Source organism: Dama dama, chromosome 23, assembly GCF_033118175.1.
Source record: "Dama dama isolate Ldn47 chromosome 23, ASM3311817v1, whole genome shotgun sequence".
NCBI lineage: Eukaryota > Metazoa > Chordata > Mammalia > Artiodactyla > Cervidae > Dama > Dama dama.
The window spans coordinates 59201948-59346126 of record NC_083703.1 but is presented as its reverse complement, the minus strand read 5'-3'; the positions used below and the strand labels follow the sequence as shown (position 1 = coordinate 59346126).

The 144179-nt window shown below is 45.7% G+C and overlaps 1 protein-coding gene across 1 annotated transcript in view; it reads left to right on the top strand.

The window, feature by feature from the left end:
• LOC133044423 (RNA transcription, translation and transport factor protein-like) overlaps positions 1-777 on the top strand; it is an 858-nt gene extending 81 nt beyond the window's left edge. Inside the window, exon 1 of the mRNA XM_061125809.1 lies at positions 1-777. This exon is cut by the window's left edge and continues 81 nt beyond it. Within this exon, the coding sequence (XP_060981792.1) occupies positions 1-695 (695 nt within the window). The 3' untranslated portion in view covers positions 696-777.
• The last annotated feature ends 143402 nt before the right edge of the window (positions 778-144179 follow it).

Genomic DNA, 144179 nt, shown 5'->3' with positions numbered 1-144179 from the left:
CCGGCTTCAACTGCAAAGATGAAACAGAATTTAGAAACTTCATTGTTTGGCTTGAAGACCAGAAAATCAGACACTATAAAATTGAAGACAGAGGTAATTTAAGAAACATCCACAGCAGTGACTGGCCCAAGTTCTTTGAAAAGTATCTCAGAGATGTTAACTGTCCTTTCAAGATTCAAGATCGACAGGAAGCAATCGACTGGCTTCTTGGCTTAGCTGTTAGACTTGAGTATGGAGATAATGCTGAAAAATACAACAAGGACTTGGTACCTGATAATACAAAAAACGCTGACAATGCAGCTAAAAATGCAGAGCCATTGATCAATTTGGATGTAAATAATCCTGATTTTAAGGCTGGTGTAATGGCTTTGGCTAACCTTCTTCAGATTCAGCATCATGATGATTACCTGGTAATGCTTAAGACAATTCGCATTTTGGTCCAGGAGCGCCTGACACAAGATGCAGTTGCTAAAGCAAATCAAACAAAAGAGGGCTTGCCGGTTGCCTTAGACAAGCATATTCTTGGTTTTGACATGGGGGATGCAGTTCTTAATGAAGCTGCTCAAATTCTGCGATTGCTGCATATAGAAGAGCTCAGAGAGCTACAGACGAAAATTAATGAAGCCATAGTAGCTGTTCAGGTGATTATTGCTGACCCAAAGACAGACCACAGACTGGGGAAGGTTGGAAGATGAACACTTTAGGATTTCAGCTTCTCACCTACTTAGTACAGTTGGAAACCATGTAAGCTTTGGCATGTGTGTGGAAATGTCATGTTTTCGAGGGAAGAATCCCAGAAAATTGATTATGTTCTAGGGATTTACCATCATTGCTTTTTCTTTAATAAAGTTGGGAAGGCGGAAAAAAAAAAAAGACTCAGTGGTAATTCCAGAGGTCAGGCAGTAGGCCGAGAGCTCTGCATACATTCCACCCAGGTATCTATGAAATAATAAGAAGTAGGTTGCATAAAATCAACTTTTGCCACGTGGAGACCAACACTCAAAGAAAGCAGAGAACTTGACCAAAGTCCCACAGATGAGGGGTGAATCAGGAACAGAGTCAGGGTTTAAATTTTGGCCTCTTGGGCCACTCCTACCTCCCAGTCCTGCACTCACAGGAGACATCGTGCATGGGTCCACAGATGTTTCCCTCTCAGCCCAGATGCAGCCTCAAATCTCAGTGGAAGGTTCTAGGCAGCCACCACCAACCAAAAAGACCACAAGATCTCCAGGGCAGCGACCCGGTCTGGTTTCAGGCCACGCTGAGTCCTGGCAGCTCCAGTGTGTGATACTTGATTGTTGTTTCTGTTGTTCGGTCACTAAATCATGTCCGACTCTTTGCGACCTATGAACTGCAGCTTCCCTGTCCCTCACCATCTCCCGGAGTTTGATCAAACTCATGTCCATTGAGTCAGTGATGCCATCCAACCATCTCGTTCTCTGTGGCACCCTTCTCCTCCTGCCCTCACTCTTTCCCAGCATCAGGGTCTTTCCCAATGAGTCAGCTCTTCGAATCAGGTGGCTAAAGTATTGGAGCTTTACCATCAGTCCTTCCAATGATTATTTGGGTTGATTTCCTTTAGAATTGACTAGTTTGATGTCTTTGCAGTCCAAGGGACTCTCAAGAGCTTGTCCAGCACCACAATTCATATTATACAATTGGTACTTTGTAGAAGCTCAGTAAATAATTATTTAAGGGATGGAGAGAGGGAAAGAGCAGAGGAAGGAAGGTGTCATGAAGAGTTAGCTGCCTACCAGTTAACCTTCCTGCTCTATGATGTAGGTTATTACTGTCACGCACCACCCAACCTGCTTCACAACCAACCGGGTGATGAACTCAGCAATTAGGTGATGAACTCTCCCCAGGGAAATGGGAGCAGAAGCAAGAAGGGCCACTTTGGGGCGAGGCTTCTGAGAAGGATAGCTCCTCCTGGCCTCTCTCCGCTGGTGCAGCAGCGTCCTAGTGGATTTCACGGCCACAAGGCGGAGCTGGGGCCCAGAGTCATAGAGTGACGCGCCATCCGGAATATCTACCGTGGCTGTTACCTGGGCAAGAAATAAACTGTTCTTGCATCTAAGCCATCATGCCCCAGGGCGGGGAGGGGGTCTGTGCATGGCAATAGGTTTTTCTGCCCTAACCAATCCATCACAGAAGGGAACAATCTGCTTTCCTGTGACCTAGGTAGCAACCCTGGCATCCGTGCCAATGAGCCAATGTCTGTGGGTTCCCCGACCCCTCTTCCTGCCCGAGCAGAACTGGACGGGTTACACTGGGCAGGCCGGAGTACGGTGGTGTGTACAGGCTCCTGGAGGGGCTGTCGGGGGACACAGACCACTGTGGGACCCCCAGTTACTTCTGGAAACCTCAGGCCCCTTCAGCATGTATTGGGTTCCTGTTTATCCGTTTTCCATTTGGGAATTAACTGTTTGTTAAGGCGTGAAAGTCCCTGTTCATTTTTTTAAAACTTTTTATTTTGTACTGGCATATAACCAATTAACAATGTTGTGATAGTCTTAGGTGAATAGTGAAGGGACTCAGCCATACATATATATGTACCCATTCTCCCCTAAACATTCTCCCGCAAACTCCCCTCCCGTCCAGGCTGCCACGTAACGCTGAGCAGCGTTAACTGTGCTCTACAGTAGGGCCTTGTTACCATTTTAAATATAGCAATGTGGCTATCGTGTGAAAACTATATCATTATTAATTAAGTTGATTTGGTTCATAGTGCTTTTCAGGTCTGCTATACCCTACTTTTCTCTCTATTCATTCTGTTGATTTTTGAGAGTTTGATATTGAGACTCCAACTATACATCTTGATTTATCTAGTTAAAAAATAATCGTAATATATAGTGGAACTATATGTAACTTTGTTCTGTCTTTTCCAAGTCTTTTGTAAATGTGTTATTATACTTCTGTAACTTAAAAAATAAAAAAGAAAAGGAAAATATAGCGGTGTGTACATGTCCATCCCAAACTTGCTAACTATCCTTTACCCCTGTCCTTCCCCCGCCCCCAGCAACCACAACTTTGTTCTCTAAGTCTGTGAGCGAAAAAATCCGTTTTTAAAGACAGAGAAGTATGAGGAACTATTTCAGGTCGGGTTCCCCAGAAACAGAACAAGAGGTTTATGGAGGAGCAAGTGCTTCCAGAAGAAAAGCCTGTACAAGAGAGAGACAGAAAAAAAAAAAAAAAGAGAGAGACAGGCAGGATGGAGCAGGGACAGACCAGGCAAAGCTGGGGTTCAGCCTCAGCTGGACCACGGGGAGCTCTGGAGTATAAGGAGCCTCAGTCTTCCGGACTTGAGGCAAGGGAGCCCGGCTTTTGTTGCCCCATCAGTCACTCACGGGTCCTCGGTGGGGGTCAGGGTGGAGTGAGAGGGTGGGGGATGTCTATTCCTGGGCCTCTCCAGGCAAGGCAGCATCCATCAGCCAGGATCATTCTCCAAGAGCATTGCTTATGGAGCCAGCAGCCACAGGACTTACAGCTGGGCTTCTGGACAGGGAACTAAGACCCCAGGAGCAGCTGGGGGGACAGGGACAAAGAGAATTCAGGATGAGGTGGTGGACAGTAGCCAGGTACCAGCACGCTGTCTCATGTGACCCCCACAACAGCTCCAAGAGGTAGGCTCTCTCATTGCTACTGTTCCGTTTTACAGATGAGTGGAAAAAGAAATGGCAACCCACTCCAGGATTCTTGCCTGGGAAATCTCATGGACAGAGGAGCCTGGTGGGCCACAGTCCATGGGATCACAAAGAGTCGAACACAACTGACACGACTAAGCATGCACGGACACATTGAAGCTTATAGAAAGATTAGGAAAGCAGATAGAAAGATTGGCAGAGCAGGAGTTTGAACATAAGCATAACTGACTCGGGAGGCCCACGTGTCACTGCTGTCTAATCCTGCTCCCCTCGATGCAGGAGGGGTTCAATGGTGGGCAAGGCGACATCTCGCAGCACCTTGACATTTCCATAGGAGTCTGCCTGGCCTTTGTCTCCAGGGTTGGCACCGGCCAGGAAGGCAGCTGGCAGGGCAGCTGGTCTGGCCAGGGACCCCACCCAGGGGTTGCAGACAGGGCGGGGCCAGCAGTTCTCGGGCTGGGATCCTCTGCGTGCCGCCCTGCAGGTGGTGCAGTCACCGCTCTGACTCAGAGGTTGCCGGCCTCCTGGTTTGCTGATTTTGCAAAATAAGCAGTCCTGGGCTGCTGCCTGCATGCCTTTGTGATGCCTGGCTTTCCTGGGAGTGGTGGAGAAAGAGAGGGTGTTTAAATCAGTGCGAGAAATGCACTGACCAAACAGGTCCCCCCTCCCCCCATCCCCCACCACAAACTGCAAGGTACAGGGAGAAGACACCTGGGGACCAGCAGCCTGCAGACTCAAGCTCGGCTGCCTGGGCTCGGATCCCAGTCCATCACTACCGGCGAGATGGCCTGGGGCAAACCACTCACCCTCCCTTTGCCTATGGATAAAACAGGCTCATCCCTAGAGCTTTTGTAAGAATTAATTGTGCTAATACATGGAAAGTGCCTAGTCCGTATCAAGACCTCAGTTAATTTCTACAATCGTGAGACTATGGGTGCTCAACCCCAGCTTTCCATTCCTCATAAGTCAAACGCCAGGGTCTACCTTGAACTATAAAGATGGAAAACGTACCCCATTTCCTTCTGGCATTGCCTGCTTTTGTTCCCTGTACAGTGCTTCCAGGTAACTAACTGTTGCTTATATTTGTCCAGCATCTACCGTCATCGTCAGAAGCCAGAAGTCCACACCGTCTGGTTTCCCACTCTACCAATCCTCCATGAAGCTCAGAGAAGTGAAGCAGTTTGCCCACCGCTCCCTAGTGACAATTCGCTGGAGCTGGAGCTTGCAAGTGGGTTTAGAATCTGACTCCAGTTCCCTGCTTCCTCTCCATCCCCTCACACTTACTTGTTCACTGTAGGAATATTTACTGGCTGCCAGTGTTGCACCAGGCTCTATGCTGGTTCTGGTGTCACAGCCATGAACGACTTCAACGAAGTCCCTGTGCTCAAAGGCTCACATTCTATGCATGTGTGTGCTGTCACTTCAGCCGTGTCCAAATCTTTGCGACCACTTGGACTGTAGCTCGCCAGGCTCCTCTGTCCATGGGATTCTCCAGGCAAGAATACTGGAGCGGGTTGCCATGCTCTTCTCCTGGGGATCTTCGAGACCCAGGAATTGAACCTGCGTCTCTCATGTCTCCTGCATTGGCAGGTGGGTTCTTCTCCATTAGAGGCAACTGGGAAGCCCTTACATTCTAAGCCTTAAATTCAATATCAGCAAAGTAGGATAATAAGCAAGCAAACAACTCCCCACATAGGATAGTTGTGGGTGATGACAGATGCAGCAAAGAAAATGAGAGACAGGATGCTGGGAAATACAGTGATGAGGAGGGGACTGCTCTGGTTTGGTGGTCTGGACAGGTGACGTTGGAGAAGAAGCAAGAGTGAGGTGAGGGCGGGAGCTGGTGGGTTTCTAGGGGAAAGGTCTCTGTGCAGAACAAGAGCCAAAGTAGAGGTGGAGGAGGGAGCAAGCCTGGCTCGTGCTCATGGAACACAGGAGGCTGGGTGAGCAGGGAGAAGGCAGGGCTGCATGACCCCGCCTCGGTCAGCTCCTCAGAGCCCACCATCGCCCTGGCCCCCACTCCCTCCACAGCTGCACCCAACTCCAAGGACCACTCTTGCAGCATCCAAATGCATATTTTGAAGCTCATGGAATCTGATGGCTGGAGTCTCTGAGTTCCTTCCCCTCTTCATCATCATCATCGTTGTTCAGTCGCTCAGTCTTTGCGACCCCATGGACTGTAGCCCACCAGGCTCCTCTGTCCATGGGATTTCTGGGGCAAGATACTGGAGTGGGTTGCCATTCCTTCTCCAGAGGATCTTCCCAACCCAGGGATCAAACCCATGCCTCCTGCATCTCTTGCACTGACAGGGCAGATTCTTTATCACTGAGCCACCAGGGAAGATTGTCATCACAATTATTATTATGATATTGTCACCAGCCCTATTTAACAAGTAAGGAAACTGACTCAGAGAGGTTAAGTGACTTGTCCAGCATCACACAGCTAGAAAATGGAATTTGACTTGAGACTGATTTTACCGCTGCCCTTCACTGGCTCAGAAGACAGGACCCTGTGTATCCTAAATACTCCTAAGTCCAAGCTTATACACTTATTACCTTAAAAATTCATGTGAGGTTTCTGTTCCACTCAACTTTATGTTTTTGCTATCCCTTCAAGGAGCCACAGCACAAACACTGGCCCTGGGCTCAGACCATGGCCGCAGGACTCAATCCTGCCTGCCCTTTGCCTGTCTGCGGAAATATACGTTACAGAACCAAACCACACCCCTTCGTTCACAGATTGCCGTTGGCTGCTTTCCTGCTCAAACATGGAACCCAGTAGCTGTTACTGGGACTGTATGGCCCTCAACGCCTGAAATATCGACTGTCTGACCCTTTATAGAAAAGGGCTGCAGACCCTGGTACATGGCCACCTGCTCAGCTTCTGCTTAGTCCACACAGTGCCCAGCCCAGGTGCAGCACAAAGTGGGCCCTTAAAGCAGGTGATTAATTCTTCCCTGGGGTTTCCCTGGTGGCTCAGCTGTAGGTTAAGAATCTGCCTGCCAATGCAGGAGAGGCAGGTTCGATCCCTGGTCTGGGAAGATCCCCTGGAGAAGGAAATGGCAACCAGCTCCAGTATTCTTGCCTGGGAAACTCCATGGGAAGAGGAGCCTGGAGGACTACAGTCCATGGGGTTGCAAAGAGTTGGACACTTAGCACTGAGCGACTGAACAACAACAAATTCTTCCAAGGCCTTGAACAAATGTTCCTTCCCATGAGGAGACGCCATAACCCTCGCCACGGGCACCCCCCTCTCTGAGAGGGAATGTGCAGGTAAAAACCTCTACTGCATATGCTCCTAGCAGTTGCCAGACTTACAAATAAAGGTACAAGACAGCCAGTTAAATTTGAATTTCAGATAAATAACAACAAAGTTTTTAGCATAAAAACTTACACTAAAAAGTTAGTCTAACATTATTATGCTAAAATTTTCACTTTGCTATACTAAATTCCAAATTTATTATGCTAAAATCTTTAGCATAAAATGTACCCAATATTACATGGAATATACATATGCTAAAAATATATTCTAAAATTATTACACTGAAAATTCTGAAGTTTTACATTAAATTCCAAATTTATTATGTCAAAATCTTAGAATGAGTATATCCCAAATATTGCATGGGATATACTTATGCTAAAAATTATTCTAAAATTACTATGCTAAATTTCTAAAATTATTGGACCAGATTCTAAATTATTACACTAAAATTTTTTAGTAAAAAGCATGTTCCCAAAATTACATATAGAACATAATTTACTAAACAAATTATTCTACTAAAATTATGAAGTTATTATACTAAGTTCCATATTTATTATGCCAAAATTTTAGTGTAAGTGTGTTCAAAATGGGCTTCCCTGGTGGCTCAGATGGTAAAGAATCTGCCAAATATTTCCTGGGACATACTTATGCTTAAAGGTTTTTATCCGTTGTTTATCTGAAAATTCCAGTTTAACCGGCTTCTTGTGTTTCGTCTGGGATTACTACAAAGGAGGGAATCTGGAGGCAGAAGAGGAAGCTCAGGCCTGTAGGGACTTTATCCCTGCCAGACTTCTCCATGGTGAATTGGTTTCAATAGTAGACGCAGGAATGTAGCCACAGCAAGCTTCCAAGACCCTTCCCCAAATGTTTTTAAAGTAGGACATCCTCTCAGTACCCAAACAAAGTGAGCTATTTTCCAAGAGAGCATCCCAAAATCTACTTCTGGATGCCAGGTCTGTAGCTTTAAGGCAGCAGAATTTTTATTTTTTTAAAACTGTCCTGGTCATTTTGTTTCGTTTGGTGTTTCACAAGCTGAGATCTGATTTTCCTATCTAAGTTGCTCTATCCTTTTGTTCCTCTCTTTGTCTCTCTGGCTCTCCCTGTCTCATTGTAACATTTCTTGCTCAGGGGAATGGAGCAGGAGATAAAATGCCTTTTGACAGGTGACAAGATGAAACCAGCATCATGAAGGGTTTGGGGCCGTAATCCGGGTGGCAGAAGGGAGGAGCGATGAGGCTTAGGAATGAAACAAAATTGAGCTGGAAGCACAGCTGCTGCCAAGGGGACCTGCAACCAGGGATTTCTGCTTCATGGGATCATTGTGAATGTTAGATGAGTTAATAGGTGTGTGGTATGTGAGGGTGAACTATTATTATTAGGGCAAACAAAGCAGTGAAACACAATTGAACAGAATGAGAGGGTGTCATGTGTGCTATTTCAGGGAGAGAGGATGGGAAAATCTTGTTGGAGGTGACAAGAGGGAAGGACAGCCTTCTTTGGATGTTTAGGAGGAGACAGCTCTGGTGGCAGAAGAAACAGCTTATCAGAAGCCCCGAGTGAGATCACGGTTGTCAGGGGCAAGTTCAAGGCCACTGAGGCTAGAGCTTAGATATCAAGGCAAGATCAAGGGATGAGGCTGAAGAAGGACATGCCAGTGATGCAGGTCACTGATGGTCTTGCTTATTGTTCCATGCTGCCTGGGAGCCACTGGAGTTTCTGAGCAGGAGGATGACAGGTTGTGTTGGCTGCTACATGAATGAGGCATGTGGGGGTCAGAACAGAAGCAAAGAACTAGCTGGGAGGCCATGGAGTCCAGATGGGAAGTGATGGTGACTTTGAAAGGAGTCTGGATGAAGGAAGTGATGAGAAGTGGTCAGATTGGGCATCCGTTCAGAAGATGTGGCCAATAGGAGTTACTGACAGATGGGATAGAGCCTATGAAAGTCAGGGGTCAATGGTGATGCTAAGATTTTGGTCTAACCCGTTGAAAGAGAGCCGGTTACTTAAGTGGGGGTAGAGCACAGAAGAGTAATACCATCAGTGGTCATTTTCATTGCATTATTTTATTATAAGAGTGGTAGGAGAGCAGTATATGTTTGACCCATGCTCCTTCAAGCCCTAAGCTCACTGTTTAGGTTAAGTCAGTCCCCACAAAGGCCAGGGGTTTTAGTCTGAAGAAGAAACTTCACACAAAGGTTAAGTATGGTTTGGTTCGCCCTCTGTAGGAGGGAATCACCTTGTGCCCATACCTATGGAAAACTTGACTTTCTTGACAAATATTGAATGAAAGTTGTCAGTGATCCAAGACTGTATCCGTGGGACTTCCCACTTTGTAAACACTCATTTTAGTATTTCCTCAAGTTGTGCATATTCTAGAACAATTTAGAAAGCAGCTTTTTCTCCAACCCTGTTCACACCTAATACATCCCAAGGACAAACCCAAGGGGTGGGTCCATTGATGTTTGGAATTTTCAGCATCAATGCCCCCTACTCTGGATGGTGCTAATCAAGAATTGCATGTATTTCAGATGCACAGAGGTGTATATACAGGTGCATAGAAATTCATCAGAGTGTTTTTACTCTGTCCTCTCCACACCTGGGTTGGTTGAGCTGAAGTTTCTTTGGTGAACATTTCCTAAACCACAGGAGAGCAACACATCACTGACCACATCTCACACACTCACACAGACACACACACAGACACACACACACACACACACACGAGAGGTGGTTAGATCGTGTATCCATTCAGAACATGCGGCCAATAGGAGTTACTGACAGATGGGATAGAGCCTATGAAAGCCAAAGGTCAATGGCAACTCTAAGATTTTGGTCTAACCAGGTGAAAGAGAGCTGGTTACCTAAGTGGGGGCAGAGCACAGAAGAGTAACACCATGAACAGTAACACCAGAAGTGGAACACACACAGACACACAGACACACACACACACACACACACACACCCCTTCTTTCCAAAGAGAGAGAAATCTTTGTAATGTAAGTTGAAGTTTGTAAGTGTAAGTTGAAGTCACAGGGGAGGTGGAAAAGTGGAAAGGAGGCCTTTCTCCCCAAGAGACTACTCTCATGGTGTTTTCAGTTAATACAATACAACAGATTGGGTTTCCATGAGCTTTCCCCAAATTGTAGGCATTTCTTCTGAAACTATGACTTGAGATAGTCTATGATAGTTGTTAAGTCGCTCAATTGTGTCCAACTCTTTGGGAGCCCATGAACTATAGCCCACCAGTCTCCTTTGTCCACGGAATTCTCCAGGCAAGAATACTGGAGTGGGCAGCCATGCCCTCCTCCAGGGGATCCTCCTGACCCAGGGATTGAACCCGTGTCTCCTACATTGGCAAGTTTACAGTAGACACAAGTGAACCATACTTGATGGATGCCAATATTCAGCATCATCAGCTTCAATGGTCATCTTCTGCCAGCCAGCCTTCCACACCCCTCACCTGTGTTGGATCCAAGACATACAACAACCTGCAAGGGAACTGTTTTTACTTTCCCCGCCCTCATGCATGTCAGGGCAAGAACTTTCCTTTCATGCTGCACACATTCCTCTCAAAATCTCTGACTTCCCAAGCCACTTGGCAGCACAGAAAACCATCTCCCTAGAATCTTTGCACATCTCATTCAAGTTCAAAACTCATCTCCTGTCATTTATAATCATTTGGCAAGTTTCATTTAAAAAGAAAATCCATTTAATGAAATATTTCTGTTTAAATACCAGTACATTAGATTTGCAAAAATGTACCCATCTTAAATATATTTAAGCAAAAATCAATAAAGGTTAATAGCATATTGCTAGAGCATCGCAATGACAGAAAGTCAAATAATTCCTTTTGTAATTGAATAGTATCACTGGAGTGTATGAAGAAATCAACAACGACATTTCTACCATATCTTTTCAAATGGTGTGTGAAATTCAACCATTGGGCTGTGATAGCCACATACAATTCAAATTTGACTAATTAGGTGAATTGTGCAATTTTCCATTTTTTAATAGGAAAGGGGGGATGGCAAGGCAATTTTGAGAGGGTTGGAGCCAGAAGGAGTGGGGGTAAAACCATGTGAAGACAGCAAAGTCTTTAACAACAATGTAATTTGAAAAAAGGATTTAATTGGAACCTATTAGGAGACAAGCCAGCTGGTTTGAAGGACAAGATTAAAAATATTTCATTAATGCACATGTGACTATGGGAATAGACGCTCAAAGAATTCATCATTTTCTCGAGTCATTGACTGCCCAGTACTTTCTCCAAAGAAGAGGGGCTCACAGACTGTTAGGCTCAAGAAACTTTGTATTTCTTTCTGGTCTCTGGTATGGATTTCCCCCCAGGACGAGGGGTCATCTGTTCTTGACCTTGAACACCAATTTCTACCCTTCCTTAGGAGCATCTTGCCTGTTTTCAGAGAAATCATACCTCCTCTGTTCTTAACCCTGAATTTTTGAGTCAAGAGTTTCATATCACCTGCCTTAGTGTGGGCCCTGATTGGATAAAATCAGTCGTCAAGTTCGACCTCCTGGGCATAGGGACTGGCTCAGTGGATGTACACATCACCAAGTCATCATTAAGAAGATGTAACGGGTACATATATTTTCTTGCTCTGTCAACTGAGAGGGCCTAATGATTCCCCAGTAACAATAAGCCAAACTAGAGTCTAGACCTTGGTTTCCAGTGCCATTCTCAACTAAAAGGAACCAGGCCTCCTTCGAAAAATTGCTGATCCCAGGACCCCAGTGGGAAATATACAAGATGAGCCTGTAGCATCATACAATGCCAGAATGTAAGGATTTGTTAAAAAAAATAACAATGGGGGCATATCAAAGGGACACGAGAGCTAACTGAAACCCCCCAATGGTCAAAGCTTGAACAATTTGAGCAGAAAAGTGAAGTAATGTTGGACGATAATCCAAAGTATAAGATGAGAGGATGTAAAATCCACAGTGATATACGTAAATGATTGAGCAATGAATAAATAAATACATAAAAATAGACAAATCTCCTATGCAGAAAAACTCTAAATAATTTATGTAGATACTTCACCCCCAGGGAGATGGAGCATAACCCTCCCATGCTTAAGTGTGGGTTGCTCCAAGTAATAGCCGTTCAAAGAGCACAGAATGGAAAGACTGAAGAAAGAGTAACTTTATGGTTAGAGAAACCTGCCAGATATGACCTCAGGCAGGTGATCTAGGTCAATGACAGAGATAGTATGGACGTTTCTTAGGATGTGATGAGAAGGGCACTTTACCTGGGGGCTCTTCCTCCCCCAAACTTACTATTCCAGGATACACATGAGAAAACACAAGAAAAATCTAAATCTGAATTGAGGGACAGTGTAAGGAATAGCAGAGCAGTCCTCCTTCAAACTGTCGTCAAAAACAAGGGAAATGAGAATCTCTCATATCCAAGCACAGTCTAAAGAGACACTATGACTAAACGTCATATGGTGTCCTGGGTGGGATCCTGGCCCAGAAAAAGAACATTAGGGAAAAGTTAAGGGGAGTGTTAGTCGCTCAGTCATGTCTGACTCTTTGCAACCCCATGGACTATAGCCTGCCAGGCTTCTCTGTCCATGGGATTCTCCAGGCAAGAATATTGGAGTGGGTTGCCATGCCCTTGTCCAGGAGACCTCCCCAACCCAGGGATCGAACTCACATCTCCTGTATTGCAGGCAGTCTTTATCATCTGAGCCACCAGGGAAGCCTGAATATACTTTAGACTTTAATTAATAATCATGTATCAATATTGGTTATTAATTGTGACACATACTCATCGAAGATGTTAAAAATAGAAGTAACAGGTTGGGGGGTATATGGGAACTCTGGTATTATGTTTGCAAATTTCTTCTGTAAATCTAAAACTGTTCTGAAAAAAATTTTAAATATCGTTTAAAAAATCTGATAGGAAGTGATATTTATAGGGGTTCTGGGAAAATAAAGCTGTTTTGGGCTGCGTCACGTGTGGAATGTGAGGATTTGGCATTTAAAAACTGAGTGCACTATTTTGCTACCAAAGAGGGAAAGACGAGCCGCTGGCAGTTGCTCAGTACAGCCTGGGGACAAACCCACTGCAGAAGGAAGAAAAGAGAGGTGGAGAGGAATCAAGCCCTTGGGGGTATGCATGAGTGTTGGGCTGAGCCTTGTCTGAAACTAACACTATTCTTGACTTCTCTGATACTGAGCCAATGTATAAATCCCTTTATTGTTTGAGTGGGAATTTTGGAAAATTGAAGCAGCATGATTAATTATGTACTATTTAGAAGGATTCCCCATCTTCTCTGATCTTCACCTGATCCCCCAATTCTGAACTCACACTCTTTGGGTTTGGGGTGCAATTTAATGGCCAATAAGGTCTGAGCAGTAAGGTCTTTGGGGCTACTTTTTCATTGTTTCCAAGGGCAGAGAGTAAGGTGTAAGGGTTGGGGACTGAAGGGACCCCTGGAATATTGGGGTTTTAGGAGCTGATCTTCAGTTCCCACCCAATAATCTCTCTCCGCAGTGGAGAAGCTACTGCCAGAGGATGATTTCTGGAGGGTTCTTTTGTTGGAGCTGAGACTTGAGCTCAATGCTTCTCAGTTTTGTGTGGTTTGTGGTTATTTGTTGTTTTACTTAAGGCTGGCTGGAGGCCTGGTGTGACTGTTGTTTGGGATTTCATTGGACTCTAGACTTCACTGGACAATCACCCCCCTCCTGGCTCCACCTCAGCGCTGCTCATCATGATGTTTCTGTTTGTTATTTTTAAAATCCTTTTTGTGTTGATTATTTAACCTGGCAAAACTTCAGAAATGAATGCCATGCATGTAAATAAACAGTCAAACATTTCTAAATTGTCCCTGAACCCCCAGGGAAGGGATTGTCTCTGAATCATCTTTAGTTTCCCAGTTCTCATGTTGCCTGGTGGCTCAGTGGTAAAGAATCTGCCTGCCAATGCAGGAGGCACAAGAGATGCAAGTTCAATCCCTGGGTCAGGAAGATCTTCTGGAGGAGGAAATGGCAACCCACTTCAGTATTCTTGCCTGGAGAATCCCATGGATAGAGGAACCTGGTGGGTTGCAGTCCATTGCGGTCGCACAGAGTCAGACATTATTTAGTGACTGAACAATAATAACAAGGTGTATTGAGTTGAGTGGCATAACACCAGGGTGAGATGCTAAAGTTGGTGAGGAGGGCAAACATCTTCTATGGCAAAACTTAGCATAGAAAATCCATGAGATCTCTGTAGAGTATAGGTTGGTGCACTCAATCCTGTAGGGTAATGTGTGTATATCAGTGTGTAAGGTGTGTAGACATATGATATGGGTTGCAAAGAATAAATATGCAGAATTCTTTCTCAAGATTTTCTCTTACAGCAGAAAGAGTCCATAGCGTGTGTACTAAGTCACTTCAGTCGTGTCCAACTCTTTGCGACCACATGGATTGTGACCTGCCAGGTTCCTCTCTCCATGGGGATTCTCCAGGCAAAAATATTGGAGTAGGTTGCCATACCCTCCTCCAGGGGGATCTTCCCAACCCAGGGATCGAATCTATGTCTCTTATGTTCCTGCATTGGTAGGAGAGTTCTTTACCACTAGTGCCATCTGGGAAGTCCAAGAGTCCATAGAGAGCACTACAATTTCAGAGTAGCCTCCACCAGGCTCGTCACTGGCTGTCCATTTGGCAGCCGGAGGAGCCCTGTTAACCCAGGTGTCATCTCATCATGGCTCCTGCAACTCCCCTTTCACACAGTCAAACCAAGGCTCTTGCAGCAGCCCCAGGACCCTAGATCTGGCCCCCTCACATCCCCCCTGCCCTCTCCTTATTCCATCCAGCTGCACCGGCCTCCTTGTGTTTCTGGAACCTCTCAGTCTTACTCTCAACAATGGCTAATGTCCGCTCTGCCTGCAGGTCCCAAAGAGCCACAGGCTGCCTTGCTCACCTCCGAAGTTTCCCACTAATGTCACCCTGACCACCCCTTATGCTCAGCTTTAGTCCCTCTCACCCCGCTTTATTTTTCTCCAGGCAATTTACCCCCTGTGTTTTATTTTAAATTTTTGTTTCATTGTAAGCCCCAGGAGGATGAGATTTTATGACTGGGCTTTGTTTTCTGATGTAAGCCTGGCTCCTAAACATGTGCTAGACACTGGCAGGTGGTTAGTCGATATTTTCTGTATGTATGTATGTATGTATGTATGTATGTATGTATGTATGAGTGAACGAATAGCCCTGTACCAATGGCTTATGAGTCAGTCCAGGTCTTTCATTCAAAACGTTGTGCAGACTTACTGGATGCTATGCTTCAATCAAGCATTAATTTAAAATGGGGTAGGAGTAGAGTGTCTTCATGTCCACTCCGTGAGATATGGTTATTGTTTAAATGAAGAGGAAAAGAAGGTCCAAGAGGGGTAAAGTGGCCTAGTTTATCTTCTCTTAATCAACCAGCAGCAGGTGACCTCATTCTAGGAGAGCTCAGAACTGTCTGTCACCTTTTCTCCTCCCTCCTATAAGTGGGCCTTGGGAAAGGAAGGTTTGTTGTGGATGCCATCAAGAGACAAAGAAGACGCTTGAATGTCTGGGTAATTTGTTGACCAAGCAAGTGTTTGTTCAATGTCTAGAGAGGAGACAAAGCCAACATCTTTCCTTTGGAGCCTCTGTTGTAACACATTGTAGGTGAAAGAATTGGGGAGGAGGGAAGGAAGAAGTGCAGAAAGAAAGAGAAGCAAGATCAGATGTTGATTTCTAATTTTATGGTCTCCCTTAGGCTGAGCCAGACCTGCCTTTGAGTGTTTGAGTATGAAGGTACAGGTCAGCTGTGGCCTGCCACAGGGGCAGGGGCTCTGGGTACAGCAGATCTGGGTGTGGCATAAACCCTCTTGGAGGAGGTCACCATTAACCCCACCATAGAACCGCCAGAACTTACATAGGACTGGGGAAACAGACTCTTGGAGGGCATAAACAAAACCTTGTGCACACCAGGACCCAGGAGAAACTGTGTGCTCACAGTGACCTCACAAGAGACTGACCCAGATTTGCCTGTGAGTGTCCAGGAGTCTCCGGGTCAGCGGTGGCCTGCTGCAGGGTCAGGGGCACTGAGTGCAGCAGTGCGTGCATGGGACCTTTTGAAGGAGGTCGTCATTTTCTTCATTACCTCCACCATAGTTTGGTTCCAGGTTAAACAACAGGGAGGGAACACAGCCCCGCCCATCAGCAGAAAATTGGATTAAAGATTTACTGAGCATGGCCCGCCCATCAGAACAGGACCCAGTTTCCCCCACAGTAAGTCTCTCCCATCAGGAAGCTTCCATAAGCCTTGTATCCTTTTCCATCAGAGGACAGACAGACTGAAAACCACAATCACAGAAAACTAATCAATCAATCTGATCACATGGACCACAGCCTTGTCTAAACCAATGAAACTATGAGCCATGCCATGTAGGGCCACCCAAGATGGACGGGTCATGGTGGAGAATTCTGACAAAACGTGGTCCATTGGAGAAGGGAATGGCAAAGCACTTCAGTATTCTTGCCTTGAGAACCCCATGAACAGTATGAAAAGGCAAAAAGATATGACACCGAAAGATGAACTCACCAGGTCGGTAGGTGCCCAATATGCCACTGGAGAAGAGTGGAGAAATGAGTCCAGAAAGAATGAAGAGACAGAGCCAAAGCAAAAACAACGCCAAGTTGTGGATGTGACTGGTGTTGGAAGTAAAGTCTGATGCTGTAAAGAACAATATTACATAGGAACCTGGGATGTTAGGTACATGAATCAAGGTAATTTACCTTGATTTACCAAACAGGAGATGGCAAGAGTGAACATCGATATTTTAGGAATCAGTGAACTCAAAGGGACTGGAATGGGTGAATTTAACTCAGATGACCATTATATCTACTACTGTGGGCAAGAATCCCTTAGAAGAAATGGAGTAGACCTCATAGTCAACAAAAAAGTCTGAAAAGATTGCAGTTCTTAGGTGCAATCTCAAAAACAACAGAATGATCTCTGTTTGTTTCCAAGGCAAACCATTCAATATCACAGTAATCCAAGTCTGTGCCCCAAGCAGTAATGCTGAAGAAGCTGAACGGTTCTATGAAGACCTACAAGACCTTCTAGAACTAACACCCAAAAAAGATGTCCTTTTCATTATAGGGGACTGGAATGCAAAAGTAGGAAGTCAACAGATACCTGGAGTAACAGGCAAATTTGGCATTGGAGTACGGAATGAAGCAGGGCATAGGCTAACAGAGTTTTGCCAAGAGAATGCACTGGTCATAGCAAACATCCTCTTCCAAAAACACAAGAGAAGACTGACTACACATGGACATCCCCAGATGATCAATACCAAAATCAGATTGATTATATTCTTTGCTGCCAAAGATGGAGAAGCTCTATATAGTCAGCAAAAACAAGACTGAGAGCTAACTGTGGCTCAGATCATTAACTCCTTATTGCCAAATTCAGACTTAAATTGAAGAAAGTAGGGAAAACCACTAGGTCATTCAGATATGACCTAAATGAAATCCCTTACGGCAATACAGTGGAAGTGACAAATAGATTCAAGGGATTAGATCTGATAGACAGAGTCCATGAAGAACTATGGACAGAAGTTCTTGACATTGTACAGAAGGCAGTGATCAAGACCAACCCCAAGAAGAAGAAATGCAAAATGGAAAAATGGTTATCTGAGGAGGTTACAAATAGCTGAGAAAAGAAGAGAAGCTAAAGGCAAAGGAGAAAAGGAAGGATACACCCATTTGAATGCAGAGTCCAAAGAATAGCAAGGAGAGATAAGAAAGCCTTCCTCAGTGATCAGTGCAAAGAAATAGAGGAAAACAATAGAATGGGAAAGGCTAGAGATCTCTTCAAGAAAATGAGAGATACCAAGGGAACATTTCATGCAAAGATGGGCACAATAAAGGACAGAAATGGTATGGACCTAACAGAAGCAGAAGATATTAAGAAGAGGTGGCAAGAATACACAGAAGACTATACAAAAATATCTTCATGACCCAGATAACCACAATGGTGTGATCACTCACCTAGAGCCAGACATCCTGGAATGCAAAGTCAAGTGAGCCTTAGGAAGCATCACTATGAACAAAGCTAGTGGAGGTGATAGAACTCCAGTTGAGCTATTTCAAATCCTAAAAGATGATGCTGTGAAAGTGCTATACTCAATATGCCAGCAGATTTGGGAAACTCAACAGTGGCCGTGGGACTGGAAAGGGTCAGTTTTCATTCCAGTCCCAAAGAAAGGCAATGCCAAAGAATGCTCAAACTACTGCACAATTGCACTCATCTCACATGCTAGCAAAGTAGTGCTCAAAATTCTCCAAGCAAGCCTTCAACAGTACATGAATCGTGAACTTCCAGATATTCAAACTGGATTTAGAAAAGGCAGAGGAACCTGTGATCAAATTGCCAACATATGTTGGATCATAGAAAAAGCAAGAGAGTTTCAGAAAAACATCTACTTCTGCTTCATTGACTATGCCAAAACCTTTGACTGTGTGGATCACAACAAACTGTGGAAAATCCTTAAAGAGATGGGAATACCACCAGACCACCTTACCTGCCTCCTGAGAAATCTGTATGCAGGTCAAGAAGCAGCAGTTAGAACTGGACATGGGACAACAGTTTGGAACAACATGGTTCCAAATTGGGAAAGGAGTATGTCAAGGCTGTATATTGTCACCCTGCTTATTTAACTTAAATGCAGAGTACATCATGAGAAATGCTGGGCTGGAGGAAGCACAAGCTGGAATCAAGATTGCCAGGAGAAATATCAATAACCTCAGATATGCAGATGACACCACCCTTATGGCAGGAAGTGAAGAAGAACTAAAGAGCCTCTTGATGAAAGTGAAAGAGGAGAGTGAAAATGTTGGCTTAAAACTCAACATTCAGAAAACTAAGATCATGGCATCTGGTCCCATCACCTCATGGGAGATAGATGGGGAGACAGTGGAAACAGTGTCAGACTTTATTTTGGGGGCTCCAAAATCATTGCAGGTGGTAACTGCATCCATGAAATGAAAAGAGCTTGCTCTTTGGAAGAAAAGCTATGACCAACCTAGACAGCATATTAAAAAACAGAGACATTACTTTGCCAATAAAAGTCCGTCTAGTCAAAGCTATGGTTTTTCCAGTAGTCATGTATGGATGTGAAAGTTAGACTATAAAGAAAGCTGAGCGCCAGAGAATTTATGCTTTTGAACGGTGGTTTTGGAAAAGACTCTTGAGAGTCCCTTGGACTGCAAGGAGATCCAACCAGTCCATCCTAAAGGAAATCAGTTCTGAATATTCATTGGAAGGACTGATGCTGAAGCTGAAACTCCAATACTTTGGCCACCTGAGGCAAAGAACTGACTCACTGGAAAAGACCCTGATGCTGGGAAAGATTGAAGGCAGGAGGAGAAGGGGATCGACAGAGGATGAGATGGTTGGATGGCATCACCAACTTGACGGACATGAGTTTGAGCAAGCTCCAGTAATTGGTGAAGGACAGGGAAGCCTGGCATGCTGCAGTCCATAGGGTCACAAAGAGTTGTACACGACCGAGCAACTGAACTGAACTGAACTTGGGCTAGGTGGCATCTCTGCCCTAACTAATGTAGAAGTTAGTTAAGAACAACAATAACTAGCATAGATAGAGGATTTTTTGCTTTTCTGATTGCCTATGAGTCATACAGCAAAACTTCAGTCCACTCCAGGTTTAAATTAAGAAAATAGTTCTGACGTAAATGGTAAGAAAATGTAAGTAGGTAAAGGGGAAGAGACACTGCCTTTCCTCTACCCTAAGAGGCCATCAGTTGTAAGGATGTTGGAATGAGTGAACTGTTGGAGTCAAACAGCCCTGAATTCAAATCCTGGTTCTTCTACTAACTATTAATAGCTACAGGACCTTAGACAAGTCATGCTGCCATTTATCCATCCACTTACCCATCCAACCATCCATCCATTCATCCATCTATCTATACATCCATCCATCCATCCACTCAACAAATATTTGAACACCTACCACACACTAGGCATTTGAGAACTGAAGCCAACAGAATTCCCTGTGTTTGTGTTAAACCGTACAGAAACCAAACTAAACAGAATTACTTGCTGCAGGACATATATGCTCCTGGAAGATAAGACTATCAACTAGCTAAACAGCTCCTTATCAAGAGTTGTTTTTTTTTTTTTTTTTCCCCTGCAAATGACTTGTGTTCAGTGGGACAGTGGCCTTCAGTGTCTGTAACCTAATCCTTGGAACCTGGGAATATGTTTTATTTTGTTGCAAAAAGGACTTTGCAGATGTGATTGGGTTAAGGACCTTGAGATAGGAAGATTAGCCTAGATTATCCAGCGGGATTAATGGAATCCCAAGGGTCCTTATAAGGGAACAAGGGAGGCAGGAGGTGTAGTGTCAGAATGCAGCAGAGAACAGCTCCACTGCATATTGTTGGCTGTGAAGACAAAGGATAGGTACATGAGCTAAAGGATGTGGGAGCTTCTAGAAGCTGGAAAAGGCCAGGAAATGATTCTCCCCAGAGCCTCCAGAAGGCTCTGTAAATACCTAGATTCTATTTTATTTTAAAACAATTTTATTTAAAAATTTTTAAAATTTATATTGGAACATAGTTGATTTACAATGTTGGGTCAACACCTTGATTTTTAGTCTAGTGGGACCCATTGCAACTTTTGATTGTAAGATAATACATTTGTGTTAAGGCACCAAGTTTGTGGCAACTTGTTTTAGCAGCAACAGGAAATTAATACAATATCAGATGGTACATATTTTCAGCTTTGTGAGTTGTATGTTCTTTTTCACAACCTCTGTCACTGATGGTAAACACAGGAGCCAGTTTGGACCCTGGGCCACAATATGGCGATGCTTGTCAGAGGAGCCTGGTGGGAATATCATGGGGGTCTCCTACAGTCCATGGGGTTGCAAGGAGTCACACACAATGGAGCACACACAGTCCTAGCATACTGAATGGGGAGTGACAATAGTAGAATGTTGTGTTGTGAGCATGGAATGAAATAATGCATGTAAAACTTTTAGTGGTGCCTGAGAAATAGCAAGCACCCAGTAAAGTTTATTATTATTTTCTTTTTTTTATGTGGATCATTTTTAAAATTTTTATTGAATTTGTTACAATATTGCTTCTATGTCATGTTTTGGTTGTTTGACCACAAGACATGTGTGATCTTATCTCCCCAACCAGGGATCAAAACCACACTTCCTGCACTGAAAGGCGGAGTCTTAACGACTGGACTTCCATGGGAGTCCCTATAATGAATATTATTTTCTCAATCAATATTGCGGCATTAGTTACATGAAGAGGAATACACTTGATTTTTCCAGTAGTCCACCCATCAGGATACTATAAGGAAAGGCCAAGCACCATCTATTTGTCAGATATTTCTGATTAAAGCTCTTCTCCAGCAGCTCATAGACAACCACAGAAGGAGAAAAACAGCTTGAGGAGGAAGAATAAATGAGAAGAATTGTCTTTACCTGAAAATGACAACCTGGAACTGATTTGGTGAAAAACAAACATCTCTAAGTCACAGGATCATCCCAGCTTTGAATGGCATGGGGCTCTTCTGTTACTATTTTCCCATTCCAGCATTGACATATTTTATTACTAATTGCTTCTTCAAACCTCATCAATGATCTTTTGCACTTTCCTCAAAGAAATGTTGAAAGCTTTTAATGAAGAAATTAATTATGTATAGTCTTGAATGCAAATTAGACTAATTAATTGTAGCATTGATACCCTCTCCTAGCACAAAATATGAGAAGTGGCATTATACATATTTATAAGGTACAGTACATTTTGACAGATGCCTGCAGATTGTGATGAAAAGGTGGTCAAGGTGTCTGAAAGGACGCCTTCTCTCTGACAGATGAGTGTGGCTGCATTTTGTGAGAAGTTTGGGTGAGTTGTCAACAATAGTGACTTTAGAATGTTGAGATAGGAAAACTTAGGGCATAAAATGAATTTCCCCCCAAAATGGAAAACTTGAGTGGAATGGAGATGATTGGAAGCAGGATCAAATGTTTCCTAAGAGAATGAACTTGAGCGTTCTTGGTTCTGACTGTGTGATTGTCCAAGAACCATTTCCATCAGGGCTGAGTGGTTGCAATTTACAAAAGGGATTTTGTGATGTAATTAAGGCTGCTCATCAGTCGACTTTGGGTTAATCAAAAGGGAGATTACCTGGACAGGCCCATTCTAATCACATGAGCCCCTGGAAATCAGAGTTTTCTCTGCCTAGTAGCAGAAGGAGAAGTGAGAGAGATCCAACATGTGAGAAGGACTCATTGAAAGATCATCTTTTGTTGCTGATGAAGGGGCCACCGTTAAAGACCTGGGACTGGCCTCCAGGAGCTGAGAGCAACCCAACCCCTGGCTGGCAGCTAGCATTTGATGACAAGCATCCAGTCCTCAGTGTTTTTTGTGGGGGAGGATGTTGCCTCTTCCCTTCAAAGGTACAACCTCAAAAGCCATAAGTAGCCACCAGAGGATCTGGCTGGTCACTTGCAAGAGCAGAAAGGAAACAAGGTCACGGGGCTGCACACAGTGATGGGGAGAAAAGCAGACCCAAGTGGAGAGAGAGAGGGTTGGGATCCTACACCCTGAGCTAGCCCCCTCCCCAGGCCTGGCAACAACCGGCCAAGGGGGGGCCTCCCAGATAAAACCACTTTATAAGGTCAGTTCTCTTGCTTATGTTTAGTTTGGTGTTGACCTCTTGTGGGGAAACATGTTTTATTTGATACAATACCTACACTAAGGTGAGTTACAGAAGGTTAGTTTAGTGGCAGCCTCCAACTTGGCTCGACTTAAGACTCCAATCAGTGCCTTCTTTACCATGAGATGCTATGGGAGAACCAAATGAACTTTTTGGCCAACCCAATAGCTCCAGTGAGTTTCTCCCAAGGGCAAGCAAATGCCCTAGATCGTGGCCACTTGAAGTGTGGTTTGAGGTTTCAGTGTCCATTGGAGAAAAGTGGGCTGTTACTCTTTGAGGAATTTAGGGGAGAATGCTGAGACACGTGTATAGCTGTTGGATGTTGAACCTCATTAAATTCTCCATCCAGCATCTGGCCTCATTGACCAGAGTATAGACAGGGCGGTGTGGGTGGTGGCTGGTAGCCATTCAGGACCACATATTGGTCTTCAATGAGTTGACAATAAAAAATATTGATCCCTCACCACTGGTAGCTTGTGAAGCCTGTCCCAGGCTCAGGCACAGCAAGGTTTCCTGAGCAGTTCTCATAGTCTGAGGCAATCTTTTGAGTCCAAACTGTAGCTTTCCTTCCTGGAATGAATGAAAGAGTGTCACTAATCCCTTCATTTCCTTTGGGGGAAGCTCTCGGACCCCAGTCTTCCTTAGGACTCCAGATAGAGATGTCTCCAGTTCAGTCATTTCTGCACAGAGCATTAGAGGGAAGGTATCGAGGGGCTTCCTGGGTGGCAGGAGAATCTGCCTGCAGTGCGGGAGACCAGAGTTCAATCTCTGGGTGGGGAAGATCCCCTGGAGAAGGGAATGGCAACCCACTCCAGTATTCTTGCCTGGAGAATTCCATGGACAGAGGAGCCTGGTGGGCTACAGTCCATGGGGTCGCAAAGAGTCGGACACAACTGAGTGACTAATGCTACTATCATTGAGGCAGACTTCCCAAATGGTGTTCTTTGCCCCTCCCCTACCATGGCCCTTGAGAAAGGCCCCATTAATACACGAGACACCTCCCAGTGTATCTGTCTTATGTAAGTTGGGGATGCGAATGGTTTAAGTGAGACCTCAGAAACGAGGACTGGAAAGGACCCAGAAATTATGCAAATGCTCCATTTCAGTTTCTGGGGAACTGAAGTCAAAGATGTCAATCAAAGGACCTGCCTAAGGCCACACATAAAGTGAGCCAGGGTCACACCCTTGAGCCTGACACTAACTTATCTTATTAGGTTACTACAGTGGCTGTTGTAACAGAGATCTGACTAACAGTGGCTGAGGCTGGTTTCTCTTTTATATCTCAGTGTGGTAGCTCAGGCTGTACTGTCAATTGTCCAGACTCCTTCTGCCTTTTTTCTCTTCTATCTTCAATAGGAAGCATCCATTTCATAGTCTGAGGCTTCCCAGGTGGCACAGTTGTAAAGAATCTGCCTGCCAATGCAGGAGACGCAGAAGGCTTGGGTTCGATCCCTGGGTTAGGAAGATTCCCTAGAGAAGGCAATGGTAACCCACTCCAGTATTCTTGCCTGGAGAATTCCATGGACAGAGAAGCCTGGCAAGCTAGTCCATGGGGTTGCAGAGTTGGATATGACTGAGCACACACCCATATTCCATAGTCTAGCCTGAGGGATGGTGGAGTAACAGGATCTGATTTAAGTTATAGAAAGATGACTGGCTTGCAGGGGGAGGCATGGGTGGGCATACATGGGAACTGGCCACAGAGTCAAAAGTAAAAACATTTGTTCAAATAGGAGGGCCAGACAATAATGAAAACTAATGAAGGGACCCCATATAAGATGATAAAGGACAACTCACCCTTGGGTTCGCACTCTGGGACGCAATAGAGAGTGGTGGGGACTGTGGCAAACTGGGCCCTGCATGCCGCCCACTGCATGGCTGCTCACCTTTGGCCCTGTGGACATTCAGAAAACTTCATATCCTTTATTCCAGGGTCTGGCCTGTGTGCAGTGGGATGTTTACCAGCATCCCTGGCCTCCACCCACAGGATGCCAGTAGCACCCTCCCCCCATCTGCAATAAGAAAAATGTCTCCAGATGTTACTAAATATCCCCTGACGGGTAAAATCTTGCCTAACTCACAAACACTGGCCTTTAGGGAGCAGTCATCATTCAACTCCCACTGCAGCTGCCTAGTGGGAATGCAGGCTCCATGTTCCTGAATCTTCCAACTCTTAAAACTCCTTCTCATATTTAATATTGGCAAATAACCCACTTTAAAGAAAAAAAAAAAGGTAGCTGTGATACAAACCCCAGGACACCCACCCACCCAAAGAGCCAAAAAATAGTTCCTGTGACATTCCACCTTCCTCCATTTAGTCCCTCTTGGAAATCCACCACCAAGCTTGGGGACTTCACCCCAACAAAATTGTAAGCGTTGTTAGGTTTTTGTGTAAGACTTGCTGTAGCGTGGATAGCTGTGATTGGTGAGTCAACTGTCCGTGGCTACCAGTTACACCAAGATTGTAACAGCATTTTTACTTTCTGTACAACAAAGAAGCTTTGTAAATAAAATCTTAACATTTTGAAAAAAAAAAAAAAGTGCCAGCCAATACCACGTGGGACAGATAAAAGCCCATCCCAGGCCCTGACTCCTTTGAGTCAGTAGTCTCCGACCACTGCCAAATGCTGGATGGGATTGGTGGACTTATTCTCATGTTCCCAAAGGACCTGGTTTATGGAACCTTCCATTGAACAGCAGCTTGTTCAACATTTGTTGAATGAGTAAATAAAAGAATCTGACAGTTTAGGATTTCCCTGGCGGTCTGGTAGTTAAGAGTCCTCCTGCCAGTGCAGGAGATGTAGGTTCAATCCCTGGTCTGGGAAGTTTCCTCGAGCCTCGGGGCAACTAAGCCCATGTACAACAACTACCGAGCCCAAGCCCTAAAGCCAGTAAACCACAATTACTGAAGCCCATGTGCCCTAGAGCCCATGCTCTGCAATGAGAGGCTACCGCAAAGAGAAGCCGGCGCACCGCACCTAGACAGTAGACCCCGCTTGCCATAACTAGAGAAAGCCTGCACACAGGAATGAAGATTCAGCACAGTCAAAAATAAAATTTAAAAAAAAAAGAATCTGACAGTTTATAATGTCAATGCTGGGTGTCCCTCCCTCCTAACCCCCTAATTTTTATTTGACATGCAAACCCCTCATCTTTCAGGTTACTCCAAAGTTCATTTCTTTCCCCTTCCTGATTCATCCAGGGGTTTCAGAATTCAAAAAAAAAAAAAAAAAAAAAGAGTCATCCGAAGTCACAAACCTGATTCTGCACAGCTGTCAGCGCCCCCATTTGAAGGCAGTTCTTCCAGAAACACACAGAAGAGCCACACATGCTCATCACCCCCACCCCCCAACCTCCTTTTTTAGAGGACAAAGCTCAGCCACGTGTGGGAAAATGCTGTCGGCTTTGTGGTGGTCAGGACGGCGAGCTCATGCTGAAAATGTTCTGCTCTGGATAAAAGTAAATAAAACAGAACTTTGTTCTTTAGAATTAACGTCAGTATTTCCTTCCACACTGCTGACATCTCGGGTACTCCTACCCCTTCGAGGATGTCGTAGGAAGGGCTCCTGGGGAAGGTCATCGCAGGATCGTGTCTCATTTGCACACTTGCTCCCCTCCCCTTGTCTTCTCATGGTTGGGTGTTTTTGATGGGCTCTGCTGCTTGTTTAGAGGTTGAGTGAAATGTGGCAGATTCAGGGGTTCTGGTTCCTGAAGTTGGTTTCTGGCAGGCACCCTGCATCTCCCAGATGGGGTACGAATTGGCAGCAAGCCCTGGATCTCCAGGCAGTGGTGGAGCCGAGGCACATGGGGGACAACACCCACCATGGAGGTGATAAATATCGTACCAACAAGGCCTGCTTTATTATCTGGGGCATCCTCTGAGCCCAGCCTGGCAGACACTTGGTGGACGCTGCTCACGTGACACTGCTGCCAACATCCGAAGGGGCAGGTAGCATAGTTACCGCACACACACCCCCAGGGCCTGTCACCACACCACCTACCTGTCTTTGCTGTCTCACCTCCCACCACTCGGCTCCAGCCACACTGAGCTGCCTTCAGTGGCTCTAAGGCGGGGGTGGGGGGTGGCAAGTACTTTCTGTAAAGGACCAGATGGTAAATATTTTAGGTGTTGTGGTTTGTGGTTGCTCTCCTAGCGGTGCCATTGAAAGCTGCATTCCCAGGAGCCTCTTGTGCTTAGTCACTCAGTCTTGTCTGACTCTTTGCAACCCCAAGGACTGTATAGCCCACCAGGCTCCTCTGTCCATGGGGATTCTCCAGGCATGATTACTGGAATGGGTTGCTGTGATCTCCTCTAGGAGATCTTCCCGACCCAGGAATTGAACCCAGGTCTCTTGCACTGTGGGTGGATTCTTTACTATCTGAGCCACCAGGGAAGCCCCAGGAACCCCTTAATCGTAGGCAAAAATGGATGGTTGATCAACCCACTTTGCAAGCTATCTGGTCTTTGTTGCAGCTGCTCAGCTCTGCCCTTGAAATGCTGCAAATGAGTGGGCATGGCTATTTGCAAATAAAACTTTGCTCATAAAATCAAGTGGCCAGCCAGAGGAGTTCCTGACCCCTGATTCTAAGGTGCCAGGCTCACTCTGTCCTCAGGGCCTCTGCACTTGCACGAGTCCCTCTTCCCTCAGATATCCCCCCAAGACTTTGCTTAGCTGTCACCTCCTCAGAGTCTAGGAACCCCCGGTTGCCTCCTTCTCCAGAGGGCTGTTCTTAACCAGAGGGCGACGTCCTGCCTGGGAGCTTATGCTCTGCCTCCCGTAGCGGCTCCAGGAGGGCCTGTCAATAACACCAGGGCCGCAGCATCCTCATCTTAGGCCCTGCTTCCCTGGAGCTATGTCTGAACTCCCCTCCTGCCCACATCCCCACTTACTCACCATCAATCCAGTGGTTTCTTTGTCTTTACTGCATCGCACACCATCCTAAATGATCTCTGCTGTACATTCACTTAGTGGTCTGTGGTCTGGTTGCCCCTAGAATGTAAGGACCACAAGGCCAGGCTGCCTTGCTCCTTGCTGGGCTGGAGTCGGGTCAAGCCAGCAGATGGCTCACCACTGAGATTTGTGGTATAAATGAATGTGGAACAACTGGGTGAGGCACACGGGCTCAGAAGGAGTACTGTGGTTTGCTCAAGGTCACTTCAGGCTGGAAGGAGAGAACTTGGGTCCTGGGCTTGTCTCTGTCATCAGAGTCATCACTTTGGGCAAGTTACTTGCCCTCTCTGGACACTGACCTCCAGCTACAGAAGCATGTGTCTATGTGCAGCACAAGAGGCCAGGATGGCCTTAGCTGAGGCCACTCAAAGAGATGCCCTGCGGAGTCTCCTGATTTGGCTCCAAGCCCCACCCGGCCCCAGGTGATCCCAGCTCCCCTGCCGAGGGACTCCTACTTGCACCTCCTTGTGGATGATTCTTTTTTCTGACTTCTTGGGTGCCTGACCTGGGCAGCGGCACAGATCCCTGAATGCAAAAGGGCCACATGTAATGCTCTGCTATTGCGGTTTTGAAATTCTCAATACTTAAAAAAAAAAAATCTTGATATGTTTTGCACAAGAGCCCAGATTTTCACTGGGCCCTGCAAATCCTGGAGCCAACTTTGGAGCTCTGTTTGCCAGTTTTAGTTCCAAGTGCTTTTCAGGCATCATCGTGATTATCTGCAGTCTATTACAAGAAGAAACGGAGGCCCAAGGAGACTGAGGGATTCGTCCCTGGATCACTCGGCAGGGAGGTAGGTGGCAGAGTGGGTCTGGAGACAGGCTGGTCCCTCTCAGAGCCTCCCTTCTCTGCCTTGAGCATCTCACATGTACCATTCAGCCTGCTTCTCCTGAAGACATTGGAGCTGCTCAGGAAATGGCCATTGATGATTGATTTATTGATTTTATTCCAGCCTGGGAAGGGAGGCTAGTTCTTCATGTGGCTGCCTGCATTTCCTTCTCTAATCTGCTGAGCCCTCCTCCTCCAGGAAGGCTTCCAGGTCCCCATCTGCTTCAACCCTGTGGAGTAATCTGGAGGTCACACCTGCTGATGGACAGGTGTATTCAGGCAGCACCTCACTTCCTGGATCCAAGAATGTAGTCTGATTCATCAAACTGATGTCTACAAACCTAGAATCAAGCTTGGATGTCAATTTAGTGAGAATCTGCTAGGTTTGAAAACATTTATCGACTTATTTTTACATCTCCTTGTGAACTTATGTGGCAAAAGACTTTGCAGATGCGATTAAGTTAATGGGAAGCTTATCCTGGATAACCTGGGTAGGCTCACAAGGGTCCTTATAAAAGGAAGCCAGAAGAGTTAGGGTCAGAGAGATGTAGGGGACAGGGTTGGAAGACACTGGGCATTGAAAGTGAAGGAAGGGGCCACACACCAAAAAAAGGAGGCGGCCTTAGACACTAGGAAAGAGACAGTTTGTCCTTAGAGCCTCTGGAGGGTGTGCAAGGCTGCCAACTCCTTGATTTTAGCCCGCTGATGTGGGTTTTGGACTCCTGACCTCCAGAACTATAAGATAATGCATTTTTTAAAAAAGCCATTCAGTTTGTGGTAATTTATTATAGAAAACTCATTAACATATGATAGAATCTCATTTGTGAGTGTATGTTAAGTCTCTTCAGTTGTGTCCAATTCTTCATGACCTTAAGACCATAGCGTGCCAGGCTCCTCCATCCATGGAATTCTCCAGGCATGAATACTGGAGTGGGTTGCCATGCCCTCCTCCAGGGAATCTTCCCAATCCAGGGGTCGAACCCATGTCTCTTACATTATTGGAGACCAAAACTGAGTAAGCTTACCTCTAAGTAACCATCCAGTCAGAGAGGGAAGCCCACAACCTTTTTGATCCACAAGGTATGTGGATGAAAGCAAAAAAAAAAAAAAAAGGCACTCTCAAACCCCATCAATTTAAGTTCTCCAAGAAATTCTTCCTGAAGGTCTTCATAACATCTGTGTCTTTCCTGGTGGAGACCTTATATCAGCAACCCTCCTGAAGCACTTAGGGGACCAGAGAGTCTTCCACAGCCACTGTGCCTGGACCACCAAGATGGGGACAGATGATTTATTAACAGCTGTGAACTCAAAACGCAAATTGAAACCGTTCTTTTGTCTCTCTCTCTCTTTTTTTTTCTAATGAAAAATCCAATGCATCCACAGAACTTATTCAAACAGTGCAGAAGGAATAAAGCAGAGGGCGTGAGACCTTTCTGTAAGGGGCCAGACACATGAAATGGGAAAGCCACTATGGTCAGGATGGTGCGTGGGCAGTCTCTCTCTTGCTAGACTACAGGATGCTGTACACTCTGACAGCCATCAGCGCCCCGTGGTGGCCCTTAAGGACATGAAGTGTGTTTGGTCTTAATTGAGATGTGTTGTGAGCGTAAAACACACACTGATTTCAAAGGTTTCATACCAAAAGAGGGATGTAAAATATCCCATTAATAAGTTTTTTTTATGGGTGTTGTAGAAATGATAATATTTTGTATATACTGGGTTAAGTAGATATAGTATTCAAATTAATTTCACCTGGCTCTTTTCCTTTTCTAAAAAATGTGTCTACTAGAAAATTCAGATGGCGCACGTGGCTCCCACTCGTGGCTTGTGGTATGTGTCTGCTGGACAGCACTGTTCCTATAGCATCTTCTGAGTCCCGATGTCCCGCACGTCTCTTGCAGAGCAAGCAGGTGAGCTGCTGGACAGACTCCACTGGGCTTGTGGGTACCACAGGGAAAACCTGTTCTCTGAAGACCCCGCTGAGGGATCTAGATGGCTAAATATTTACGGTTCTGAGGTTGCATTTCTAACAGCTCCAATATGCCTTTGGATTTTGTATAAACCTAATCCTAGCAAGGCACACGGTTTCCATTTCCACTGCCTTTAATCCTCCAGCCCTGGATAAAAAAGATGTGATGATGTCTCTTGAAGTGCTATTCCAAGTCTGCAAATGGGCTGACAGGGAGCATTCCCCGGTGGTTGTATACTTGGAAGTAATAGTGGTGTTTTTAGTGGTCAGATTCGATTACTATCCCAACCTGATCATGGAATGAAAAGTCAGGAATCCTATAGAGTCTAAGCCACGCCTGTGCTCTCCCCTCCGGGTGTGTGTCGGGGGTGGAACTCAGTTCAGGATTTAATATTGCTGCTAATGAAAATTTAGGTTGGATGTTGGAAGACAAGAAAACTTAGCATTTGTTGTCAGTTGAAATGGTGAAAGTAGATTTATGGTGCGTGTGTGTTAAAGCTATCTAGTTGCATTCAGTTGGGCTATAGCCGGTGAGTTCTGTTTTACCAAGCCCTGAGAATGGGGTGACTCTCTGCATCCTTGAAGTGAAGGTATATGGAGATATGGGTCACAGGAGAGAAACATTTGGGAAAATCAGGAGGGCTTCAAGATGACTTTGAGGCAGCTGGTGTTCAAAGTCCTCTCTAGTGGGACTGCTCGCAGCACCTCAGGTGGCATAAATAAGATGAAGACTCTGAAACATTTGCAGGACTTAAAGCAAATTGTAATTAGAAGGTAAAATAATTTGCATGGCTACCAATTTTTTTTCTTCATGTTAGATCCCAAGCATCTTGTTAATGGAAACGTCTTCTAAAGCTGGTTATTTGAAAATTGTTTTATTGGAGTGAAACATCTCCTATTTCTTTACTTTTCACTTCCTCAACTACTGGTAGCAATTTTTTATCAATTGGAAATTGTTATCCATGAGGTATAAAGCACACTTTATATTATTCTGATTGTGTCTTCTTCCTGAAAGTTGGCTAATTCTCATTCACGTCTAAGAGTGTATTTCACATGAACACTAAGATTTTAAAATCATAGACAACAAATTACCTTAAAAAAACAAAAAACAAATTCTTTCCTTTTTTCTTTCCAACTCTGGTGCTCAACTTGCAATGAAATGATGCTGTCTTCTCTGAGTTCTGGCCTCTCGGCAAATGGTTATTTTAACTGACACTCAAGTCAAAAGCTCGTTTGTAATGTCCTTTCATTTCAGTTTTATGGCAAATTAAATTATGGTTGTGGTTAAACAAAATTACATTAAAAACCATATGTGCTGAAGAAGTTTTGCGGGAGAGTATCGAGTTTGTACTTTAAAAAGCCCGAACTGCTGTGTTTAAAGTGGATCTTTCATAAACTTGGAGTCACCAAGCGACAATCACGTCCTTCACTGAATCAAAGAGTTTGGAGAGAAAACGGGCGAACTGAAAACGCTAAGTCGAGTTTTTCTGTCAAACCACGTTTGAAACGAAGGAGATCGTGTAAATTGCCATCTTTTGCATCAGAAGGAAGAAACGTACACAGTCCCCCTTGCTATATGGAGTTGTTGTGACATAAGAAAACAGGATCTTTTTAAACCTCCAGTTTAATTAATTCTTAAAAAAAAAAAAAAAACAAAAAAACTTTAGCAGCAGTACGCTAAAAGGAAAGAAGAAGAAAAAACCCGATTAGTTCCAAATAAGCGTCTCTTAATCACACTTAGGAAGGAGTAATTTGCAAAACACTACGAGGAAGTAACATCTTTTTAATTTTAGGGGGGAAAGTGCATTGATAAAAAAATAAGTAGAACATTTTAATTAAAACTCATAAAGTTGTGGACATCTGCTGGGGATTGTCGAGCGCGGGGCGATTAGCGCAGCCCCGCTCAGATAATGAGTGGAGGCTGGCACAATGGCCAGGGCGCGCTGTGAGAACGCTGCGGGCTCACTGGTGGGGCCGCGCAGACGCCTATTAGATTCCAATAAGTGCAGCCCAAGAGGGGGAGGAGGGTGCGGTGGGGAGGGGGGGAGCCGGAGTTAAACACAGGAAACAAGCGTTGAGTGTGTGCCAATAAAAATGATCACAAATCGGGGCTGCTGATGTCATAACCCTGGGGGTCGGGGGTCACGGGGAGTGAATGCGCCTGAAAGGGACCGCCTGTCTGCGGCCGGGGCGGCGGCGGGCGAGGGGGGCGCGGGCGCACAAAGGGCCCGGAGCGCCTCATTAGAGACGCGTTTGATGGGCTCCCGTCCCCCACGGGGGCCCTGGGCGATGTCAATGGGATAATTACGATGATCTAATGGCCGGCTCTTTTGCATGCAGGCCCCCTGAATGGGGCGCCTGGAGGCGGCATTGAGGCCGGGCTGTGTAAACTGTAGGGTGCCTCGCCGACTTGGAGCCGCGGAGCCTGGCGGCGGGTCAACTTGGACCACTTTGCATTCACGCTCTCAATAGGCGGACGGGAGGCGCCCCTCTCCGCGGCCGCTTTTCAGCGGGGAGAATGACAGATTGGAGGTCAGGGGCTGGCGGCGCAGATGGACCGCGCGCGGCCACTGAGCGGACCCCCGCCCGGCGTCCAGGCGCGTCTCCTCGGCCCACTCGGACCGCGCGCCCCTGCGGGCCCCCCAGCTTCGGCTCTCCCAGTGCGGCCCAGGGAAGATCGAGATTCCGTTTGCCCCCCAAAGCTGTTCTCTCTTAATTACAAGAGCAGTATGTCCAACAAGTCCTACAGGCCAGCACTTGGCTCATGTCCCGGCACTTGTGCGCTCCCCCAGGGGCATACTTGGCCCCTGCCAAGAGCAAAGCAGAACCCCCCTCCCAATGCTTTGGGGGGTGAGGGTAGGGAAAAGGGGGAGAGAGCCAGGGAGTTCCGTTATCTCCAGAGAATGCTCACTGGATGCTGTTGAACCACATGACTTTGCCAGTGTCCCACCGCTTTGGACCTAAGAAGCTGGCAATTTCATGCCATTCAACCTAACCAGTATCCTGCTTCCTTTAGGACTTGGAGTCCATGAGTTCATTGTGAATTATTTTGCAGCGCAGGGATTCTAATCTGTTCAACCCTTAGAATTTTTGCAGAGCTGGTCTTTCAAGCACATAATAGGCACTCAATATACATTGGTGGAATGGATGAATGAATAAACGAACACAGAAAAAGTAAGTCCTTCTCTGCTTTATCTTCCTCCTACCAGCTGCCCCAACTCCTCTAGGCAAGCATTCCAACAGCCTGAAACCGTGCTTTTTCCTCCTTTCTCTTGCAGTTAAAAATAACAAACAAACAAAAAACTCTGGTTCTAGAAAACTTAAATCATACTTCCTGGGTAGAAAGAAAGTAATATCCTCATGTCATCATTCCAGGGCTCTGTGTGTGTTCTCTCTGTAAGATTATGTGTGCAACATCATACATCCTATGCCATAAACAGAGCCCTGCTTTTGTATCAACAAGAGCATAGGCTACATGGTATTTCACAACCCGGTATAACCCACCCTCCCTGACATTTTTCCATATTAGTAAATACTGATGTACATGCTCTTATAAATGGCTATCTACTGCTGTGATATGGAAGCAGCCTTGTTTACTTAAAGCAATCCCCCCCACTGATGGACATTTACATTGTTTCCATTTTTCTTCTTTAAAGCAATATTGTTATGAATATATTTGCACAGTCTATTTTTGTACCTACTTCCAATTGTCTCCTTAAGATAAATAACTATTGTTTCACGGAGTGTAAAAGATGCCATTTCTCTTACACAGTTTATATTTAGAGCTGGGACCAATCCTGGGTGACACTCTAGCCTTCCTCACATATGAAAATGTATAAAAATGCACTTTAGCTGTTCAGTCCTCATCCTCACTGCAAACATTTAAATTTTCTCATTCTTTTCAACCCAGAAACTTTCTTTTTCTTAGCAGACAATGTGGGGTCATTCCAGGAAAAAAGATGTCTCAGATCTTATTATCCACACTTTTCTTCATTCACTGAAGTCCTTTTCTTAGAGCCAATAGTTAGAAATAATTTCATCTTTGATGCCTTCCCTGGAGTCATAACCCTTTCACAGTTGAGCTGAGCACCAGATTACCCTGAGGTCCCAAAGTCAGACTCAGAAACAATACTCAGGCCAGCAAATGACAGCGAGTAACCGATGGAATGGAATTGTCAAGAGTAATAAGCAGCGGCCCCTGCTTTGGGATCACTGCTACTCACATGATATCCAAGCTGCATCTGGGCTGCAGGATAAAGTCATCGTTAGACAGAAAACAAAGCTGGAACTAAGAAGTATTTAAGCATTTAAAGGGTTTCCCAGGGAAGGGGCTTCAGTGGTAAAGAATCCACTTGCCAATGCAGGAGACGTGGGTTTGATCCCTGGGTCAGGAGGATCCCGTGGAGGGGAAAATGACAACCCACTCTACAGAGATGACAACCCAAGTATTCTTGCCTGGGAAATCCCATGGACAGGGAAGCCTGGTGGGCTACAGACCATGGGGCTGCAGAGTCTGACATGACTGGTGACTGAGCATGCAAGCCTTTTAAAATTCAATCCAATTTTAATAAAACAATGCATGTATATAGGAAACACCTTTTCCAAAAATGACAGTGAAAAGTTTCTCCCCCATTTCATCTTCACCACCACCATCCCGTTTCTAGATTTCTCTTCTCAGAGTCAACCACTCCTCTATTTTCCTGTATCTTCTTCCATTGATATTTGCAAACATACACACAGCAGGATATATACATCTCCCCTTTTTACAGTGAAAGTTCATATACTCTACACTTTGTTCTGCATTTTGCTCTTTTGATTTATAGGCTCTGGATCAGTAATCCTCAGTGTGACAAACCACAGTTTAACCAATCTCCTGCTAATGGACACTTTTAGGTTGGGTTCAGTCTCGTGACTACAAGCAGTATTCTCCTCCCACAGGTAACTAAAGCTGTTGTTACACTCCCGACAATGGAAATGAGTTCAAAAATGAGTGCATTCAAAACTTAACAGCTGTTGCCAAAATGTCCTCCGAAGAAATCCTTCCAATTTGTACTCCCCAACATCAGGTCTGAGAGAACCAGCTTCCCTAAGCCTTCACCCTGTCAGTGCCTCATCAACTTTTTCTGTCAGTCAGAGCTGGGAAAGTGTCTGGATGGTATTTTTGATGGCTACGTGACTTTGAATTGGAACCTATTCTCAAAGGAAGGATGGAGTGATGAGCTCCAATCCTGCCCTGAGCCAGGAGTTCAAAATTCCTGAGAGTGTTGGCCCCACGGAATTTCCCCCTACCATGAGGGAAATGACAGCCCCGGCTGTGTTTACCCTGCATGAATGGGGGAGGGTCCATGCCCTTGTTTGGAGGTGTGACCCTCTCTCTGGCTGGCGTTACCCTGCCTCTCCAGTCACTCTACCCGCGGGAACCCCAGCAACAGAGATGCCCCCCGGCTGTGTTGGGAGGTCAAACCCAGGACAGGACCCAGGTACCAGGCATGATGCACTTGCTTAGGCAGATTTCACCATGGAAGGGGGCTAGATTTCCAAATTATCACTCAACCAGAGTCTTCATCAAAACCTAGAAATCCCCATCCCCGCCCCACCTCCACCCTGCCCAATTGGACTGGTTGCACTGGAAATGGACAAAAATTGCACATTCCTTTTGAATAAGCAAAGAGACCTGGGCAAGACTCTGGCATGGGACACCACTCTCCTTCAATACCTTGTCTTTGCACAGAGGTTTGTGAAAGAAACCCACTGTAAAGATCTGGTCTAAAATATTCTCTTTCAGCTGTGATTTCAGGTATGACTGAGGAACGCTGGGCATTTCAGCACTTTAACCTGTTAAAAAAAGACCACTCAATCTTTTTTAGTTCCTTAGAGCCCTCCCAGCCTTCCGCTTCCTTTTAAGTGCCCGCCCAGGGAGCAAGAGATGCTTTGCTCCTCTAAGCTGCTTTCTACCCAGTTTTCTGCCTGTCCAGCCAGCAGCATTTCCTGCAAAAACACGATTCTCTCTCAGTTTCTTTCTCAGGATCTGCAGCTCCTTTTGCCCCAGTGAAAACAACCCTCAGCCACAGTTTTGCAGAGTGACACAAATGTGGAACAGTATTCTGTGTATTTGGAAATTGGCAAAGGCTTTCATGCCATGAAAAAAGGATTTTAAAGCATAAAAATTTTGCTGCAACTAACTGTGCCTCGATCTAATTTTACTGGCTGTTGTTTCAGAAAAATACCTTCCGTTGTTGGTTTAAGAACATTTTTCATGTTGTCATTATCTTCTCTATTTGCTGCTTGTTGAGTCTTTATCGAGAGCTAGAAATAATCTGCAAACAGTCGACGGGGGAAATGGGGTTCTGTTGTTCAGGGCTGGGGCTTTGGTTTGGTTTTTTCCTCTCCCTCCTAAGAGGACACTGTCCACTAGTTCTTTGATGGAATTCTCCGATGTTTACATCCTCAGTCAGTTCTGATAGATTTGAGCACCTGAAGCCAGGACATCAAAGAGTTAAATGTAAATAGCTTGTCTTTGCAGGACTTCTGGCTCCTGCCTCATGTGGGTGGAGTTTGGAATCCGGGGTCCCACAAACCCCTTGCATTTTTGGTTGATTGTCTTTAATTACTTTTGAGAGCTGAGCAAGGTTGCTTGTGCCTCAGGGCGCTCATGACAGACAAGGAATGTTTTTAATGCCATTTATAAGGAGCACATCATGAGGCATCAAACAGAGCAAAAATGACAAGAATAGCAAGTGTATCATTATGTCCTTCATTTAAGTAGAGGATGCAGTAAACAGAAAGAAAAACTAACCACATGGAGGGCGGTGGGTTCATTTGCTTTGATTGCCTATTGTTCAGGAAGGCATTTATACCCTGATTTTTACAGTATTTGCGGAAGCAGTAATCTCTCTGGTTGAAGGATAAAGGGACAGGGTGGGGTGGGACAGCTGGGAGTGCTGACCTACTCTCTGGAAGCGTGGTTAAATCCAATTTAGTGTCTAAAAGGGAAAAAGTACTTTAACATTTTTTTTTTTTTTAGATTTTATTTTTGAAGAGAGGGCAAATATGGAGAAGCTGTTCCCATGTAGCCAGAAATTAGGATCCTTAGATTTATCAAATAAAAATACAGAATATACACACAATTACTGAGTCATTATGATGTATGGCCTGAGATTAATATCACACTGCGTGTCAATTATACCTGAAGAAGGAAGTGGAGGGAGAGGAACAGTACTCAACGGTAAAAAGAATGCAATCTCGCCATTTATTAATATAAAAACATGGATAGACCTTGAAAGTATTGTGCTGTGTAAAATGTCAGATGGAGAAAGACAAATATGGAATGATTCCACTCATAATGTGAAATGTAAACAAACCAAAACAAGCGAACAAACAAAAGAAAGTGAAAACAAACTCATAGCTACAGAGATCAGGTTAGTGGTTACCAAAGGGAAGGGGCTGAGGGGTGGGTGAAGGATGGAAACTAGACTGGTGGTGGTGATCACTTGGCAGTGTAGACAGATGTCTAATTACAGTGCTATACACCTGAAAGTTGCATAGTCAAAAATGGCACCCCAGGTCATAGTTTGTGTTTTAGGAGCAGTTTTGACCTGAAACAGAAACTCCATGCTCCTGAGATTGAGGCTAATGCAGAAATTTCAAACAGACCCACAGAATTTTCCCTTCATTTACTTAAAGGCATTCATCTAATAGCAATATTGTGCACCTAATATGTGCTTGCTACTCTTCTAAGATCCTAATAAACCACCAAATATTTTTAAAAAGTAGAATTTCTATTTTAAGTACTTTGCATAGACCAGGCACCAGATCAGGTGTTTTATAATGTTGATCTTAATAAACAATGCCCATTCCTTCATTTTTTGCTCGACAGATTCATTTGTGTTGTGTGCTGTGTTCAGTCGTGTCTGACTCTTTGCAACCCCGTGGACTGTAGCCCACCAGGCTCCTCTGTCCATGGGATTCTCCAGAAAAGAATACTGGAGTAGATTGCCATTTCCTCCTTCAGGGGATCTTCACCACCCAGGGATTGAACCCACGTCTCTTGTGTCTCCTGCGTTGGCAGGTGGGTTATTTACCACTAGCACCACATGGGAAGCCCAATAGAGTCATTTACTAATTAGCAAATAAGAAAAGTACAATGAATATCTCCATGGCATGGGTGAGGAAACTGAGGCTCAGAGAGGGGAAGTAACTTTTTCAAGGCAGCACAGCTAGGAAGTGGTGGAGCAGGGATATGAAACCACAGTGACCTGTTTTTAAAGATGGTGCTTTAACAGTTCTCCTCTTCTCCCTCATTGACAAGGGTACACAGTCTGAGCTTCATACCACATGCATGAAACCATCTAAAAAAAGAATTGATTTCGTTGGAAAAGTTGAGATCAGTTGATCAGTCAAATTAGTAAAAAATCGTTAGTTCTGCTCACAAGATAGGGTTTAAAGAAGTGACAAAGACCCAACAGCAACCTTTTGGCCTATGAATATTTTTTCTTCTCAATTGTCTGAAATAAGAGAACTAGCCTATGACAAAATAAAAATGGTATTTTAAGTTACCATTGGATTGGATTGGAATGTTTGTTCACCTTCCCTTCACTCTCAGCTTGATTGCCTTGTGTATTAGGGCAGGAGTTGGAAAACTTCTGTAAAGGGTCAGAGAGAACATATTTCTGGCTCTGTGGGCCATTTGACTACTCAACTCTGCTCTTGTAGCAGGAAAACAGCCATAGACAACACATGGCTGGGTGGCTGTGGCTTTGCTCCAATAAAACTTTATTCAATCAATTCCCATTATTCATAGTAATGTTCCATAAAGATGCTTTCAACATTGAATTAGGGAACACAAAATAAATGTTCCTAGGAGAAATGCAGGGTTAGGTACCCAGGAGCTTTTGGCTGTAGCATTTTGTCAGTCGACTGACACATAACCTAGTTGTGTACCGTAAGTCCCCTACATACAGACCTTCAAGTTTCGAACTCTCAAAAATACAAATGTGTGTCTCATCAACATCAGGTGTGAGTGAAACTGCAGCTTTCCCTCCATCTCCTATTGCGATGATCCTTCAGCTCCACCATCTGCCACCTCCTCCCCCCACTCCAGCCAGTAACTCTTCTTGCCTCTTCACTTGATGCCAACCCCTGTGTGCCAACTGTTGTGCTGTATTAGTGTAGTTTTCAAAGTGCTGTGCTATAAGATAAAAAATGTTTTATTTATTTTTTGTGTATGTTTGTTTTCAATGTATTATTTGTGTGAAAAATTTTATAAACCTATTACAGTATAGTACTGTATAGTCAATCATGTTAGTTGGGTACCTAGGCTAACTTTGTTGGGCTTACAAAACAAATTGGACTTTAAGAACTCACTCTTGAAACAGACATTGTTCATATGTAAGGGATATACTGTATTAACACCTGTTTAAAAACACTTTATGTAACATACATTGGTGTGTTTTTTTTTTTTTTTAGCATTGTTTAGCAATAAAGTATTTTTTAAACTTTTTATTTTATATTGGAACATAGTTAATTAACAATGTGTGTTAGTTTCAGGTGTATAGCAAAGTGACTCAGTTATACATATACATGGATCTATTCCTTTTCAAATTCTTTTCCCATTTAGGTTGTTACATAATCCTGAGCAGAGTTCCCTGTGCTATACACTAAGTCCTAGTTGGTTATCCATATTAAATATAGCAGTGTGTACATGTCAGTCTCAAACTCCCTAACTATCCCTCCTCTAACCTTCCCCCGTTAATCACAATAATGTACATTGTTGATTCATTAACATCGAACTTACAGCCCACAGTGCTACAACTCATGCTTGAACAAAGCTCATCTAACACCTGTAATTTTTCCATAAGGCATATGGAAGCCTTCTTATGCTTAGAAAATACCAGATAGCTCTTGAGCACTGTGTTTGGGGGCCATTTTATTTATTTACCCTTTTAAACAGTGAAATCTCCCACAAAATGCCCCCAAATGGGGAAAACATGGCACTAAATAGACCGTGAAAAGGACATTTGTTTACAGTTTGAAACTAGACAGCGTAGGGTTGTCTGTTCCATCTCAGCGGGATGATGAAAATTTTTTGCCTATTTGCATGGGTCAGAGAACAACTGAAAAATTATTATAAATATTGCTTTAAGTGAAAGTGAAAGTGTTAGTCTCTCAGTTGTGTCCGACTCTTTGCAACCCCATGGACTGTAGCCTGCTAGACTCCTCTGTCCATGAAATTTTCCAGACAAGAATACTGAAGTGGGTTTGCCATTTCCTTCTAAGGGGAATCTTCCCAACCCAGGGATTGAACCTAGGTCTCCTGTATTGCAGGCTTCCCTGGTGTTGTAAAAGACTGACTTTTCTCACTTGGGTAAGGAAATGAATTCATCCCATATCCACTGTCTGATGCTTAGATGGTGAAGTAATAACACTTCTTACATGCAGTGGCAGCTTGGTTTACTTTCTGAAGACAAACAGACAAGGAATGGACTGTTTTCTGAGAGCACCCAACATTTGGCGCTATCTCCTGTCACCGCCTCTCCATCATCATGATGTTAGAATGAGCTGAAAGAATCAATGCATTATTTGAGGCTCAATTTTCCCCTTTCCTAAAATTCCCATCCATCCTTAGCATATCTATAAATAGAAGTTAAAAATAAAAAGAAAAGAAAAAAAAAAAGAAATGCCAGCTTTGTTTCTCCCAGAGACATATCCTTCTTGCATTCAGGACTATCAAGGTCATTTATTCCAATGATGCAACTGGTTCTGAATGCCCAAAATGCAAACACAAGCCAGAGCAGAAGCGATAGAATTTGCGGAAATGTCTTTGCCTCCTAATTTTTAGATTATGCATTGAAGCCTTTTTTTTTTTTTTTTTACATTCTCAGAGAAAAGTCCAGACATGTTGGAGGAGATTGCTTCTCAAAACTCTTCCCAAAATAGACATAAGGTCAGAGTGAAAAATAAAACTGACATTTCCTGATAATCTGAGTCAGTCTTTCCATTTGAAGATTATTCATACCTTTGTCTTCCCATCCTGGAGTCAATGGCTAGCAAGTATCCCTGGAAGAAGGACTTCAATGTGGGGTATTCTTCATGTAATCATCCACACACGCTATCATTCATTCAACAATATTTCTCAAGCTTCTACCATTTAGCAGGAGTGGCTCAGTGGTAAAGAATCCAACTGCCAATGCAGGAGACTCAGGTTCAATCCCTGGGTTGGGAAGATCCCCTGGAGAAGGAAATGGCAACCCAGTCCGGTATTCTTGCCTGGGAAATCCCATGGCCAGAAGAGCCTGGTGGGCTATAGTCCATGGGGTCACAAAAGAGCTGAACATGACTTCGTGACTAAACAACAACAACTGCCCACTTTGGAGATGAAAGAATGAAATATCTTCTGGGTTTGCCATCTCCAGGATGTCAGGGATAAAGATCTGGAATAACCTGGGTATCTAGAATTTTTTCAAAAGCGTTTTCTGGAATTTCCACGTTTTCACTCAAGAGAATTCAGGGTTTGTCAAGTGACAGATGCTCTAATCTACGTATACAGGAAACACGGGAATGATTCCCTGGATCTTTTAAAAATAAAAACTTAAATTTCGATCAGTCAGTCAAATCAACATGAGATGACATTAGTCTGGCAACTTTTCTCATTAAAAATTTAAAAAAAAAAACACCTCTGAATCTTGTGTTTGTGACCCCAGAAATTCATTCTTATTCTGCTCCTCTGAAACCTTTTGCTTTTGTTGAAGATGATTTCATATTCATTCTTCACTCTGTGAAACTTGCCTTTGGCCAAAAATATTTATTAGTTAACCTTATCCAATCTAAAATCAGCTGATTTTAACTGCTTCTTAGCAACTCTTGAAAAGGTAAAAGAGTTTGGTTCAAGCACAATAGGATCTGTAATTGTTAAGAACCAGCTAACTTCTGGTTTCCACAAGGTGATAGGTGACCCCAGGCTGGGAACCTGGCCATTCCTACTCCAAGGTGGCCATTTGTCAGATTTCTTTTTCAGAAAGTTCATTTTTAAGGGAAGTATATGGACAGCCCTGGGTCACTTTCTGAAAGCCAAGATAGTCACAACTCCGCCTCCTCCATCTCATTTTTTTAGGCTCCTAATCATGAGTCCATTAGCAGATTCTAGAGAATTCTGAAACAATCACTTCTATTGACTATGACTGAAAATCTTAGTATCAGAACCTAATGTGTTCTGATATCAGAACCACCCCTGAACCTAATGTCTCACAGAAGAGGGTGGGAGTAAAAATTTTATTACTTGGTACATTTGTGGGCAATTATCCCAGTTTGGTGAGAATTTACAGGAAGGGGTCACTCCTTTAGACTGGGAGGAAAAGCTGGAATTGCCATCAAACATATAGCCTTTTTGGAGGGAGATTTGTGATATCCATTAGGATATAAAACACGCAGATCCAACCCAGCAATTCTCTTTAGAACAGGGAGTCAGAAAACTATATCCCACAGCCTGTTTTTGAATAGCCACAAACGTTTTTACATGATTGGGAGAACATGATAAGAAGACTATTTCATGACACATAAAGAGTATATGAAATTCACATTTTAGAGTTTGTTTATAAAGTTTTACTGGCACACAACCATGACTACTTGTTCATGCTTCATGGGCAGAGTTGAGTAGTTGCAAAAGAGACTATATGGCCCACAAAAATATTTATTCTCTGGCTCTTTACAGAAGTAATTTGCTGATCCTTAAATTCAAGGAATGTGTTCTAAGGAAACTGTGGGAAGGTAATGCTCATCAGAAGGGGACCAGTTCAATAGCTTATGAGACAGGGGCAGCGGAGTTATGAGGAAGGATGAGGTAGTCAGGACACAGGCATGCATCTTATTCCCATGGAGTTGTTCCAGGTCATGTTGCTGTATTTTTTTTTTTTTTTCTTTTACTTTGATGTATTTTGAAGGAAGAAATGGTATGTCTTAAAAGAGCCCAAAGGAAGAGAACTTACTGTTTTGTTTTTCTTTTGTTTTACAAAATGATGCATCTTTTGGATGCATCAGAGACACATGCAGTGTAACCCTGCATGGACATAATCAGAGAAAGTTTAAAGCAATTTGTTTTGAAATTTTAAAAAATAGCACTTTGAATGTTTTACTTTCTCTGAGTCCCTCCACTGACAAAGACTTTTCTCCTGTGTTCTCCTCTTACCTTCAAAAGGAATTGTCTTGAAAGATCTCAGGGGCATTTTAGCAATTTTTTTTTTTTTTTTGCTGTTTTCTGTGCTCAGTTGTGTCCAATTCTTTGTGATCCCATGGACTATAACCTGCCAGGTCCTCTGTCCATGGGATTTCCCAGGAAAGAATACTGGAGTGGATTGCCATTTCCTCCTCCGGGGGCTCTTCCAGAGATGGAACCCATGTCTCTTGCAACTCCTGCTTTGGGAGGCAGATTCTTTACCACTGCACCACTTGGGAAGCTGTTCCCCAGTGAGCAAAAATATTTATGACCTTTCTTGTCTACCTCTTTCTTTCTAGTCTTCATCCTGGTGAGGTGGTGAGATGCTTTGGCTTTGTGGGTTAGTTCAATTCAGTTCAGTTGCTCAGTCCTGTCCAATTCTTTGCAACCCCACGGGCTACAGCATACCAGGCCTCCCTGTCCATCACCAATTCTGAGTTTACTCAAACTCACCTCCATTGAATCAGTGATGCCATCCAACCATCTCATCCTCTGTCATCCTCTTCTCCTCCCACCTTCAATATTTCCCAGCATTAGGGTCTTTTCAAATGAGTCAGTTCTTCACATCAGGTGGCCAAAGTATTGGAGTTTCAGCTTCAGCATCAGTCCTTCCAATGAATATTCAGAACTGATTTCCTTTAGGATGGACTGGTTGGATCTCCTTGTAGTCCAAGGGACTCTCAAGAGTCTTCTCCAACACCACAGTTCAAAAGCATCAATTCTCTGGTGCTCAGCTTTCTTTATAGTGTAAGTCTCACATCCATACATGACTACTAGAAAAACCATAGTTTTGACTAGATGGACCTTTGTTGGCAAAGTAATGTCTCTGCTTTTTAATATGCTGTCTAGGTGGTCATAACTTTTCTTCCAAGGAGCAAGCATCTTTTAATTTCATGGCTGCAGTCACCATCTGCAGTGATTTTGGAGCCCCCCAAAATAAAGTCTCTCATTGTTTCCATTGTTTCCCCATCTATTTGCATGAAGTGATGGGACCAGATGCCATGATCTTAGTTTTCTGAATGTTGAGTTTTAAGCCAACTTTTTCACTCTACTGTTTCACTTTCATCAAGAGACTCTTTAGTTCTTCTTCGCTTTCTGTCATAAGGGTGGTGTCATCTGCATATCTGAGGTTATTGATGTTTCTTCCGGCAATCTTGATTCCAGTTTGTGCTTCCTCCAGCCCAGCATTTCTCATGATATACTCTGCATAGAAGTTAAATAATCAGGGTGACAATATGCAGCCTTGACGTACTCCTTTCCCTATTTGGAACCAGTCTGTTTTTCCACGTCCGGTTCTAACAGTTGCTTCCTGACCTGCATACAGATTTCTCAAGAGGCAAGTCAGGTGATCTGGCAGTCCCATCTCTTGAACAATTTTCCACAGTTTGCTGTGATCCACACAGTCAAACGGAGAAGGCAATGGCACCCCACTCCAGTACTCTTGCCTGGAAAATCCCATGGATGGAGGAGCCTGGTAGGCTGCAGTCCATGGGGTCGCTAAGAGTCGGACACGACTGAGCGACTTCACTTTCACTTTTCACTTTCATGCATTGGAGAAGACAATGGCACCCCACTCCAATGTTCTTGCCTGGAGAATCCCAGGGACGGGGGAGCCTGGTGGGCTGCTGTCTTTGGGGTCGCACAGAGTCGGACATGACTGAAGCGACTTAGCAGCAGCAGCAGCAACACAGTCAAAGTCTTTGGCATGGTCAATAAAACAGAAGTAGGCATTTTTCTGGAACTCTCTTGCTTTTTCTATGATCCAGTGGATGTTGGCAATTTGGTCTCTGGTTCCTCTGCCTCTTCTAAATCCAGCTTGAACATCTGGAAGTTCATGGTTCACGTACTGTTGAAGCCTGGTTTGGAGAATTTTGAGCATTACTCTGCTAGCGTGTGAGATGAGTGCAATTGTGCGGTAGTTTGAGCATTCTTTGGCATTGCCTCTCTTTGGGATTGAGATGAAAACTGACCTTTTCCATTCCTGTGGTTAGTTGCTGCTGCTCCTGCTAAGTCGCTTCAGTCATGTCCGACTCTGTGCGACCCCATAGACAGCAGCCCACCAGGCTCCCCCGTCCCTGGGATTCTCCAGGCAAGAATAGTGGAGTGGGTTGCCATTTCTTTCTCCAGTGCATGAAAGTGAAAAGTGAAAGTGAAGTCGCTCAGTCGTGTCCGACTCTTAGTGACCCCATGGACTGCAGCCTACCAGGCTCCTCTGTCCATGGGATTTTCCAGGCAAGAGTACTGGAGTGGGGTGCTATTGCCTTCTCCGTGTGGTTAGTTAGTTGAGGGCAATTTAAATGCTTTTTAGGAACTTCCCTGATGGTCCAGTGACTAAGACTCTGCACTCCCAATGCAGGGGGCCAGGGTCCAATCCCTGGTCAGGGAACTAGATCACATGTTGCAACTAAGATCTGGTGCTGCTAAGTAAATAAATATTTTTTTAGAGAGCCTTTTAAGTTGCATTCTAACTAACTCTTGCACACTGAAACTTGAATTCAGAACTCACAAACCGGATTATAGTCAAGAAACTCAAGAAACCCCTGGTTAATCCGTCAATCAGGTAACCTGGGAATCCCAGCCCCCAATCTCTGACCCTCAGCAAGGAAGCTGTGGTCAGTTCACCAGTAAATGACTTGGTTCTCCCACCAGAGGGACTGAATGCCTGTGATTTGGTTAAGTTGTTGCTATTTTGTATAGGAGGCTTTTCCAACAGGCACTCAGTCACCACAATGAAGAAAAATTAAATATTTTGAAATCTTCCCAGCAGTGCCTTCTAATGCCTTCTTCTGGGGCTAGAATTGGCCTTTGACTTTGGAAACCCAGAGAACTAGGTCCAAACCTAGCTCTGTCTCTCACTGACCAGAAGAACTTGGGTTAGTCTTTGAAAGTCTGTGAGCCTCAGTTTCCTGCTGTATAAAATGGGAGAAATAATAAATGTACCCATTTCATAGGATTTTTGAAGAATCAGCAGGAGAAAGCAATAAAAGCGCCTGGCATAAGGTGTGGTGTCCAGTGAGCCTGCAAAAATGCGTTTGAATGTATGTTCACTGCTCACGCATTTTTTCCCCTCAGAAGTAAAACTCTCTCCTGCATTCCAAATTCAATAGTTGCAACAGATAAAGTTATTTGTGTTAACATCTAGTATCTCTTTCCTAGCAGAGAAACATCAGAGCTTCTCAATTGGGCCAAACAGGCGAAGAGCTGTGGTTTATAAACAAGACAAAACAAAGCAAAATCCTCAACCAAAAAGGACCCGTGAGATGTTGTTTTTCCTAAGAGATTTTCTTGATGCCACCCAGCAAGGGACGCCTCCCCTCGCCACATACATTTAGGCAGCAGCATCTGCTCTGAGGGTGATGCTTGTGTGATTGCTGAAGAAGGCATTCATTTAGGCAGAAGGAGAAAAAAGGAAATGATGGAGGAAAAAATATTGGTCCTCCTTCTTTGCCATTTGCATACACTATGGGCTCAGCTTGTAATAAGGAGCCCAAAACAAAAGGCTGAGGGGTCACTGGGATGACTTTGTGGAGCCAGTTCCATACAGTGATGGAGGTGGGGCCAGACTAGCCTGTGTCCGGCTTCCTGTTCTCCTGATTTGTAGCTATGTGATCTTGGGCAAGTGTCTAAGCTTCTCTGTGCTTCCATTTCTTTATGCAGGGCCAGGAATTAGATCCATCTTACAGGAATGCTGTGATGAGAAGGGAGTTCATGGAATGGGCTTAGCCTGATACCTCGTACATCAACAGTACTTTACAAATGTTTGCTATCTGTCGATGCTTCTTCCTTTACATGACAAGTGGGCTTAAATGCATTAGGTTTTCTTCATCATGGAAACAGATACTTAAGTTAAAAAGGGGAAGAGGGAGTGGTAGAAGAAGCGTTAAAGGCTATGACAGGTAATTAATCACACAGAAAATGCAAAGAGTCAAAACACTCTATATAAAAAGATTTCCAGTCCCACTGAGGGTCTGTGAAATGCTTATCCAAACCCTCTCCCCTAGAATGTCAGGTTTCACCCACCAGGGTGGCAGGAATTTAAAGACAGGTAACAGATGATGCCAGGGCGGGCTTGAGGATGGGGGCATCCTCATAGTTATGGGTAAAAGCAAAACAGTAACATGGAGCCCACCTGAACTTGGGCTTATTCTCACCTCTGGAGAGCCGATCAACAGAAACATGTGTCAGTGAACAAGCAAGGATGGAGGAGGTAGTTCATTGTCTCATCAACAGAGCGGAGCCTGGAAACATCCCGAACATCCAGCAGTTGGTTGGATGGATCCTGGGCCATCCACAGTCTGTAATGCTATGCGATTATTTAAAGGAATAATTGGAACTACAGGTCTTAATAATAACAGCTGATATTGATCAACGACCATCCCTGTACTCAACATGGCAATGAACGGCTCCTCTATGCATGCTAGTTGTAGCTACTACAACTTGTGAAATAGACTTGGTTATTACCCTAATTTTATAGTCAAGGAAATGAAGACTCTTTAAGGGTGAGCAGGTCACCCAGGATTTTACAGTTCACGAGTGGCAAGTCGGGTTTAAACCCACCAACTGCTTCTGGAATCTGAGTGATTAAGCACTGGATTAACTGGAAACCCTTAGCCCCCAAAAATATGGCTTATTGGACAAAGAAGCTGTGAGAAAAGGGACTATTATAATCCAAGGTTAGATAACAAAAAAAACGAAATAGCACCACCCTCCCTCAGTTCTCCAAACTCTTTTCCTTTCTTCATTTTCTTCCTGGCACTCACCACACACACACAGACACACACACACACACACACTCAACACACAATTTGTCAATTGCTCATTCTTTGCCTTCTTCCACTATGACTGGAACACAAGCTTCGTAACAGCAGGTCTTCACTGTTTTGTGTCTCTACTATCCAAGGATGGTGTATTGTGCCCAGCTGACACCAGATACGTGTTCAGTGAATAAATGAAGACAACACCTTAACCTCAACTCTGAAAACATGCAGCCACTAAGCAGGCCACTGGAATGGGCTGGGCAGCCCCGTAGCCTGGCGCTGATGCCTGGTGCTGTGGATAAAGGGAGTTGGGAAGTCCCCTGGGCAGCGTGATAGTGAGAAAACCCAAGTTTGTGAGGACATCCTGCCTGCCACTGCCCCCTTGCCTCTCTTAACAACCAAGTACATGCAATTGTTAAGAACTGGATGAGGACTTAATAAATATGGAATCTAAATTTCTTTTGGTGGCAGAGCAAAAGACTGTTGGCACACCTAGCTGCATACATTAAAACAATAAACTACTTTTTGAGAAGAACATTTCTTGGATGGATCTAGAGACTCTCATACAGAGTGAAGTCAGTCAGAAAGAGAAAAACAAATACCATATATTAATGCACATGTTTTGGAATCTAGAAAAATGGTATAGATATTATTTGCAAAGCAGAAATAGAGGTACAAACATAGACAACAAATATATGGACATCAAGGGCAGGTAAGGGGGTGAGATGAATTGGGAGAATGGGATTGCCATATATACACTATTAATACTATGTATAAAGTAAATAACTGATGAGAACCTACTGGATAACTCAGGAAGCTCCACTCAAGGCTCTGTGATGACCTAAATGGAAAGGAAAATCCAAAAAGAATGAATGTATAAGGCTTCCCTGGTGGATCAGTGGTAAAGAATCTGCCTGCCATGCAGGAGACACAGTTGACCTGGGTTTGATCCCTGAGTCAGGAGGATGCCCTGGAGGAGGGAATGGCAACCCACTCCAGTATTCTTGCCTCGGAAATTTCATGAACAAAGAAGCCTGGTGGGCTACAATCCATGAGGTCACAAAGAGTCGGACACCACTGAAGCAACTGAGCAGGCAGGCGGGCATAGAATGTAAAGTGAATATAGCTGATTCACTTTGCTTTATGCAGAAACTAACATAACCTTGTAAAGTAACTATATTCCAATAAAAATTAATTAAAAAATAACATTTCTAAACATGCATTCAGTTAAATTAACACCCATCACAAGACTGTCAACAGAAGACAGGGAAATTGGCTGCCTGCCCCATCCATACCTCTTGCTCTTCTGCTGCAGTGAAACCACCAAGGGCCTTTCCAGAAGGTTCCAGAATATTCTAGGAACAGTGGTGTGCTATGAGGCCTGCCTCCTGCACCTCATCCTGATCTAGATTGGACAAGGTGAGTTACTGTGTGGCCCGTGCAGTGAGGACACAGGGCGCAATCCTGTGACAGTTTTCTCTAGAAAGAATGGGTTGGCTGCAGCTGCAGCTAATTTGCTTCTGATTAGTCTAACCTTTCCCCCTCTGAGGAAGTTGTTGTGCAGGAGGGGAAAATGCGGTCACAATATTGTTTTATGACTGTTTATCTTTAGAGCCCAAGCGATACTGATTGCAAATATTTATGTGCATTTTAAAAAATCTCAGCTAATGTTTGGAATGCAATTTTTTTGGAGAGTGAAATCAGATTTTGGGTGGATCTAGCAGTTTTGGAAGATTTCAAAGTCATAACCAAGTTTTCTCTACCAGCCCACTGGGACTAATCACATGAATGTAGCAATTAGGCAAACTTGATTAAAATACAGAATATTACCATTCCGTTTGGGCTTTGGAGGCTTGTCTCAGTTTTAAATGTCCATTATTAATGACTAGTCGAGAAATCGAAGTCTTTGTCTATGTTGTATTAAAGAAAAGGAACTCCAAATGAGAAAACTTTGCATTTTTTAAGAAACACTGCTTTCCTCTTAGAGAAATGATTAGCTAGTGTCAAATGAAAGCTCTAGTCACAATTCGTGTTTGACTCTTTGTGACCCCATGGATTATACAGTCCATGGAATTCTCCAGGCCAGAATACTGGAGTGTGTAGCCTTTCCCTTCTCCAGGGGAATCTTCCCAACCCAGGGATCAAACCCAGGTCTCCTGCATTGCAGGCAGATTCTTTACCAGCTGAGCCACAAGGGAAGCCCAAGAATACTGGAGTGGGTAGCCTATCCCTTCTCCAGGGGAACCTCCAGACCCGGGAATCTAACTGGGGTCTCCTGCATTGTAATGGATTCTTTACCAACTGAGCTATCAGGGAAGCCCATTAATGGCTAGTCGAGAAATCTGTCTTTGTCTATGTTGTATTTAAAAAAAAGGAGCTCTGAATGAGAAAACTTTGCTGTTTTCTTATTTTCATGAGAAAAAAGAGAAAACAGCTTTGTTGTTTTAGAAACAGTGCTTTCCTCTTAGAAAAATGATTGGCTGAGTGTCAAATGAAAGCTCTAGTCACAATTCCCCCACCTCCCAGGTAGTCACCGTAATGGGATTTGCTAACCTGAACTGAAAGAATGACACTATTTCTTCTAATTCTTTATTTCTCTCCAAAGATCACTGCTTGCAGATCTGCTGTACAGTTAAGTTTTTTGGCCTTTGGTCTCATGTAATGGGTATCTTTTTGGCTTTAGGGTCACAAGGATCTGAGATTAAATCCCTCTTGCCATTTACACTGTGGTCATAAGAAAAGTGACTTAGCGTCTCAAACTCTGTATCTTCCTCTATAAAATGGGGGGAAATGATACTCACTACTCTGTTGGTTGCAAACTGGCATCATTAAAGAAAAGGAGACTTATTGATTCAAGGAAATGTGAAACCCAGGGACAGTTTCAGGTTTGGTTGCATCCAGTAGCATCAGTGGTGTCATCAGGCATGTGAACTCTCCTCTCCCCCTCATTCTCCATCTCTGACATGTGTTTCTCACTGGGTACTGGCTGCTGTCAGAGAGGAGAGACTTTGCTTCTATTCTCTTAAGTAACTGGGGAATGTGAATTGAACTGACAAAAGATAGATAGCAGGAGAAAAAGTAGATACATGTTAGTTGATATTAACATTTTAACATGGCCTGGGAGCTTCATAGAAAGAAGTGAAAACCCTAAAGAAACAGGCCTGAGAGCATATACCCCATTTTGACAAACAATACATAGTGAAGATGCAGAAAGGGACAACTCTCCAAGGCATGTGGGTGACCTCTAGAAGATGTGAAAGGCAATGAAATGGATTCTCCACCAGAGCCTCCAGCCAACACTTTAATCATAGCCCAATAAGACATGGCTTCAGATTTCTGACTTCCAGAACTAGAAGATAATAAATTCTTTTTTTTTTTTTTTTTCTTTTAAGGCAGTAGCCAGAGTACATGAATATAGCAACTTTAGGGGCACTGGGCAAGTTGATTATCTTCCATAACTTCTCTTTTTATTTGTTAATCCCTAGCATATTAAAAAGCAGAGACATTACTTTGCCAACAAAGGTCTGTTTAGTCAAGGCTATGGTTTTTCCAGTGGTCATGTATGGATGTGAGAGTTGGACTGTGAAGAAAGCTGAGCGCCGAAAAATTGATGCTTTTGAACTCTGGTGTTGGAGAAGACTCTTGAGAGTCCCTTGGACTGCAAGGAGATCCAACCAGTCCATCCTAAAGGAGATCAGTCCTGGGTGTTCATTGGAAGGACTGATGCTGAAGCTGAAACTCCAATACTTTGGCCACCTCATGCAAAGAGCTGACTCATTGGAAAAGATCCTGATGCTGGGAGGGATTGGGGGCAGTAGGAGAAGGGGACGACAGAGGATGAGATGGTTGGATGGCATCACTGACTCGATGGACATGAGTTTGAGTAGACTCCGGGAGTTGGTGATGGACAGGGAGGCCTGGCGTGCTGCGATTCATGGGGTCGCAAAGAGTCGGACACGACTGAGCGACTGAACTGGACTGAACTGAGTATATTCTGAGGAAACAGCATACCCACTCACAGCTCTTGAACATGCCATGACAGCTAGTTGGCACTAAAATTGTCCTTTTGACTTGAACACTGGACAGAAAAAAACAAAACAAACAAACAAAAAAACTTGTATGTAAAACAGGAAGTTGGTCCCTGGAAAAAGAAATTGAATTTGAACAAAGGAAGTTTGAGCTTCACTTAGAACTGTAAAACCACGGTATTCCAACACTCTCCTTCCATCACCATCTGTGAAATGTACATACAGGAGGATACGTAGTCTACTGTTTTACATTTCAAATTTGACCACAGGCTGTCAGAGGTAAATCAAGCACTTCCATCGCTGGCATTTTTCAAAAAATCAATTATGCATTGACATCTCCACGAGTATAGGCGTGGGATTATTTACAGCCACCACTTGAGGTTGAGACGTGGTGAGAATCTGGCCCTGAGCACAATACAGAAATCCATATTCAGATGGCTGAGAAATAAAGTCTGCAAGAGTTCTGGAAGCTCTCTGGGCTGTTGGGGTTTATCACAGGCTTCCTGGTTACAGCAGTGCCAGGGCCATATTGGAGCATCCCCACCTGGCATGGCCATTTCTCTTCCTCTTTCCGTTCACTGATCTATGGTTAGCTTTCTGTCCTGGCACAGAAGGGCTCGGAGTTTTTAGGGATTTCCCCGACAGTACAACCCCAGCATCTGTCAGGCAAGATTCTGCTCGTCAATATCAGAGTCCGAGTGATGGCTTAAAAACAGTCTGTGCTGGCTTATGACATTTAAGGCATAAATTAAATCATAACTGAGTGCTTTGCTGACAGCACGTGATGACAGGTGTTGTGAATAAGTTGGCACAGGGGCCACTGTCCTATGTAGCAATTGTCAGTCATGACCACTCCTCCACCCCCTCCCACTCCTGGGGATGCCATGTCTACCCAGGGTGGGGGTGCCCAGGGTGGGGGTGTCCAGGGTGGGAACCAGCTCCTGCACACCTCCTGCTCCACTGATGACATCGCAGCCCCATGGGATCAGGGCATCTCCCACCTGCAGCTGAACTGCCCCTCAGGAGTGAGGCCATGTGCCCAGGCACCCAGGTAGGCAGCTCCCCCGACTCCACCCCACCATCAGCGCCACCATCACCATCACCCCACCATCAGTGCCTGCCTCCCACCAGTTGCCAGAGCACTCCCTGAAACAGCAGCTGAGCATGGACACCCGAAAACTGAGCAGAGACCCTGGAGAAAAGAAATTACAAGTGATGTTTGGAAACCCAAATGTATCAAAATGGTTATTCTTGGAAATTTCAGAACTTTGTTGGACGTCCTCATATTTATGTTGTGGTCTATAGTAGTTTGTTTGTTTTTTTTTTAACAAATTTTTGTACAGTGCAAGTAGCCTAATCTTTAGGGCTTTCTAGAATGTTTTCTGGGGCAGAGAAACACCAAACCCAGATCCTCCATCCCCTCCATCCTGTTGCCAGGACGACCGTCTCCTTGGAAACTCTTGGTACTCTAGCGCTCTTCCCTCTTGGCTCCAGGGCTGGCTTTTGACCTTGCAGTTTTCTGTTGCCGTCCTCCAGGTCCAACTCGATAGCTCCCTTTTCTGAGTGTGCTTGGAGAATTTCCTGATTGAAGTTGGCCTGCCCCCTGGCCTGCCCCCACTCTACCCTGCTGGTTTCCTCCACTGCACGGTCGGAAACGACCCTGCTCAAATCTGCCTGTCCACTGTCTCATACAGGAAAAAGTCATACCCCCCTGTGGGCAGGGATCCCATTCGGTTTTCTCACCGTGATGGTCCCTGAAGCCTGGCGAGGCACCTGGTGCAGGGAATGAGCTCTGTGGGCACATGGGGAGTGATATGAATGGATATTGAAATCAAACATGCTCATGTGCCCTTGGCGACTTCTGTTCCCAACTCCAATCGACACTCCCTGCCCCGAACATTCACAGCACGATGACTTAGGAAGAGTTGTGACAGCTGTCACAGCGTGTTACTGTCACCGTGGGCCAGGTTTCACCCTGGGCCACACAGAACCCCAACAGCCCCCACCCTCATCCTGGAACCCACTGGCCAGAGAAGCTTCATCTCTGCATGCTGCCAGCTTTCTGGAGGGCAGGTGGAGAAGGGCTGGCTGGGGCTACCTCTGTCACCATCTCTACTACCTATCCGCCACCCCCCACCCCCACTCCCCAGCCCACTTAGGACAGCTGGACTGAACTAAGAGGGACTTGTGCAATGGTTTCCAAGAACTGGAACATTCTGAGCAGAGCAGTTGAGCACTGCTATTAGACTAATAGTGAGACTCTCTCTACACTGGCCACAAGATCCTGGCAGATACTGACGTTAAGTACCCGAGGCAACCAACAGACCAGCATCAGACGCACACCGTCTGGGGGCGGGGGCCCCAGTGCCAGACAGTGTGCCAAGCATTTTGCACCGGCTGGTTTATTTTTTGATTCACACCCCATTGAAGGGGCTATTCTTATTTCCTCTCTTTACATTTTAAGAAGTGAGCCTTACAGAGGTCAAGAGTCTTCACATGGATGGAAGCAGAGAGGACGTGAGGACAGGGTTTAAATTCAGCTCCCTCGTGTCCAGGTTAGAAACTGCTGCTCTGCATCTTCCAGCTCTGCCGTTTCCTGAAAGTGAATGTGAAAGTGTTAGTCGCTCAGTCGTGTCCAACTCTTTGTGACTCCATGGGCTATAGCTTGCCAGGCTCCTCTGTCCATGGAGTTCTCCAGGCAAGAAATACTAGAGTGGATTGCCATTCCCTTCTCCAAGAGGTCTTCCCTACCCAGGGATTGAACCCAGGTCTCCTGCATTGCAGGCAGATTCTGAACTCTGGGAAATTCTAGGGCTGGGGGAAATAACCCCCCTCTGACATCTGTAGAGGGCTTTGCAAAACACAGCCAAGAGGAAAGAATTTTCTTATTTCAAAGCTTCCTATTTATTAATAACATAACTAATGGAGAAGAGGCAGGGAGCGTGAATGTGGATGGAGAGACCCTCAGACTCCAGGCTTTGAGGGCACAGCGCCGTCTTTTTCTCTGCACTATTTTCTTCTTATTTACTTGGCTGTGCCCCATTTTAGTTGCGGCATTCTGCATCTTTGGTTGCGACACGTGAACTCTTAGCTGTGGCATGTGAGATCTAGCTCCTTGACCAGGAAATATGGAACCCAGGATCCCTATTTTGGTAACACGGAGTCTTAGCCACTGGGCCACCAGGGAAGTCCCCACAGTGCAGTTTTATTAACTGGGCAGCTTTATTAACTGACTCTGCCTGAGCTCAAAGCTAAGCAGTCTTTGTCTCCACTTGTCCTCCCCTGGGATAAGGAAGCAGAGGGTTTGGTGTAGGAGAGGCAACAAGAAGTTACCATCCCAGACCTCCAGATTCTGGTCCAAAACATTTCCTTGGCTCTTGCTGTCTAAAGCCTACTATTGTGGAGTGAGCCTTCTTCCTCCCCTCACCTGAGCAGTTTGGGGGTTCCTTTTTGGGGAGGGGATGTTGTTTACAGATCTACCTGGTGGGATCATGTGTAGATGGGTTAAAGGAGAGCACGCACAATAGAAATACAAGGTAAGCCATAAAGTAACTTCACTATTTCTAGAAGCCACATAAAAAGTGAAAAAAAGTTAAATTTTTTAAAACGTGGCAAAAAATATAAAACATAAATTTACCACCTTGACCCTATTAAGCATATAGTTCAGTAGTGTTCAGTATATATTATTGTGCAACAGATTGAGGTGACATTCATTTTAATCTTATAGTTTATGTAAACTTATGTATCACAAGTATTATCATTTTGACATGTAATCAATATAAAATTATTAATGAAATTTTAAAAAAGTTTTAAAATTAAGTCTTTAAAATCTGATGTGTACTTTTTATACTTACAGCACATCTCAATTTAGGCACTAAATTTTCCATGGAAATACCTGATCTCTATTTAGACCTTGTAAAATCTACAGTTGAAAAAGCAAGTGGTTCCAAGCAAACTTAAAAGTTTTCTAACAATGGAATTGTCAGTTTTCAGACTGAAATGAAATAACATTAAAAATCCAGTTCCTCCGTCACACGAGCCGCACGTCAACTGCTCAAGAGCCACATGTGGCTAGTGCCAGTCAAGGGCTTCTAAGAGAGTGCTTTGGAAGCAGTAGCATTATTACTCTTTGGAATAGCAGATGGGAGGAAATGGGAAGTTTCTCGACCTTGACCAGGACAATGACTGCACTCATCCTCAGAGCTGATTGATAGCTCCTGTTCCCCACCAGAGCATCAGCCCGGCCACCCCACCCTGGACAAGAGGCACTCTCTCAGCTCTGAATTTTTCCAGACACACACCAGGAGTGGCTTCTGCATGAAGCTGCTGACCCAGGTTAGTGAGGAAATTGGACTGGAAGGAGGAAAAAAAAAAAGACTTCAGCCCCCAAATTCAGAATCAACCCACTTATTTTATCACTGGAAGATCATTTCAACAACTTCCTCCAGGAAATTGCAAAGGGAAGTCATTATCCAAAAATGGGGAGGAGATGAGCGTCCACGTGAAGCCCAGATGCAGTGTGCGGGCAGGCTGGGGGCAGGGGCAGGGTTTCCTGGGTCATTTAACCAGAGTCCTATTTTTAAAGTTTCCTTTTCCACAATTATTTGTTGACCCTAATTGTTCCCATGCCCATGAGATGCAGCCCTGGACTTCCTCCTGCAGGCCAGCCTGAGGGTTGGGGTGGGGGGGGGCTATCTCTAATTGCTTGTGTCCTGCCTTCTCCCGAGTCTCCGGGGCAGGCGGGCCTATTCCCACATATGCTTCCAGAGCCATCTTAATAGAGGACAGCAGCGCCCAGCTGACGACATATGTTTAGCCTCTTGCCGAGGTCGGCCAAGCGTGCAATATCACGTTACATGAATGGGAAGGTCAGTCCCAAACAAGCTGCTTTTTACAAGCTCTGGCTTAAGGATTTGCTGCTAAATAGGGCTTACGTGTGGGGGTGGGTGGGTAATGGGCTTCTTGTGGAGCCTCCTTCTCTGCGTTTTGCATTGATTAGAAAGTTTCTGGTCTCCCAGGACAACGTTCCGTTTTTAAAAAACGCCTTTGCAGCCACGGGGATTCCTGGACCCAGGTCAACATCTGGGCCTAGAGCAGAGAAAATGGGGGTTCAGGTCTTCTGGCGTCTGGGGAAAGCTGTGCTGTGGCCAGTGTCAGGGGCAGGGGGAGCCACGGGCCTCAGCTCGCTGGCCCAGGCACTTATGCTCCATTAACTCTGCCCAGGCCCCAGGGACAGATGGAGGGGAAGGAGAGAGAGGGAGGGAGAGGGGGCAGGGAGCTGTGACTTTTGTCACCTGCCCAGCTCCCAGAGGGAGGGACGAGAGGGCTGCCACTCACCTACTGGGGCCCTACAGCCTGCCCGGCCCATGAAATGCACCTGCACAAACTCAGCTCCAGAAACCACCAGGGAGAATGGGCAAGCCCTGCCTGGAACCTGAGCAGTCAGCCAAGGGCGTGGAGAATATTCCAGACGTAAATCAGAATGACATTCAGGAGGACTTCCCTGCTGGTCCAGGAGCTAGGACTCCACGCTGTCAGTTCAGGGGGCTCAGGTTCCATCTCATGTGCTACAGCGAAGAGCTGGCACAGCCGAATAGAATAAATTAAAAAAAAATGTTTCTAATGGGATTTCACTGGTGGTCCAGTGGTTAAGACACTGTACTCCCAATGCGGGGGAACCAGGTTTGATCCCTGGTCAAGGAACTAGATTCCACATGTTGCAACTAGGTCCTGGTACAGCCAAATAAATAAATATTTAAAAATAAAAAAATAGATAAAGAAAATTTTAAAAATGGTATCCAGAGTTCCTTTTCAGTAATAATGAAGACGAGAGCCTGCCCTGAGCTCTGTCTGTGGCCGAGTGGCCGTGCAGAGTGCCTCACAAGGACAAGCTGTTCTCATCCTCTATACTGCCCCGTGAGGTCAGCACTGCTGCTCCACTCATGGCAGAGCTGGGGAATGGGGGCGGAAATAACAACACAAATAACAACACAAATAGCAAAAATAAGGTTTGCTCTAGCCAAGGTTCCTTCCTTTCTTCCTTTAGATGATAAAAGAGGCTTCTTAAAAAAGCTAACAATACAAAAGTGAGGTAAGACTTCAAAGTACCCCGAGTCTGTGCCTTCTTCCTGTCCTCATGCCACTGACCGTGTGGTGACTATCATGTGTGCAAAGCGGAATTTTCAGTAGCACATCTCTTTTTTTTGTTAATATTCATTGATTTATTTTTGGTTGTGCTGGGTCTTCTTTGCTGCACGCGGGCTTTCTCTAGTTGCAGTGAAGCGGGGTTACTCAGGCTTCTCATTGTGGTGGCTTCCCTTGTTGCAGAGCACAGGCTCTAGAGTGTGTGGCCCCAATAGTTGTGGTGCACAGGCTTCGTTGCCCCGTGGCATGTGGGATCTTCTCAAATGAGGGATCGAACCCATGTCCCCTGCATTGGTAGAAGGATTCTCAACCACTGAACCACCAGGGAAGTCCAGTAATACATCTTTTATTCATTCAACAAACATTCATTGAGCATTCGGGACATGTCAGGGATTATGTTAAGGGTGTAGGGAAGGGGTTCTCCACCTTGGCACTGCTGACATTTGGGACTGAATAATTTTCTGTTGTGGGGTCTGTGCACTATAGGGTGTTTGGCAGTATCCTTGGCCTAGGGGATGGATGGCCAATACCATCCACCCCCTAATAATCGTAACCCAAAATGTCTCCAGGCATTGTCACACATCCCCTTGGGGCTGAAAGCACCCAATGAGAACCTCTGGTCTAGATAGATGTGGCTGCATGTGGTTCTTTGCTTGGTCTTCTCCTTAGCACGACATAGTGCCATCTGGACATTTCATTTTCAACTTTCAAATTTTAAAATAGCTAAATTATGCATATGGTACAAATTCTAAAAGTGCAAAAAAAGTGATGTTGGGAGCAGTTAGTTTCCTCTCATCCCTGTTCTCCAGTCGTGTAATGGGCCCCATCCCAGAGGCAACCACTATTACTAGTGGGTGGGCACCAATGAAACTGTTGATATTTATCTGTTTCTCACCAGCAAAAAATGGGCATTTCATGTGATTCAATGTGTAATTCCAAGTTTCTTGTTCAGAGACACTGTGCATATATAAATATGCATAGAAGTAGACTCTTCCTATTTCTTTTTTTATATAAATGATAGCATGTTACATGCACTTATTTCACTCAACAATGTATCTCAAAGATACCCTTTCCCTATATTAAAAAAAGAAAAAAGAGTCTTGCTCTCTTTTTAACAGCCACAGAGTATTCTGTTGAGTGGATGTTTCCTTATCTGTTTAACCAGCCCCCACAGATACACAATTAGATTGTTTCCAGTCTCTTGCTACCAGGAACAATGCTGCCAAGTCTACCTTTGTGCAGACATTCTGTCTCACAAGTGGGGGTGTATTTGTAGGATAAATTATTCGGGGTGGGATAGCTGTGCCAAAGGATGTGTGTCTTTTTAATTAAGAAATCTATTGCCTAATTGTCCTCCATAGAAGTTGCGTCAGTTCATACCCCAACTAGCCTGACAGGGGTCCAATTTGACACTGTGCCTGATTTTCAAGCCCACAGAGCAGTGAGTGTTCGCCACGGCTCATGCAGGAGCAACGATGCCAGGGGCAGTCTGGGAGATGCAGATGCTCTTGATGAGATGCCAGATCCAGCTGTATCTCCTCCAAAGAAAAAGATAAGGACAGAGCAGTCCCCTTCTCTGTGAGCAGCCTCCCAGCCTGGAAGATGGTGGGTGGAGGAGGGGAAGGAGGAGCTCCATTTGCTGGAGTGGAAACACTTCCCTCATCTCCAGCTCTGCCTGCTCCTGAGCCAAGAGGCTAGTTAGGGGTTGGGAGGCGGGGAGTATTCGGACTCAGGCCCCCTTCACAAAGCATTAGGTAGAAGACATCATTGACACGTGTATCTTCATTTGTAACAAAAGTGCTGTTGTTCAGTTGCTGAGCCTGTGCGGCCTCATGGACTGCAGCACGCCAGGCTTCCCTGTCCTGCACTACCTCCCTGAGTTTGCTCAAACTCACGCCCATTGAGTTGGAGATGCCAACCATCTCATCCTCTGTCGACCCCTTCTCCTCCTGCCATCAATCTTTCTTAGCATCAGGGTCTTTTCCAATGAGTCAGCTCTTCACATCACGTGGTCAAAGTATTAGAGCTTCAGCTTTGGCATCAGTCCTTCCAATAAATATTCAGGATTGGTTTCCTTTAGGATTGACTGGTTTGATCTCCTTGCAGTTCAAGGGACACTCAAGAGTCTTCTTCATCACCACAGTTTGAAAGCATCAATTCTTTGGTGCTCAGCCTCCTTTATGGTCCAACTCTCACATCTGTACATGACTACTGGAAAAACCATAGCTTTGACTAGATGGACCTTTGCTGGCAAAATGATATCTCTGCCCTTTAATATGCTGTCAACTTTTGTCAAAGATTTTCTTCCAAGAAGCAAGCGTCTTTTAATTTCATGGCTGCAGTCACCATCCATAGTGGTTTTGGAGCCCAAGAAAAGAAAATCTGTCACTACTTCTACTTTTTCCCCTTCTATTTGCCATGAAGTGATGGGACCAGATGCCATGATCTTGGTTTTTTAATGCTGAGGTTAAGCCAGTATTTTTACTCTCCTCTTTCACCTTCATCAAGAGGCTCTTTAGTTCCTCTTTACTTGCTGCAATTCGAGTGGTATCATCTGCATATCTGAGGTTGATGACAAAAGTTTGTGTCACCAATCGACCATCATTGACCCAGGAAGGGGTGCTTGTCTACCAGGATGGCACACACACCATATGGTCATCACTACTAGGCTAGGGATGGACCGCCCAGTGGCTGGTCTTGGGAATCAGTTTGGCAAGTTTAAATTTTTTTCTTGGATTTCCCTGTTTAGGACTCTGGGTGTCCACTGCAAGGGGCATTGGTTTGATCCCTAGTTGAGGAGCTGAGATCCCCTCATGCTGCATGGCATGACCAAATTTTAAAAAATCTTAAATTCTTTGACACTCTCTGTGCAGAAGGAGAAGTCTGATTCCCCCGACTTGAGTATGGGCTGGCCTAGGTGGTGAAATGATGGTTTGTGTCTTCCGAGACTCATGCAAAGTCACATTCCCAACTCTCTTCCTCCTGGGTTGCCTGCTCTGGGGGAAGCCAGCTGCCATGTTGGGAGGCCATTCAAGCAGCCTGTAGAGAGGCCCTCATGGGGAGGACTGGAGACTACTCACCACCCACCAACACCAACTTGTCAGCCGTAGGAGCGAGCCACCTTGAAACCAGATCCCCAGCCCTCCTCAAGCCTTTGGCTGGTACTGCTTTGGCCATCTTTTTGCCTGGAGGCTCAGATGGTAAAGAATCTGCCTGCAATGCAGGAAATCTGGGTTCGATCCCTGGATCAGGAAGATCCCCTGGAGAAGGAAATGGAAACCCACTCTAGTATTCTTGCCTGGAGAATTCCATGGACAGAGGAGCCTGGGCTATGGTCCATGGGGTCACAAAGAGTCAGACACAACTGAGCGACTAACACAGTTTCAGATAATGAAATAAAACCCAAGTAGGTAATGAATGTCTGTTCCCAGGATGGTCAACTCTGTGACGAGCCCTGTTTATCTGCACCATTTTTCTCTGCTCTGTGTCTCCCATCCCTGCAAGGAGGCAGAAGGCCTTTTCAAATCAGGATGAATGGTACAGAGAGACTCTTAAATCTTCCATGAGGTTAGCACAGAAGCAAGGTGGCCAGTTACAGATCAGTAGCATTCAGTATGATATACTCCCCAACTTCCCAGTAACCTTCCACCATGGGTCCAGAGGACATTCTATAACCTCCCAACCCAGGGGTTGCACCCAGGTCTCCCGCATTGCAGGCAGATTCTTTACCAGCTGAACCACAAGGAAAGCCCAAGAATACTGGAGTGGATAGCCTATCCCTTCTCCAGCAGATCTTCCTGACCCAGGAATTGAACCAGGGTCTCTGCACTGCAGGTGGATTCTTTACCAATTGAGCTATCAGGGAAGCTCATACTGTAACCTCACTCATCGTCAACTGTTTCATTTGCAAAATGGGTTGATAATCAAAGACATAGAGTGGGCCCAGAGAGTCTCCAGAAGTCCCTTTAAGCATTGAGCCCCAGATGTCTGTAAACCTTAACTCACTCATCCTCCATGCATGCATCCATCCACTCAGCAAACTTGGGTTATATACCTAACCGTGTCCCAGGTACCATGCAAGGTGCCAGGGATATGAATGAGAACAAATCAATATCACTAGGGTCAAGGGAAGCACAGCCAGTGGGAGAGACAGATGGACAGGTTGACAGGTACCACATGATTTCAGGGGGATGTGACAGGGCTGTGGAGATGCAGAGACACACAAGAGTGACTCCCGAGTGGGCCATGTGCACCAGCTGCTCAGGGACCACACCATCAGGCACAGGGTGCTAGCTTTCTGCTTCTCAACAAAGGGTAGAATTGAATTCAGAAAGGCACAGGTTGTTAAAACAAATATCCTGGGCCTTTCTGGTGGCTCAGTGGGAAAGAATCTGCCTGCCAATGCAGGAGACGTGAATTCTATCCCTGGTCCGAGAGGATCCGAGGCGCAACTAAGCCCCTGTGTGACAGCTGCTGAGCCTCTGCTCTCAGCATGGGAGCTGCAACTACGGAGCTTGTGTGTCAAAACTATTGAGGCCCTGTGCCTAGAGCCCAGGGCCTGTGCTCTGCAACAAGAGAAGCCACTGCAATGAGAAGCCCACGGGCTGCAACTAGAGTAAAGCCCACACGTAGCAATGAAGACCCAGCACAGTCATAAATATATAAATAATAAGACAGATGTTCTGACAACCTGTTTGGACACATGCACTGTATATAGCCCAAGTCATAGAGGTCCATTTACTCTTGGAACTTGCCACATTCCTTCCTGCCCCAGGACCTTTGTATGTGATGCTTACCCTCTGCCAAGATCACTCCCACCTCACCCCCTTCTCCCAGTTCAAGCAGTGATGAGCTCCTAGTCACCCTTCAGGTCTTTGTTCAAATGCTTCCCTCCAGGGGATGCACATCTTTCCCTGCATTCTCTATTCAGCACCGTTTGTTTCCTTCATAGCACTTTTCTTTTTTTTCTTTGTGTGTGTGTGTGTATATATATATATATATATGTATGTATGTATGTATTTGACTGCATCAGGTTTCAGTTTCAGCATGTGAGATCTAGTTCCCTGAGCACAGAGTCTTAGTCACTAGACCACCAGGGAAGTGCATTTATGGCACTTTTCACAACCGTAATTGTACTGTTTTATTAGTAGCCCCCACCATGTTCCCCATTAGAATGTAGGTTCCACCCATGAGGTAGGGATTGTGTCTTGGGCACCAATTGTAATCTCAGGAGCAAAATGTATTCAGTATCGAAAAAAAAATGTTGGGTGAAATAACGAATGAGTATATTAGTCACTATATATTCTTGATCTCGTTTAATCTTCACATCAGACTTTCAAGGAACTGTTGGCCTCATGATAGCCTCATTACCCCACACCATACCCAGATGCCCATGCATGACTCTCCCTTCCTGGGGAGTCTGATCTACCCATTTTGTGCTCAGAGAGGGTGGTGTCCCTCTGACCCTGCCCAGGATGTGAAGTGAGGATGCTTAAGATGCGGACTCTGGTTTAGCCTGGTCTGGGGTGGGGCACCAGACCCTGCACATCTACTGAGTTTTTGGGTGATGTGGGTGTTGCAGTCTCTGGACCTCTCCTTGAGTCATAAGATCCTAAGGAGTTTCTGGGAAGAGTTTAATTCCTGATAGAAACAGACCCACAAGGAGTTCCCTGGTGGTCCAATGGTTAAGACTCTGTGCTTCCCCTGCAGTGGGTATGGGTTTGATTCCTGGTCAGGGAACCAAGATGCCACATAATGCAGTGTGGCCAAAAAAAGAAAGAAATCCACAAAGAGGAGCTGTCTTTTCTGTTGTTATGCAGGCACATGCTTTTGGAATCTGCTGCAGCAACTGTGATTGGCCACAGCTGGCCACTTGGGACAAAACCAGCACAAGGAGAGAGGAGGAGAGAGGAAAGTTTGCAACACCCTGGGCTCTGGGCTTTGTGTGATATTGCAAAGCTCCTAAACAACCCCGGAATGGTTCGTATGGGACAGTAAATGATGGCTGCTTCTTTAAAGCCAAATCAAGTTTGGGAGTCTTTACTTGCAGCCCAGAGCATCGTAACTGATGCTATAAGTGGACAGGCTGGTGTAGAGCGAAAAAGAGCAACTGTGGAACTCCACCATTCTGGGTACTTATCCCTGCCCCCTAGTGGCACTGATCAACTTAACCAAGCTTCAGTTTCCTTGTCTACACAAAGGTGGTTGGTCTTTTTTCTTTTTTTGCTGTGCTGGGTCTTTGTTGCCGTGCACAGTCTTCGTGGATTTAGCGGCCCCAAGGCATGTAGGATCTTAGTTCCCCAACCAGGAATCAAACCTGGGTCCCCTGCATTGGAAGGTGGATTCTTAACCATTGGACCACCAGCGAAAGTGATAGTCGCTCAGTTGTGTCTGACTCTTTGCGACCCCATGGACTATAGCCCACCAGGCTCCTCTGTGCATGGAATTCTCCAGGCGAAAATACTGGAATGGGTAGCTATTCCCTTTTCCAGAGGGTCTTCCTGACCCAAGAATGGAACTCTGGTCTCTTCCATTGCCTGAAGATTCTTTACTGTCTGAGCTACCTGGGAAGCATTGGACCACTAGGGAAGTTCCCAAAGGGTTGCTTTGACCATCAGTAAAGGATGTACATTTTCTAGAATCCTCTAGCACAGCACTGTCCAATAGAAATAAAATGCAAACCACACATATAATTTTAACTTTCCTAATAGCCATATTAAAAATGTAGAAAGAAACAGGTAGCATTAATTTTAATAATATAATTTATTTAACTCAAGATATTGCAACATGTAGTCAATAAAAAATTGATATTTAACATTTTTGGGTTACAAGGTTTTTGAACTCTGGTGTGTATTTTATACTACAATGTATCTCAATTCAGACCAGCCACATTTCAAGAGCCACTTGTGGCTAGTGGCTGCAGTATTAGCTTAATTGTGACACAAGGCTAGACTCATAATATTGTGGCAAAGTGGGATGACTTCATGTTGCTGTTCATATGGGCAATGGAAAGGAAGAGACTCTGAATTTCTAAACACAGTAATTCCCGTGCTGGAAGTTGACCGGTGATGGAGCTCTGCTGCTTTGGATCAATTCTTAAAATCATGGGCATCTACTCAACTATGCATGGTCTGCATAGAAAACCAGCAATGGGAAGAAGATAAATGCTAATGCAGCATTTCTCAGCAGCATCACCTGGGACCAAGGCAGTGACTCAGCTAAAGGATTTTTTATTAAATGACTGCATGAATTATATTTAGGGAGTTTCTGATTCCTTCCTGCTTCTTAAATGTGATGTCTCCTCTTCAGTACTCTTCCATGGTTCCCTTCTTTCTTTTGGGTTAATGTTGGGCTCCTGGGGCTTCTAAACTCTCCCAGAGCCTGAACACATTTCCCTTTATGTAGCTCAGTCTTCCCTTTATTCTGTTTAAGTCCAGGCAGCCTCAGGCCAGGTCTGTGGGTCGACAGGAAGGAGGAAGAAGAGGTACACAATGGCGCTTAAACTGAGGTCTTGGGCAAGAGTGGGTGGAGCCAGGCTGGCTGAGATCGCAGCCATCCGCAGTAACATGTCACGGTCCTGATGCTCACAGAGCGTGTTCATACATGTTATCTCACTTGGTTTCTGCAACAGCTGTATGAGGTAATGAGGTGGATGTTCATTGTTTTTGTCTGCCTTGCATTATTTTCTCATTTCTTGTAAGGGAACCCCTTCCCCCACTTCCTTCAGGAGTTTGCTCTCTGCACTCTCCCAGTGTGGTTCTGATAGGCATTGCCAATCGCAGAACCCACTCCTCACTCTGTGCCCCAGGGAGGCTCATGACCCAGGTCAGGCCAAACCTACTGCCCCCTTCCCTATGCAATGACCGACCCTGGGAGTGAGGCATGTGTCATGAGTCTGGCCAATCAGAGCATTTTCTGAGATCCTTTAAAAACAATATATATATATATATATATATATATATATGATTATTTGTCTATGTCAGGTTTCATTGTAGCATGCAAGTTCTTTTAGTTGTTACATGTGGGATCTAGTTCCCTGACTAGGGATTGGACCCAGACCCCCTGCATAAATGCAGAGTTTTAGCCACTGGACCACCAGGGAAGTTCCCTCTGGGTTCTTTATATACTGATCTGAGCCTGGTTAAGCTGTGAGGATATAAGAGTGACATTTGTCATCGTCAAGTCTTGAGGCAAGTGGAAGAAGTCTCTTACAGAAGGAGAACATGAGGCCAACTTGCAAGAGAAGAAGAGATAAGAGAGGGAATGGAAGTGGAAAAGAGGAAGTGACAGCTCCTTGGAACCCCTAGAACCAGCTACACCTGAAGCTGGCACCACCATTTAGTTTCTTTCATGTCATAAAGCTTCCTGGGATCTTTTACTTCAACCAGTTGGACTTGGAGTTCTGTCACATGCAATTAAAATAGTTCCAACTAATATAAGTAAAGAATAGCCCCTCCATTCCACGGGTGACAACACTGAGGAAAAAGAGGCTAAATAATGACCCCAGGCCACTTAGGATGCACACCCAGGATTTAAGTCCACTCACTGGGCTTTTTCATCCTGTGGTCTTTCTGCTCCAACCCCTACCACACATAGTCTGTATTAGTTTCCTATGGATGCTGTAACAAATTGCCACAAATCTAGTGGCTTAGAACAGAAATATATTCTTTCACAGTATGTGGAAGTCAGAAAACAGGACTAATCCACTGGGCTGAAATCAAGGAGCTTACTCCCTCAGGAGGCTCGAGGGGGGAACCTGTTCCTTGCTTTTGCAGTGCTGAGAGCTATGGGCACTCCTTGGTTTGTGATACGTCGTTCCAGGCTCCTGCTTCTGTCCTTGGTGGCCTCCTCCTCGCCTGCCTGTGCCTGTCTAGTCCCCCTCTGTCTCTCTCTTACTGTGATGGCATTTAGGGTCCATCTGGATAACGCTGGATGATTTCCTCATCTCAAGATCCTTAACCAAATCTGTGAAGGCCCGTTTTCCCCAATAAGATAAAATGTACAGGTTCTGAGGATAAAGAGTTGGCATCTTTGGATGGCTTAATATACTGTCTGGGCTTCCTAGGATTTAGCGCATAACCATGATGAATCAGTCCTGGAGAAAAGCCAGGCCAGAAACCAATCATTCAGTCTCCCCAACCAGATGGTTAGTCGCTCCAGGGTCGGGTCCAGCCCCAGGTGGCCCACAGTGGCTGGCACAGGGCAGGTGAGGATAGGAGTCAATCCTGTTTCAGTCTCCCTTCCCCCGGGTTGAGCACTGAAGATTGGGTGTAGAGGAGAAATATACCTGCTGCCAAGGTGTCTCTTTTTTATGAGCTCTTTTCTTAATTCTTAAGGCAATGTCTGCTGTTCACTCTAATTTTTTATTCATTAATTTATTTTTTAATTGGAAGATAATTGTTTTATCTTGTTTTCCAACACAATTGGAAGATTATTGTTTTGGTTTCTGCCATATATCAACATGATTCAGCCATAGGTATACCTATGTTGCTGTTCACTTAATTTTGCATCTTTTGGTTGTAAGAAACCGTCACCACAGCCAGCCCACATAATGGGAGTGTATTATTACACAGAGCTGCGTGGAGGGGGGCTACTGTGGGAGTCTATGTGCCTGGGTTAGAATCCCAATCCTGCCATTTCCCAGTCGTGAATCTTGAACAAGTTAGTTACCGGCTTGGAATCTACGTGGGGATGTGAATAGTACCTAAGGGGTAGGGTTACAGGACAGTGAGTGAGAACCTTGGCAACTTGGCAACTAGCACAGAGCACTCAGTAAATCTTAGGCTATTATAATTGCCACAAGGAATCCACATCCACCTCTCCCTTTTTGCTATAAAATTACTGTCTCGGGTTATAGATGTTAAGTAGTATTATTTCTACCTAATAGAATCTGAGGGTTATAAAATGACTCCCCTGGGTCCCTCATGGTGCCTGCATCCTCAGAATCTCAGGCTGCACACTGGCTCTGTTGCCCAGGGCCCCTGACCATCCCCGGAGCATCCTTCTAGTGTCTGCCTCCACCCCTATCTGCAGGTTCTTCTCCTTCTCAGGGGGAGAACCTGGTTTGCACTTGGCCCTGGTCTGGGCAGCTCTGGGAAGGGGAGGGTTAGTTGGGGGTGTGATTAGGGGTGGGGCTGGGGGGTGTGGTTAGAGGCGCAGACTCCAAAGGCGCAAAACTGGGTCTCTTCCCCAGGGCAGGGCCCCAGACGGGAAGTGGGGGCAGCGTAGAGCCATGCCATCTCTCATCTGTGCTTGTCCCCACCTCTGTGGCTGAATTGTCGCTGTTCCTCCACGCAGCTGGTGTTACCCTTCCTCCAACCCTCTACGAAACCTCCGGATAGTTATCCTCACGACCCTTGTGGTGGTCCTTTGTGGAGCATACTCTTTAATACCTACATGCGGATACAGCTTTGCAGATCCTCACTAATCTCCAGCGTCTTTTGTGTTTCTGTTCCGTTTTCTTCAACACTACAACTGTAGCATTCACTGGTGTGCAGCTAACAACTGTGGAAGTGTTAGTTGCTCAGTTGTGTTAGACTCTTTGCAGCCCTGCAGGCTCCTCTGTCCATGGAATTCTCCAGGCAAGAATACCAGAGTGGGGTATCCATTTCCTTCTCCAGTCTAATCACTGCAGAGGTGTCCTCTTTGCCAGTGACTTAACTCGTTTCACATCACACACATGCACATACACACCCACACACGTGCCCTCAGTCTATATGGCAGGCACTTGTAAAGGTTCTATTTTAAAGATAATGAAGCTGACGGTTCACATCCAAGGCCAGGCTCTGATCTGGGTGATTGACGCACAGGACAACCGTGCCACGCAGCGGGTGGCATGTGGCCCCGATTGCGCACACGGGTGAATAGATCCAGGCAGCGGTGCTGGAGGCAAGATCCCAGCGCACAGCCATGCACTCCCCACCCCGGGGCTGCTCTAAAGCAGAGGCTGAGGTCTCCGGCCCTCAGCAGCCCCTGGAGCGCATCAGACCCCGCCTGGAGCACTCCTTGTGCCATCATTATGCCCCAGGCCCACACCTCAGAGTCCAGCCTTTATTTGTGCGCCCAGAGGGTAGAGCCATCCTGGGCCCATTTTCAGTCTGGTTTGAAGAAGGGTGCTGGTCTTTATAATGCTGGGAACATTGTCCTGAATTTCAAGCAAACAATTAGGGGCTTATCCTCGAAACTTCCAGTCCCTCACCCCTCCCCAGTCAGAGTCAGGACTGCTCATCGCCATCCTCTGCTGGAAGGTGGACCTGGTGGGCACCCACAGACAGACTGTCACGGGGCCTCCAGAACCTGGAGACTCCATCCTTACGCTGAGGGAGGGGTGGCACCAGATGACACCTGTGTCCCTCCCCAGACTGGTGGCCATGGGTTGAGGACACAGGCTCCTTGAATCCTCTGCTATCACAGCAGCATCTTCCTCAAAGGGCTGGTGGAGGTCCCATGGAAACTAGTTCTGGGCAAGCCTCTAGTGTGAACAAAAGGACAAATGGGAAGGTGGGGGTGCGGGGGGCGGACACAGCTGCCAATGTGGTGCTTTCGATCACTGTCTCCCGTTTGCACCTTTCTTGGTTTGCTGGTGACTTGTGGGACACAAAGAAACTCTCCAACATCTTCAGAAAAGGAGCTGTTTGGAGATGGGATACTCACTGCAAGAGGCCAAGTCCCAGGAGGCCAAGGTCACAGAGCTGAGAACCCTGGACAAGGTGTGTCTCCTGAGGCCCCGGGGGAGCGATGGGGCCCTTGTTGCTGTTAACTTGCTCAGTCGTGTCCGACTCTTTGTGACCTCATGGACTCTAACCCACCAGCCTCCTGTGTCCATGGAATTCTCTAGGCAAGAATATTGGAGTGGGTAGCCATTTCCTTCTTCAGGAGATCTTCCCAGCCTAGGGATCGAACCTAGGTCTCCTGCGTTGCAGGCAGATTCTCTACTGTCTGAGCCATTAAGGAAGCCCTGACTTTGTAGTTATCCCCCCAGCACCTGCCCGCCCCCCACCTCCATTGAGAGTAGGTCAGGGCAAGGTTCCAATGGGTTCTCAAACCATTTCATCACACTAGGGTAGTGAGGATGTTTAAGACAGTCTGTACCCCTGCCCCTACCCCAATCCCCTGCTTTCGGAGCTCTTTGCTCCACAGGAAAACGCTGCCCCCTCCTGGCTTAGAGGGACTGGCGCAGCCGACACATGGGTTCAGAGCAATATGAATTTCATTAAATCTCAAGCAAGATGTTCACTGAAGGCCAGAGAATAAAATAGGGAGAACGGGGCTAAGTAAGACAATGCCATGGGGTGAAATGAAGATTTTAAGATACTCTCTTCACTTCATGAAATTCACACAGTCCCTTTGGGGGCAACAAAGCATCACCCCAGGATGCTGCTGGGCACAGACTGTCGTGTACAAGAGAGATGCTCAGAACATCCCTGGGGTCAGGAGAGGGGTAACTCTGACAGATAACATGGCCTCCAGAAGTGAGCCTCTTCCTAAAGGTGGGGCCAAGGCAGAAGCCCCTGCGGCACAGCCAAGTCCTTGGGCTGGAGAGTGAAGCGGGCAGGCCTCTGTGTGGGTTCCATGCTCCTTTGTCCAGTTTCAACACCTTCTGCACATAAATCAGTCCAACAAGAAAAGCAGGTGTTGCTGGAGGTTTCACAACTAGCACAGAAGCTGCCCCTTTCCAGGGACCATGTCAGTGAGAAGTGACTTTTGGAAGACTCTCCAGACTTTTCTCTCCCCCTCCCCACTTAGAAAGGAGAGTCCCTTCTGCTCTCTGAGTGGCCACCTATGCATTGTCTGAAGGGCGAGGTACAGAAAGTAAAGGGGTGGACAGCGTCTTAAGACTTTTCTGTGACTCACGACACTAATTTTCTCCTCAAGGAGCTAAAAGCCAGAAAGTGATGCAAGAGAAGTATCTCCAGATTTCACCTCTGAAGGACCAGGTGATGCCTGGTGAACGTGCTAAAGACTTGACGGAGGCTTCCCTGGCAGCTCAGTGGTAAAGAATCCACCTGCCAATGCAGGAGACACGAGTTCCATCCCTGGTCTGGGAAGATCCCACATGCCACGGTGCCCCTAAGCCCGGGAGCCACAACGGCTGAGCCCAAGTACCCTAGAGCCCATGCTCTGCAACAAGAGAAGCCACTGCAATGAGAAGCCTGCGCACCAGAACTAGAGAGTAGCTCCCACTCACTGCAACAAAGACTCAATACAGCCAGAAATAAGTAAATACAATTATGAAGAAAAAGGTCCTAGGGGAAAACATGGGGGTCCGATGGGGAGAAGCATGGGGGTCATCTTTGCTCTTTTGGTTCATTTTTTCCCCCATAACTTTTTTTTTTTTTTTTTCGGTTGGGAGTGCAGGGTTTTGAGGTATGATTCACATGCTCTCCTAGTACTAATTTTGGCTCCCGAAGCTGGCATACTGGCCTGGGTGTGGACAACCTTTTGCATGCCCCTCCCCTTTTAAATCTGCATTTATCTCACAGGCTGAACTCCCCATGGGCTGGAACTGTGACCTTTATCAGCATCTCCCCAGCGCATGGCACATAGCCAGGGCTCAGCACCCCTGCCTTGGCTGGATGAATGCTGGACAGTGGCCTCCAATTGGGAGAGGACGCTGCATCCCTTCCCCAAACTGGGCCTCAGTGGCCACCTTGAGAAAGTGGACAGGGTTTTCTCAGCCACCTGCTGGCTGCACATTCAAGAATTCTCTGTGGCGCTGTAGGGCCAGCTTGCGTGAAGGCCCTACCCACGAGGGTCTCACGGTCTCCTTTGGGAGACAGAGGTTAAGGAAAGATCGATAAAATCATGAGTTAACAGTTGTCGAAAGAGTCCCTTAAGGAGACCATCTGGGGAGCCTATGGGAAATAGGGGCACAGAGTGGGTAGAGGTAATCAGTCTTGGAGGAGAGGAAAGAGCATTCTCAGGGAAGGAAAAGCGTGGGCAAGAGCCCCGAGACCGTCTCTGGGGTATTTGCTTTTCTTTCTTTCTTTTTAAAGATTTTTTTTTTTTTTTTTTAATGTGGACCATTTTTTATTTATTTATGGCTGCCCTGGGTCTTCAATGCTGCACCAGCTTTTCTGTAGTTGCAGGGAGCGGGCTTCTCATCGTGGTGGCTTCTCTTATTGTGGGACACAGGCTCTAGGGCTTCAGTAGTTGCGGCTCCCAGGCTCTAGAGCACAAGCTTAGCAGTTGTGGCGCACAGGCTGAGTTGCTCTGTGGGATGTGGGATCTTCCTGGACCAGACATTGAACCCATGTCCCCCACATTGGCAGGCAGACTCTTCACCACTGAGCCACCAGGGGAAGCCCAATGTGGACCACTTTTTAAAGTCTTTATTGAATTTGTTATAATATTGCTTCTGTTTCGTGTTTTGGGTTTTTGTCCTCGAGGCATGTGGGATCTTAGTTCCCTGACCAGGCATGGAACCCTCACCCCTTGTACTGGAAGGCGAAATCTTAACCACTGGTCCACCAGGGAAGTCCCACATTTGCTTTTCTGCCCTCAGGGATGGATGCAGCCAGCACCACCAATTTCCCAACCCCCACCCCGCTGCCACAAATGCAGAAATGATGCCCAAGAGGCCAGTGGTCATCCCACAACCCAGAAGAAAGGCCTCAGGGACCAGTGGTTCCGACAGTGCTGATTCGTATTGGCACATTCTTCCAGGTTCTCATCACACGAGAATCAGCAACTTCTGTTCCTTGCATCTCCAGGCATCCTATCCAAAACAGAGCAAAAAAAGCCAGCTGCTTTCCTAACTAGCTGGGCTTGGAGATTCAGGCAGGGGGCACCTGTCAGCACAAAGTGGGTTCACGTTCAAAACAATCTCCTCTTTCCCCTGACTTCCTGCCATGTAGCGGGAGTCCTTCACCCCTCTCTGAGGACCCCTTACTTCCACCAGAGTTGGAATAATCCTTGGAGAAAATATTACTCCCAGGAATGTCCAGGTGAGCCCTGAATCCCAGGACAGACAGAGGGCAGGGGAAGGCTTGGGGGGCCAGCTCATGGTCTAAGTCCACCGCATGTGCCTGGCATCTCCTCTGCTCTGCGGGCAGGACCCACCCCCAGGGGCCTCCTGGAAGTTGGGGGGGCTCCCGTGCAGCTGGGTTGCTGGTCCCCACTCTCCCACCTTCCAGGTGAAAGACTTACCGGCCCTCTGTGGCCAGGAGTCTCTTAGCCAGGCTGTTACCCAGGTTCCTCACTAATTACAATGGGATCTTCCCTCCTGGACCAAGAAGCTTCTCTAATTTGGGTTATAAAACATCTCTTTGAATTTTCTCCAGAGTCTGCAGTGATTAAAACAATAAAGCAGACCTGGAACAGGAAGGCTTTCATCCCAGCAGCTCAAAGCTCACAATCAACAAATTTTAATTATGTATCTTCACTCCCTTTTCTCTTCCTAAAAGGGAAACTGCGACAAAAGGGGGTCAGGTGCTTGGCCTGAGGTTATGGCTTCTCCTGGCCACCCAGCGGCCCACGGATCTACTGGGACTTTCGCCGTGTCCATAATTACAACCCTGCCCTGGAGCCCTTGGAAGTTTGCACAGGCCTCCTGGACGCCAAACACCCACTACCTTGCACACCAGCTACTGTGGTCGGAGGGACAGCTGTGATCTGACCCCAGAGGATAATGTGGACCTTATTTTACTGCAGGTCAAAGATGTTGCATTTTTTTTTTTTTTTTTTTTTTTTACAAATTGAGGGTCTGTGGCAACCCTGTGTTGAGCAAGTCTACCTGCACTACTTTTCCGACAGCATTTGCCCATGTCTGTCCCTGTGTCATGTTTTGCTAATTATCACAATATTTCCAAGTTGTTCATTACTGGTATTTTTGTTATTGTGACCTGCAATCAATGATCTTTGATGAGGGTATTGCAAAAATATTATGTCTTGCTGAAGGCTCAGATGATTGCTAGCCACTTTTTTTTTTTTTTAAGCAGTAGCATATATTTTAATTAGGGCTTCCCTTTTGGTATAGTGGTAATCCTCTTGCCAATGCAGGAGACTCGGGTTCGATCCCTGGGTCAGGAAGATCCTCTGGAGGAATAAATGGCAACAGACTCCAGTATTCTTGCCTGGGAAATCCCATGAACAGAGGATATTGGTGGGCTGCAGTCCTCGGAGTCGCAAAAGAGCTGGACATGACTTTAACGACTAAACAACAAAATATTTTAATTAAGGCATGTAAATTGTTTTTCTTTTTTTTTTTTTCTTTTGACATAATACTATTTCACACTTCATGGACTACAGTGTATTGCAAACATAGCTTTTATATGCACTGGGAAACCAAAAAATTCATCTGACTTTCTTTATTGCAGGGGTTTGGAATCAAACCTGCAATATCTCTGAGGTCTGCCTTTATCGTAAGCCTCCAGTGGCCATGGGGCACCCACCTCTTACCTATGAGATCGCATAAAAACACACAAAACTGTAAAACACATGACTCTCATGTATGCTGATGCTGTTCATTTCAAGCATGTATCTTTCTCGCTTCCTCTCAAAGGCAGGGATGTGTCCACTGTATAGTGGGTGTCATGGCTGTGTTTATTTATTTAAACATACATCCTTCGCAGCAATCAGAGCCATCTCTTCATTTCTTCAGAGCTTGGGAAGCAGGGAGCCAGAGAGAGGGCTGGGTGTGGAAGGAGCAGGTCGATGGCTTAGGAAAACTTCAGGGAGCTCAAGGAGGTGCCCTTTTACTTCTCTGAGAAATGGAGAGAAGAGAGACATCTTTGTCCATATAACTTGCCCACTTCTGGGGCCTCCATTCTTGCCAGGGGTCAGCAGACATCTTAAAAGGCCAGAGAGCGAAGTTTCACAGGTGTGCACCAAGGGTCAAAACAGGCTGTTACACGGTATTTCTATAATCATTTAAAGTGTAACACTTTACAAATGCCAGAAACATTCTCAGCTCTCAGGGCTGAATGAATAACCCATTAGGTCTTTTGGGGGCCGTGACTTGCCCAGCTGCTTTAGAGGGAAAACAATGGTTTACATTTATTTCACATTTGTTTTGTTCTGGCACTGATCTACTCAGGTCCCTTCCCCGGGGTGAAAAGAGCATGTACAAAGGGCCTGAGGCAACAGCACGTTCCGAGTGTTGGAGAAACAGCTGTAGGAGATGCGGCCTCTAGGTCTGTGGATATAAGACGTAAGTTCTCCTGAAATGTCTGAGCCCCATTCAGATGAGACTTGCCGCAAAGAAGTGGCCCACTAGGATCCAGACATTCACATTCACACATCCAACAGAAGTCCTGAACCATCCTGTGACTCAAGCTGCTCTCTTCTGCCTCCCAGAGTTGGGCCAGTGAGGTCTTGGCAGGTGTGTGGAGCCTGGGAAACTTAGCTCAGTGTCCACAGGTCAGGGCTCGGGGAGAGTTTGTGTGGATGTGCCAGACAACAGGACAGAGCCACGGTGTGGACTCAGAGTCCCCCACACCAGGGACAAGGGCCCAGGAGACGCACAAACCAGGGAGTTGAAGAGAACTCCGGGCCAAAGCCCTGAGTTTAGCTGAACCTCAAACCATATCACACTCAGCCCCCAAAATAACGTGAGCTTGGCTTGTCGTTTCTTCCTTCCTTTCCTGCCTCCTTTCCTTCTCTAAAATGCAGGACGGGTGAGAATGGCTCTTGCATTGAAAGAATTAATAAACACGAATAAAGCTATGGTCATTGAGAACTTGACATGTGCTCAATGGCTTACATAGTCTGAAGAAATTGCAAAATGGACAAAAAGAGGTTGCTGAATGCACCTTCAGTTTTCTGATTCTGTAAGGGTTTGTGTCTTTCATTGTCATTACTGATAGTCATGCAAATGATTTTGTCCATAGAAATGCAAATGAGCTTGTCCCTAAGAATACAATTGATTATTGTCCTATGACTACTGACCAGTTTTGCATCTATTTGTAAATTCGTTTCAGCATTTCTGATTGCCTGTGTATTTAAGTATGCCTCTGAATTATCCCTTGAACCATTTGTAGCAGCTTCTTGAGTCATTAATTCAGGAGTTAAATGCCATCTTTGACACATACTTGTTTAGATTTATAGGAGTCATGATTTTATCTTTAAAAAATTTATCTTCTAATAGTATGTATAATCTTATTCACAAAGCTGTGAAGTGGCTATTATTGATTTCAGTCACCCTCTTTTTATAGATGAGGAAAACCGAGACCCAGGGTATCTTGAAATCTGCTCGAGGCCATCCACACAGGTCATTGTTGGAGTTGAGCTCTGCACCCAGGCAGTGCAGACCCTGAGCTGGCACTCTCTGTCCTACGTGGTCCTTGTTGTGCTATTGGATGCGTCTTCCTAGTTGTGTTGTTGGGTTTCAAGTTGGTACTCTTACCACTGGCCCTTCAGGACTGTCCACTGCTCAATGTCTCTATAGCTGACTGCCGTGTCCTGTCCACAGGAAGTTCCCAAGAGCAGACAAGAGACCTTCTCCTCCTCTACATCACAGTGCAAAACTGTGAGCAGTGTGGGTAGCAGGCGGATTCTTACTGGTAGGTTTTAAGACAATTTAGAGAGGGCCTCAAAACCTCCACTAAGGTCTGTACTTCCTCCTCAATGACACCAAGGTCTACTTCTTTAATCTACTTATTTTAATAGAATTATTTTTTAATTAATTTTTTAAAATTAATTTTAAAAAGTAATAGAATTTAATTTTTAAAAATAGTTGTGATAGTTACAAGAATGTCAAACTCCTTAGGGGGTAGCAAAGAACAACTGTAGTCTGAACACCTTACTGCCTAATGAATGTATTGACTATTTAAAAAAAAATTTTTTTTTTGGCTGCACCATGAGGCATGAGGATCCTAGTTCCCAACCAGGGATCGAACCCAAGCCCCTTGCACTGGAAGCGCAGAGTCCCAACCACTGGGCCACCAGGAAAGTCCCTGAATCAATTTTGAATATCTCTTAGGAAGAAGCTTACACCGGAGCTAAATCAAGTTATTCTTTAGAACTATTGAACCACAAATATCATCTTGAAAGAAGAATGAATAGCCTAACATTTCATTTGGTTGATGTTTTCATATGAAATTCAAATTACACCTCAAGGGAGTCAGAACCCTAATACTGATGTTGTGTATTTTGTGAGCTGTGTGAGTATTTGCAAATGATAGTGTTGCCAGCAAACACTTGTTGAATTTTTACTCTGTAGCAAGAACTTGATTTTTCCAGCAGTCATGTGCAGATATGAGAGTTGGACCATAAAGAAGGCTGTGCACTAAAGAATTGATGCTTTCAAATTATGGTGCTGGAGAAGACTCTTGAGAGTTCCTTGGACTGCAAGGAGATCAAACCAGTCAATCCTAAAGGAAATCAACCCTGAATATTCATTAGAAGGACTGATGCTGAAGCTGAAGCTCCAGTATTTTGGCCACCTGATGTGAAGAACCAACTCACTGGAAAAGACCCTGATGCTGAGAAAGATTGAAGGTGAAAGGAAATGGGGGCGGTAGAGGATGAGATGGTTAGATAGTGTCACCGACTCAATGGACATGAATTTGAGCAAACTCCAGGAGATAGTGAAGGACAGAGGAACCTGGCAGGCTGCAGTTCATGGGGTTGCAAAGAATCAGACACGGCTGAGCGACTGAACAGCAACAAAGCACTTCTGGAAATGCTTTACATGCATGTTGCTATTTAATCTTTCAATGACTCTATATGGTGTGAGTTATATAATTAGCCTCACTTTATAGATGAGGTGACTGAGGCCCAGTAGTCACTTGCCAAGGGCCACTAATCTACTAAGTGGAGCCACAGGTTAAACCTCTGTGCACACGCTTGATTTATGCTTGTTCTAGAAGAAGAGGTAAGCTCATGGGGGGAGAGAATTTCATTTCTGATAGTTCTTTCTTAGAAAGACTGCAGTGCTGTCTCTCTGAAGCACTTCCATGTGCTTTTCCAAAACAATGTTTATTCCTGAGATTCCTAGTGTGGTGGCCAACTCCTCAGGTACCCTCTGTGTTCCTCACCCTGAGGCTCATACTCTCTTGTGTTGCCCCTTCCATAGTGAGTCGGGACTAATGTATGTGTCTGTGGCAGAAATTAGTGTGTGACTTCCAGGTCTGGATCATAAAAGGTGTTGCTGCTTCTGTGTTGGCCCATGGATGGTTCCTTGGGAGACACTGGCTGCCATGTCATGAGGAAGCTCAAGCAGCTCTGAGGAGGGGCCCACGTGGAGAGCAACTGAAGGCTGGTGATGTTCTGATGGATTTGTTCAGCCTCCAGTCCCTCCTCCCTCTGGTGTTCTTTCCTGTAAGTCAGAGACTGTAAAGCTGAAGACTCTATTTCCCAGACTCCTTTGCAGCTAGAGTTCTGGACACAAATTCAATTTGCTATTAGATGCACCCCGGTGGGGTTTGGAAGGGGGAGGTGAGGCAGAGGCCATCGTTCTCCCCTGTCTGGGATGTGTGAGGGGGGTTCACCATGGCTGCACCCCTGTCCATTTTTCCAGCTTCTTCAGTGTTAAGAAACAGGTACAGTCATATGCTATCAGATTCTACAATTCTGTCGGCATCCTCAGAGAATGTGGCTCCAGGGAGCGTCAGTTCTGTAGGCCACAGAACTTTCCTGGAAGCATGGCCTTGAGACCACTGCCCCAAGCTCCCAGTGGTTTTTCCAGCACCTTACCCTGTACTAAACCATAGAATGATTTCCATCTCCTGCTCTGAAACTTGATTGTGGTGTGTGTTCTCACTCAGTCATGGCTGACTCTTTGTAACACCATGGGCTGTAGCCTGCCAGGCTCCTCTGTCCAAGGAATCCTCCAGGCAAGAATACTGGAGTGAGTTGTCATTTCCTTCTCCAGGGGATCTTCCAGACTCAGGGATGGAACCTGGGTCTCCTGTATTGCAAGTGGATTCTTTACCATCTGAGCCAGCAGGGAATACTACTTGGCATTGAAAAGGAAGAAACTACTGATACATGCATAAACTAGATAAATTTCAAAAACTTTAAGTAATAGAAATAGATACAAGAGAGTGCATAGCAAGTGATTCCCTTTATAGGAAGTTCAAGAGTAGGTAGAGCCGCAATATGGTCCCCAAAGTCAGAAACAGTTTATCTCTGCTGAGGATGGGGGTGATGAACTGGCAGGGAACCTTCTGAGGTGCTGGACATGTTCTGTGTCTTAATCTGGGTGGCAGTTACACAGGTGTACACAGAGGGAACATCAAGCTACCCACTTAAGATCAGCACACTTTACTGATTAAAAGGTTATTTAAAGATCAGCACACTTAGAACTACTCCCATTTGTTTCACATCTGCAGAGAATTCTATTGGGCAAGTCATCATCATTTTATCCACTCTTCTGTGTGGGGGTTTTTAGGTTGTTCTCAGCATTTTCTACTATTACAGGCAAAGCTTTGGTCAGCCTTCCTACACGAACCTCGGAATTCTTCCGTAGGTGTATCCATAAGGTAAATTCCTAGAAGTGGACTTACTGGGTCAGAGGGAACGCGGCTGTTGATGTTGCACAGCAATTGCTCAACTGCCCTCCAAGAATATTGCAGCATCATCCACGCCCACCACACTGCCACCTCTGAGGGCCTGGGCTTTCCCACAGCCTCTCTGGCACAGGGCATGACCAACCTTTACACTGTTTGCCAATCTGATGGCGAAAAGTATTTTATCTTTCACTTGCTTTTTTCTTCTAAATGTATCTGCTCTATCTTTACCCATTTCCCACATTGGGTTTCTGCAACTGATTTTGTTTGAGGTAAGGATTTGTTGCTAAATAAAATAGATTAAACTTTCAGATTAGATCAAAGAAAAGATCATGCTTTCCAAAACTGAACTGCCAAGAGGAACCACAGGGTTCGCCTCCACTAGGACACAGTGGGGACGCCCACCTCACAGCCATGATGCTTACCATGGCTTTGGGCAAGATGTTCTGATTTTCCTTGCCTCAGTTTCCTCCTCTGTGAACTGGAGCTCAAAATAGTATTATTATTGTTGTGAAAGATTGTGGGGAAAGATCGAAGGAGGAGAAGGGGGCGACAGAGGATGAGATGGTAGGATGGCATCACCGACCCAATGGACATGAGTTTGAGCAAGCTTTAGGAGATGGTGAAGGACCAGGAAGCCTGACATGCTGCAGTCCATGGGGTCGCAAAGAGTCAGACACGACTGAGTGACTGAAATGACCTGATTGTTGTGAAGATTAAATAAGACAACAGTCCTCCAGGGCTGAGACTGGGCCAGGCATGTCCTAGGTCTTGTACAGGTTTCAGCCTCTGCTGTGATCATGGTGACTCATCATGATAGGGGCCCCTCTGGGCTTTAGTTTCTATCTTTATAAAGTGAGGTTGTTGTGTGAGATCTTTCGGCTGTCCTGCCCCTTGGCCTCTGTTCCCGGTGGCTTGTGAACACCCTGCTTCCCTTCCCTGGGCACCACATCCCAGGCTCCTGGAGTTACCCACCAGCCAACTTACCACACATGCTGTACCACCTCCAGCCACATCCAAACTCCAGTGCTTGTACTTGGTCTCCTGGCCCCAAGGCAGTGAGACTCGTGGATGGGACTCAGACTCCCTGGAGAAAATGACTCCTTTGGCTTCCACTGGGCTTCCCTGATGTCTCAGATGGTAAAGAATCTGCCTGCAATGCAGGAGACCCAGGTTTGATCCCTGGGCTGGAAAGATCCTGGGGAGGAGGGCATGGCAACCCACTCCAGTATTCTTGCCTGGAGAATCCCATGGACAGAGGAGCCTGGTGGGCTACAGTCCATGGGGTTGCAAGGAGTTGGGCATGACTGAGCCACTAACATTTTCACTAGGCTTCCACTGCAATCTCTCTCTCAAAGGAGTGAGGCTCCAGTATTAGAGTCTCACAGTGGGTCAGACACTTTTTCTTTTCTTTCTCTTTTAATTAATTAATTTTATTGCAGTATAGTTTCTTGTGTTAGCTTCTACTACACAATGAAATGAATCAGCCATATGTATACATATAACCTCTCCCTTTTGCATTTCTCTCCCATGTAGGTCCCCACAGTGCATTAAGTAGAGTTCCCTGTGCTACACGCTATGTTCCCATCAGTAGTCTATTTTATACATACTGTCAACCCCAATTTCCCAGTTCCTCATCCCCTCCCACCTTGGTATCCATACATTTGTTCTCTGTGCCTGCAGACACTTTTTCAAAGGTTCACACCCAGAGAATTTACCCTGACCTCCTCTGTCCTCTGTGTATCAACTCAGGCACCTTTCTGGTAACTCCAACAAACAATGAATTCCAAATTAGACTTGGCTGGTTCCCTTCCCCAGTAAGGTTCCTTCCTCACCCTCCCACTACAGCCCCACCTGCCTTGACTCACACCGTGGCCCCCTTTTAGTTCACGTCTTGGAACTTGACAGGCATTCGTTTCCCTCTGGTTCTGGATCCAATGCCAGTCCTGTAGGGGCAGCCCCTCAGTTCTCTCATTGGGAAATCCCCTCCTCCACATTGCAATGGGCCCAGACAGAAGAATCAGATCCTTTGGAAGCCAAATGCCCTCTGAGTAAGTTTCAACACTACCTATTAATATTTTTTGCCTCTCCTGCCCTCACTCTCCACCCACCTCTTCTGGTTTACCACCACGCTTGGCAGCCACCTGTCAGATTCTCAACCCATCACCTGGGTGGCATTGCCCCATCAGAGTCTGATGTCCTAGGTGGACATGTCCCACCCTATGCGGTGACAGCAGTGCTTCCTCTAGTTCCTGGCATGTTCACGGGAGCCCCCAAACTGAGCCCTGCTTTTCTCCTTTGAATAGCCAGTTACAGACTCACATCACAGAGATGTTGGTGAGGAAGGAAGGAGGGAGAGAGAGACATGTGCTTGTTTGTTAACTGCTGGTTCTAACAGCTCTTCTCACATTCACTCCAAGGGCTGGGGAGGCACAACAAGTTATGTTTGATGGAATTATTATTAAATGAGGTTTGAGGCACCGAGAGGCACACTTGTAAAGAGAAGAGTGATTTGCACCAGTTATCCTAAATGTTGATTCACAGACTTGGAAGTTCATAGTGTCAGGGTCCTACTGATGGTGAATTCTGGCCCTAAGTCAATGTTTGCAAAGGCTGCTTTTCTTTTACTAGATGATGAGAGAGAGAGAGACATTCGCACAGAGAGTAAACAGCCAGGATTTAGGGACATACTATCTGTTAGGCATTTGCTAAGCCTTTGATGTGAATCATCTCATGGAAGGGCTTCCCAGGTGGCTCAGTGGTAAAGCGTCCACCTGCCAAAGCAGGAGAAGCAAGCGATGCGGATTCAATCCCTGGGTGGGGAAGGATCCCTGGAGGAGGATATGGCAACCTACTCTAGTGTTCCTGCCTGGAAAACTCCATGGACAGAGGAGCCTGGTGAGCTACAGTCCATGGGGTTGCAAAGAATTGGACATGGCTGAGTGCACTTGCAAATATCTCATGGAAACCTCAAGGCCATCCTGGAAAGAATTTGACTGCCGCTAACCCCAATTTGCAGGTGAGAAATGCAAGGGCTAGCAAAGCTTATTGACAAGAAGTTCAAGGTCACACAGTAAGCAGAAGCAAAGCCAAAACTGAAGATTGGTCTGGGGCTTCTAGATTTCACACTGTTTACATTTGGGTCTGGGCATCCTTTCTTGTGGGGGCTGTCCTGTGCATCCCAGGATGCTTAGCTGCATCTCTGGTCCCTAGCCACTGGATGCCAGTACCACCAAGTTGCGACAACTGAAAATGTCTCCAGGGACTTCCCTGGTGGTCCAATGTGGTTGAGATTTCACCCTCCAATGCAGGGGTGCAGGTTCGATCCCTGGTTGGTGAGCTAGGATCCCACATGCCTCTCAGCCGAAAAACCAAAACATAAAACAGAGGCAGTGTTGTAACAAATTCAGTAAAGACTTTAAAACAGTGGTCCACATAAAAAAAAAAAAAAGTCTCCAAACATCTCAAAGTGTCCCTAGTACAGGAGGGGAGGTGTCATTACCTCAGGTCCAGAACCATTGTGTTGAAATTTTCACTGTCTCTGTCCCCTTCCTGCCACCCCATGCAAACTGGGACATGCCCCTGGGACCCTCTTCAGACTGGAGAAGCTGTTTGAGAGGCAATGATTTTTATTGTCATGGATTTTCTGAGTCCTACTCTCTCCATGTGATGAGTCAAGGGCTCCTGGTTCTGAGAGGGTTGTCACTTTACCTACATTGAACAAAGAGCTATTGTGTGTGTTGGTTTCAGGACATTCCAGAAATGAGCAAGACACAGTCTTCTCTCCCCAACTGGAACAGAGGTTACAATCCAGTAAACCATAGCCAAATCTGGCCCAGGAGATGTTTTCCTTATGTTGTAAAATATTTATTAAAAAATTGAACTGGCCCAGGTTTAAAAATGGGGAGATTTCACTGTCTAAAATGAAATATTCAAATGTATGGCTTATTGTGAAACATCAGATTTTTGTCTGCCATCTAAAGAGTCTTGTTCATCTGTCTCGGTTCTCTTTTAGCAGCTGGTCCATAATTGGAGTCTATCATTATTAACATCGATAACATGTCAGGTCCAAGTAGGTGGGTAATCCTTTCAGGGGAGGCAGGGTCCCTTGGAAGCACATCTGTCCTGAGAGAGTCCCCAGGAGAGAGTGAAGCTCCTGGAGTGGGCGGCAGCTGGTGCAGGTGGGAAACCCTGACTGCTCTTCAGAGTGAAAGTCCAACTGGAAAAAGCACATCAGGGGAAACGGTCTCCCCAGGGACTCCCAGGTGTTGGGGGAGAATGCCCTGCTGGTCCAGCTCATTTCTAAAACCACCACACTGGTTTCTAGAAATGTCCCTTGTTACAACCAGCCCAGGGGATGCTGGCTTCCAGCTGGGAAGCCAGCGGAGAAGAAATGGGCAGTAAAGTGTTTCATATAAAATTGGTTTGGGAATTGAGGTGCTGGCTTCACATCAAGGCATGTCAGTGAGGTGCTGGCCTGAGCAGCCCATTTACTATCCAAGTGATGTAAGTGAGGCCGTAAAATAGATATTTATGAGTGAGTCTTATGGAGAAGCCTTGCCAAGTGTTTCGGTGGCCTAATCATATAGGTAGGAAATTAAACAGCAGAGTCAGAGTTAATAAGGAATAATGTATAATAACAGGTCATCGCGTTCTTGGCTGGAAGATGAATCGGCACTGGTGTCCGCAGTCAGATAACCCCAGGGGGGGCTGCACATCTGGGGTCCCTTCTCCTTCCCTCCACTGTGGATTTCAGAGCCGGACCCTCAGGGCTGAAAAAAAAAAAAAGCTTCTTGTTTCAAGTCTAACATCATCTGGGACAAAGGAAGGGTGCAGGGTTGTCTTTTTATTATTATTTTAATTTTGCAATTTTGAAAAAAATCAGAATATTCTGGATGAAGAGAACCAAGTCTTTGAGTGCCTCTCCCCTATCTGGGTCTCCTTCACCCCAACTTCCCTGTAGAAGAAATTAATAACCAAGATTGTATTTAATCCTTCCAATGGGGAGGAGTTTATGGGGAGAGTAATTGCTCTAATTTTCCAAATGAAGTAACTGAGGCCCAGAAAGTTTGTGACTCACCAACAGCCAGGGAGAGGCAGGGGGCCAGTGTGAGGCAAGGTCTCCCTGGGATCAAAATGTGTGCGTTTCCATCAAGTCTCTGGAGCTAGAGACTCTCTCGGGTTGGTGTAAGGTGTTCATCCCAGCGGGTGGCTCAGTGGGTAAAGAATCCACCTACAATGCAGGAGTCACAGGAGACACCAGTTCCATCCCTGGGTTGGGAAGATCCCCTGGAGGAGGGCATGGCAACCCACTGCCGTATTCTGGCCTGGAGAATCCCATGTATGGAGACACCTGGTGGGCTACAGTTCATGGGGTCTCAAAGAGTCGGACACGACCGAAGCAACTTAGCACGCATATTCATCCCGTCAGTGCTCAGATATCAGGAGGGCTGCCTAAGGCCTGGGAATTGCATTGCTAATAAGTACCAGGTGACCCTTGTGCAAAGTCAGACTTGGTAGCCTCACAGTGGCTGTAGGGACCCTCATGTCCAGAGCATGTCTAGGAGAGTGGCCACCGGACACTGAATTGGCCAGTGTCCCTTAAGCAGGTTTGGCCTGCCTTCTATTCTTTTTTTAAAATTTTTAATATTTATCATTTGGCTGCACCAGGTCTTAGTTGTGGCCTGTGAGATCCTCGATGCGGCCTGCGGGATCTTTAATTGTGGCGTGAGAAATCTTAGTTGCAGCATGTGGGATCTAATTCCCTGACCAGGGATCAAACCCTGGGCCCCCTGCATTTGGAATGGACCACCAGGGAAGCCCCCGCCTGCCTTTTAAAGCCATGAGCCCAACTCTCTGTCTCCTTTTAGATTATAAATGATTAGAGAGTAGACATGGGTCCATGGCTGCTCCCCACTCCTGTATAAGACACAGGAAGACTTCACTTGGGGTGGCTAATCATGCTTGTCTCGTGGCTTCCTAGATCATCTAACCCAGATCATTTATAAAGGGTGGGATAGTAAATATTTTAGGCTTTGTTATCTAAGAAGCAAAACTGAGCAACTCCTCTCACTGAAAGACTAACAGTCTTTAACAATTTAAAAAGGTGAAAACCATTCTTAGCTTGCAAGCAGTGGCTGTATTCAGCCCACATCTGTAACTTGTGGTTCCTGAATGCTAACCTGTACCAAGCGTTTCTGCTCGGTTGCTTCAGTCATGTCCAACTCTTTGTGACCATTTCAACTGTAGCCTATCAGACTCCACTGTCCATGGGATTCTCCTGGCAAGAATGCTGGATTGGGGCACCATGCCCTCCTCCACACCATCTTCCTGACCCAGGGATCAAACACGCATCTCTTACTTCTCCTGTGTTGGCAGTCAGGGTCTTTACCTCTGGAGCCACCTGGGAAGCCTGCTAAACTGTATTACTTTTGCCCAATGAGACAGCCAGTTCTTGATGGGTACAGATGGCTCATTTCTACCCAGGGCATCAAAGCCTCACTGTATCTGTAAAGGGAACAAAGACTCTGCTTCTAAAATGCCCCTAGTCCAGCTAGCGAGTTCTAGGTGCTGGAGATACAGCAGTGAAAAGAGCAGACCAAAAAATCTTTGACCTTGGAAAGCTCATGTTCAAATGGGGTGAGACCACTCATGTAACTAATACCAGTTGATGGCAGAAGGTGGTAAGTGATGACAAAGACTAGATTAGGCAAGAGGGACAGAGAGTGCTGGGCTAGGACTTGGCTTTATTTTTAAATAAGATAGTCAAGGAAGGGCCCCTGGGAAGGTACTTTGAGGGAAGACCTACAGGTGAGGGAGGGAGACATGCTGAGATCTGGGGCAAGAACACTGCAGGCAGAGGGAGCAGCGAGTGCAAACGCCCTGAGGCTGGAGCAGGTCTGACCGTGTGCAAGGCTGGAGCTGCGTGAAGGTGGAGCATGTGGAGGGTAAGGCCAGAGTTTCCCAGGATCCTGTTTTCCTGGGCCTATTTTGAAGACAGATCTGATGGGGTTTGCTCATGGAATGAACATGGGTTTGGAGAGAGTAAAGGGTCAAGGATGAAACCAAGGGCAGCCAGAGCATTGGAAGGAAGGAGTTGCCTTTACTCAGATGGGAGCTGATAAAACAGGAAAAGTGAGAATTCCTTTGGGGATGTAGTAACTCTGAGAGGCCTATTAAACACCAGATAGATAGATAGGGATAAATCAGCTCTGAGATAGGAACTGGCTCTAGCCCCATGATGGGATGAGTGAAAATAAGGAGATTCCCTGCAGCACTCAAGAAGCAGTTCTGATGTAACCCAGCACCCATAATCACTTCGCTCTCATGGGGTGAGGAGAGATGCCCTGGGGACTGCCCTTTCACTAGGATATCCTCAACCGACTTCTCACAGGAGCTGCTGCCAGGCCCGGGGCCTCTCTGGAGCGGCTGGGGAGAGATTAGTCAGTAGACAGTTTGCTACACCAACCTCCCCCACCCAGAGTCTTTGGAGGGCAGAGGTGGGACAGGGACTCCAACGTGTGTGGCCCTAGGAAACGAATAAAGGGACGTCTGGAGACATTCATCATGTTGCTTATTTATTCATTGAGCACTTACTGAGTACCAGGCACTGGACGTGTAGGGCTGTGGGATTGCCACCAGCCTGGCAGAGGAGAAAACCAATGATAAATATTTTCAAAAATGGCTCATGCAATTCATAAAATATTGGATCTATGTGCTCTGCGTTGCCGGGGTTAAACAAATGGTAGCCCTGTTATTAAGACGGATAAGAAAAACAATGAATAACTCTGGGAGCACCTCACTTGTGACACCTGGTGGTGAGACCTGTCAGCACGGCAGCCAAGCTATGGTCTCCCCCCTCCTCCCTGCACCCCTCTAGACACCCCTGTAGGTTACTGCTGTGTGGGGTCACCCGATAGGGTCTGAGGAAGGGCTCCTAAAGATTATCTGGCCCCAAGGACCCGGTGAAGCCAAAGGAGGATGCTCAGAGCCATGAAGAACCATCAGCCTTTTCCCTTGAGGAGTCCAGGGACCACTGATGAAGAAGCTCAACAGGACAGTGACAGCCCCGGGTGGGTCTCAGAGGGGACAATCCTGCTGCTGGCTCCTGGGTTTGGGACAGTTTATAGCTTCTCCCTCCCCATGTCTCAGCTTGGCCTCCACCGAGGAAGGTCCCTTCTCCCCTGAGATCCATCAGCTGAGGGTGCCCTGATTCAGTGAGGAGGGCTCTGGAGAGGAGGGATAAATTAAGAGTTTGGGATTAACATACACACTAGTTTATACTAAATAGATAATCAACAAGGACCTACTGTATAGCACAGGGAACTCTACTCACTATTCTCTAATAATGGAGGAGAGACCACCAACCCCCACCCCCCCACCCCTAATCAACGGCCCATGTTGCTATAATCAGAGAGACTGAGGACTCAGTCTCTGGGGATTACTGTAACTCCTGAGCCTCTTTCCTAATACTATAAGAAGAATAACAGTATTCTTCCTATAGTGTTGTTGTAAGGAATAAACAAGGAAATTTACCGAAAGTACTTAGTGTCTGGCGAAACCCTCCAGTAAATAAAAGGCGGTTATTATGATTACGATTGTGATCATTATTATTATTTCTAGAGCATTTACTCCATTCCAGGTTTCATAGAAAATGAATATTAATAGTAACAAATGGCATTTGATGAAAGCTTTCTCCATGCCAGCACCATGCCAGGAGCTTTATACACAGCGTTTCAACCTTCATACCCCTATAAGGTAGTGCTGTGGTCTGAATGCTTGCTATTCCCTAAAATTCATATGTTGAACCATAAACAGAACTAAAAGAAAATGAAAAGAAAGCAGAATGGTAGAAACTGCTTGCAAACAAAGCAACAGACAAAGGATTAATCTTTAAATACACAAATAACTCATACAACTCTGGCCTCCCGAAAAGCTTAGTGGGTACGGAACCCGCTTGCCAATGTAGGAGAAATAAGGACTGCCAGTTGGATCCCTGGGCTGGGAAGATCCCCTGGAGAAGGAAATGGCAACTCACTCCAGCATCCTTGCCTGAGAAATCCCTCGGACAGAGGAGCCTGGTGGGCTATAGTCCAAAGGGTCACAGAGTCGGACACAACTGAGCAACTAAGCTTGAGCATGAGTATGTAGCTCTATGTAAAAAAAAAAACAAACAACCCAATTTTAAAAATGGGCAGAAGATCTAAACAGACAGTTCTCCAAAGAAAACATATGAGAGGCCAAAATGTACATGAAAAGATTCTCAACATCACTACTTATCAGAGTAAAGTAAATCAAAACTACAATGAGAGGAGAAGGAAATGGCAACCCACTCCAGGATTCTTGCCTGGAAAAGTCCATGGACAGAGGAGCCTGGTGGGCTGCAGTCCACGGGGTTACATGACCGAGCATGCGTGCATGAGGGTGGAGGGAGATGGGTTGGTAGCAATAAACTGGTAGAACTAAAACAAAACAAAACAACAATGAGGTATCACCTTTCACTGATCAGAATAGCCATCATCAAAATGTCTATGAAGGATAAATGCTGGAGAGGGTATGGAGAGAAGTGAATCCTCCTGCACTGTTGGTGGGAATGTAAATTGGTACAGCCATTACGGAGAAGAGTTCGGAGGTTCCTTAAAAAACTAAAAATAGAACTAGGATCCAGCAATCCCACTCCGGGGCATATTTATTGCCACTATTCACAATAGCCAAGACGTGGAAGCAACCTAAATGTCCATCGACAAAGGAATGGATAAAGGTATGTATATACAATGGAATAATACTCAGGCGTGGAAAGAACAAAATCATGCCATTTGCAGGAACATGGATGGACCTGGAGAGTACCATACCAAGTGAAGTAAGTCATGCAAAGAAGGACAAATGCCATATGATAGCACTCCTATGTGAAATCTAATTTAAAAATGATACAAGTGAATTTATTTATACATTTATTATAAAATAGAATCAGACTCACAGATTTCAAAAACAAACTGTTACCAAAGGGAAAATGTGAAGGGGAGGGATAAATTAGGAGTTTGGGATTAACATACACACACTATTACATATTAAATAGATAATCAACTGGGACCTACTGTGTAGCACAGGGAACTCTACTCACTATTCTGTAATAATCTATATGGGTAAAAGAATCTGAAAAAGAATGGATATATGTATAACTGAATCACTTTCTGTATACCTGAAACCAAAACAGCTTTGTGAATCAACTATACTCCAATGAAACAGAGAAATTAAAAATTTAAAATTCATATGTTGAAATCCTAACCCTCAAAGTGGTGGTTACCTTGGCGGTGAGTGAAATGCAACCACATGACTCACTCGGAGAACAAACCTGGCCATTCAGGAGCCGGAGGCAGTAAGGTTTGGTTCGCCGAGCGGAGGGAGGCAGAGTCCAGGTTCGTGTGCAGACACGATGTGGGGTAAGTTTACTGTTGGTTCTGCTGAGGCTGCCTTTGAAGGGAAGTGACCCAAGATGGTAACACTAAACAAGCACATCTGTGAACCAGGGCCCTCGGACTTGCCAATCTAAACCTGGTGGAGGTGGGGACCTCTACACACACACCTCCTGGGTGCACGGGTAGGGGCAGAGAGAAGAGGGCAGTTGGCACCTCTCGTCCTGTAAAAACACAAGATCACACTTATGCAATGTCTTGGAGCTTCCAAAAAGCTGTGCCATCTTGGTTTTGTTTTACCTAGGTTCACATCTAAGACCACCCAACTCTGTAGCCTAAATCCTTTCCACATAACTTCTCTGCAATTCTCAAAGCCATGTTACCTTCTTTACAGAAGAATGATGATAATAATAACTACTTTTACCACATGCTTCCTCTGTTTCTGTCCAGGGTCTAGGCATTTCATAGAACTGTCTCCTTGAATCTTCACCAAAACAGAACAGAAAACATATCCCTGCTTTGCTGACCAGATCACATAGAGGTGAAGGTGTGTGCCCCACATCACACAGCTCAGAAGTAGTGAAGCTGGGATTTGAACCCAAGGCTGTCTGATTCCTGAGTCCAAACCCATACTGACTACACATTCTGGGTCCCCCTGGCCTGAATTCTTATATCTCAAGTTGTGGTCCCCAGCTCAGCAGCTGGGCCATTCAGGAGGAGCTTGTTAGAAATGTTGAAACTCAGGCCCGCTTGGACCTGCTGAACCACAGACTATACTCTGACCAGATTGTCTGAGGTTTATTGTTCCGGGAATAGACAGAATGAAACCCCAACTTCTGGAATCCTACAACCCCTCATCTCCATGTATTAAGAGTTTCTTTATATTTGGTTTTCAAAAATTCATCCCAGAAATTCATGCTCATATTTTAAAAAACATCAAATATGGTGCAGGAGAACTTAGGACAAAAAGCAAAATCTCCCCTCCTCCCCAACCCCATTCCCCACCCAGGCTGTGCTGTGCTGTGCTTAGTCGGTCAGTCTTGTCTGACTCTTTGTGACCCCATGGACTGTAGCCCACCTGTCCACAGGCTCCTCTGTCCATGGGATTCTCCAGGCAAGAATACTGGAGTGGGTTGCCATGCCCTCCTCCAGGGGATCTTCCCAAACCAAGGATCGAATCCAGGTCTCCCACATTGCAGACAGATTCCTTACCGTCCACCAGAGAAACCCACCTAAAAGGATCCACCTAAAAGGAATCCAGGGACACCACTTAAAAGGATCGGCTCTTCCAGTGGTTACCACCACATCTCTAAAGAATGAACTCAAATGGCTGTCTGTCGATTGCTCAGGTTCCTGCGTATAGACAATGATGGGCATTTCGCTCGAGTGTAGAACCACCTCACACCTCCTCCCCTCCCGCCTGTGTGCTGACGCTGCCCAGAGAGCCTCCAGTGCAGCCTTTGTGAGTGTAGACATATCTCAGGCTGACTTTTCTCACGCGTCTGTGTGTTGATGGAGCCCCTGACCACTCTCATTTTGTAAGGTGGGAATACTGGTGCCCCACCTCTCCCGCTTCTTTCCTATCCCCTTCCACTCCTGCAGTGGGTCTGGGAGGGCCTGAGAGGCAGGAACAGGGTCTTAGAGCTCGGCTGGGTGAGCTGCTAAAGTCAAGAGCAGGTGACAGAGAACTAGGGAGCTGATTTCGACCCCAGATAGCTCCTTTACTCTAAACCTGATACCAAAGCCTAGAACCTGAGGCTCTAGGTCCAAGTTCTGGTTTGCCTCTGCTCCCAATGAGCAAGCCCCTTCTCCAACCCGAGCCTCAGTTTCCCTGTCTATAAGATGAGAAGGCTGCTTTTGGTCCACTGTAATTCTTAGAGTCAGTAGCAACAGTTTTCATCATTTCCAGTGCTGACTTTCTGAGATTTCCTTGGTAAAGTCAAGTCATCTGGGACAACATCTCCCCTCACAGATCACACAGCCCCTCTCCACTCGCACTCACAGCCTGGTCTCTTTGTGTCCTGAGGTCCACTGAGACCCCTTCCTCTTCTTTTGCTCCTTTGGGATGGATACAAACATGGCTGTTTCTGTGCTGCAGAGGGAAGCCACACTGCTCTTCTCTCCCGGTCAGGGACTTGAGTCGGAGCCCCAGGGGAGAGGCATGTCATTCAGCACTTTGGAGCACACCCTTTCCTTCTGCTGTGCCCTGCTCTCTTCACACCGAGGTGGGTGGTGGGCAGAGGAGCCTCGAGCCCTCCCCTTCACTAACACCTTTGCACATCTCCACCGGTGCTTGCCAAGCCGAGAAGCACTGCCAAGCTTTGTGTAGGTGTGTCTCACCATCTCCCGAGCTGGCTCGAAGGCAAATAGAGGAAGGTGACAGAATGGCTCTCTGAGCTGGCTTTGTGGTAGGCTGCAGGGAAAGCTGCCCATGGGCACCAAAGCCTGCCTTGGACTTGGTTGGTGTTCAGTCGCTCAATAAACAACTGAACGGTTGCTAAGTCGTGTCCAACACTTTGCGACCCCATGGACTGTAGCACACGAGGCTCTAGATTCCCCAGGCAAGAATACTGAAGTAGGTTGCCATTTCTTTCTCCAGGGAGGTCCAGAGGAGCAGAGGGAGGACTTATTGTGGAGGAAGTAGCCCAGGAGACCCAAGGTCAGAGAGAACAGGTGAGCAGTGGACCTGAAGAATTCCCATGCCCACAGCGGTGCCAGGGCTCCCCTGGCACTGAGTCAAATGCACAGTCTTTGCCAGAGCCTCCGGGACCCCCCAGATCCCATCTCAATATCACTTCCTTTACTGTGCCGCTTCAGCCACACCAACCCCTCATTAGTCCTCCAACATGCCTGACACACTCCTGCCTCAGGGCCTTTGCACATGTTCCTTCTGCCTGGAATTCTCTTCCCCATGATGTAAGCATGTTCCCTGATAATGTCACCACTTTAGAAGTGTACCTTGCTGACCTCTCTGCAAAGATCAGGGACCCCACCCTCATCCTAGAACTCCCTGTGTCTCCCCTCCCCCCTTTATTTTCCCAAAGGACCTAACAAGGTTGACATGTTATAAGGTATTGTTTCTTTATTTGATTTTTGGTTCACTCCTCAAGAGCTCCAAGAAAGAGGACATGGCTATGTGCTCGCGTCATTGCTGTCTCCTCCCCACTAGAACATCCACATGCATGCTTGCCAAGTCGCTTCAGTCGTGTCCGACTCTTGCAACCCTATGAACTGTAACCCACCAGGCTCTGTGTCCATGGGATTCTCCAGGCAAGAATACTGAAGTGGGTTGCCATGCCCTCCTCTCGGGGAGCTTCCCAGCCCAGGAAGGGAACCCAAGTGTCATGTCTCCTGCATTGGCAGGTGGGTTCTTTCCACTAGTGCCACCTGGGAAGCCCAGAACATCCACATAGTGGACACTTAATAAGAATTTGTCTAATGAACCAATTTAGATTGGGCATTTGAGCATCTTGCCAGAATGGTATCAGCAGAGGTGAAAAAGGCTCTTGAGGAGCAAGCTGTCACAGGCCCCTGGGCCACACCTGATCCTTGGAGGATGGGAAGAAATAGCTCCCATGATGACATTCCTTTTGTGTGATTGGCTCCACTGCTGAGCACGGGCTCTAGGTGTACGGGCTTCAGTAGTTGTGGTCCATGGGTTTAGTTGTTCTTTGGCTGTGGAATCTTCTCAGAGCAGGAATCAAACCTGTGTCCCCTGCAATGGCAGACAGATTCTTTACTACTGGACCATCAAGGAAGTCCCTCTTTTCTTTTTTTCTGAAATTAATTAGCTTTTTATACTACATAAAATTTGTATCTTTAAACTTCAAACCTTGGCACCTGGAAGGAGAGTCATATTTGTTTCTTACATGAATGAATGGGAATGAATATGTTCATGTGCTCAGTCATGTCCGACTCCATGGACTGTAGCCTGCCTGTCCATGGAATTCTCCAGACCAAGAATACTGGAGTGGGTAGCCTATGCCTTCTCCAGGGGATCTTCCTGACCCAAGAATCAAACTGGCATGGCCTGCATTGTAGGAGGATTCTTTACCAGCTGAACCACCAGGGAAGCCCCTGAAAATGTTCATACTCACCTTGATCAGGTTTTATCAAGGAATTACCTTGATAATGCCTAGGAAAGGAATTATCTTTCCTATCTTCCCCATGACTATGATCAGAACATTGTTTCATTAAAAAAAAAAAAAAAAAAGACATAAAAAACCCCAAATCTATTGCTTTAGTGAGAGAAATTTTCATGACCTTCAATGATGAAGGAGGGGAGGGAGGCTCTGGGTGCAAAATGGGAAATTCCTAAGAGCTATTGCTAACACAAAAAGCAGTCCATATTGTGTCCCAACTTACAGTGACTTTTTGATACATTCACTAACTTAGAGAGTGAGTGAGTGACAATCATTCAGTCGTATCCAACTCTTTATGACCACATGGACTATAAAGTCCATGGAATTCTCCAGGCCAGAATACTGGAGTTGGTAGCCTTTCCCTTCTCCAGGGGATCTTCCCAAACCAAGGAATCGAACCCGGGTCTCCAGCATTGCAGGTGGATTCTTTACCAACTGAGCCACTGGGGAAACCCTATCTATTACTTTAGTGAGCAAAATTTTCATGGCCTTCAATGATGAAGGAGGGGAGGGAGACTTTGGGTGCAAAATGGGAAATTCCTAAGAGGGAATTCCAACATAAAAAGCAGTCGTTATTGTGTCCTAACTTATGGTGAGTTTACAGTGATTACAAGTCCATGTGGAGAATACCCTGATACTCACATTCTCTACTACTTAAATTTAAGTAACTGATCATTCTTTTAAATAAAACAGGCCCCTGCCTCCTCTGGCCCCCATCCCCACCGCATTGACAAAGAGTCTAATTTCTCAGCTCCGTTAGTCTCTGTACCTTTCAAAGCTCAGAAAAGTGGGATTTCCAGAAAATGTTACAGTCTCAGCCCAGGCACGACCTTCATATATACGCTAAGTTCCAGGCTTGGCTAACCCAAGTATTAAACATGAAGACCGAAGGGAATTCTTCCCCTTCATTCCTAATAAGAAGCTTTTCCTTTGGCTCTTAGGCTTCTAGTAATTAATTAACTGCCCTCACAGCTAGCTTGCAAAATTTGCAGAATGAGCTTCCATCCCTTTGGGAATAAAGCCTCTTTTTTGGAGGTTTTTTTCTTTCTTTTCTTTTTTTTTTTGGCTTGAGGTTTTGGGGCTGCTGGTATGGGAGAGACTTGAGAAATAGTAGCATCTATTTATGAAAATAAAGACTCCTGGCTTTCTCAACCATGCATCCTCCTCCTCAGCCTACCCCAACCCCTTCCCAGAAAGGTCCAGGTCCTACTTTATCTCGCTAAAGCTCTTTTTACAGAAATTCTATTTGATATTGCTGCCTGACATAAAGTAACAGGGCTGCAGAGTTAAAACAAATTACCCAGGCAGTGAGAGAGGGGAAAATGAGAGTAACAGGCCTCTGGGGGAATGTTATGTTTTCAAATAGGATTTCAAAAGGAGAGCGCTGATTGATTTAGAGATGTAATAGTTCCTCCTCAACCAGAAAAGAGAAAAAAAGACAAAGTTCAGAGAGCTTGGAGTCAGTTCACGCCTCCTTAAACTCATCTTTAAAATGGCGGTCACTAATCTCCAGAAGTTTCTAATTACATGGCAGGATGGAGAGGACTCAGCTTCATTTATGAAAATATGTCGGTTCAATGATTGGCGTATCCCTTGGAGATGTCACGGCACAAAAGAAATTTTCTGCTCCCTGCCCGCCCTCCCTGCTTAGACCTAAAGGTGATATCATCTCAGATCAATGTGACTCACAGCCAAAGGTATTCTTGGATCCCAGTTTTGTTTTATGAACTGTTATATATTAAATATTGCCCCTCTGGTGAGAGCTGTCAAAACAGTTTCATGTAATCTTCCCTGGGAGAAAGAGCTTTGTGATGCCACATAACTCAAATTATACAAATAGCTGTCAAAAGTCATTAAAATCAGACTTGGAGGCGAGTGGGGGAGGGGGGAAGCGCAACCAGCCAAATCCTTGCCTCATGTTCACAGACAGTCCGAGATCTCTGTTCATATTGATGAACAAGATTTGCTCCTTTCCTGAAGTCTATGGATGAGCCATTCACAGGCTGGTGGCCCCAGGAGAGAAAATGTTGAGTCTGGGTGGGGATGTGGGCCCCGAAAGATCAGCTGTGTGGTTGTAAATCCTGAGGTCATCATTACTGTATCTGTGACCCTGGAGGACTTCCTTGAACCTTCTGGGTGTCAGTTCCTCATTCCTGAAATGGTTTTAATCCTAGAGCTGGAGTCAAGGGTCAGTGTGAGAGAGCGCTAAGCCAACGGGGCTGCTGTTGGGGTCAGATGATAGCCCTTCCCTCACAGATTTGCACCCCAACCCTTGAGACATAGCCTGGTGCATAAAATGCCTTCTCTCTTCTCTAGTCTGGGTGGTCCGGACAAACTTAGACTTCTACGAGCACTATAGGATGAGAGCTTGGGAAGAAGTCACTGAAAATCTTTGATGCAACTGAATTTTCAAGTGTATAATGTTTTCAGGAAGTGGGGACGAGGTCCATCCTCTTGAGATTATATTCCCTGGCGCCCTGAGTAATGAGAGCCAGGCCAGGATGCCCGAGAAATCTCCAAGCCATCTCTCTCGAATGCACAGGCCTGGCCTCCTTGACACTGCCCCCAGGAGGGATGGGGGCACACGTCTCTCCCCCATGCGCCTGGGAGGGTCTCAAAGCAGAAACAGCTGTGGGAACGGGAGCTGGCTTTTGTGATTGAAAAGTACCCATGAAGGCATTAACCCTCCATGCCTGGCACTTGGGAGCTGAATTCCTTGACAACCAAGTTCTCAGCACAAGAACATGTTTTCTTTGTCAGGAGCCGAGGTCAGCTTGACCTTTGAGCCTCACACTCTTCTGTGATCCCATCTAGAGCTGGTCCAGTCCTTGCTCAGAAGCCAGAGTGATCTTTCTAGAACCGAAATTTGATTCGACTTCCCTCCTTGGAATAATTCAAAGCCTGCTGGCTTGGAGCTTGGCTACTTGGCACATGGGGGACAAGACATCGAGTGACAAGTCTCCTCTTCCTCAACACCCCCACCTCATCCTTAGTGGGGGGCATTCACCACCCCCCCAACTCCCCAGTGCTCTTCCTCAATTGTTCCTTTGATTCTTCTATTCCTTCTTGGATGGCCAGCTCTCTTCCCCACCATCTTCACTGGTTAATTTTTTCTTCAAATTTTAAAAATGTTATTGGATTATAGTTGGTTTACATACAGTAAGTTCTTAAATCTATTTTATACAGTCAAGTATATACGTCAATCTCAATCTTCCAATTTATCCCTTCCTTCCCTATCTTCTGGGAACCATAAGTTTGTTTTCTTCATCTACGTTTGTTATCTATTTCTGTTTTGCAGACAAGTTCATTTGCACCCTTTTTAAAATTTTTTTGATAAAAATTCTTTTTAATCAGGTTGATTTTTTTGCATTTATTTTATTTTTTTACTTTTATGCCACACAGCGTGCGAAATCTTACTTCCCCAACCAGGGATTGAACCCATGCCCCCCTGCAGTGGAAGCATTGAGTCTTAACCAATGGACCGCCAGCGGAGTCCCTGTACCCTTCTTTAAGATTCCACATGTAAGTGATATCATATGATATTTGTCTTTCTGCATCAGACTTACTTCACTCAGTATGACAGTCTCTATGTCCATCTGTGTTGCTGTATTTACTGGTTCATTTTTACTCATTTTTACTTGTTGATCCAGGGGCCCTCCTTGAAACTACCTTCCCTGAAATCCCCAGGAGGGGCCCAGCCTCCCCCTACACCCCTGTCCTGTACCTCTGTTCTATGCCTCCTTTTCTCCCTTAGGAGCAGTGGGTCAAAACCCCAGCTACACAGTGGAACCTCCAGAGGGATTTTGGAAGCAAACCATTTCCTGGACACCATCATCCATCAATGCAATTAGAACCTCTCAGGATAGGACCTGGACATCTCTGTATTCAAACGCTCCCCAGGAAGCACAGGGAGGGTTGGGAACCCCACACTAGACCCTGAAACTTCAAGGGCCAAGGTTCCATCCCATGAGCTGATATACACCCAGCATCTTGCCAACTGCGAGCTGGACCCCAGTGCACAGGAGAGCTTGATAGCTTCTTGGGAAATGAGCGTAGGAATAATGACAGACACATTTTAGTTCACAGAGGTGTGTGAGAGAGATATTTGCTTTTTTTTTTTTTTGAGTATTCTTTAATTAAACTTTACTTTTCACTCCAAGTACCCAATCGGGGCTAGAAGGGAAAACATGCCTTCTTACTTAGGTTCTGCATCTTCAGGGATATGCCCTGGGTTGAGAGCATGTCGGGGGAGAAGGGCACATAGTCCTCAATGGTACATGCACACCTGTTGTCATGGAGACATCAGCATCCTTGTGACAGGATATATATATCCTCTGTTTTCCTCTGCTTCCATGTTTTCCTCTGCTTCCAGTTTTCCTCTGCTTCCATGGCTTGCTTGAGGATGGGGAGTTTTGCAAGGATTCTGGCTGGCTCCATCTGCGTCATGCCCTGGGGCCACCAGAGAGCAGTTCTTTATCTTCTCTGCCTGGGCTTCGGGGGTGAGCATTCTCTTCCCTGCTTTTCAAAGACAGTTTGTCTCTGTCCACAAATCTTCCTCTTTCCTCCTTTCAGCTACTCCATGATCTCTCTAAGGTCTCCTTGTCTTTGGGAACAAAAGCCAGAAAGACTTGAAGACCTCTTCCCACTTCCCCCTACTCACTCCTCTGGGACAAGGCACCACAGAGGAGGCAGGGGCAGGGTGAACAGGGGGAAGGAAAGGTAAATACCTGAAAATGATATAGCTGCCATAAAAGTGATAGCGATCTCATTTCATCCTATACCCATTTAACAGACAAAGAAAACTGAGGCTCAGAGAAGAGAAGGTGTCTGCTCAAAGCCATACAGCTTATACACAGAGGATCCACAATTTACAACCAGGTCTGTTTAAGCTCCAACTGTCTACCACCACGCTGAGCTACGTAAAGAAATTTTGCCTCTTCGGTGTTCCAACTCTCTTGTGAGAATTTTCTTTCCTTTTTTCCATTCTTGATGTCTTTTTTCTGTTTTATGTGTACATAAATGTATTTTTAGTCACTTTAATTAATCCACTGGCATCAAGATAACATCTGGGATTGAGGGTAAAGAAGTGAGAGTAATTTTTATAGCTCAAAAAGGTTGCCATACACCTTGAAATGAAATTAAAATAGTGAATAGACTTCTTCCAATATGATTCCTTCTAAGAGACTTTACCTAGTGAAAGTGTGTTTATCAACGAATTTCCATTCAGTCTTTACTGCTGTAGAGTGTTAAAAATCTAACTCACAAACCATCATTTGTTATTACCCTCCTCTGTGTCCCCCACGCCCCATCAAATTATGGATATTCTGAGTTGCCCACAGGCTTTCCAGGTGGCGCTAGTGGTAAAGAACCCAAGTGCCAATGTAGAAGACATAAGAGATGAGGGTTTGATCCCTGGGTTGGGAAGATCCCCTGGAGGAGAGCATGGCAACCCACTCCAGTATTCTTGCCTGGAGAAACTGATGGAGAGAGGAGCCTGGCGGGCTACAGTCCATGGGGTTCAAGGAGTCAGACACAACTGAAGTGACTTAGCATGCATGCATGTATGAGTTGCCCACAAATTACCTTTATTCCCACATTACTGTATATATGAATATTTATTTTTGTAAGGGAAAAATTTAATTCTTTTTATTTTATTTTTTTTTTACAAAAGTGCATGTAAAGTCTCTTCAAGTCTACACTTTCCTCCATGTTTTCTTTCATTCTTGTTTTCTGATTTGAATCCTTTGATTGCTTAAAAAGATTTTCTTTTCCCCTCAAGTCATTCTGGTCAATTTTAGCATCTCCTTTTCAGGGTTGAGACACTTGAGAAAACTTCATCTAGGTCAGTGAGTACCTGCTGCTGAAAAGAATCTTCTGGAATGCTGTTTTGATTTGGCCTGACCTTTGTTGGCAAGTTCATGTCAAAGGTCACCAAGAATACAGAGTAAGGGGTTGACCAGGGCCCAAACAAGTGACTATATGTCAAAAGCAATTTTCCGAAAGTGCTCGCCTGGACAAGCAGGCCGTAGGTTTCACTGGTTCTTGACCCCCAGTGCGTTCAATATATTTCTGGTCAGGGCTGTGGGAACGACCCTCCAGATGTCTTTAAGAAAGTCCCCGCCTTCACCTGCCTTCTCCCTCAGAGCCTTGGCTGTCAGCCTCCCTGGGGGTGTTTGCTGAGCTGAGTTTTACTCCCAGTTAATCTACTCGTGAAATTAATTGCTGCTTCCCAGGTATCGATGTTTATGCTAAAGCTGCACTTTAGAGAGCTTTAGTATAAAGAGAACTTTAGCATAGCTTTCACATGGGCATCTTTCTCTGATCTATTTGCCCATCCCCTAACCTCAACCCAAATGTTATGCACCCCACTCCCCAATGTCTTCAAATCCTTTTCGGTGACAAGGCATCTTGTATTGTAAACATTGATTTGCTCTTTTGAACAGATCCTTTTCATATTACTCAATGTTCAAACATGCTGTTTTTGTTCATTTGCTTGGTTGCTAAAGTCATGTCTGACACTTTGCAGCTCCATGGACTGGAACACACCAGGCCTCCCTGTCCTTCATTATCTCCCGGAGTTTGCTCAAACTCATGTCCAATGAGTTGATGATGCTATTTAACCATCTCATCCTCTGTTGCCCTCTTCTCCTTCTTCCCTCAATCTTTCCCAGTCTCAGGGTCTTTTCCAATGAGTCGGCTCTTTGCATCAGTGTGGCCAAAGTATTAGAGCTTTGGCTTCAGCATCAGTCTTTTCAGTGAATATTCAAAATTGATTTCCTTTAGGATTGACTGGTTTAGTCTCCTTGTTGTCCAAGGGGCTTGTGCTAGAGAAAAAAAAAAATCCACTCACCACTACACTCCCCAGAGGGAATCACCCTTAACAGATTCTAGTATCCTCTCAAAGATACTTTATGTATATTTTGTCAAGCATGTATATAGAATCTTTTTCCCTTCTTTTTACCCACATGGCAGCATCATTGTTCAGAATGGTCCTCTGGGGGAAGCCTCTTTGTCATGCTGGCAGCTTGGATCACCGCACTGGCTGACATTTCCCAGGGCTTTCTGAGCCAAGAACTGGGTGAAGCTTTCTAACTTCCTTTTCTCATTTTGTTCTCCCATAACTAATGAGGTTGTGTCTTACTATTGTTTCTGCTTTGCAGGTAGCAAGTTCAGAGAGGTTTAGTGGCATATCTAAGTGCAAGGGCTTCCTAGGTGGTGCTAGTGGTAAAGAACCTGCCTGCCAATGCAGGAGACCTAAGAGACCCAGATTCGATCCCTAGGTGAGAAAGATCCACTGCAGAAGATGGCAACCCACTCCAGTGTTCTTGCCTGGCAGATCTCATGAACAGAGGAGCCTAGAGGACTACAGTCCATAGGGCCATGCAGAGTTGGACATGACTGAAACAGCGTAGCATGCACGAACTAAGTGCAATGACAAACAGTTAAGAAGTGGCAGAAGAGGGATTTGAACCTGGGGCTGTCTGACATCAGAGGTCTCAGTGATATGAGCTGGTTGTCCTCAGGCAAAGAGAGACTAGTTTTGTCAGCCTGCATAATGCCGAGCATGGAGGGGTACAACCACTAGACATTGACCTGTGAGCCGGGAATGGAGCTGAAACCTCAGGGTTCAGAGAACGAGCTGTCAACCTGTGTCCGGTGAAAACAAGAGAAGTCTCAGACACCATGGGGCATTTTCAAGTTCTTGCTTCTGGTCCAAAGCCAGACACATTCCAGGCTACTCCTAGAAATCACTGTGAGTTCAAAATAAACATGAACCTTAGAGCTGTTACTGTCAGGATGTGGAAACAAAAGGTTTGGGAAAGACTCCGTTGAAACTAGAGTCATCTTGGGACTTCCCTGGCAGTCTGTTGCTTAAGACTTCCACTTCTGGGGGAGTAGGTTTGATCCCTGGCCAGGGAACTAAGACCTCACACGCTGTGTGGTGTGGCCAAAGGGGGAAAAAATAGAAAAAGATAGTAGAGTCATCTTCCCAACAGACTTCAGAAGGAAAAGAACTCAAGTGAGAGGCAAGGGCTTTAGGGAAACAAGCAATGAGTTGACACAAAGCTTTCCTGTACTCTCTCCTCACCCCAATAAAGATGCCCTATTGTGTGGGATGCAGGAAGAAGGGCTCTGGGGGAGATGCAAGGAGAAAATTGACAGGTGAGGTGATGAATCCAGGGGGTGACCTTATTCCTCTTTCCCACCTCAACTTCCTTAACCTCTTCCCCCAGGAAGCCTTCCTTCCTGACCTCCAGGTGGAGTTGCTTCCCCTCCTCTGGGCTCCCTTGGAATGACATACTTTTCCTCATTTATCAGTTGCCTCTTAAGATTGTAACTGCCCGGTTTGCAGGAGTGTTTCCCCCTAAATCAGAGATCTGCCAACAATTTTCTGTAAAGAACCAGATGATAAATATTGTAGGCTTTGGGGGCCATATGGTTCCTGTCACAACTACTCCACTCTGCCATAGTAGTATGAAAGCAGTCACAGATAAAACATAAGTTCAAGGGCAACCGTGTTTCAATAAAACTTTATTTATGGACATTGAACTTTGAATTTTGCATCATTTTCACATGTCACAAACTATTGTTCCTCTTTCGATTTTTTTTCTCTTGAGGCTATTTTTTTTTTTTTTTTTTGGGCTGTTCTGGGTCTTTGGTGCTGCTTGCAGCTTTTCTCTAGTTGCAGCGAGCGGGGGCAACTCTTCCTTGCAGTGCACAGGCTCCTGCTTGTGGTGGCTCCTCTTGTTGTGGAGCACAGACTCCAGACACTTGGGCTTCAGTAGTTGCAGCAGTTGGGCTCAGTAGTTGTGGCTCATGGGCCCTTAGCACACAGGCTGTAGTAGTTGTGGTACACGGGCTTTAGTTGATCCGTGGCATGTGGGATCTTCCTGGACCAGGGATCGAACCCTTGTCCCCTGCACTGGCAGGCAGATTCTTATTCACTGGACAGGGGAGTCCCTCTCCAGGCTATTTAAACTATGAACACCTTCCTTTGCTCTCAGGTTATCCTAAAGCAGGTGATGGGTCAGATTTGGGCAGGTCCAGATGCCCCAGTAAGTCTTAGCCAGTGAATTCCCAGCAAGTGCAACTGGCAAAACAGTTGTTGAAGGAATAAATTACCCAAGGTGGGGGGAAGGGAGAATGGTTAGAGACATTAACTCGTCAGAAAAATATTAAATTTGCAAATGGGTTTTATTTGCTCTGAAGTGTCATTGCTTATTCTCCCCTGCTGAATGTTATGAAATGCTAATTAGCTCCCATCACAACCACGGTTCACAGGTCTGTTTGATCTCCTTTTTCAGGGTGTCTACATGGCATCCTGTAGACAGAAATAACTCGGCACAGCCCTGGACAACGGCTCAGCCCTGTGTCTCAGCGGCTGTCAAACCAGGGAGGCAGGGCAGCGAGGCTCGAAGGAGGGTGTCAACCGACAAGAAGTAATAAAACCGGTCTCAGAAGACGTCTGTTTCTAGTTCATGTTGCTGGGTTGTGAGTGAGCACTCCTACATGATGGGAAATTCTGGCGCTGCACAGGTGGTTACAATGGTGGGGTGCCTGGCGTGCGAGGGTCTCTTCTGCCCTTGCCAGGGGATACACAGGACAGAGCTTATTCCTCTGACCACAGACTTCACACCCCTCTAGGGCACACATGGTGTGCTGACAAGCAACCCACCTACTCCCCGTTAGACCTCTGTACACCCAGGCTTCCCAAATGGGCACTATGAACATCTGGGGTGGGATATGTCTGTCAACGAAGCCTGTACTGTGCATCATAGGATGTTACAGCATCCCTGACCTCTGCCTTCTAAATGACAGTAGTACTCCCTACCCAGTTTGGGAAACTACAAAAAAAAAGTTTCCAAGCATCCAAGCATTGTCAGATGTCCCTCCCCATGGGGGCAAAATCTCTCCTCCCAACGCCCCTCCCCACCTCCCCACCCCCACCCGCCACCGTCTCCAAGGTGGGAAGCTCTAATGAAGACTTGGTGATCCTGATCCTGAATACATGTCTTCAAGCCAGAGTGAGCCTGGGATGGAACACTGGCCAAACGAGAAAGAAAAACGAAGGGCCCAGAGGGAGATTTTTATAGAGTGAAATGTGATTGATGTACCAAGATTTTCCTTCCTAGCTGTTCATGCGAAGATGCCTTTTATGAAACAAAGATGCTAGCAGATGGCAACTTTTTCCTCCCATAAATGCTTATACCTGGCCAAATCGAGAGTTGGCAGTCCCATGTCAACCCACTCATCTTCTTGTTGAAGTTTTACAGAGTGAAATTCCAGAGTCTAGGAACGACTACTTCAGAAAAATCAGATTTCTCACTCTCTCGTTAAAGAGCTCCTGGCTCCAGTGATTTCTGGCAATCCAACTATAAAATGAAAATATTGGGTTGGCCAAAATGTTGGTTTGGGTTTTCCCTGTAAACCGTTATGAATGAACTTTTTGGCCAACCCAATAATAACTGTGCCCGTTTCATACGGTTTTTGTGAAGAATAAATGAGAAATAGAGCTTAAAGCACAGGCTTAATCTCTAGCCCAAAGATCCGTCAGCTTAGAGCCTGTAATTCACCTGGATTCATGTAAATCCAGGATAAATGTTGGGGATTATTATTATTATTATTGATATCTTTCAACTCTGTGGGAGCTCTGACATACACATCTGCATTATCCAGAGGCTTCACTCCACGCCTGGCAAGCTCTCTGGTTTCCGTCATTCTGTGCAAAATAAAACAAAGAAGGTCCCCAAGAGTCCCCAAACTCTGCACTCAAAGCAGATGATTAACAGTGGGAATTTTTCTGACAGTCCTTTCTCCCTGCAAACCTGCCCATTCACAGGGCCACATCCTGAGAGAAGGGGAGAGGATGCATAATTACCGATTTGAAACGTGGTTGCAGAGAGCCGACATGTCCGCGCTGGCAGCGCCCTTTAAAGGCGTGTGTCGTTCAAATGTTGACACCCACTAATTACAGGGTAGGGAACATGAAAGTTGGAGGGGAGCGGCGGGGTGGTCAGCCGCCCCCCCTGCCCCCTTCCTTTCAAGTGCTCGTTTTGAAATAGTTCTCTCTGGGCTGATCGACAATCCTAAGAGCCCCATCTCCAGGCCAGGTTTCATGTCATCTGGCTGGTGCCCCCACAGGGCTTTCCTGCCCCTCTCTGCTGTGTCTGCTTCCCTCCCCCACTACTCAGCAGGAGAGAGGGGAGAGGGCGGGGTGGGCCAAGAAAGGTCACCAGGCAAGGCCCTCAAGGCCACAGCCCGGACCTCCCGGGAGCCCAGGTGCCCATGGCATCTAATGCTTGGGGGCTTACCCATATTCACTGTTGATCAAGGCATGTGTCCTGACTCTTAGAAGAAGAAAACAAAAATTTCAGAAACTACCTTTTAATGGGCATTTCAGACACGAAATGGCTTCCTGAGTGCCACGACTTGGGAGGACACGTAGAAATGAGTCAGAAACATACGGATTAGATTTTCCCTATGCAAAACCCCCAAACAATCTAAAAAGCAAGGAACACACTGTAACGAGGCTGTTCCTGGTGTCGCGCGCCTGAGAAACTGTGGGTTTCCCGGAGCCAGAGGCCTCCTCCTTCCAGATGGTTCCATCCTTCCTTCATTCACTCCTTCATTCAACAAGTATTTCCGGAGTCCTCCCACATGCCAAACAAGCACTTGGCAGAGCCCGGGCTTGTGGAACCAGAGGAAGCAAGCTTGTGGTCAGGCTGGAGAGACAGGTAGAGTCCGGTAACCCCCTGAGCCCTCCTGATGAGCTGTGCTGGGGAGGAACGGGAGCAAAGAGACTGATGGAGGGTTGAAGGGGGCGAGGGGGATGCCTTTTATCTGGGAGTTTGGCCAAGGCCCTAGGAGATGAATTCTGGTTCTTTATGACTTACATTCACGTGGTTCAAAATAAAAGCACTGGGCGGGCAGGGGGGAGGTGGCATTTGAAATAAGGAAGGGAGGAGCCAGCTTGGTTAATAGCCTTAGATAGTTCATGGCTTCTGGGTGTTTCTGTTAGTGTCTCATCCCTCTTGTTATTAGAGTGTTACACGTATGTGTGTGTTAAGTGGCTTCAGTCATGTCCAACTCTTTGCGACCCCATGGACTGTAGCTCACCAAGCGCCTCTGTCCATGGGATTCTCCAGGCAAGAATACCGGAATGGTTGCCATTTCCTTCTCCAGGGAATCTTCCCGACCCAGAGATTGAACCCGCGTCTCTTACATCTCCTGCATTGGCAGGTGGGTTCTTTACCACTAATGCCCAGCACCTGGGAAGCCTGCTGCATGTACATAGTTTCCAAAGTCAGTTCTCTTCTGAAATCTTACCCATGGCTTCCATGGTGTTCCTTTCTTCGTGGCTGGGATGGATGAGCCGGATGGAGGAGGACACAGGAAAGCAGAACTGCTGGATGGGCAGAGGGTGATCCTGGCGCAGGGGACACTCCCATCCCCTGCTGCCCTGATGGGGGCTTCACAAGCCAGGCTGAGCACTCCCAGGCCTCTTCTCCAAGCATCTTCCAACTCTCCTAAGAGTCACGTGGGGAACTGCACTCTCCAGTTTGCACATGCTCTCATTAGAGCCACGTGAGCAGAACGAAGCAGAAGACAATGAGCCCTGCTTTCATAACGGGCAAGCTATGGCTCAGAGAGGTGCAAGTAGTTGCCCAAGGTCACCCAGCAAGCGAGAGTCAGAGCCAGGACTCCAACCTAGGGTTCCTGCCTGTAAGTCCCACATTCTCTCCTGTCCCTACCGCACATCCTTCTTGGAAGTAGAGTCCACTGTGTGGTGAGGTGTCTGAGCTCCATGGGTGAGGATGCACCTGGCCTTTCCTGGATCTCAGCCCTGGAAACCAGTCAGGGTGAGCCAGCTCTTCCGGTGAAGTCAGGCCCAGAGCTGGTGACAACAAAGAGGCCAAATGGGCACAGAGGGGCGGGGGCGGGGGCGGTGTGGCGAGATGGCATTTGAGATAAGCCTGGTAAGGAGGTGGAGGAGGGGCAGGAGCCACTGCTGCAGGTGGGAACATGCCCAGGGATCTTGCGGGAGTAGGGGTGATGGGTAGGGTGCCTCCATGGGGCTGGAGAATCTGGCACATGGACAGGGCATCTCCATCTTGGGACATCTCTTCTTGGCCACATGTTGGTGAAGCCACCTGTTCTTGGGTGCTGTGTGCCCCCCAGTCTCACAGGGGTTCTGGGGAAGAATGATATGTCCTCTTCTCTCTAGGTGCTCCAGTCCTTGCCCATGGGTCCTGCCTGGGGACCATCTCACTCACTGTCTACTCACGCTATTCCACCACAGGCATTACTGCGTCATGGACCCCAGACCCTCTCCCAACTTCCGGTTAAGAAATCAAACACTCCCCAGAGACCTCTGTGAACAGCACTTTTTCCTGAAGGTTTAGGATAAATGCAAATAACTTAAACAAAAATGAGAGATATTCTTGGTAAAAGCTTCACTGAGGTATCCACTGGTTTAAGCCCCAGCATCTTACCTCTCTTCCTTTCCAGTTTTCTCCATCACCTTTGTTTACACTTAGTGATCTCATGTGTCGTCTTTTCCTAACTCTACGAAAGGCACTTCCTCACCTCCACGCCCCTGGACACTTATGAGTGTGTTTTCCTAATATTCAATTCTCTACCCTCGAAAAATGCCAGCACCTGGAGGGTTGAGATCATTCTAGTCACTCTTCTTTTTTAAAAAAATTTACTTATTTGACTGCATCAAGTCTTAGTTGAGGCACGCGGGGTCTTTGTCGAGTCTTGCAGGAAATTGTGTCATATGGCTCTTTGCCCTAGAGCAAGCAGGCTTCAGTGGTTAGACGAGTCACTGGCTGTCTAGTTGTGGTGCATGGGTTTGGTTGCCCTGCGGCATGTGGGATCTTAGTTCCCCGACTAGGAATCAAACCCATGTTCCCTGCATTGCTAGGCATATTCTTAACTACTGGACCACCAGGGAAGGCCCCAGTCACTCTTCTACATCAGGGGTTGGGAAGCTTTCTGTAAATGGTCAGATGGTAATTATTTTAAGATGGCTGGCCACACAGCCTCAGTTTTGACCATCAACTCACACTACCTTTGTAGCCTGAGAGTCGCTGTAGACCGTGTTTCATTGCGTGTGTGGGTCTCTGTTCTGATAACACTTTGTTCATCAAAATCAAGCCCCAGAGCTATTATTTGCAGACTCCTGTTTTAATAATCAGTTATTTAGTGGAGAGAGGGTCACCCTATATGTACACCCGACTTACTTCCTGAGCACTGAAACCACTGAATCATAATACGGATCTTTTCTGGGTACCTACCATATGCCTGGTCTCATGCTAAGGGCTGTGAGAGGGTGGAGAACAGTTCTGAGAGAACTTCTCATGGTTACCCAGTCTGTGAAGATGAGATAAGGTAAAATTCGTATTAACCTGTGTAGTGGGTTGATGGTGTCCCCTCCAAAACTGATGTCCAACTGGAGTCTCAGGATGTGACCTTATTTGGAAGTAGGATCTTTGCAGATGTAACTAAGGTAAAGAGCAAGAGATCATCCTGGATTAGGGTGGGCCCTGAGTCCAATAAGAGTTTTCTTGGAAGATACAGAAAAGGACACATAAAGAGACACAGGGAAGAAGCCTCTGTAAAGACAGAGGCAAGGACAGGAGTGATGCAGCCATAAGCCAAGGAATGCCAGACTCACTAGAAGCTGGAAGAAGGAAGGGACAGACTTTCTTTAGAGCCTTCAGAGAGAGTGTGGCCTGTTAACACCTTGATTTTGGACTTCTGGCTTTCAGAACTCTGAGAAAATAAAGTCTGTTGTTTTAAGCCACCCAATTGTGACAATTTGTTACGGTAGCCTCAGGAAATCAATACATTGGAAATTTTCCCAAAATGTTTTTCACTCCTGCCCCCTTGAGAAAGAGAAGCAAAGATCTCATTGTGTTTGTGTGTCAAATGTTGAGTGAGGTTTGGTTTCACATGAATCATGAAACAGAGACAACGTTGTATGGGTTTGGAATCCCTGACTATAGAATTGTCTTGATTTCTACTCTCATGAAATGACCCTCTCACAGTAAGTAGTGTTAAGCAATCCTGCCAATAGTGTCCCAAGTTGCATCCATCTTGGGGGTAAAGAAGCCAATGAGGAGAAGGCCCTGCTATGATGTCACAGCCCAAGAAGAAGGTACCAATCAGAGCCAGGATGCTCTGGATGGACCTGTGGCAGGAGGGGAGGATGTAGGCTCACTCTGTTCAAATGAGCCCCATGCTGAGAGACCAGCTTGCATCAGACACTTCCTGGAGGAGAAATATCTATTTTGCTAAAAACAGGACCTCAGCCAAGTTAAGTCTAACAAGTGCCTGGGGGAGTGGTACAGATGCAGGTGAAGAATTCAGGGCTTTGGAGCTTCCTTCCACATGAGACGACTCCACCTCAACCACATGGGATGGAGGAGGCGTGTCTTCCCAATGGAAGGATCCTAGGTAAGCAATATCTACTCACTACACAGGAACCATAGACACAAAATTGAACAGCTTGGAGTGGATTGTGTGTTACACACACATGTGCACACATGCACACACATGCCTGTACACACACACTCCTACACACTAGTCTCTCTCTACCCTGTGAGGCTTGCAGTTTTGCGTGGATGGCCATAGGCCTTCTCTGGGGTGGTAGGCAGGATTAGTGTTTGTAACTGGGTGGCTGAACCTTCATACTGGATAGAGGACCAGAGTTCTGGGGTGTCAGCAACAGAAACTGGCTCTGACTAATGAAGGACAAGAGGATTTATGGACAGGACATAGGGAAGTCACAGGGCAGTGTTAAATGAGTTGGGTAGATGGATGGATGGATGGATGGGTGGGTGGATGGATGGATGGGTGGATGGATGGATGGATGGATGGATGGATGGATGGATGGATGGGTAGATAGATGGATGGATGAACCAGATGTCTCCTTGCAGATTAATGACCTGCTGTTGGAGGAATCATGCAGGTGTCCAGGTGAGCAGCCACCTCTGTAGGGATCTCTCTGGAGCTCAATTTCCCTTTATATTTACAGTATGTGCTTGTGGACTCCATCATCCCTGTACATAGAGTAAGGATCACAGTATTTACTGTTTGAAGAGAACTTTTCCTCTAATTCCCTCCAGGGCCACTACAAATGGCTATAAAATCTCTCCAGAAAAGGCACAGGAAGAGCTATTATTATATCACATTCCCCACCCGAAGCAGAAGCATAGCCCTTGGTTGAACTGGCTGGTGTGATGCCTCCCTGCTCCTGAGGTTTGGGGTGCCTTATCTGGGAGTAGTTGAGTCCATGCCATAGATACCATCAGGATTCCAGCAGGGGAAGAGAGGAGCTTTCTTACTTTCATCCCAATTTTGTCAACCCTCTGAAGGAAATGAGGGTGGGGACTATGACCCCCAAAGATTCCGAAGCATTCTCAATGGAATTTTAGGGGGTCCTACAGCATTTGCTCTAACTCACCAACACTTATCCCATGACTACCTCAAGAACCTCAAGGACTTGCTTACTTTGTCCCGATGATTTTCAAAAGGTGCTTTAAAAAAATTCTTCCCATCATGCTGGGCCACATGGCGGAGCTTGGGTGCAATTTTGTAGCTTTCAGAAGGATGGTCTTCTTCATCTTTCCAGGCTTCAAGGTCTCAAGGAACCACTTCCGTGGGTCATAGACAGGGTTGTGGTGATCTTCATTTTATAGATGAGGAAAAATGAAACATTCAGAGGGGCTATGATTTCCTCAAAATCAGAAACCTTGCAAGCCATTCTCTGTGTCTTCCAGTTAAAATCTCTAAATCTCCACTTTGCCCACAGAGGACCACCCTTCTCTCAACGGATAATAAATTTTGAGCCGAGTTGAAATCAGAACTTCGGCAGATCTGAGCTGGCCCTAGAAAGAAGTGGTGGAACACGGTTTCCATGGGTACAGATTTTGACATGATCAACTGCAAATGTTCACCACCCCAAGATGACAAAACTCCAGCAACTCCAAAGCTGTTAAGGATAGCTTTAGGGCAAATTTTAATTAAAATTAGATAGCATATATGAAAAGCATCTAATTTGTAGTCTATAAAAGAGTTTAGGAAGCACAACTCCAGAGCCTGGGGACCAGTGGCTGTAACAATTATGTTGCAACTTTTCACAGCACAATCACAACATGTTAATTTGTTAATGAATCAGTCAGAGCAGGAGAGCTCCTGACAGCAGGAGGAAAACACAGAGATTACATTTACATTTCTATTTTTAAATAAATAAATGTTTCAAGTCAAACTCAAACTTCACATGAAAGTTTTGACTTTCTACTGATATTTTTTAAACTCAGATTGCCTGCTAAAATGAGGATTAAGATTCTTGGGATTTCTCAGGGAGAACTAAGTGATTTCTTTATTTGAAGGTAGCTGCAATTATATATGTGCTAAACGTGGCCATTTAGTGGAGGTGAAAAGTGGGCTGTTTTTCCTCTTTTTCTTTGTGAAGTTCTGGTCCTTGTACTAAATATGGACTCTAGGAAGGAGCAGCACAGGAGAGAAAGAAACAGTAGAGATGATGAGAAGCTTCACTGTTGGTGATCCTACTTTTGAAGATAATAGAAAGAAAATTGAAAGAGGAAGGAAGGTGAGGGGGATGGCCAGCAGGGTGGGATGAGGGTGAAATGGGTGGTTTTAACTCCAAAGTGGTGCTAGCTCTTAGCCTGAAAGCATGTCCTCAATTTTGTACCTCGTTCATCTCACCCTAGTCCTGGCCCTGAAACCACACAGCCTGAGTCCATCAAACTCCAGCTAAAAGGATCCCACAAAACCCACCAGTCTCAGCATCCCTGGATGCAAGGCGGGGTGGGGGACTGGGAGTGGGAAGATTTAGGGGCCTTAACAGAATGCAGTGAAATCACTGAACTTTTGCAAATCTTACAAAAACACATGCTCACAAGGAGACAATGCAGGGACCCTAGTCAGGGCCTTGGAAGGACCTATATGAGTGAGGGGCCTTGAACTCACACTCCACACACTTTAGCCAAACCAGCTTCATGTGTACCATCTCATATGTCCTTCAGATTCTCGTATGTTCTTCACCAAATCCTAATAGACAGACATTATTACTATTCCACATCAGAGAGAGGAAGAAATGGGGACACGGAGGAGGTGCCTAATAGGAGTTGGGTCACACAGCTAATAACCCGCAGAGCTGAGATTTGAACAAACTTGTGTTGATGCCAGAGCCTTGTCTCTCACCTGCACTGGCCACTGTTTCTCCAGGGAGGGAGGGATCTCTGTGCACTTATTGTTCTAACAGGGAAGAAACAGGGGAACGGAGGAGTAGACACACACAGGTGTAACAAGCACAGGTGTAGCAAGCAGAGGACCTGGAATGGTATGATGAGGATAGGCGTAACACCTATGGGTGTTATAAGCACAGGTGTAACACACACAGGTGTAACTAGCACAGGGGACTGGAATAGTGTAACAAGCACAGGTGTAACACTCACAGGTGTAACAAGTATAGCAGACTAGAACAAAAATTAAGGCAGTGAAAAATCACCCCCAAATCTGACGTGAAACCAGATTCCAGCAGAGAAGAACCATCTTTCCTACGGCTGGGTCTGACACCACAGTGGCAGCAAGTGAGAAGCCACTTCAAGGAGATGTTGGGGCAAAAAGAAGGATGGGCAGGGAGGAGGGGGGAGTTTTTCCACCAGCTCCCAATCCTGGGGCTGATTCTTAAAGCAGCCCATTTTTTTTTTTTTCAACTTTTATCCTCCGGGATAAACAGAGTATTATTTATTTCTGAATGTAATGGGAAGATTACACTAAGGAAACTTAGTCTGGTGGAAGCATTATTTTTCTTTCAATCATCCCGCAACTACTCTCTGGAATAGCTGCTCCCCTCTGCTTTATGTGGTCTAGGTTGGCTCCAGCAATTCTTTGCCCAAATGGTAGTGCCGAAGCTAACTGGCCAGTGAGAGTGTCCCATTTCTTTGGACATGATGATTGGTCTAGGGGTGGATCCAAGACCCAAGCTGACCAATCAGAGTCCTTCCCTGGAGTTCAGATGAAGATGCTGGCCAAGAAGGTTGCTGTAAGGATGCTTTGAGTTGGGCCACCACTGCCTGTGGTGGAAGCCTGATGGAGAATTAGGCACAAGAAACTGAGGGAAACAGAGCTGAGAGCCTGAAAGAAACAGACAGAGATGGAAGATAGCCCTGACAGCAGAGCTGAGCAGGAAGCATGTCTCTCTAGATCCCCAGAGAGCCCCAGGAAGGGAATGCCATTTATCATCAACCTGTATTACAAGCAAGGCAACATGAAGTGAATTGCCTGCTCAAGGTTCACACAACAAGCAGGTGGTGGAGCCCAGGTTGGCATGTTTGCCTGCAAGCCCCAGTGTAGTCATTCTGCTGGTACCTAGCAAGACTGCCATGTGCTGACCCAGGGCTAGCTGCTAGCGATCCACCTGCAGTAGACATCGTGGCTGCCTCCAGAAAGCCCCTGGACCAGAGGGGAAATATGTGAGAGCAAAGTGGTAGGACTCAGAGGTGTTAAAGGGTTGTGTGAGGGCACATGGAAGAAATCAACTTGCCTTGAGGGTTGGAGGGAGGGTCAGGGCAGGGTGCTCCAAGGAGGAACTATGTTGGCTGAGTCTTGAAGCTGGAGTTGGAGAGAGGGCTGTAGGCAGAGGACACAGAAGCGTGAAGGCTTGGGAGAATTGGGGACTCAGGTATATTTAGCTGCTGATAAATCAGTAAGAGGGAGCACAGGTTGCTGGGGGATGAGGGCGTACCCATAAGGGTAGTTTTAGTTTCAAGAGATCAAGATTTATCCCGAAAGAACTGAAGGATAAAGGAACTGGCTAATGTCACTGGGGATGGGGAGGTATGTCCTGGCACATGTTCACAAGATAAAAGGAGAAGCTGGAGGAAGGGGGGTCCCTTGGACTGGAACAGGGGACTCCCCATCCCATGCTTGTGGAGAGTCTCCATCTCTGCTGGCCTCAATCTGCTTTGCCTGCACTTCATTCTTGCCTCTGGCAGATGGAGCTTCTTGTGGTCAGGAACAGCTGCCTACAGTTCTAGCTTGCCGCCTCCAATGGAAAGAGGTTTTCTTTTCCCAGGAAATGTCTATCCATCCCAGAGAAGGTCTCATTGGTTCAGTCTGGCTACAAGACCACCCCGTGGACCAATCACTGATGCCAGGGACATAGGCTACTATGGTTGGCCAGTCTGAATCTTGGAGCCTCCTTTATGACTAGGGGACAATGACCAGAGAAGAAGAATATAAAAGTTGGCTAAGCTGGCTAAATTAACAAGTAAAATTATATATATATATATATATATTTATTTATTTATTTACTGATCTACCTACTTATCTACCTGTTTTGTTTTGTTTTGTTTCTGCTCAGTCACATCTGACTCTTTGTGACCCCATGGAGTGTAGCCCACCAAGCTCCTCTGTCCATGGAATTTTCCAGACAAGAATGCTGTAGTGGGTTGCCATTTCCTACTTGAGGGGATTTCCCCAACTCAGAGATTGAACCCATGTCTCTTGTGGTTCCTGCATTGGTAGACAGATTCTTTACCACTGAGCCACCTGGGAAGTCCACATATACCTACTTACCTACCTGCCTCCCAGCCAACTCAGCTCCCTGAGTAGACTAGGATAGTAAAGGACTCAGCACCCTTATGCACAGGAAATTTATAACAGAAAAAAGAAATACTTAGTGATTTAAAATTAACTCCAACCTTGGAGTGAGCAGTGAATTCTTAGGCATGACTCCAAAAACATAAGCAGCAAAAGAAAATTAGGTAAATTGAATTTGTCACAATTAAAAACTTGTGTGCATCAAAAGACATTATCAAGAAAGTGAAACAGCAACCTGCAGAATGGCAGAAAAGATTCGCAAATCTTGTATCTGATAAGGTTTTCATATCCCAAATATATGAATAATTCCTACAACTCAACAACAAAAAGACAAACAACACAATTTAAAAATGGGCAAAGAAAAAGAAAATAAGAAATGGGCAAAGGACTCAAATAGATATTTCTCCAAAGAAGATATAAAAATGGCCAATAAACACCTGGAAATATTCTCAGTATCATTAGCCATTAGGGAAATGCAAACCATAATGAGATACCACTTCATACCCACTAGGATGGCTATAAATAAAAACTTTAACAAGTAAAATAACAGTGTTGATGAGGACGTAGATAAATTGGAATCCTAGTATGTTGCTGGTGGGAATGTAAAATTGTGCAGTCACTGAGGAAAACAGTTGGCAGTCCTATATAACCACTTAAGTGTGGAATCTAAAAAATAATACAGATGAACGTACATGCAAAACAGAAACAGATTCACTGATATGGAAAACAAACCAGGGGTTACCAAAGTAGGGAGGGGCAAATTAGGGGTATGGGATTAAGAGATCCAAACTACTATGGATACAATAAACAACAAGGATATATTGTACAGCAGAGGGAAAGTAGCCATTACCTTGCAATAACTTTTAATGGAGTATAATCTGTAAAACTCCTGAATCACTATGTTGTGCACCTAAAAGTAACATAATATTGTAAATCAACTGTAGTTCAATAAAAATTTAATATAAATAAACAAATAGCCATTAATGATGAAAACAGCAGTTTGGCAGTCTCTCAAAAAGTTAAACATAGAATTACCATATGACCGGGCAAATTCACTTCTGGGTATATGCCAAAAAAATAAATAGGGGCTCAGACAGAGGTTTGTACATCAGTGTTTACTGCCACATTTTTCACAACAGCCAAAGGGTGAAAATAACCCATGTCCATCAACAGATGAACAGATAAACAAAATGTGGCTTATATACAAAATGAAATATTATTCAACCACAAAAAAGAAAAAGTTCTGATATATGCTACACCATGACTGAACCTTGAAATCATTACACAAAGTGAAATAAACCAGACACAAAAAGCCAAATACTGTGTGAGTCTACTAGCATGAAATATCTGGAATAGGCAGAATCACAAAGACAAAAAGTAGATTAGAATGACCAGGGGCTGGGGTTGGTTGCTGGGGTGGGAGAGGGGCAGACATTGGGGATTTATTGCTTAATATGTACAGAGTTTCTGTTTGGGGTGATGAAAACAATTTGGAAATACAGTGGTGATGGTTGCACAACATTGCCAGTTTAATTAATGCCACTGAATTAAACAGCAAATTTTACGCTGTATGTATTTTACCACAATGCAAAAAAAATTTTTTTTACATGATCTTTGAGAGTCACATTAAAGAATCTGGTTCTGTCACAGGTTCAAAACCCCCAGGGAATGTCTGGGAGGAAGCATCTCAGGTTACTTGCATTTCTTCTCTCCGGGGACTGAACTGTATTGGTTCAAATACCTCTATCCCACAGTGAGTCAGAGAAAAAAATTCCAAACTTAAACACATGCAGGCTTTTGCTCTGCTGATGCAGTCTCTGACAGTTTGAGCTAAGTTGACCTTGCTCAGTCCTCAGTCCTGTTGGACTCTTTGTGACCCCATGGACTGTAGCTGCCAGGCTCTTCTGTCCATTGGATTTTCCAGGCAAAAATACTGGAGTGGGTTGCTATTCCCTTCTCCAGGGGATCTTCCTAACTCAAGGATCGACTCTAGATCTCCCGTATTGCAGGTAGATTCTTTACTGTCTGAGCCACCAAGGAAACTCTGAAGGGATGAAAAGAAGACTTCTTGGCCAAATGCTGTTGAGGAGCTTATTTCAGGGGAAAACCTCAAAAAACTAGTCTGCCTGAGCTTGATGTCCTCTTGGCGAATCTCAAGCTGCTTCTTCCATGGCCCCTCTATCAGAAGGTTGACTCCCAGGCACTCCTTCACATTTTAGATTTTGGTATGGGGCCTCCATTGCAGCATTGCTTAAATAAATAAACCAAAGCCCAGATGTCCTCTAATAAAGGGTTGGATAGGCAAGTCATGACACAACTGTGTAACAAGATACTCTGCAGCCACAAAAATGATGTTGCAGGACCAAAGTTAATAACCACTGTGGGAATTCCCTGGTGGTCCAGTTGTTAAGAATCTGCCTCCCAATGCAGAGGACGTGAGTTAGATCCCCAGTCAGGGAACTAAGATCCCACATGCTGGGGTGAGCTGTGTGCTGTTCTTAGTCACTCAGTCGTGTCCCATTCTTTGTGACCCCATGGACTGTAGCCTGCCAGGCTCCTTTGTCCATGGAGATTCTCCAGGCAAGAGTACTGGAGTGGGTTGCCATGCCCTCCTCCAGGGGATCTTCCCAATCTAGGGATCGAACCCAGGTGTCCTATGTTGCAGGCAGATTCTTTACCATCTGAGCTACCAGGGAAGCTGGGGTGAGGGTAAGGGAGAGGGGCAACTAAGCCTGCATACTGGAACTGTTGAACCTGCACACCACAACTAGAGAGAAGCCTGCATGCTGCAGCTAAGTCTCGACACAGCCAAATAAATACTAAAAAAAACCATACTGTACAGTGATGCCCAGTTCACATAGTAAGCCCTGTATAGGCAATATCATATGTAATCCACCCAACAAAGATACTGAGAATATCCCCTATTACAGATGGGTAGACTGAGGTGGACAGAGGTTGCATAACTCATTCAGGGTCATAGAGCTAGTCTGGCAGACCTAGGAGGTAACAGACCTGTCTGTTTTAGTCCATATCTGGTACTCCTACTCTCTGCTCTTGGTTCTTTAGAAATGTATCCACTGAGCTGGAAAGATGCTCACAGTTTATTTCATGGACAAATAAAGCTTAAAGCATTATATATTTCTGAAAGAAATTCAGTAGTGAATTTACATGCATCGAATAAAGCAAGTGTGTGTTCAGTTGCTAAGTCATGAACAACTCATTGAGACCCCATGGTCCCCACCACGCCAGGCTCCCCTGTCTCCCACCATCTCCTGGAGTTTGCTCAAATTCATGTCCATTGGGTTGGTAATGCTATCTAACCACCTCATCCTCTGCCACTTTCTTCAAGGATATAAACTGAGTTTAATATTAACTGTGTCTTGGAGGTGGAACAGGGAGAGGCTTTCATTTTATTTTTCCTGTGATGCTTATTCATATTATCTAGTTATTCTGTCTCTCTGTTGTCCCATACAGTAGAGATGAGGCACATGTGGTTATTTAAATGTTAATTAATTAAAATTAAATGCATTTAAGAAGGGCTTCTCAGGTGGTGCTAGTGGTGAAGAACCTGCCTGCCAATGCAGGAGACTTAAGAGACTCAGGTTAGATCCCTGGATCAGGAAGAACCCCTGAAGGAGGGCATGGCAGTACTCCAGTATTCTTGCCCAGAGAATCCCATGGACAGAGTCTGGCAGGCTGCAGTCCATGTGGTTGCAAAGAGTGGGACATGACTGAAGCGACTTAGCACGCCCGCATATTTGAGAATGTGCTGCCTTGGTTGCGCTAGTTGCATATTCAAGGGCTCAAGAGCCACATGTAATAGTGACTTTGGTACTAGAAGTTTTCACTACAGAACATTTTCACTACTGGGGAATGGCATTGATCTGTGATGATCATGGATTTCTTAGATAATTGAAACTATCAGTATCTTTCAGGCAGCAGAAGAGAAGAAAAGTCTATTTTTAAAAACGGGATATTTTCTAGTTTTAAATGACACCAGACGCCATGGCACAGACACAGAGAGAGGAGGGAAAATGCACAGAGAGCTTTATTGAGAGAGGCATACTAGAGTGATGCAAAGAGAATGAAGCAGAAGTAGAGAATAAGCAGAGACATACACATGATAATTACCTGGGAATAAAAATATCTCCACTTTCTTCTTGAATACCTTCAGTGAGGGCTAAATTATGTACTACTGTCTTTCTAATAAAAAAGTTCTCTTTTTAAATTTTTCACTTCTGTATACTGTTTTATCAGGTATAAAACTACACGAATCCCATAAGAATGAACTTTGAAAATATTTGTTAGCAATCTATTTTGAAGCTGTAAAAATATTTTATGTTGATAACTATTCCTTCTGCCCTATAATAAAATAAAACCCCTACATTACTCTGTGGAAAAAAAAAAAACCTCTTGGGTGTAAAATAAGCTAGATTGAACCCAGGTCTCCCACATTGCAGGTGGATTCTTTACCAGCTGAGCCACAAGGGAAACCCAAGAATACTGGAGTGGGTAGCCTATCCTTTCTCCTGCAGATCTTCCTGACCCAGGAATTGAACCAAAGTCTCCTGCATTGCAGGTGGATTCTTTACCAACTGAGCTATCAGGGAAGCTCTATAAAACAAGATACAAGGACATACTGCACAACATGGGGAATATAGCCAATATTGAATAATAACTAGAAATGGAATATAAACTTTAAAAATTATGTATCATTATATTGTACATTTATAACTTATATAGTATTGTACATCAACTATGCATGTGTGTGGACTTAGTTGCACAGTTGTGTCCAACTCTTTGTGACCCCATGGACAGTAGCCTGCCAGGCTCCTCTGCTCACTCCAGTAAAAATAAATAAATTAATTAATAAAAAACTAGGTGTGCCCCAGACAGGCCAAAAGGTGAGGATGAGAAAGAGAAGAGATGTCTTTTTCAAGTGCAGAAATCTGCAACAACTCTCAGAACTGTCAGTGGGCAGGTATGGGGTCAGTTTCCCTTGCTGGCTTCCTTCACAGACCAGGATGGCTGCTGCCCTAGTTAGCATCTCATCCCAAGACCAAAACCTCCAGAGGCCAAGTGAGGCTGGTATGTCCTGCGTGTCTGTTTTAAGAGCAACAGAATGTTTCCCAGGAGCCCTGGGGAGCCTCCCTTCACACTTCACTGGCCAGAATTGCATCAAAACCCTGTGCCTGAAGCAAACACTGGTTTGATTTAAAAGCAAAGTGTGGGGTCACCCACTAGGATCAGATGCAACTCAATTTCCAACCCAAACAACAGCACTAGGATTGGACTCTTGGTTTACAAAATAGCTGCAGAAGTTCTGGGTGTCACGTCCTCCCCTCTGCAGTGAAAGAGAGAACTGTTAGGCTTAGCAAACATCTCTGCAAGTTTCATTGACTCTAATCAAGTGACACTATCATTGATTGATTGGGTGATCCTGAACCAATTAAGTCTCAAGGTACTCCGAAGGCAATGAGCTAAGAATGGGGGACAAATGACCCAAAGACAATTATTGCACTTTTCACTAGAAGCTGAGAAGAATAGAAGTGGGGCAGTCAGAGGTAGATTGTCAGTATAAGCTGGGAATGCAACAGCAAGATCAGACAAGGCAAAGTCTTGAAGGCCACCTCCCTCTCTGGATGTGGCATGATGTGGCCAGTCACTGGGAGCAGTGAGAGTAGAGAGAGGAAACAGAGGAAGAGCTGAAGACTGTTTCTTAAATCAAATCAAGGTCGACTCTCTTTAGAAGTCACGTGAGCAAGGAAAGAAGAAAAGAACATCTCTTTGAGCTGCACCTCAGTGAAAGGACTCATTTCTTTGCCTGTTTCTCTAACCTTTTCTTTAATCAGGAAATCACAATAGGATTAGCAATTTTCTGCAAAGAAACTCTGTGGATGACCTTCTCTGGGAACAAATTTGAGTGCTACCATATGCAGGCTGCATTATTATTTTTAATGAATTATGCATGCCCTAAAAGAGTTCTCTCTTGGAGGCGAGCGCAGCAACCCACTCCAGTATTCTTGCCTGGAGAATCCCGTGGACAGAGGAGCCTGGTGGACCGCAGCCCATAGAGTTGCACAGAGTCAGACACAACTGAAGAGACTTGGCATGCACTGTGTATTTCTATATCTGCTTCTGTCTCATTGATTAGCCTCTGTTTCTCTGTGTTAAATAATTTATCTTCATTTCATATATCCAATCATTCAGTTATCCATCCTTCCATCCATCCATCTTTTCAGCCAAATGTTCCTTCTGCTCATTACACTTCTGTGGATTTCCATCTAATTTGAGTGTCTTGGGGGACAGTTGACTCTCTTTCACTCTGCTTTATTCTTGAGCAGACACTGATCCATATCTTGGCCTTTTATAGTAAGAGCCCAGACCATTCTATGAATCATTTTTTCTTAGAAAGTTTTGCTGCTTGATATGCTGAGCAATTCCCTCTTAATCCTTAAGCAGATTCCAGTAAGGATAAATGTGGCTTGTCAAGGCTTTGGGGATTGGGTTTGTATTTCCTCTGAATGCAGCACGGTGGTGACGCTAGTTCCAAGGTGGAAGCTGGAACTCCCCAGTTTAGTTTGGGGCTGAAACCAGTTGCACTTGAAATAAGATGCAATCAACGTGTACAGTTACTGTGGAGTTACCTCCCCCTGCCCCATCTCCAAGAAGTTCTTGTTAAATTAAAGTCTGTGTTATAATTAACGGGCTCTTAGGATCAAGGAAATGCAGCACTTATGAATCTTTAAAAACATGTTCAATCACAATTTATGGGACATGTTTGATTTTAATCTAAAATATTCCCTTTTAGGGAAGCAGATGCTTTAAAGCCAGCATCTCTGCAGTAACTTCCCTGCAAAATGGGAGAAGTGACGGGGAGGGGGGCTGCTGGTTGAACTCTTGCTACCTGCCAGGCTCAGGACCACAAGCCTTAGAGTTCCTGCAGGGCTTAACTTACAGATAAGGGGTCTGAGGCTCAGAGAAGGGTAGAGTGCGGGCCAGGCCCCAGCCAGGGTCCTCACTCCGGTGTCTTTTGTCTACAGCCGGGCTCTCAGCTGCAGCACTGCTGACACGGTAGCTCTCTGTGGCGGGGTGGCCTATGCACGGTGGCATGTTTAGCAGCATCCCTGTCCTCTGCCCACTAGAGACAAGTAGCACCTCCCCAACTTGTAGCAACCAAAGTGTCCCCTGCGGGGGTCGGGGGTGGGGGGAGGATCAAAATCTTCCTGACTGAGAACCACAGGTCTACACAAACGGCATCAGGCAATGGATGAAGCGGCTCCATGATCCAGAACCCCTCACCTCAAAATGGCTTTCTCGCCCTGCCCTGGGTACCACTGATGTCCTGGAAAAGGATGCAGGTTTTGAATGTGGGAGGTACCCCCCCTGCCAGCTCACTCAGCCATGGCCCTTTGCCCCACCCCAGCCTCCAGTTCAGTGCTTTAGAGAACAAGTACTCTAATAAACTTAAAAGATGAGCTGAAAATCAACCTTCTGTAACTGGACTCCTAAAGAATTAACAAGCAAAGGGAAGGAACCACGATACTATAGTTTGGGCCAGAATGGTAATGATCTACAAGTTTCTGGAGCCGTAACAAAGTACCACAGACTGAGTGGCTTAAACAACAGAAATTTATGGTCTCACAATTCAGGAGGCTGCAGGTCTGAGATCCAGGTACTGGCAGAGCCATGCTGCCTCTGAAGAGAAGCATCTGTTCCAGGCCTCTCGCCCCTGCCCTCCCCAACAGCTTCTGATGCTCCTGGGCCCAGGCAGCACTGCTCAAGTCTTCACACAGGGCTCTCCCCGTGTCCAAAGGTCCCCTTTCTGTAAAAGGACATCAGGGCTTCCCTGGTGGCTCCGTGGATAAGAATGCCAATGCTGGGGACATGGGTTCCATCCCTGGTCCAGGAAGACTGCACATCCCATGGAGCGACTGAGCCTGAGCACCGCAACTACTGAACCTGTGCTCTAGAGCCCATGAGCTGCGACTACTGGGCCCAAGTGCCAAAACTGCTGAAGTCCGCGCCTTAGAGCCCCTGCTCCACAAGAGAAACCACTGCAACAAGAAGACCCAACGGAGCCATAATTTAAAAAACAAAACTACTTAGAATATTAAAAAAAAAAAAAAGAACATCAGCCCTACTCAGCATGACCTCATTGTTATTTAACTAATTATGTCTGCAAATTCCTGCTCCCAAATACGGTCATGTTCTGCAAATCTGGGGGTTAGGACTTCAAATATGAATTTGGGGAGGGACAAGATTCAACCCTAACAAATGCAACTGCTAAAGGGCCTTAGCTTGTGACTAAGACAGGTACACAGTCCTCTGCTGTGGCTTCTTGTTCCTCTACACAAATCCCTCTATGTCCGTAACCATTATTTCCCATTACCAGAGGTTTAGTGAGCTGAGTACACCAAGGCTCAGAGAAGAGGAAGTATTTGTTCAGAGGTTGTAAGCTACTTAAAGGCAAGGGAAGTCTGTACCCCTGGGGGCCTCAGTTTCCCCACAGTGTAGGGCTGCTGTGGGAATTGAAAGAGCTAAGATCTGTTGGGCTTCCCTGGTGGCTCAGAAGGTAAAGAATCCGTCTGCAAGGCAGGAGACCTGGGTTTAATCCCTGGGTTGGGAAGATCCCCTGGAGGAGGGCATGGCAACCCACTCCAGGTATTCTTGCTGGAGAATCCCCATGGACAGAGGAGCCTGGCAGGCTACAGTCCTCGGGGTCACAAAGAGTTGGACACGCCTCTGTGACAAAGCGCAGCACAGCACAAGATCCGTCACGCCCTTGGGACCGTGTCTGAGCTGTAGTAATTGCTTGTGAAATCACACATTTCTGCATGACCCAGAGCAAGAGGTCAATCCGAGAAGGCCGAGGCAACCCTGATGACCAGGGAGGGGGGCGGGCAGCCCACAGACCCTGTGGGATCAGCCAGGACACTTGGCTTGGCCCCTGGTGGGGTCCTCACATTTCAGTGTTGGAAGTCTTCACACAAGAATGTAAATTCCTGATCTTGTTTGAAGAATCTAGGCAACCTGGTATCTTTCCAGGGACCCTGGTCCACTGACTACACGGGAGGGAATGTGTGTGAGCATGTGTGTGGGCCCTCATGGACCCTAACCTGTCATGGGGTTTGTGTAGCTCGCTCCCCCATTTCTTTGAAAACATCTGTGACTTCTGGAGTCCCACCCCTTAGGGAGCTCTGGGCTGGGAAATAGTTGCTGGGTTCAGTAGGGCCACACCTTCCAGCCCTCTACTCCAGGAGGTTGTAGAGGACCCAGCCCAGCCAGACCCCACGGCACTGCTCACTCATCGGCCCAGGTAAGGACCCCATCCTGAGGTGGGCACGTTCAGGAGGGCTGTCCTAGCAACTCCAGACTCGCTTTTCTTCTCTTGAATTTTCCCAGGCCCTCTTGGCTCTCAGTTCACATGCACTCGATTTTATCTCATCGTGACAGCAAAATGTGCAAAGGAATTTGGAGAATTAAAACCAAATGGACAATAAGAGCGCTGCATGGAGGGGACCCGGCTCCCTTCCTGTAGGCGAAGGATCCATGCCGCGTTCTGCCAACAGCAGCTCAGGTGGGGTGGTGCTCACAGGTCCAGGGTGCCCCTGGGCTTTGATGGCAGACGTAAGAAGTGGAATCCAAGCCTCCTGGAGCTATAAGGATGTTTAGAAATATCCTTGCATGGATAAAGAATCTGCCTGTAGTTCAGGAGACACAGGAGATGCCGGTTTGATCCCTGGGTTGAGAAGATCCCCTGGAGGAGGCAATGGCAACCCATTCCAGTATTCTTGCCTGGAAAATCCGTGGACACAGGAGCCTGATGGGCTACAGTCCATGAAGTCGCAAGGAGTCAGACACCACTGAGTGCTAACACTTTTTCCCTTTGCAACTTTGACAAGTTTGAAAAGGAGACACTGAGACCCACATGATGAGGCTCATCTCATGTCTCCCCACGAGGCAACTCTGTATGACTGGATCAGTTTATTAGCTACTTCTTTCCTGTTTTATATGGGATTTTTTCTTCCCCCCAGAGGAATTTCTTTTAATCCAGTTTTGCTCTGGGCTCAGACAGATCTGTGTTAAATCTCCAGCTCTGCTGCAGAAGCTCCTGGAAAGATGGTTTGAACCACCTTCACACTGGTTTCTCCATCTGTTAATTGGGAAGAGTCATGCCACCCTAAGAAGGTGGTTCATGCTTTCGTTCATGCTTTCAGGCAGGACGGGCTGCAAGTGACAGAGGACCCAAGAGCCTGTGGAGCTGAGTGCTGGCTGTAGAGCATAAAGGACACCTTGTCTGCCTGCAGGAGCTTCTCATCTTTCAGCAAATATTTATTCAGCATCTACTACATCCCAGGCATGGTCCTAGGCCCTGAGGATACGGATGCTGCTCTATAGTCATACAATCACGGAAACATGTCAAGTGCTTTTGTGGGTGAAACACAAGGTGGCCACAGTGGAAGCCAGGAGGCCAGGCAGAAGGGAAAGTAGGACTGAGAAGGGGAGCCCTTGGATTAAGCCAAAAGTTCTCCACCCCAGGTGACCCTGTCCCCACCCCTGAGATTTGGCAACAACTGGAGTCATTTCTGATTGTCAGAATTCAAGGGCGGGTGGTGTCTCCCTGTGGTCCAGTGGTTAGGACTCTGTGCTCCTGGGGGCCAGGGTTTGATCCCTGGTCTGGGAATGAAGGAGATTCCACATACCACAGCTAGACAGGCTTGAGAGCCGCAATAAAGACCCAGTGCAGCCAAAATAAATAAAAAATAGGCATTTTTAAAAAAAGTTTTAAAAAATTACGAGGTGAGGAGTATTGCTACAACATCTAGTGGGTAGACACCAGAGTGGGGGGGCCGTGAGGAGAGGGAGCTGCTAAACATACTGGAGAGTCCAGAATAGCCGCTGCCACAGAGAATGAACCCGCTAACCTCACTAGAGGTGAGAAATCTGGCCTAGGAGAGTAGCAGTGGGAATGGTGAGAAGGAACAAATTCGAGGGAGAATTTCTAGTTGAAATAAATGAGACCAGGGCTGTGGGCACCTCTCTGAGTTTGCATCTGGGTTGTGTCTGTTTGCTTGGATCACTTGCTTCTTCTTTGCCTCCACCCTCCTTTCTTGCAGAAACATACCAGCTGCAGGAGCGACAGGAGCAAACACCCCAAGACCCTCCCACCTGGGCTCCCGCTACAACAGTGGCTGGCCCCCAGCCCGATTTGGAGTCAGAGGGGAACAGAAAGCAACCAGCATCTTTAAAAATCAAACTCAACTCTTGTTTTTCAGGTGTTGTTTGTTTTTTTTTAATGGAGACAGGAGGGCAGTTGAGAACTTGTTAAGTAAAATCCTGAGCTTTCTGTTCGCGTGAAAAGGTGCTGTGTCTCTCTTGAAATGTGTGTGTGTACCTTTGCTGAGGGAAAGACAGGGAGGGAAGCCCAGAAACTGTATTCTTGGGAGAGGCTGAAAACTTTCTTATTAATTCCTCCAAAGACGTGAACCCAAACAACCACTAAATACCCAACCCAGAGCTAAGAAAACTCAGTAAGTGGCTTTTAGGTAAAGAAAAATAAACAGGAAAACCCCAAATAGGAAATACATCCATTCAGTGGAGGCTTTGGTAGATGGCATCTTGGTCTGGCACCAGAAAGTAGAACCTTGGCCCCAGTGCTGTGATATGTAAGATATCCACACCTGACAAATAACTCCATTCACTAACTCACTGTTCCCTGGGTGATGGTGTCCCAGGCTGCAGGCAGAAGGCTGGTGGTACAGAGCAGGGCGGTTGGATAACATCACTGATTCAATGGACGTGAACCTGGGCAAACTCCAGGAGATGGTGAGGGACAGGGAGGCCTGGAGTGCTGCCGTCCCTGGGGTTGCAAAGAGGCGGTCATGACTCAGTGAATGAACAACAACCGAGCAGGAGTGACTGGTCCCTGTCCTCACGGAGTGTCAATTTATCCATCATTCTCTTATCGCCTGACTTATGACTCTGAGAAACCCCCTTGGTCATGCACCTGACTACTTGTATCTTTCCTGTCCCCCTCCATTGTGGAAGGCAGACTCCAGGATGGTCCCAATGGCCCGCACCTCCTGGTGGTCACACCTCTGTGAGAAGTCCTCTCTGTGAGTGTGGGCTGGCCCAGTCCTGCACTTCTAACCAGCAGCAGACAGCAAAGGGGATAGATGTCATTTCTAGGGTTAGGTTACAAAAGACTGTGACTTCTGTCTCCTGCCAGACTCTCTCTGTGGCCTTCCCACCTTGCACACTTTGAGGAAGCCAGCTGCCATGATGCAGAGGTCCATAGGACAAGGAATTGAAGGCAGCTTCTAGCCAACACCCAGAAAAACCGTGATGAGCATCATCTAGCAACCCCTGGGCAACTGGATCCTGCCAACAACCACTGAGAGAGCTCCAAGTAAATCCTTCCCTAGCCGAGCATGCAGACTAGATTTCATCCTGGTTGATACCTTGATTACAGCCTTGTAACACACTTGCTTCCTTTCTGCTAGATTGTTCCCTCAGACTGGGAGGCACCCACCACCCAACCCCAGCTGCCTTCTGCTCAGCTGACACTTCCTTCAGGTCTCAGCTCAATCTTCATTTCTTTAGATGAACTTTAAAGGAACACTCCCTGGGAGTTCCCTGGTGGTCCAGTGGTTATGATCCCACATTTTCACTGCAAAGGGCATGGATTTGATCTCTGGGCAGGGAACTAAAGTTCCCTGGTGGCTCAGATGGTAAAGAACTCTGCCTGCAATGCGGGAGACCCAGGTTCAATCCCTGGATCGGGAAAATTCCCCTGGAGGAGGGCATGGCAACCCACTCCAGCATTCTTGCCTGGAGAATCCCATGGACAGAGGAGCCTAGTGGGTTACAGTCTATGGGGTCGCAGAGTCAGACACAACTGAGTGACTAACACTTTCACTTTCAGGGAACTAAGATTCCCACATGCTACCCTCGGCCGAAAGTAAATAAATAAAAGCTTAAAAAAATAAAATAAAGCCTGGGCTCCACTCACCCACCAGGAATCATACCCTTGTCCCACCTTCACTGGCAGATGCCAAGAGCTGATGTTATCTTCTAACAGAAGACAGGAAGCTGGTGCCATCCTACCACCAAAGGAAGAGTCAGAGAACGAGACTCAGTTGCCATGACAACTTCAGTGTCAAAGCTCTGTCTACAGAAGTGTGTGTGTGTGTGAATTCCGGGATGGGGAAACGAGTACTCTTGAGTTCAGTCAAGAGTATTGAGACACTGAGAGGGGATGTAAGCCAAGTCTATTGGATCTTGAAGGGTGTCAAAGGGTGAATGTGAACTTGTTTCACAAATCCTGAAATACTCAACCCCAGGGGCTTGGTTTGAAGATAAATAACTGTCAAGTGGCAATCTCACAAAAGCCAACATTTAAGAGAGGCTTGAAACAGAATACTCCCAGCTGGGGGAGGCAGCACCTTGGCAGAAAGGAGGCAGATGTTGGAGGCACAGATGAAATTTTATTTTTCATTTTAACTTCTTATTTTATATTGGAGTATAGCCAATTCCCTGGAGAAGGAGATGGCAATCCACTCCAGTATTCTTGCCTGGAAAACCCCACGGACAGAGGAGCCTGGCAGGCTACAGTCCATGGGGTCACAAAGAGTTGGACATGACTGAGTGACTAACACATAGTCGATTAACAATGTTGTGATAGTTTCAGATGGACAGAAAAGTGACTCTGCCATACATATACATATATCCATCGTCCCCCAGACTCTCCCTCTCCCATCCAGGCTGCCACATAACATTGCGCAGAGTTCCCTATGCTGTATAGTAGGTCCTTGTTGCCTCTCCATTTTAAATATTGTGGTGTGTACATGTTGATCCCTGACTCCATAACTATCTCTTTCCTCCTTCTTTCCCCGCAGCAACCATAATTTTATTCTCTAAATCTGTGAGTCTGTAGCAGATGAAATTTTAGGTCCCTGACTCTACCTCTTACTATCAACTTGGCTTTGGGCAAGTGACTCAGGTTCTCCAAATCTCAGTTTCTACATCTGTAAAATGCAGGTAGTCAGGATACCTCCTACCTAAGTTAATAGGGATGGGGTGGGGCCAAGTGCATGGCAAGGAACAGCATGTGCAAAGGCCCTATGGGGACTTGAGAAGAGTTCTCTTGATGAACCACAGGGAGGCCAGAGAGCTCGGAGAGTGAGGGAGATCATGAGAGATAAGCCAGTGGGGTTGGCAGGAGCTGGACCACGAAGGGTCACATGGGGCATGGAAGCGGAGGATGCGGAAAGTTAATCTGCATTCTAAGAACACAGATCTCAAAGTATGGAACCGGCACTAGCATCTTGGCACTTGTTAGAAATGCAAATTCTCGGTCTCTACCCCAGCCCTACTGAGCAAGACATTCGAGGAGCAGGACCCAGCAAACAATGTTTTCCCAAGCCCTCCAGTGCATCAGTTTGATGCACACTCAGTTTGCAAACCATTGTTAAGAGCAACAGGAAATGGTTAACGTGTTTTAGGCAAGGCAGTGAAGTGTCCATTTCCGTTGTAGAAGTCTCTCGTCTGTCTTGTTTAGTTTTGCTGGGTGCATGTCACCTTTGCTCAAAGAACAAGAATGATGAATAGGTAGGTTTGGAGATAAAATACAGGACAGGACACCTCATTAAATCAGAATATCAGGTAAACAACATATACTATTGTAGGATAGAATGTCCTATTATATGTGTTATATTTTTACCCAGCAATACAACCACAACCACCAAATTTGGAGCCCTGGGAACTCCAGACTGTTTAAGCAATGACTATTTCCTTGGACTCTTCAGGAAGATGGGAGTCATCTTTGTGATGTGCTCATTGATACAATTACTCAGGGCACCATCACTTCCAGGGGAATGGTCTCAGCCTCTGCAAACTGACTCACACTGAACTGATCAGTTTCAGAAAAAGAAATAATAAAAATGACTGAGTGGTTGTTTATTGCTGGGCTGTTTCAGTCAACTCCCGTGTTGCAATCACTTGATTTATAGCTTTTTGCTGGGCGAGGAGTTGTCTTCCACTTCATCTGCAGAGCCCTTCTCACCTGCCGGGGCACTTGTGAAGTTGTTGGTGCTGCACTCTCCGCAGCGAGGCTGGCATGGCTTCAAGGAGCTTTGGTCCTCCTTGCAGACCCATCCTGGACAGTGGGCCATGCAGTTCTCCACTTAGATTCTGTTTTCCACCCATCAGCCAGGCTAAATACACAGTGCACTCTTTGCCTCAGAATCTCAGTTTTCACTTGTTTTCCAGGTAAAACTAATCTGGCTGCTTTCCATTCAGGGCTCACTCTCATGTGCAGGATTCATAAAGTTTTGGAAGAAGACAGGCTGACATCTGAATGTTGGCTCCCCTGCTTCCTGGCTAGGAGAGCTTGCACCAGTTCCTTTTTCCCACTGAGCCTCAGTTTCCTGTTCTGTAAAATGGGAATTATAGGAAGAATAGCCCTCATTAAAATGTCACTGTGAGATCTTAACAAAGAGATTAAAATCTTAGTACGGGAGCACCAGGAGGGATCTGGGGTGGGGCCCTCCTTTTGTGGGGTGGGTCACAACCAAGCACCTGGATGAAGAACACTGCAGTGAAACCATCCAGATGGGATATAGGCTTTAGGAAAGTGCTGGTAAAATGCTAGGACACCTTGAAAATGATTGCAGCTTATTCTGGTTTCAGACAATAGGAGGGAGACGAGGAAGAGGAAAGAAAAGGGAAACATCTTTAGCAAGAAACAAATAAAGTCTTGTTTCTGTGCTTCTGAAGATCTAAGTCAATTAATCTTCTCTTCTAGTTGGCATTTTGTTTTATGTGCTTTGTGTTTTAATATCTTGGGATTATGAACCTGTTGTTGGTGCCAAAATCAATCTCTTCGGTGCCTGCCATTTCCAGCTGCTAATTTCTTTCCCCTCTGAAGTTGTGTTGCTTTGATGTTATTTTATTCCATGACATCAAATAACCCCCTTCACCATACATTATGGAATATACATTTGCTTCGTTCCCCAGAAAAATAAAATGAATATTACTTTAATCCTTTGTAAGAAGTGTATGTTCATGTTGTGTGTGTTGTGTTAGTCACTCAACTGTGTCCGACTCTTTGTGACCCCGTGGACTGGGGCCCACCAGGCTTCTCCATCTATGGGATTTTCCAGGCAAGAATACAGGAGTGGGTTGCCATTTCCTTTGCCAATGTTCATGTTGTAGTTAGGAGCAATAAAGAAAGGAGGGACTTCCCTGGTGATTCGGTGGTTAAAAATCTGCACTGCCAAAGTGGGGGGTGCAGGTTTGATCCCTGGTCAGGGAACAAGATCCCACATGCCTCATGGCCCAAAAAATTGGAAAAATAAATAAATAGAAGATAGAAAGGAAAAGACACTTTAAAACAACATTTTTGTTCCTGATTATTATCTAAAGTTAAAGGTTATTAAAGTAGAAATTTGGAAAATAAAGATATAAAAAAAGAAAACAAAAAAAGGATTGCATAGAGATAATTACCGTTAAGATCTCAGCATATTTCCTTCTATATTCTAACACACACACCACATTTGAGATGTAATTATATAAACTCCCTTCATTACTTACAGTTTAGAGTGTAGGTTTTAATCATTTAATTTCAAACCATGAGAGTTTTCCCATGTTATTTTGTCTTCCTGGAAAACAATGACTTCTGGGATTGCACAACAGTCCATGCCAGCCCATGCCATCCTGTGGTTTTGTCATAATTGAGCCTTCCCCCACTGTTGAGCATTTAGGTTGTTTCTAGCTTTGCACCATCACATGCTGCTCCCTGGATCTATTTGCCTCCAAATTTGTGCCCACATTTCTGATTATGGCCTAAGGACAGATTTTTCAGGCTCTGAGTCTAAAGAAAATGGGTCTAAAGTTAAAATCAATTAAACATGAATCTTCTTCTAATTTTATGTTGATGCTTGTAAAGCTGGTGGGAATTCCTGAGGTGGAGTACAGCAGGGAATAAAGGAGGCAGACAGGGTTAGGATTCCCTCTGGAAATCTGGTAATTTATCTACCGGGGGAAAGGCAAATGGGAACCGTGGCTCCACCTGAAACATCTGTGTATATATCGCAGCAGCCAACACAAACTTTGGTGCAATGAAACTACAAAGCTCCCCATCAGTGCCCAACATGAAAACAAGACGGTGCCCGCTAGCCAGAGATGCTCTGGGGCCGGTGGACTCCATGCCCAGAAAAACGCGACATGCTCGCCATTGTGACATGTCCGCCTGGAGTGTCCTCGTGGTGGTGCTCCATCTGTCCCTGCCTCCGACCCTTCTGTGTGATCTGTAAACTCAGCCCAACCCCAAGAGCCTGTGTCAGCTATCCCGGGATTCAGCCGGTTGCAATTTGGAATGGGTTGAACGCTGATTTTTATCTCCCATGAATAATGGCAAGTTTTCCGGGATGAAAGGGAATCTCAGGGGTGAGACTGCCGACTGGGAGCATGACGTGTTCATGTCCCGGCATGCAGGGCCCTGCCTGCCCTGCTGCCCAAGACCCCCTGCTCAGGGCACCGGGGCCTCTGAAGTCACCTTGAACACCAGACACAGTTCCCAAGCCTGACGCCGCCTTCAGTTGCCACCCCTGAGAAAGACGGTAGGATTAGCACATGCTTCAAACACCAGATGCTACTGTGTGAACTTGGATGAGTCACCCAACCTCTCTGATCATTAATATATTACTATCTCCCTTAGAGAGTTGATGTGAGACTGAAGCAGGTTAATGTATATAAAGTACTCACCACAGGCCTCCCATGGAATGATTTCACCATGAGCATATGAGCTCCATGGGACAGGCACTGGGTCTTGTTGACTATGACTTCCCAGGCCGGGTACAAGGCGGCACCCCCAGAGTGGGTTCTAAAGGCAAACTTGCTGCTCACTGGAACCCCCAGTCTGAGAAGGGTGCCCAGCACACCCTGACTGCTCCTGTTGTATCTTTTGAACCCAGGAAGGCATGCTGCTTCACCGTGGGTGGATCCCTGTTGAAGTAGGATGGGCTGATTTTTGTTACAAGCTGAAAAAGAAAGCCTGCATGTACTCATTAAATCATCTACAGCAAAGACCTCTGTGTCCACCTCTTGAGCCACGTCTGACGCTGGACACCAAAAATCTAACCTCTGTTCTCTAGGCCAGCACTACCCCTTGCTGACAACTAGTACAGACAGAAAATGAAAGTATTTTGACTGTGACCTGGAGTCAGCCAGACAGGTGGGGGACATCTGCATGGACCTTTGTGGAAAAAAATGCATTTCATTAAATATATTCTATAATTATGATAAGGAGGACAAAATACAAAGGATTATGGGAAGATATTTGATACTGAGTTCTGTTTAAAATTTCCAAATAAAACTTTGTCATCTTAAAAACAAACAAACAAAAAAAAAACCTTGAACTTGCTGCAATTAACTTATCTAGTTTATGTCAGGTCTTATGATTGTTATGACCACATGATTCCTGTGGACAAATTTTGCTGAAGATGGTCTTCATGTATTTGTTACTATCTGTAAAAAATTTTGAATAAATAAGGAATAAAATCTTAAAAATGTTAAAACGACATTCATAAAAGGAAGAAAAAACAAGTGAAATGACATTTTTAAAAAATCCTAAGGTCCTTTAAAAAGGACACTTGTAATATTGCAATATCTTATGTTGGGATGAAACAGTTTCATACTTGATCAAACTTCTCTACATCATGCATTTCAAATAATGTTGAAGCTCCAATTTTCAGAATTCACATTTTCCTCCAGTGGCTTAGTGCATGCACATAAGTTGCAAATAAACAGCGGTTGGGATTCCAGACAGTCCATAGTTGGCCCACCTGGAGCTACAGCCTAACAGCTGCACTTCTGACTGTATATCATGCAATATTCTACTTATTTAACATATAAATAAAAATACAGCCTGTCAGATAAAAGTATTGTGTTAGAAACAAAGCATGATGGCTTAAGGAGTGCTGGGGTTGGGTGGCTGTTTGGCTGTTATACCTAGCAGAAGGGTGCTATTGCAGTCTAGTAGCTAGAGCTTAGAGATGCTGATGATACCTGACAATGCGCAGGACAGAGAATTATCCACCCCAAATGTTAGAGATGTGGAAGTTGCAGAACTCTGCTCCAGGGCTTTAGAAGTCATTACAATGACCTCGGAGGTCACCCTGGACCTGAAAGACTCCATTGCAAGGATTTCAGAGAGGGACTTGATCCAACTTAGGTTTCAACAGCGCCCCCTGGCTTCTGTGTTGGGAAGAGACAGCGCAGGGGCCAGAGTGGGATCAGGGCGCACAGGAAGGCGCTGGTAGAGAGACCAGGTGAGAGGATGGTGGCCTGGGACAGGTGACAATGGGTCAGAGTTCATCCCTGTGAGCTCATCTCACCCAATAATTCCCAAACCTGAGCTATCAGCCTAAAGAAACAAGCATTAAAAAAAAAAAAGATTTAAAAGGGATGGGGGAGGTTCAGGAAGGGATCAGATGAGAATGCCAGAGTTATGTTTTGCAGGAAAAAAAAAATTGTTGGGAATGGCAGTCTAGTGATAGGAATCTGTGCTTTCACTGTTGGGAGCCCAGGTTTAATCCCTGGTCTGGGAAATAAGACCCCATAAGCCCCGAGGGGTGGCCAAAAAAAAACCAAACAAACGGGAACAATGTCCACATTCAAAAGTAGGGGATTAGGGGGTAAAACCCAGGGGTCAAAACCAGTGAAGGGGCAGCCTGCGGGCCACTGCATCCCCCAAGCCTGGAAACGGGCCCCATCATGGCCGGTTGTGGGGCTTGATGGTCAGAGGACAGTGTACCCAGCGCCTCCATGGGTTACCAGCAGGCCCTCAGAGGAGCTCGGGGGACAGACCTGTGCATGTGAGTGCAAGGACATGCAGGCAGGGAAGACAGGGCTGGTGCAAGGATTTTCATGCACATGTGAGACCATCCAGACAGCACATACTTACGAGAGAGTGAAGAGTCAAGTCTACTCTGCCCACCAGTGCACACAGGACGCAGAGAGCAGGACAGCCTCTGGGGAGGATGAGGGGTGAAGGAGCCTGAGTCCGGGTGGGGAGGGGTCTGGGAAGGGCTCCCCACCAGGCATGGCCTCCTCGAAGCCCGGCCCCTGGAGCTTCAGGGACTCTCCTCCGCATCTCTCCCCACCTCTCTCCACCCACTCACCCCACCTCCCACACCCGTTTCCAAACATTGGGGTGTAATTACAGTCAGCAGTATTGTCATGGGGCTCAGAGAGCGAGTGGGTACAAGGGCTCCCAACTTGGCCTGCCTCCGAACCGGGTGGGAGGTGTTTCCTATAAACCTGGGCGTTTTTAATGAGTCCTTTACGACAGCTAAATGATTAAACCAGAGATTGACAAGGATGACTGGTAGCACTGCATCTTGGCAGCAAATGAGAGGAATGGGGTCCCGCCTTGCCATCCCCTCGGGCGGTCTTGTAAATTATGGCAGTAGAGAACATGTGAGAGCTGGTGCACAGACTTGTGCAGCTTAATTGATAAACCAATAAGCACCCATATATTTCATGGTGACTGGGAGACCTGATTTTCTCTTTCTTTGAGTCTGATGCAGATCTGAATTGAGAATAACCTGTCTAATGCCCACAGCAGGGTGTTCTGCGGGTATATGGGACCAGGCCTGCCTGGCGGGGGCTGACCAAACAGAGCAACATGCAGGAAGCCCAGGTACCTGTGAACTTCAGGTGAATAACAAGTGCTTCTTTTAGTAAACATACATCCCAAATGTTGCATGGGACACACTTACACTAAAACACTATTTGTTGTTTGTCCGAAACTCAAGTTGAACAGAGAGTCCCAAATTTCATCTCGCAATCCCATTTCCAGGATAAGATGTGCTTGAAAAACATTCACCTGGGAACCTCTGTGAATCTGTTTCTCCCTGTGTACCACGGGCATCACTCTAGGACCTATTTTATAAGGGTGTTGTGACAAGGCTGTGATGTTATTCATGGGAAGCAATTACAGAGTCTGGCACTTAGTAAGCCCCCAAACACACATAAATGGCATCCTTTTATCTGTTCAATTGAATTCCTAGGGAATCCGTATCTGAATCGTCTGATAGTCTTTCTGTTAGAGGGACAAGATCAGAAGATCTTTCTTCCTGTGTTGGAAGAAAATATGGCTCTAGAGGCGGTGACTCAACCCTCAAATGTAGGGCACTTTGGCTGTCAAAGTCAGAGAGGGTGGACTCAAACGGTCCATGGGATTCGAAAAGGACAGACCCTTCACATAGTCCTTTGGAGGACCATACAGGGACCATCTGGGTAGACATACCACTTCTGAGCTGGAGACCAACTCCTCTGGTGCCATGTGCCACTGTGGGAGGCAGGGCTCCCTGCGGGGGAAGAAGGACCCAGACACAGGCAACTGCTTCCATCTCAAAGCTGCTCAGGTCGCTTGACTTTTGACTTGCCCACAGCCCTGAGAACTGAGCCAGGTTCAAAGGAGAATCAGAACCTTGCCCTCCAGGAGCTGATACTGTGCAAGGAAAGATAAGCTTGAATTCAATTAACGGGAAACCAGGACAGAGAAGAACCTTTTTTAAAAAAATTCTTTTGAGCAACTATTCCTTGCCAGATGTCATTTGCATATGCCATGTTGTTTAATGCAGTGTTCAGCCCTGAGAGATTGTGTATGGAGAAAACCAGGGCCCAGGAGGAGAAGGAAGTTGTCCCAAACAACACAAAAGGTGAGCAGGGAGCTAGGATTCCAACCCAGACTTGATGCAATTCAAAGGATCAAGGCAAAATTTAGGTCTTAGAGAAAGGGAGGTGTTGAGATGAACAGCATCTCTGGAGCCTGAAAGGGAAATTCTAACAATTTACAGAAGAGAAAGAAGAGCTGAACTATCCAGTGTAGTTGTCAGGAGACACACATGTCTATTTAAATTTAAACTAATTAAAATTGAATTTGAGTTCCATTCCTCGGGCACATGAGCCACACTTCAAGAGCTCAACCATCACTTGTGGCCAGTGGCTCCCATATTGATGGAGCAGAGGTGGAACATCATCATTATCACTGAAAATTCAGGTGAACAGTTCTGCCACTCTAGTGACTAAGGAAAAAATTTCCTGACTCTGGAACTGAGTCTTCCAAGACCTTAAAGAAAAATATATTTCATTAGGGCCCCCAGTGAAGAAGTTAATTGCAAGTAAATATTTGTGTTGCTTACATCTAAGGAAAAAACCTAAATTCTGAATCACTGTAAAGAAGGTTCTAAAGCCTTAAGAAAAAATTAAGGGTAGGGTATATATGTATGCTAAAAAGAGCACCAGAGTCCTGAAGCTCCCTTCCTAAAAGTTCTAGAACTCTAAGAAAGCAAGCTAGAGCCCTTAAAGAAGTGTATGTCAATTCTTGCCTTTTTTCCCTCCTAACTTCTTAGTGGATTGTTTGATGAGATGATCAAGTCAAGAAGTATTTGGAGATGATAGAGTCCCAGGATTATCTAGTTCTTGAGAACAGGTTTCTAAATGGAATCTGGGATGGTGAAATCTAAACTGCAAAGCTGAAGGTGTATTACAAACACTTCCATGAGGAAGTGAAATGAAGGTTAAAACGTATATCGTTAGAATTACATTTGGTTGCCTATAACAGAGAACTCAAATAAATGACTTAATTAAATCAAGTAGGCCTATTTCCTTCTCATTTAAAAAGTGTCTAGAGGAGAATAGGCCAGGACCAGCAAGTAATACCCCATCATGGTGAAAAGCTCCTTCTGCTTTTTCATTCTTAGCATGAAACTTCCAGTCTCAAGTCTCCTCATGGTCCAAGATGGCTGCTGGAGTTCCAGCCATCATGCCTTATTTTAGACAGGATAAAGGAGCAGGGGGTTGACCCCCAAAAAGGGCATGCATCTCAGCTGAGCCAGCCTGCCTTTAAGAAGCTTACTGAGCAGCCCCATGCACTGACTTTCCCTAGCATCTCATGGGCCATTTCTAGCTGTAAGGGGTCTAGAAATAAAGTCATTTAGCAGGGCACATCACCACTCAGAATAAAAACAGGATTCTCTTAGGAAGGAAAGAGAAAGATAGGAAGGAAAGAGAGAAGGAGAGATGATATTGGCTAGGCACCTAGCAGTACCAGTTACACGTGGAACAGGGTGTAGCTACTTTGTCCTCAAACACTGAAGAGCAGATTAGGAAATATAGCCTGCTCACTGGTGGTGAAGGGCAGGGCTCTCACTCACTAGTGCCAATGAAGGCCAGGTATAACAATAGGGAGCGGCGAGGACTGTGGACAACCGGAAGATCCATGCCCATCTCCAGGAGGCGTCTTCCACTCAGTCATGCTTGATTACTGTTGGAGCAGGCCTATTGGTCCCAGGGTTTTATTTTTGTTTATTTATTTGATTAAAAGAGCATTAAGACATTTAGATTGTAGAGTGTGATCTCTCAATTTTTAAACACTGAGTTTACGACTATTTTAAAAAATTTAAGAAACGTGAGTGGCAAATAAAATTGGCAAGTTTTGACTCAGGGGAGGCTGCAAGTTTTTATCTTCTGATTCCAGACAGGAAAACAGAATAACCCCATCGTGTGGAATTGTCTAATGAAATTTGTGCATCAGTTCTTAAGGGGGAGGAGGAACGGTTAACTAAACATAATCAAATCCAACAAGGCTGGGGGATTTATTTACTTACTTTTTATTTTATATGAATATAGCCAATTTACAATGTTGTGATAGTTTCAGGTAGACAACAAAGGGACTCGGCCATACCTATACATTTATCCATTCTCCTCCAAACTCCCCTCAACCCTGGGAGATGGTGACTTGGGGTGCTTGGTGGAGTGAGGGGCCCAGGGCTGCCGGGGAGACTGGATGGCCAAATCTCATGGGTTGTGAGCAGGGTGACCTGGGCCACTCATTCAGCCATTCTTGTGTGTTGTTAGCGCCAGCTTTGCAAAGCGTCCCAGTTTCCCAGAAGTGCTGGAGCTAAACCATGCGTTGGGGGAGAGGGTTTGGGGGGTGGATCACCCTGCATTATTTCACCTGAGCCTCGGGGAAAGGCAGCACCTAATCCAGTCCCAGCCTGCTTTCCTTCAGCTGCTGCCTCTTCCCAGCTTCTGGGTGGATTCCTCTGGGGCTGAGCCAGCTCTCCAACTCTGCTGCAAGATCCCAGGACCCATATTACATGTGGAAGTTGATGGTCAGTGGGGCTGCCCATGAAGGACAATTCCAAGGAAGGGGCTTCTCTGGCCTTTCACAGCCGAGACCAAAAATCCAGGCAGTGCACCAATGTTGCAGCTTGCCATCTCATCTATGGATAAATGCCAGTCACAAACATAGGGGCTTCCCAGGCCTCTCAGTGGTAAAAGAATCCACCTGCAATGCAGAAAGTGCTGGAGACACGGGTTCAGTCCCTGGGTCGGGAAGATACCCTGGAGGAGGAAATGGCAACCCATTCCAGTATTCTTGCTGGGATAATTCCGTGGACAGAATTATTATATAGCTGGTGGGTTATAATCCATGGTGCGCTATAATCCCTGCAGTTGCCAAGAGTTGGACATGATTGAGTATGCACACACACAAACATAACCATCCTGAGCACACAGAACATTCGGGATAAACACCCCTGCTTGGTTCCAGCCATCAACTTAACCTCCTAATTTTGGCACTGACCGAGCTCCCAAGAAGGGATTAGAGATTTGATCCCCGCCCAAAGCCACTAACTGTCCTGGTTTCCTTGGGACTAAGGGGGTTCTCAAGATACTGGACTCTGCACTTTGAACCTGGATGAGTTGGTCACCATATCTGTGCCATCACTCTCCACAGAGAGTCTTACTTCCAGTGCCAGGGATGGGGCAAGGAAATCTGCCTGTGGAGGGGTCAGAGAGTACAGGAAGACTTCTGTAGAAGACTGAAAAACAACCCTGAGTTCTCAGGAAGTGCTTAGCGTCATCTCGACCTACCAGGACACTGAAAGCAGCAAAGGGGCGGGAGCCTTGCTCCAGATGGAAAAACCAGGTCAATAACAGGACAAGAGGCTCTCTCCAGAGTTTACAAAAAAGGTCATCTGTGTTCGACACCCAGAGAGGTTAAGAGGCAGTCTCCACTGTGCCGAATTTTCCCCTTGTTCTTGGTACACTAAGCCTCCTGCATACAAACGAGTTCCGTTCTGGGAGCCTGTTTACAAGTCTAAAGTGTTCATAAGTCCAACAAAGTTAGCCTAGGTACCCAACTAAGACTCTCGGCTGCATAGTACTGTACTACAATAGGTTTGTAATACTTTACACACAGATAATACATAAACAAGAAAATACAGAGAATAAAGAAAACATTTTTAATATGACAGTACAAGGTATTGAAAAGCACAGTAGTACAGAGCAACAGCTGGCATACAGGTCCTGGCATGAAGTGAACAGGCAAGAAGAGTTACTGGCTGGAGGAGGGAGGAGGTGGGAGATGGTAGAGTTGAAGGATCGTCAACAATAGGAGATGGAGGGCAAGCTGCAGTTTCACTCATGCCTGACACTGATGGAAGGCATGTTCACATGTTTGAAAGTTCTCAACTTGAAGATTTCCATGTAGGGGACTTACTGTACAAGGTGCAACACAATACATACTGTATGTGCCCAAGTTTGCTTAAAAACAAACCCAACTAGAGATGGGTGTTGGCGAGTTTACATGAGCACAGGGGGTGTGAAGGACCATACTCACAGCTGTTACCAGAGGGCCTTCTGAGGGATGGGGTCAGGGTGTGGATGAGGCAGATAACTTGGATTTAGATAACTGTCCTGTGTTGCTTGAGTTTGTTCAACAATTTCTGAGACCTAACACCTGCCAGGTTTGAGATCAGAACTCTAATTTCTTCAAACTTAAAATGCTTTGTACTGAAGGCTGAGTTGGCAATCGCCAGAATGAATGTTGAACGGTGGAAAAGCACTTGCAGCACTGAACGTGTAGCACACTGCATTAAAAATAGATCTGTTTGTAGGAGATGTGTCAGGTTAACCTTAAAAGTGCCTTCCAATGTACATTGCATGCGTGTGTGCTAAGGTGCTTCAGTCATGTCCGACCCTTTGCGACCCTATAGGCTGTAGCCCACCAGGTTCCTCTTCCACGGAATTCTCCAGGCAAAAATACCGGAGTGGGTTGCCATGTTCTCCTCCAGGGGATCTTTCCGACCCAGGGATCAAACCTGCATTTCCTGCATTAAAAGTGGATTCTTTACCACTGAGCCACCAGGGAAGCCCCTCAATATACATTAGCTGCAGACAAATACTGTTGGGTTCCAGTTATGTAAGGTACCTAGAAGTCTCAAATTCATAGAATCAGAAAGTACATTGCCAGGGGCTGGGGGCTGGGAGTAGGGGTGGGGTGGAGGAATGGGGAGTTAGTGTTTAATGGGGATGTTTAAGGGAGAACAGAGTTTCAGTTTAGGAATGTAAGAAATTTGGGAGATGGATGATGGTGAAAGTAACACAACAGTGGGAATGTCCTTAGTGCCACTGAATTGCAGAGTTAAAAATGGTTAAAATAGTATGTTTTATATTACTGACTTTTAACACAGTAAAACAAAATTAAAAAAAAATAGATGTACAGATGGCAGATGTTTGTACAAACATTAAAGGGAAAAATCGCACCAAGATCTGAAATAAGTTTGTACCCAGGAGAGGGAAGGGAATGTACCTACGGGTCCTTCCAAACCAACCCTTTTCTATTTGTGTTAACTTTCTTTCCCCAAAGAGCATGTACTTCTATCGAATTTCCATCTAAGAGAGCAAGTAGGCTTCCTCTGAAGCAAAATCTAATGCGTGAAAACCTCAGGGTTCTCAGATCTATAAGAACAAGAGGGTTCCTGCCCATAGGCCATCTCCCTAGTGCAAAATAGGACACATTTTATACACTTTTTCAAGAACAAATCCCTGGTGTAATTAATTAAGGCTATAATTATAGACCAATCTTTAAAAATGTAATTTGTAGTTTCCCTACAAAACTTATTTTGAACCTGACTTCTGATGTGGGCAAAATTATATTGGAACCGATTTTTACTACTTGGAGACTGGATAAACCAGGCTTCGTTTGTGATTGATTTAAATATATTGTTATTTCCGTATTTATTACTTAATAGGAACTAGTGTTTATCAAGCCATGCTCTGGAGAGTTCACTTCATTGAAAGCTCACAGCTGCCTTCTGGGAGCTGGAGGGACTTTGCCACTCTGGGCTGGTTTTTCTCTGCTGTTTATTCCTATTTATCTTCCTTGTTAGGGTCAACAGTTTTCCGGGCCAGGCTTGATTCTGCTTGTGATCTCTGGATTTGAGAAGGGTCCCCTGACAAAGAGTAAAAGAAATGCGAAGTTTTTAAAGACAGCAAGGAGTCTTGGCCTTTGGGAAGGAAACTTTTCCAAATGTCGCTGGTCTGACAGCTCTTTAGCTGCTGTGCTTTGTAGGAAGAAAGATGGGCTGTCGGGTCCTTTTTACTCTCAGGGTTTTTGTAGTTCAGGATTCTCCCTTGGCTGGTCTGAGGGGATTTCCCTGGTGGTCCAGTGGTTAAGAATCCACCTTTCAACAAAGGATTGAAAGATGGGTTGGATCCCTGGTCAGGGAAATAAGATTCTATATGTCGAGGTTTCAGCTAAGACCCCGAACTGCAACTAAGACCCAACACAGCCAAAATAAATAATTTTTTTTTAAAGAGGAAAATTTTTTATTTTTTAAGATAATGCTGGAAGATACACGCTCTCTTTAAGAAGATTCAAAAAGAAACGGTCTTAGGAAATAGGCAGGGAGGAGGGGGGCAGGTGAGCAGGGTGGTTAAATCACTGGTTTTGCCTCCTCCACGGCAGCTAGAGATGGAGCTGGTTTACTAATGACACAAAGATTTTATATGTAACAGAGAGGTGAGGCCTCGTTTCCCAGCTGTGAGACGGGAATTCCAGGCTATCAGGGTGAATAGGTCCACTCTCCAGGAGTGGGGGGTTGGGCAAACTCTTCCACTCCTCTTTGGCACCCCCTGACCCAGGCAAGGTTCTGAGGGCCCCTTGTGTCCTTGTCTCTCAGAATGGAACAGACAGGAGCGTCCCTTGTCCTTTGGTTTTAAATAAAGAGGTTGGCATAGGGGAGGGGCCTTTCTTCACACCTGGGGAAGAAGTCTTTACCTGTGAACACCTCCTGAAGGGGCATTCAGCGCACATCTTCCTACCGAAATCGTTCCCCATTTGGGCCCTTTGCCCAAGAGACAGCTTTCTTATTCAATTGCTCATAATCTCTCAGAAGGATTACTCATTCTGACCAGTGGGAGGAACCGCACCCCCCACCCCCCTCCAAACTCCTTTTGAGTCATTTGGGGTTTCTAGCACCTTGCAGAAACATCGAGTTACTCCTCTTGTTGTAAAGATGATTAGTAGGAAACACCTTGGCCAGCAGTCTGTACATGTCACCATGTTGCCCAGAGGTGGAGCCCTGCCAGGGTTGGCAGAACAAGGCTTAGCCCGGCTCTGGGAGACTGTGGTAGTGTGGCCCAGACCAGCAGTGACCTGGGGCCCGCTGTGCCCAGACACCTGGCTGCAAAGTTCCCAGGGCTGTGTCTGCTTAAGAAGCAGGCACGACAGGAAAACCAGGGTGAACTCTGGAGAGACAGGGCCAGTTGCTTAAGAGCCTACAGCTCAGGTGACAAGGCAATAGACACCCTCAGTCTCCAAATCTTCTAGTCAAAGCTGGAAGGTTCTGTCCATTCTTTGCTGCAAACTATCCTTTAAGAGTGAAATGAAGACAGTTGCTCTAGGATGGAAAAAAAAAGATACTCATTCTCTTTGAAAAAATATGAACCACCATTTTTTTTTTTACTTTTTAAAAATGTATTTTCCTTTTTAAGAATTTATATTATTTTATCTAATACATCGGGCTTTCCTGGTGGCTCGGATGGTAAGGAATCTGCCTGTCAAGCTGGAGACTTGGCTTTGATCCCTGGGTCGGAAAGATCCCCTGAAGAAAGGAATGGCGACCCACTCCAGTATTCTTGCCTAG